At 42.0% G+C, this 144,179-nt stretch overlaps 1 protein-coding gene across 1 annotated transcript; it reads left to right on the top strand.

Annotated features, from left to right (window-relative positions):
* The first annotated feature begins 23,804 nt into the window (after positions 1 to 23,804).
* Positions 23,805 to 143,054, top strand: LOC126252795 (uncharacterized). Its single transcript, XM_049953731.1, has 5 exons — positions 23,805 to 23,909; positions 114,908 to 114,996; positions 121,009 to 121,146; positions 138,886 to 139,044; positions 142,718 to 143,054. The coding sequence occupies exons 2-5, from the start codon at positions 114,913 to 114,915 to the stop codon at positions 142,943 to 142,945; spliced, it is 609 nt and encodes a 202-aa protein (XP_049809688.1). The 5' UTR covers positions 23,805 to 23,909; positions 114,908 to 114,912; the 3' UTR covers positions 142,946 to 143,054.
* Positions 143,055 to 144,179: the final 1,125 nt, after the last annotated feature.

Raw genomic sequence — 144,179 nt, 5'->3', positions numbered from 1 at the left:
CATGTGTTTGAAGTTCGCTTAAGAAGTAGATTCTGCGATCAGGAATAAGACATAGGCAGTTCTGCTCAAAAGTAGTAGACACCGTTAAAAATCTCAGACACAGATGTTAGAACAACAAACGTAAGTACTAGAAAGGTAACTGTGAAGAGATCTTAGGTAGCAGAAGAAACACTTCACTGACTGACGAAAGAAGAAAGTACACAAATGTTCAGGGAAAGACAGGAATGTAGCAACATAAATCACTTAGGAATGAAACGAAAAAAAAGTGCAAGCAAGCTTAGCAAAATGGCTGCAGGAAAAAAATGAAGTAATCTAAAAAGAAATGAACGTCGGAAGAAATGAGTCAGAGATGGAAAACTCGAAATAGCCTTCGGTGAAGTTAAAAGAAAGGTCGACAAGACTGCAGTGGGTATGGCACTGTTAAACGCAGAGGTGAGATTGGATAGATGTGAGGAGGAAACTGAAGGCCTGTATGAGGGTACGCGGGAAGCGGGGGGGAGGGGGGATGGGGGATGGATTATATGACAACGTGATAGAAGCAGAAGTTGTCGTCGACATTGAACACACAGTGGATCCAGTATTAGAAGAGCTTAGGGAGACTTGGGATCAAAGAAGGCGGACGTTGGAAATAAAACGATTATTCAGGCTGGTGGGACTGATGACCTTCGCTGTTTAGTCCCCCTTACACATCCCCCCCCCCAGGCTGGTGTATACAATCTATGAGATTGCCGACATCCCATCAGACTTTCGGAAACATATCATCCACACAATTCCGAAGACAGCAAGAGCAGATAAATTCGAGAACTATCGCACAATTAGTTTAACAGCTTATGCATGCAAGTCGCTGTCAAGAACGATAAAGACAAGAAAATGAAAACTAAATTGAGCCTCTGTTAGGTGATGTTTAGTAAAGGCAAAGGCACCTGCGTCATTCCTGAAGCTGCGACTGATAGTGGCAACGTGATTGAAGAAAAATCTAGACACGTTCATAGAACTTACAGAAACAGAAAAAGTGTTCGAGAATGTGCAATGGTACTAGATATTAGAAATTGTGGTAAGAATGGGAGTATGTTAAACGGAAAGGTGGGTAAAATATCATTTTTAGAAGAAGCGGGAGGGAAAAGTAAGATTGAAAAATCAAGAACGAACAGGGCCTCGGATTAGAAAGATGTGGGTGCAATCTTTCGCCGCTGAAGTTCAGCTTATGCATCGAAGAAAAATGCATCGAAGAAATAATGATGTAAATAAAAGAAAGGTTAAAGAGATGGATTAAAACTCAGAGTGAAAAGATATCAGTGACAAGATTCGCTGATGACATTGTTATTCTCCATGAACGTGAATAATAATTGCAGGATCTGTGAAATGGAAAAAGCGGTCTAAATAGAACATTGTGTGAGTTGAGAATAAGCCGAAAAAAGACCAAAGGAAGAGAAATAGCATAAATGGTAATATCGGCAGTTGGTGATCTCGAAGTTAAAGAACTCTGCGACGAAGAAATTTCTGAGAATGTACATTTAGAGCACAGCAATGAATGATAGTGAATCATGGACTGTGGAAAAACCGGAACAGAAGAGGATCGAAATGCTTGAGATGTGATGATAAAGAAGAGTGGTAAAAATACATGGATTGATAAAGTAAGAGATGAGGACGGGTTCTCTTAAGAATTGGCGAGGGAAAGAACACATTAAAAACACTTACAAGAGGAAGGGACAGGATGATACGGTGTGCGACAGGACCTCAGAGAAAAACTTCCGTGTCACTAGAGGAAGCTGTAGAGAGTGTAAACAGGAAGACATAGATTGGAACACATCCAAGAAATAACTGATAACGTAGCGTGCAAGTACTCTGTGAGATGAGAAGTTGATTTAGGAGCAGAATTCATGGCGGGCAGCAAGAAATCGGTCATAAGATTTATGACCAAATAAATAAATAAATGAAACTCCATTAATTTTCATACGTTATTTAATTAATGGAAACTGACTTGTGATGATGCTCTGCCAAATTAGAGAGAGGCCGCGATTGAAGAGCGGCCACAGTACCAGATAAAATCAGGCCACGTGAGGCTCAGCGGTATCGCAGGCTGAATCCATCTAATACCGACAGGCTAGGCAATAAAAATATTAAATGGAGTGTTGTGGTTAAATACACTACTGGGCATTAAAATTGCTGCGCCACGAAGATGACGTGCGACACCTACAACGTGCTGACATGAGGAACGTTTCCAACCGATTCCTCCTCATACACAAACAGTAGTTGACCGGCGTTGCCTGGTGAAACGGTTTTGTGATGCCTCGTGTAAGGAGGAGTAATGCGTACCATCACGTTTCCGACTTTGATAAAGGTCGGATTGTAGCCTATCGCGATTGCGGTTTATCGTATCGCGACATTGCTGCTCGCGTTGGTCGAGATCAAATGACTGTTAGCAGAATATGGAATCGGTGGGTTCAAGAGGGTAATACGGAAAGCGGTGCTGGATCCCAACGGCCTCGTATCACTAGCAGTCAAGATGACATGCATCTTATCCGCATGGCTGTAACGGATCGTGCAGCCACGTCTCGATCCCTGTGCCAGCAGTTGCAAGACAACAACCATCTGCACGAACAGTTCGACGACGTTTGCAGCAGCATGGACTATCAGCTCTGAGACCATGGCTGCGGTTACCCTTCACGCTGCATCACACACAGGAGCGCCTGCGATGGTGTACTCAGCGACGAACCTGGGTGCACGAATGGCGAAACGTTATTTTTTTCGGATGAATCCAGGTTCTGTTTACAGCATCACGATGGTCGCATCCGTGTTGGACGACATCGCGGTGAACGCACATTGGAAGCGTCTATTCGTCATCGACATATCATCGACATACTGGCGTATCACCCGGCGTGATGGTATGTGGTGCCATTGGTTACACGTCTCGGTCACCTCTTGTTCACATTGACGTGACTTTGAACAGTGGACGTTACATTTCAGATGTGTTACTACCCGTGCTCTACCCTTCATTCGGTCCCTGCGAAACCCTACATTTGAGCAGGATAATGCACGACCGCATGTTGTAGGTCCTGTACTGGCCTTTATGGATACAGAAAATGTTCGACTGCTGCCCTGTCCAGCACATTCTACAGATCTCTCACCAACTGAAAACGTCTGGTCAATGGTGGCCGAGCAACTGGCTCGTCGCAATACGCCAGTCACTACTCTTGATGAACTGTGGTATCGTGTTGAAGCTGCATGGGCAGCTGTACCTGCACACGCCATCCAAGTTCTGTTTGACTCAATGCCCAGGCGTATCAAAGCCGTTATTACGGCCAGAGGTGGTTGTTCTGGGTACAGATTTCTCAGGATTTATGCACCAAAATTGCGTGAAGATGTAATCACATGTCAGTTCTAGTATAATATATTTGTCCAATGAATACCCGTTTATCATCTGCATTTCTTCTTGGTGTAGCAATTTTAATGTCTAGTAGTGTACATTTGTATTGGAAAAAACAGCAACTGCCACATGTGACATACTGCTGTGAGCAACGTGTATGTGTCTATATACGTATTCCGAAATACATATTTTTCGAAAGCAACATCATCAAAGCCCTCACTGCCACTGAAGTCTTCGCCGTAGCCCTGGCAAGCCCCCCCCCCCCTCCCCCGCCCCCCTATGTAGCATCGCAAATAAAACAAATGTGTGCTGTATTGACTACCCTTTTATTTTACATTTTCCCTGTTACGCCGCGTGGTCTTAGCCGTCTTGTCACGGTTCGCCCCCCCCCCCCCCCTCCCCCGTCTGAGGTTCGAGTCCTCCCTCGGACATGGGTGTGTGTGTTGTCCTAAGCGTAAGGTAGTTGAAGTTAGATTAAGTAGATGACTTCTGCAGTTTGGTACCATAAGACCTTACCACAAATTAAAAAATTTCCCAGTTACGATCGCTACAGCGTAATCGGAAACCTTTATACGAATCAGCCTGTGAATTTGAGAGACGAAAAGAAGCGTTAAGACTGTTTGAGTGTGACGCTGGATACGTTAAGCGTTGTGAGTGGAATGGTTCCGAAAATATAAAACACAGTCTGTGATTAGATGAGTGGAAGGATTAGAATTTAAGCTTTTTATTGAATTTATACATGTGTTAGGTCACACGTAGCTGTTTTGCTATGCTGGTATCGCTTACCTGTTTGCTGTATTGTAACCCTCTTTAGAAAATTATGTGTCTGTAGTATTGTATAAAGCAATCTAGTGATGAATAAACATTAATATCGATATTATTATTACCATCAGTTCCAGTATTTCTCGTAATTTCTCTTTCCGGATTACTGAGAACTTTCGGACAGTAGCGTATATACGAGGTAAACTGTCAATATCTCTCATCGTCATAAATATTGATCTTTTTTTAAATTCTTCTGTGCCTGCAGCGCCCAACTATCGATGGGGCGATGGTGCTGGTATCACAAACGTTCTGTGGACCTTGCTCACCAGTTCATTCAACCCTGCAGCAACATTAAATGCCAAGACGGGCATTGAAGAGGGAAAATGCTCGTCAGCAAAGACACAGGTGCCTGGAACAGTATAAAATACCATTAAACACAAACGCAACGTTGACCTCAAGCAGTAGTTTCCAAGAGTTGTTTGCGCCCGACTAAGCTTCGGGTGAGAAATTTCTGGTGGACACAGGGTCAGAAATCAGTGTCTATCCAAGAAAAGCTGCATACACAAGGAGAGCAACAACCCAACATGTAATGACGGCAGACAGCAATTCGAGAATTCTGACATATGGCAATATGTGACTGGAATTACAATGAACCAAAATTTTCACCCCTCGTGGACTTTCATAGTTGCAGATGTACCTCGTCCTATCATAGGTGTAAACTTTCTGTGCAGTTATCGCCTCATACCGGATTTAGTAAACTGTCGAGTAATGCCAATCCATATCGGCAAATGTTTTGTACATGGCTGGCGCTGCAACCGTAGAATCGAATCTTCTTGTAGAAACAGCAAACCAACCAAACAGTTGCAAATTGGAATATTTATTAAAACAACTTTACCATGGTTTCAACGTTTATAAAAATATCTTCTTCAGGAGCAAAATACCGACAAACCTAAGAAAATTAAAAATAACCTCGTTATGAATACAAATAGATATTCAGCCTTACTGGATTACATGTTGTGTCAGAGATAAGTTTAAATATAGCCGAAAGGCGTCGTCAAATAGAAGAGTTCAACTGAGTATTTAATTAAAATATGCACAACGTTGTTATTGTCATATGGTACTTCCTCATCAATGTACAGCTAGTGCTCTAGCATCACGTACACAACGCTTTTTTTTAATTTTTTATTTTTTTAAAGTGCTGTACCAACCTTTTTAAAGGAAGGTAGGAGAAACCGAAACATTATTCACAAAATAAACATAGTACGTCCTTACACATTATAACTGTTCTGGAAGGAACCTCGCTGCCGTCCTACCATGCAGCGTGAAATAACAACAAAGTCAGAGTGGGGTCACCTCCAGCATCCTAAAGAAAAGTATTTATAGAATGGAAACAAAATATGAAGTACATCCCATTCCTAACTGTGCAAGCGTTAGTTTTTCCTAGGTCGCTTACTCGCATAGTTGTTCTTAGCTGATCCCTTTACTTGGTCGGTTTCACAACAACAGCACCGCCTCTCATCTTTGCGCACCCGGCACACCCCAAGTATATGGCGGGTCCGCAAAAACCGTTACTAGGAAATTGGCATACCAATCCTTGTACTTTTGTAGCCGTAACAGTTTTGTGTGTCCATCTTGCAAGTACTGCCAGTAATCCGATACGTTCAGTACGTTCAGACGTGTGTCTCTATGGATGTAATGGACCGTCATACCTGTGATCCACGCCACTGCGATCGTATTATGATGCCGAAAATACGTTTCCTCTGGAAAAAATACTATGTGAGAAGAGACAGTTGTATAGATAGTGCCCCGCATGAACGCTATTATCTTCCTCGCGAGAGTCCAGACAGCCAATGCCTCGCCGCGGACCACCCGATGGTCGTCCGTATCCAGCACGCCGCATTGCTGACACATGGGCGAATCCGCCAAATGTATCGCGTACTTTTTGTCATCCGTAGGGTAATTTCGGTTCTCTACAATGTACCATGTTGATCTGGCTGTTGTAGGTAGGTGGGGGTGGTGTATCGTGCGCCACACCACGTGCCAATTAACGGCTGCATGTTTCCGTTCCACCCTATTCAGGGCGATCTGTCGAAGAAGCAGATGGTACACGTCCTTCGATGTCGACTGTCGGGTCGTCGGTAAACGCTCTCGAACGTAACTGTGTTCCACGATGAACGTGCGCATATGTGTTAACGGGGGCGATATATGACGGACACTGACTGGAGGAAGATGTGATGTTGGTACTAGTTCTTCGATGATCGTCCCCATAAGCGAGTGATTCCTGTTGCGTCACCGTTTGAGCATAGTATTAATATACACGGCACGCGCCTTCTCGTGCACGTTCACTAAACCAACGCCCCCCTCTCGCACTGCGAGGGTAAGCGTGTTGTACTGTACCTTAAAGAGCTGTCGCAGGCTTACATAGTACCCAAAAGCCGCCTGAATCCTCGTAGCCATCGTACGCGTCAAGAGGAGAAGGTGTGTCAGGTGGCACATCATGGGCGCGAGATAAGGGTTGACGAGTAACACTCGCTGCAGCATATCCATCGACCGTAGGGCGTTTAGTCGTACTGCCGTGCGCACTCTGAGTAACAGCCTTCGGTAGTTGTCCGCAGCCGTTCCCGTTGTCTCCTTATGAAAGGTGATACCCAAACAGCGGAGGGTTTGCACCGCAGGTAACGGTCCTTCTGTTCCTGGTTCTAGTCCACGCCCCACATTCATGAATTGTGATTTTCGGTTGTTGACTTCACTTCCAGCTGCCATCCCATACGTCTGTAGCCAATCCAGTGCTGTTTGAGTCTCCCCCTCATTCCGTACGAGGAACACAATGTAATCCGCGTATGCTCTGCATTTGAATGATAGATGCCGTAGGGAGGTCCCGGTAAGACGGCGGCGAAGGCCCGCGAGGCACGGTTCTAAGGCGATCGCATATAGGAGGATCGACAAGGGACAATCCTGTCTGACTGATCTTAAGATCTTAAAATACTCAGTTCTCCTTCCGTTGATCACCATCACTGATCTTGCGCCGTGCAACAGCCACATCACAGCAGTGGTCAATAATGGCGAGATACTCATCCTGTTCATCACCGCCGCGAGGTACACATGATCCACGCGATCAAAAGCATGATCGGAATCTACAGCAACCATCGCCCCCCGGAAACGGCATGCAGCCGCGAGGGCGACGACGTCACGATAGTCTCCCAAGGCAGTGTGGATATTACGGACGCAGCCAAGACAGTTCTTATCGGAATGTATTCGGTTCTCCAGCGACTGTTTGATACGACTGCCCAGAATGCGCATGAAGATCTTGTAGTTACTATTAAGGAGGGTCAAGGGACGATAATCACAAGGCCGTTTGCCGCCACGGGGCTTTGGTATCGGTATCATGAGCCCTTCCGTGAATTTATTGTGAACCGGTACTTCTTGTCGCAGAAGCTCATTAACCATGCATAGCCACATCGGTGTCATAATGGTCACAAAAGCATGGTAAAATTCCAGAGGGAATCCGTCTGGACCAGGGGACTTGTTGTAGGCACCTCGTGTAATCGCTTCCTCCAGCTCTTCACACGTAATTTCAGATAGCCCGTCCGCTTCCCCGTTCACACTCGTCGTGTCTGGGATCTCTTCCAGGATTTTTCATAGCTCCCTCTTACCCTCCCCGTTGCTCGCATGGAATCTACTAAAATGATCCGTGAACGCCTGTGCTACGCCCCTTTGTTTTGTAAAACGATGGCCATCGCCGAGATCTATTTCATGCATTAACGCCCTTCTTCTTCGTCTTTCCTTTATCACATAATGCATCGAGGGAACCTCGTTTGGCAGACAATCGCGCGACCTCGCACGTATCATCGTACCCGCCATTCTCAGCTTCGCAAGTTGTACCAGCTTTGCCTTGACTCTGTGGACGGACGTCTGGCGTTCTGGTGTAGGTGGTTGAGCTAACAGTTCCCGGAGAGCCGCAAAGTAAAACTCAGTGGTCGTGCGCTGCCATTGAGAAACCTCCTTCCCGTAACCTATTAACGTCCTCCGTAAAGCTGGCTTCGCGCACTCGATCCACCACTGCAGGACAGAACCGAAAGAATTTCGGCGACGGAGGCAGCCATGCCAGGCGTCCTCCACCATGCGTCGGCACTCTGCATCACGCAGCTGGGAGACGTTCACCTTCCAATTACCTCTCCGTCTCCATACCTGCTGTCTAGCAAGGTTAACCGTACAAATATATGCATCGTGATCTGTAAACGCTGTCGGCCACATTTCTGCGTCCACCTTCGGCATTGATAACGCCCTTGAAACGTAGATCCGATCCAAACGGCTCGCGGAGTGGATAGTAAAAAATGTATATCCTGGTTGGTTGTGATACTTCAGGTCGCACGTATCGACTAATTCCATCCCGTTGACTAGCTCCCTAAGTTCATGGCTAGTAGTATAGTTAGGATGTTGGCCCTTTCTGTCGAGCACACAATTAAAATCTCCGCCGAGTATGCAAGCATCGTATCGTCCCTGGAACAACGCTGTAACCTCATGGGAGTAAAAATCTGCTCTGTCCCTTCTCTTATCAGAGCCTGGCGGTCCGTATATGTTGATCAACCGTATTCCACCTATGGTCAGGCCGGCCGCGGTGGTCTAGCGGTTCTGGCGCTGCAGTCCGGAAGCGCGGGACTGCTACGGTCGCAGGTTCGAATCCTGCCTCGGGCATGGGTGTGTGTGATGTCCTTAGGTTAGTTAGGTTTAAGTAGTTCTAAGTTCTAGGGGACTGATGACCTAAGATGTTGAGTCCCATAGTGCTCAGAGCCATTTGAACCATTTTGAACCTATGGTCACGGCCGTACCACGGGCAGAAGGCAAATACTCTACGTCGTCTGTACGTATCCCTTCCTTTAATAGCATCGCTGTGCCGACGCCTCTCTCGTCACACGGGGAACAGTAAATGTCCTAACCGTAAAAGTCCGAGGGGGGAAGTACCCGAACTTCCTGTAATAGTACTACGTCTAAAAGTGCAGCCTTTATCATGTCACTGAGCATCTTGATTTTTCCCGGCGTACCAATGCTATTGATGTTAACAGACCCTATCCGATAAGCTTGTTGCATGTCCCTCAACGTAGACAGGTCACCCTACGGTCGCTAATTCTTCCGTACACAGGCTACTTTCGTACTAACGTCTTACACCAGAAGAGTGTGTGGGCATTATCTGTTTCCCACGGTGGTGGGTCTTCTGACCAGTCCCCTAGTGTCCCATAGTTGTCGTGCGGTGCAGGCGCCGTAGCCTCCTCAGTAGCCTATTGTCGTCGATCGAACTCCGTCGCTGTGTCTGGAGCATGGTCAGCGGTAGCTCGTGCCGCCGTCCCGCTGGCCACCGTCGCATCCACGCTAGGCAGTTCTTCTGTATCCATGGTTGTCTGCTCTGTAAACGAAAAAGTCTCAGAATTGCCTGCTGGATCAGATTGGTCGTTCTCCACCGCGAGGCGGCGCTTCTTCCGGCGTTTTGGTGATCGCTGTTTACGTTGCCGGGCTTCGGAGTCAGAGGTCAGCATTGTCTCCGGTTGTTCGTGGGGGACGTCGGAATCGTGCGCCGTCGTATTATCGACGTCTGCAAGTGCCTTATCTGAAGAGGCTGCAAGTGGCACCTAAGTGAGGGTGTCCTGTGATTGCTGCAGGCAATCCAGCGCAACGTCGTCCTTCCACGGCTCGCCACGATCTGCCTCTGTCTGTGTGTTCTGGTACGCTTTTGTCTCGCGCCCACGTCATCGCGTAATGCGGCGACATAAGTAATGGGGAGCACAGTCGGTTGCGGTGTGAGGGGTGTATCATACCGTGGCAGCTGTAACAACCTTTGTTGAACACACTCAGAACGGACGTGTCCCTCCTTCACACACCCAGAGCACGTCCTTGGATGTCCGCCGTAGATGAAAATTGCCGATGTACAAGTATGACGGGACGTGTTCTCGGAGTTGGATCCGTATTTGTCTGACGCCATTGAGGACTGGATACGTCTTGAAACTCGCCCATTTTTCAGCCACGTGGGATAGGACAGTTCCGTAAGGACGCAGGGCGTCTGTTACCAATTCTTCTGGCACTTAGAATGGAAGCTCAAAGACGCGTATCGTTAGGAGTCTCATGCCGGCGTGTTCAACTGCTACCGCTCCTTCATTCCCATCCGAATGACAGAAACGAAGTCCTTGTCGGTGTCGGAGTAGTAGTTCGTCACATGCCGCTTCATTTATGAGCTTGACATAGACCACGCTGCTTACTGTAGATAAGTGTATTCCAACTAGAACGTCAAGTTCGATTTTCACCTCGTCCTGTAAATAACGTTCGATCTCGTAAGCCTTCGGTCGAGCATATTCGTTAAGAAAACTAAATTTCAGTGTCGATTTACGGAACGACAAGGCCATGATTCGTTCTATGTATACTGCGGCACACCACTACACACTTAACGTAAACACCTGTCGCACAGACGGGCGGCAGGGACGTAAACACCGTCCGAACCGCTGCGTCGCTGAAGGCTGACTGTGGCGCTTGAGCTACGGCCAGCTTCTGGCGAGAGGGAGCACTAGTGGCAGGTGATAGGAGCGTAGGCGATAGTGACTGAAACTATATCATACTAAACTTGCTTCAAAGTTTAAATTATGACGTTAAAATCAGATCACCTTTACCTGTGTACATCTTCAAAATTAATAACATCGCAACAAATACACTACTGGCCATTAAAATTGCTACACCACGAAGATGATGTGCTAAAGGCGCGAAATTTAACCGACAGGAAGAACATGCTGTGATATGCAAATGATCATCTTTTCAGAGCGTTCACACAAGGTTGGCGTCGGTAACGACACCTACAACGTGCTGACATGAGGAAAGTTTCTAACCGATTTCTCATACACAAACAGCAGTTGATCAGCGTTTCCTGGTGAAACGTTGTTCTGATGCCTCGTGTAAGGAAGAGAAATGCGTACCATCACGTTTCCGACTTTGATAAAGGTCGGATTGTAGCCTATCGCGATTGCGGTTTATCGTATCGCGACATTGCTGCTCGCGTTGGTCGAGATGCAATGACTGTTAGCAGAATATGGAATCGGTGGGTTCAGGAGGGTAATACGGAACGCCGTGCTGGATCCCAACGGCCTCGTATCTCTAGCAGTCGAGATGACAGGCATCTTATCCGCATGGCTGTAACGGATTGTGAAGCCACGTCTCGATCCCTGAGTCAACAGATGGTGACGTTTGCAAGACAACAACCATCTGCACGAACAGTTCGACGTTTGCAGCAGCATGGACTATCAGCTCTGAGACCATGGCTGCGGTTACCCTTGACGCTGCATCACAGACAGGAGCGCCTGCGATGGTGTACTCAAAGACGAACCTGGGTGCACGAATGGCAAAACATAACTTTTTCGGATGAATCCAGGTTCTGTATACAGCATCATTTTGGTCGCATCCGTGTTTGGTGACATCGCGGTGAACGCACATTGGAAGCGTCTATTCGTCATCGACATATAATCGACATACTGGCGTATCACCCGGCGTGATGGTATGGGGTGCCATTGGTTACACGTCTCGGTCACCTCTTGTTCGCATTGACGACACTTTGAACAGTGGACGTTACATTTCAGATGTGTTACGACCTGTGGCTCTACCCTTCATTCGATCCTTGTAAAACTCTGTATTTCAGCAGGATAATGCACGACTATATATTGCAGGTCCTGTAAATGTTCGACTCCTGCCCTGGCCAGCACATTCTCCAGATCTCTCACCAATTGAAAATGTCTGGTCAATGGTGGCCGAACAACTGGCTCGTCACAATACGCCAGTGGTATCGTGTTGAAGCTGCGTGGGCAGCTGTACCTGTACACGCCATCCAAGATCTGTTTAACTCAATGCCCAGGCGTATCAAGGCCGTTATTACGGCCAGAGGTGGTTGTTTTGCGTACTGATTTCTCAGGATCTAAGCACCCAAAGTGCGTGAAAATGTAATCACATGTCAGTTCTAAAAATGGTTCAAATGGCTCTGAGCACTATGGGACTCAACTGCTGAGGTCATTAGTCCCCTAGAACTTAGAACTAGTTAAACCTAACTAACCTAAGGACATCACAAACATCCATGCCCGAGGCAGGATTCGAACCTGCGACCGTAGCGGTCTTGCGGTTCCAGACTGCAGCGCCTTTAACCGCACGGCCACTTCGGCCGGCCACATGTCAGTTCTAGTACAATATATTTGTCCAATGAATGCCCGTTTATCATCTGCATTTCTTCTTGGTGTAGCAATTTTAATGACCAGTAGTGTAGCAATTTACCATCTAAAGAGAGCCATTCCGGCAAAAACGAATTATGTACAACTGAATACTGCTAGTAGGAGCAATAGCAAAAGGCACGATGGTACTGCTGTCCGGGAGGGGGGGGGGGGGGGTTGCAGAGGGGATCGGTGATAGGTGTGGGGAATGGGGGTATAGAGAGGGAAGGAAAGGGGGGGATGGAGAGAGATATTGGTCTGGAGAGGAGAAAATGGTGAAACGTTTATAACTCTCATATACAACATATCTGGAAAAACTGTGAACATTGAACCTCTAGAAATATATGTTCCATCACAGTATAAAAGACACCCCAAATATCACTAGCATTTCCATGCAATGAAAATGATCACGTTTGATATCAAGCTATTTCTCTGCTACTTGACGAAAATAGGGGTCTGAAACTATTTAGAAAATTTCTTCTATTTTTGAGTTACACCTTTTCATTTAAAATGTATCCACCTTTGTGACTACAATGTTTAAAAATTTCTGTCTTCTAGCATGTCAAGCCTGTAACCTTTACTTTCTTTACGCTGAAGTCCTAAGTCACCTACTCTCCGTGGTGTGTGTTGGAGAAGAAGCAGATGTACAGCAAAAGCGGAATTGTAGACATTTCCCACACGTGCTCTCCATATCTTACTTTAAACGGTCTCCCTGTCTCTCCTCTGTAATGGCTAGGGTAGTCACTACATATAATTTCATAAACATCAAAGTTTGTGAAACGATCTTCTTGTGTTCTGATAGTATGGATTAATTTTTGTTTCAGGCTATTGTTTACAGGAAAGCAACTTTGCGGCCATATTTCTTACTTAACAGTCAACTTATCCTGTGCGATGTATTTCCTTGTAAATGAATAGAAATAAACTTATTACTCGCACTTCCTGTCTTCACAATGCTGTTACCCAAAGGTGAACACTTAGCAGCTGTTTTTTCTCTTTACCTACGGTTATCTCCATTGTTAAATGCAATTGATTTAATTACGGGTATTCCTTTTTGGAAGCGGTTCTAAAGAAGTGCGCGCTGCACTATGTATGTCACACTGGAAAAAAGCGGCTTTATGGGTTTGTGGATGGCTTGAGTCAGCTGGAATGGTATTTTCTACAGAAGTTGGTTTACAAAAAATATCAAAGCTGATTTATTGTTAAGTAACCTTAGTGTCAAATCCAAAATATTACGTTCGCTATTATCGTTTTGTATTTCTTTTATGAAAGTAATTTTCTGTTGACAACTGTTAAAAGTATGGAAAATTTTTTGTAGATCTTGATCAGTGCCGTGAAACGCAATGAGTATGTCCCCTACATAACGAGCACAGAAAGAAACCATAGTCTTCAAACTGACATTAATTTGGAAATAATGTTCTTCTAAAATCTAATATCGGATAAAATTCCAGCTCAAGGACATCCCATAGCTAAACGCAATGGTTTTTCATACAGCTTCCCATTGAACTGAAGATAAGGGTAATTCAGTAAGTCTGTATTAAAATCGATAGTTCAGATACTTGTAGCTCTGTTAATTTTTAATATCGTTGGATATTATTTTAAATAATTTTCGCAGTGAAATCTAGCGTAACATTAGCCTATCATCCAAGAGGAAGGGTCGCACCCTATAGTTTTTAACTTTTATTAAATCAGAACTGTTTTTAATGGAAAAGTTGTTTCCGAATACTAAAGGTTCTTCGATTTTAGTGTGCAAAAATCTCGCTAGTTTGTGATGTGGGCTATTTATCCCGCTAACGATCGGGCGCATCGGTTGGTTTTCTCTATGTACTTTGAACTGGCTTCTCAAAATACGGGGCTTTGGGTTCAGAGTTATCAGCTTTTTCTTTTGAGGTTTTTTCATGAGATTTTTAGTTGTACCTAAAACATTCCTAATTTCTTTACGTAATTTAGATTCAGGATCATTAAATATTTCAAAGATGCTATTTTCCTCAAAAAATGCTGGCGGTTTGCTATGTGTTCGTTTTTTGGGCGATAACAAGCATATTTCCTTTATAGTCTCTGTGACAGAGACTCAATGTTCCTTAATTTACGATTAATGCTAGTAATAGTGCTTCTTTCTTTGTGTTGCAAATGCTTATTTTTAGCTAACGTTGTTTCTTTTTTCTAAAATCTCACTGTATTCATTAGTTTAGATTTCTCTGTTTTAGTAACTTCAAGACCATTTATAAGACCCGGAGGGGTCAGGGATTTTCTCTGCCTCGTGATGACTGGGTGTTGTGTGCTGTCCTTAGGTTAGTTAGGTTTAAGTAGTTCTAAGTTCTAGGGGACTGATGACCATAGATGTTAACTCCTATAGTGCTCTGAGCCATTTATAAGATCAACAACAAAATTATTTACCTTCATAGAGTCATTTAGCCTAGTGCAAAATTATGTTTAAAATCATTATCTAACATACCATTTTTCATGATGTGTGAAACGCTTTCAAACAATTTATATTAGAAATTATTGGTTACAGGTGTTGTAGAAGCATTAAACCTAGGTGTTTTGTTTCACAGTCTGAGGAATTTACGTACGTATCTGTCTTTAATTATAGTTTTACGGTTCAGCAACCAATCGTTAATACCACGCCACATACTGTCCATTTGAAAGTTAAAAGTGTTAGTTATGTTGAGGTACGCTCCTCCACATAACCTTTCTATTTTTCTTATACAGCCTCTAATTCTGTTACTCATGATTTGCCGAACTAGTTTGCCTTTAATTACTGGTTCTTTGTGTGACACGTTTGCAAGACAACAACCATCTGCACGAACAGTTCGACGACGTTTCCAGCAGCAAGGACTATCAGCTCGGAGACCATGGCTGCGGTTATCCTTGACGCTGCATCACAGACAGGAGCGCCTGCGATGGTGTACTCAACGACGAACCTGGGTGCACGAATGGCAAAACGTCATGTTTTCGGATGAATCCAGGTTCTGTTTACAGCATCACGATGGTCACATCCATGTTTGGCGGCATCACGCTGAACGCACATTGGAAGAGTGTATTCGTCATCGCCATACTGGCGTATCACCCGGCGGGATGGTATGGGGTGCCATTGGTTACACATCTCGGTTACCTCTTGTTCGCATTGACGGCACTTTGAACGGTGGACGTTACATTTCAGATGTGTTACGACCCATAGCTCTACCCTTCATTTGATCCCTACGAAACGCTACATTACAGCAGGATAATGCACGACTTCATGTTGCAGGTCCTGTACGGGCCTTTCTGGATACAGAAAATGTTCGACTGCTGCTCTGGCCAGCACGTTCTCCAGCTCTCTCACCAATTGAAAACGTCTGGTCAATGGTGGCCGAACAACTGGCTCGTCACAATACGCCAGTTACTACTCTTGATGAACTGTGGTATCGTGTTGAAGCTGCATGGGCAGCTGTACCTGTACACGCCTCCAAGCTCTGTATGACTCAATGCCCAGGTGTATCAAGGCCGTTATTACGTCCAGAGGTGATTGTTCTGGGTACTGATTTATCAGGATCTATACACACAAATTGCGTGAAAATGTAATCACATGTCAGTTCTAGTATAATATATTTGTCCAATGAATACCCGTTTATCATCTGAATTTCTTTTTTGGTGTAGCAATTTTAATGACCAGTAGTGTATTTAGGTATGCTAAATTATTACAGTCGCCACGTACCTAGACTAGTAGTAGCCAAGGTAGCACTCACAACGTTGCTCGCTGGAAAGAATACCAGAGGCAACCGGAAGATTCGGTAGACACCCAAGGCCGAAACAGTGTTCCGGGACCTCAAGAAACATCTTTCACGGACAGTGCTGCTGGGACATCCAAAACCGGGCAGTCCTACAGCCGTTGTGCTAGATGCAACCCAGACAGCCTTAGGCACTGCTTTACAACAAAAGGCAGATGGGAAGTGGAAGCCACATGCATTTTTCTCTAAGAATTTGTTGCAACAACAAAAATCAAAAATGGAGTGCCGGCGACAGTGAACTGCTAACAATATACCTAGCTGCTCGACATTTTCGCACAGCTATAGAGGGGAGACATTTTAAAATCTTCACAGACCTCAAGCCCCTGGTTGTTATTTTGCAACGAAACATGGAGCTTAATTCACGACATCAGGACAGGCGAGTCGAATATGTAACTCAGTTCTCAACAGATGTACGGCTTGTAGAAGGACAGGAGAATGTGGTAGCAGATTGTCTGTCAAGGAACTGTGCCGGTCTACGGTCAACTCATTAGGACAAATTAACAACCGAACAGCATGTCGATCCTTTTCTATGCATTCTTCTCCACGAAGGACGAACGGGATTACAACTCTAGCGAGCACCATTTCCAGAGGCCTCGAAAGAAATTTGGTGTGACGCAGCAAGAGGTCAACATCGACCCTGTATTCCAGAACAATATCACCGGCAAGTTTTCGAATCTTTGCACAACCTAACATGCCCAGCTTTGAGAGCTACAGTTAAGATGGTTGCTACCAAATTGCTGTGGCACCGGGGTGCGAAGAGATTATCGGGCACGGGCATGCACGTCTTTAACATGTCAAGGGCGAGACTGGAAGGCATGTGTTGGCACAGATTGCTCGGTCTTCGACACCTGCAGCTAGGGTTTGGCTTCTTCATGTGGATATCGTCGTCCCATTGTAGAGCTCTACATGACATTAACAACACTGTTAACAATCATGGATCAGTTTACAAGGTTGTAAGAAGTAGCAATACTTATCGCTATAACGACAGAGTCGGTGGCGAAAGAACTGGTACACACACGGTTCTCCAGCTTCGGCATAACACATGTTATTGCCGGTGATCACGAAAAAAAATTCGAGAGCCAATTATTCTGCGAGCTATTGTTATTATATAGCTGGAACAATCTGCCCACGGCAAACTCTATCACGCTCCCAGTAACGGCATGGTGGAACGTTTCCATCGCGAACTCGACGTGGCTAATTTGTAGTCCGGAAAAGTGGGTAAGAGCACTCCCTCTCGTTTATTGGGATTACGCACGGCAATAAACGAGGACACTCAGTGCTCTTCTGCGCAATTAGTTTCTGGCAAACAATAACGCGTTCCAGGGGAATTAATCTTTCCAGACTCCATTGTTGTTGTTGCTGTTGTGGTCTTCAGTCCAGAGGCTGGTCTGATGCAGCTCGTCATGCCCATACAGCAAACAGCTCTCCATACAGCAAACTAAATCACGATTTCGTACGCAGCTTGCACAACGGCTCAGTAATCTAATGAGGAGCGTACAACAAACCATCCGCACCAGATATAGTAGAAGAGCAACTTGGGTTGGTTCAAATGGCTCTGAGCACTATGGACTTAACATCTTAGGTCATCAGTCCCTTGGAACTTAGAACTACTCAAACCTAACTAACCTAAGGACATCACACACATCCATGCCAGAGGCAGGATTCGCGCCTGCGACCGTAGCAGTCAAGCGGTCCCGGACTGTAGTGGCCAGAACCGCACGGCCACCGCTGAGGTCATCGGTCCCTAAACTTACACACTACTTAATCTAACTTAAACTAACTTACGCTAAGGATAACACACACACCAAGGCCCAAGGGAGGACTCGAACCTCCGAAGGCGGGAGCCGTGCCGACCGTGACAAGGCGCCCGAGACCGCGCGGCTATCCCGCGCGGCAGTAGAAGTGCAGTCATGCACATGGACTTAGAAATAACGTCCCATTTGTGGCTTCGGGAAATGCAGTTCGTCCCCCACTTATTTCGTCGAATGGCGGTTCTTACAAAGTGATAGCAAGGGAAACCCACACCTTGAAAATTGATAAAGACAGAAAACAAGAAACGGTTACCATCGGAGGCTCGAACCAACATACACTCATGCAGGTAAAAGGGTAAACTTCATACTCAGCTCGGGGAACATCGCTTTCTCAGGAGGAAAAGGGCAAGCCCACGGATAGTTTCGTGGAACAGGTGAAAACAGACATCGAACTCGACACTTCAGCCACCAGACAAGGGCAATCTACGTCTGCAACCACTGTTTACGCGAGAACCAGTCGGCAAGTAAAGTACAAGTTCAATCAAATACCGGGAGCGCTTGGCTTTAAAAATTAAGGAGAATGGGACTATGGCAACGTCAAACAGACGATGCATCACAAGTGAATAGTGCCATCTGTGAAGTTTAAATGGATTATCTTTGCCGCTGTCGGCGTAGTAACTCATGTTGATTCTCATACAGTTATTCTTAGAAGTGTGTGTTTCGCGAGACAGAAATAAAATAATTATTTGAAGCAACCCTTCGTGTTCTCCCAAAGATCCAACAGTGACATTTTTAGATGAAATCTACAGGCACACGCGCAATACACAGACAAAATTCGTAACGAACATACCGACTTAAAATATAACAATTATATTATAAATTTTATTGAAATTTTGGTACTCGATACCGGATAAAACAAATTTACGTGCAAGGACAACACCAGAGAACATGAGCTAAGAATTTTCTACTACCACACATAATTCCATAGAAGAGTAAGTCAATTATGTAATCGTATAACAACGGTGACTTAGCTGTCAAACTTATGAAAAATGTTAAATAACTCTTAACCAATATTGCTCAGCAACAAATTCAGCTGCTGAAACATTACATGCATACAATTTCATCTGCTCTACACCTATGATACGCAGCAATACAGGATATTAGATAGCGACAGCGTTACCGATGTTTTATGGAAGTAAGTACCACGACAGATATACACAAAATTGTTATTAGTTACAGATACATATAGATATATACACTATATCTATATCTATTTGTAACTAATAACAATTTTGTGTGTATCTGTCGTGGTACTTACTTCCTTAAAACAACGTTAACGCTGTCGCTAGTTACAAATAGATATAGATATATGCAGTACCCCCACCACATGAACCATGGACCTTGCCGTTGGTGGGGAGGCTTGCGTGCCTGAGCGATACAGATGGCCGTACCGTAGGTGCAACCACAATGGAGGGGTATCTGTTGAGAGGCCAGACAAACTTGTGGTTCCTGAAGAGGGGCAGCAGCCTTTTCAGTAGTTGCAGGGGCAACAGTCTGGATGATTGACTGATCTGGCCTTGTAACACTAACCAAAACGGCCTTGCTGTTGTGATACTGCTAACGGCTGAAAGCAAGGGGAAACAACAGCCGTAATTTTTCCCGAAGCATGCGGCTTTACTGTATGGTTAAATGATGATGGCGTACTCTTGGGTAAAATATTCCGGAGGCAAACTAGTCCCCCATTCGGATCTCCGGGCGGGGACTACTCAAGAGGACGTCATTATCAGGAAAAAAAAAAAAAAGTGGCGTTCTACGGATGGAAGCGTGAAATGTCAGATCCCTTAATCGGGCAGGTAGATTAGAAAATTTAAAAAGGGAAATGGATAGGTTAAAGTTAGATATAGTGGGAATTAGCCAAGTTCGGTGGCAGGAGGAACAAGACTTTTGGTCAGGTGAATACAGGGTTATAAATACGAAATCAAATAGGGGTAATGCAGGAGTAGGCTTAATAATAAATAAAAAGATAGGAGTGCGGGTAAGCAACTACAAACAGCATTGTGAACGCATTATTGTGGCCAAGATAGACACGAAGCCCACGCCTACTACAGTAGTACAAGTTTATATGCCAACTAGCTCAGCAGATGATGAAGAAATTGGAGAAATGTATGATGAGATAAAAGAAATTAATCAGGTAGTGAAGGGAGACGAAAATTTAATAGTCATGGGTGACTGGAATTCGAGAGTAGGAAAAGGGAGAGAAGGAAACATAGTAGATGAAGATGGATTCGGGCTAAGAAATTAAAGAGGAAGCCACCTGGTAGAATTTTGCACAGAGCATAACTTAATCATAGCTAATACTTGGTTCAAGAATCATGAAAGAAGGTTGTATACATGGAAGAATCCTGCAGATACTAGAAGGTATCAGATAGATTATATAATTGTAAGACAGAGATTTAGGAACCAGGTTTTAAATTGTAAGATATTTCCAGGGGCAGATGTGGACTCTGACCACAATCTATTAGTTATAAACTGTAGATTAAAACTGAAGAAACTACAAAAAGGTTGGAATTTAGGGAGATGGGACCTGGATAAACTGACTAAACCAGAGGTTGTACAGAGTTTCAGGGAGTGCATAAAGGAACAATTGACAGGAATGGGGGAAAGAAGTACAGCAGAAGAAGTGAAGGCAGCAGAGGATGAAGTAGGTAAAAAGACGAGGGCTAGTAGAAATCCTTGGGTAACAGAAGAAATATTGAATTTAATTGATGAAAGGAGAAAATATAAAAATGCAGTAAATGAAGCAGGCAAAAAGAAATACAAACGTCTCAAAAATGAGATCTACAGGAAGCGCAAAATGGCTAAGCAGGGATGGCTAGAAGGCAAATTAAGGATGTAGAGGCTTATCTCACTAGGGGTAAGATAGATACTGCCTACAGGAAAATTAAAGAGACCTTTGGAGAAAAGAGAACCACTTGCATGAATATCAAGAGCTCAGATGGGAACCCAGTTCTAAGCAAAGAAAGGAAAGCAGAAATGTGGAAGGAGTATATAGAGGGTCTATACAAGGGCGATGTAATTGAGGACAATATTATGGAAACTGAAGAGGATGTAGATGAAGATGAAATGGGAGATACGATACTGCGTGAAGAATTTGACAGAGCACTGAAGGACCTGAGTCGAAACAAGGCCCCAGGAGTAGATAACATTCCATTAGAACTACTGACGGCCTTGGGAGAACCAGTCCTGACAAAACTCTACCATCTGGTGAGCAAGATGTATGAGACAGGCGAATTACCCTCAGACTTCAAGAAGAATATAATAATTCCAGTCCCAAAGAAAGCAGGTGTTGACAAATGTGAAGGAAACAATATAAAAGTTCGGAGTAGGTACTAAAATCCATGGAGAAGAAATAAAACCTTTGAGGTTCGCCGATGACATTGTGATTCTGTCAGAGACAGCAAAGGACTTGGAAGGGAAGTTGAACGGAATGGCCAGTGTCTTGAAAGGAGAATATAAGATGAACATCAACAAAAGCAAAACGAGGATAATGGATTGTAGTCGAATTAAGTCGGGTGATGCTGAGGGAATTAGATTAGGAAATGAGACAAAGTAGTAAAGGAGTTTTGCTATTTGCGGAGCAAAATAACTGATGATGGTCGAAGTAGAGAAGATATAAAATGTAGACTGACAATGGCAAGGAAAGCGTTTCTGAAGAAGATAAATTTGTTAACATCGAGTATAGATTTAAGTGTCAGGAAGTCGTTTCTGAAGGTATTTGTATGGAGTGTAGCCATGTATGGAAGTGAAACATGGACGATAAATAGTTCAGACAAGAAGGGAATAGAAGCTTTCGGAATGTGGTGCTACAGAAGAATGCTGAAGATTAGATGGGTAGATCACATAACTAATGATGAAGTACTGAATAGAATTGGGGAGAGGAGGAGTTTGTGGCACAACTTGACAAAAAGAAGGGACTGGTTAGTAGGACATGTTCTGAGGTATCAAGGGATCACAAATTTAGTATTGGATGGCAGCGTGGTGGGTAAAAATCGTATAGGGAGACCAAGAGATGAGTACACTAAGCAGATTCAGAAGGGTGTAGGTTGTAGTAAGTACTGGGAGATTAAGAAGCTTGCACAGGATAGGGTAGCATGGAGAGCTGCATCAAACGAGTCTCAGGGCTGAGGACCACAACGACAATAACACATATGCACTACCAATTCCTAATGTTTTTACATAGGTTGAAAATGGCCGTGGGCCCGTAATATGCTTATTGCACATCCTAATAAAAAGTCTTCGAATATAGTAGCATTACATCTTCCACTTTTGTAGTCCTGTCTTCCTCAGTTGCGTGTAATATTACGATATATTGATAATTTTTACTTATGGACCGTTTGTCAGCAACTGAATAAAACACAATTTTAGTGCCATACGCGTTTCGCCTTTATTTTCTGCAAGACATCATCAGTGCAACAGTAGCGTAATATGTAAGAAATTGTCCAGGCAACCTGTAAGTACAGTTCAAAACATTATTAGTTAATAGGAAATACCAACCACCAGAACTGTTTATAGCCTATAGGCACAGTGACAAAAATGTAAATTAAATAGCTAACATATGTACATATTCCAGGCCACTGATGATGCCTTGCAGAAAATAAAAGGGAAACGCGTATGGCACTAAAATTGTGTTTTATTCAGTTGCTGTCAGACGGTCCGTAAGTAAAAATTATCAATATACCGTAATAGCAGCATTTTGTCTTACTAGACATGTGATTACAGAAAATATTCTTGTCGTTTTGGCCAACGAACAGAGGAATCGTCTGGTGTAGCTCCCTATATGAGTCTACTCTGTGTAAGTCTCTTCATCTCTACCTCATTACTTTCTTTTCCTTTATTGAGTTTCGATTCCCCCCGAAGGTGGAGGGCTGACAGCAGCTTAGTACGCCGCTCTTCAGCCTACAGAATTTTTAAAACATAAGAAGAAGATAATACACAATAAAAGCTGGCGATAAAAACGGTGATATAAATTGTAAAATAGCGGAAAATTTTGGAAGTTAAAATATAAAAGAAATGGTTGGCGATGCTAATAAGATACACAGGAAGCAGACAGGGAAAATAGTAGACAGAAAATTAAAAAAAAAACACGGCGAAGTCTGTTTTCTGTTCGCAAGATCACACCCAGCGATAGTATGATTTCTATTCGCAACACTTCGGAAAAGATGAACAACACTTAATACTCACTTAAAATACTGCACAAAAAAGTCTGCACGAAGATGACACACCACAGCCAAGTACAGAGGGGGGGGAATCTTGACAGATGAGAGTAGAGGAAAAACGAAGTGGGGTGGGGGGTGTCTGCTTACTGCAACCTCTGCTCCTTTAATCCTGTTAACTGCAGTTCATCTTACGAGTATAATGCCTTTTCAAGACACTAACTGCCCCTTCAGCTAGTCTTTCAATTCCTTCTCCGTCCCTGTTAGAATTACGGTGTCAACTGTTACCCCGCAACAAAGTCCATTGCTGAGACATTCCATATCGACAGTTTCGTCTACGCTTGTTATTATTATTCTCCCCGAACTTAAAACCCTTTCAAAGACCCTCCTCAGTTTCCTTTACTGCATGGCCAATTTAAAAATTGAACAACAGGGACTACACGCTACAACCCTGTCTCACTCCGTTCTCAACTACTACTTTCGTTTCATTTCGTTCAGTTTTCTTTCTGCCTCTTTTGTACACAACTGCAGAATTTCACCGAGTATACTCCATTCGATATTGCCGCATCATTAGCAGAAGTATAGCAGGGTGTCTTATTTCTTATACAGTGGAGCGTTGGAATGTGGCCGATCTGTCCGCGGCGATAATTGAATGTGCGGTCGGCGTGTGCTGTTGGCCGCTGCGTTCGGCGTCCATCCGGCAGCTGGCGCAGCGGTCGCGGTCAGTGAGTATGAGGCTCCAGCGACGGGCCGGCCAGTCCCGACTCCCTCCAGCGTGCAGCGCGAAGAGGCTGCGCGCCGGTTTCACCCGCTCTCCAAAGGTAAGACCGAGCAGCGCTGCCGCGACATACTGTACAGGACCTCCAATCGTACGGCTCATGTAGCGCGGGTCCAGAACTGTCAGGGGCGGCCTCGAAAACCACTGCCAAGTTTTTAGCCCTACGATTGCAGTAGCTTATAAAACAGGGCATTTCGTACTTAATTTGGCATGTAACTTGCCATTGTAGGTCTAATAATTGTCATTAACTAATAGGTAACCTATAAAACATGATTTATTTTGAATAAAATGTATAGTAGTAAACTTTACGACGGTTTAGTAGCAACGTAACATTTTTCTCCTCCAAGTGTTCTAGGGTTAAAGGGAAAAGTGAAAATAGTAACACTGTTCAAGACTGTGTGTCCATAATTCCACTAATACTGGAAAATAATAGAGCATTGACATAAAACTGTGTGTACTTTCAGGAAATTTTTGAGAACGCATTTGTCGTATTCCTGCTTTATTCAACCACGTATTACATATTACAAATTTGAAAACTAATTTCATTTACGTCTTACGAAGTTTCACTACACTACTGCAGAAAGATTGTTTTACATCGTTACCAAAGCACGCCTAAAAATGATTTGTTTTTACACCCTCGCACCAAACTCGTGGACTACTAAGCCAATAAATCTGACAATCATATTGAGGAAGGTTTCTCGGGTATCGAGCCGGGTGGTAGCGTTGATATTTCGCGACGTTTCGGGAAGTGTCATACTAGCCATCTTCTGACAATCATAATTCGCTTTAGTTAAGGCTGATGATAATACAGCTCCCCTATTGCTGTTTTTATGATCCTGCCTTACCTTTCTATCATTAATTTTAAGAAGCGTGTCTCTACTACACTATATTTTTATAGAATGTTTCAACGCATTTCTGTGAAGTACAAATGGATACTTCTATGTTTAATCCGTTCAGACACGCGAGTGTGCTCATTCGCAGTGTTAAAGCTTCCAGTTCCCATGGCTCTTCCAACTGGTGACTCGCAATGTTTTGTAATACAGTATTGTGGAGAGTGTTTAGAAATTTTGTACTTCCGACAGGTCTAAACTTAATACGTTTATCACAAAAGGCATTATACCTTGTAACGTGAGCTCTATGGATACAGGTTAGTGGCCTGAAGTGGTGGTCAATTGTCAGTTATGCTTGCCGTCAGTTTGATCGATGTAAAAGACCTGAAACTCCATACTCTTCCCACTTACTGAATACATCAAAATTTTCGGTCAAAAAGGTCTTGTAACTTGGCCAGTCTGAGTATGTAAGCAGCCAGAGTTAAGTTCTGGCCCAAATGACTTATTGCAGTTTCTTATGAGGAGCTTTAATATTATTATTCATAAAACCCAAGCTAGTGGTTAAATTAGTGACATTATCTTCATATTTTGTGTGGAAGTAAAAGAATTAATTTTAAAAAATACGAGTAAACATTTTTCACTAGGGGTCGTATTATTTATCATTGTTGCAGGCCCACAGTGACTTTAAACTGCCCCTAGTTCCAACAAAATAAGTCTGTTTGACGGCCGATTTACTTCTACAGCCAACACTACTAACTAATCAGGTACTAAACGAACGTTCGACAAAAATATCCACGTCTGTTAAAGTTGTGCCGGCCGGAGTGGCCGAGCGGTTCTAAGTGCTACAGTCTGGAACCGCGCGACAGCTACGGTCGCAGGTTCGAATCCTACCTCGGGCATGGATGTGTGTGATGTCCTTAGGTTAGGTAGGTTTAAGTAGTTCTAAGTTCTAGGGGACTGATGACCACAGCAATTAAGTCGCATAGTGCTCAGAGCCATTTTTTGTTAAAGTTGTACAAGCAATCCTTTAATAGGTATGCAGCGTAGAGTATTTAACGAATAACAATTATTCTCACACTATACCCAACACGCCTTGTAATCTGTTTTGCACATTACTGTTTTCGTCTGCCTCACATTATTTCCCTTTGTTGATCATTCTATCGGCAAAATAACTATGCTTGTATGCCGTACCAGATGTCACACTAATTAATTCTTGTAAGTATTTTCCATAGGCGTCTTTCCTCCATTACTATTTTAATTAACTTTTCATTTCGTATGTTATCTGTACTATTAATTTTTGAAATCGTTTCGTAGCATCTAGTATGCCAACCTTCCAGTTTCTCATAACCTTCGTTCCATTTGCTTAGGGATATGGTGTCTTTTACTGCAAGAACTTATTAATTAATTACGTGTCATTACTTAATTACATAAGGGCTATTTTATGGAAATCCTTCTCCACGACAGGCATAAAAACTATAGTGCAATCCTTGATTCCGCAATTCTGTATTACCTTACTTTCTCATCTTCCACAGCTGTCATTCTCACTTATGTTTTTGGCCCAGTAAGCGCTTCAAACAGTTACTAGTGTCTGATTTGACTGAGTGCGGTACTTTGTATTTTCTATTTGTAATTTCTCTTTTTCTCTGATATGAGCAGAAATCTGAGGTGATTATTTCTTTTCCGTTCTGTTTCTACATTTTAATTTAATGTATGTCTTGTGATCAATTTTCTGAACCTATAACAGCTTTGGGATGAAGCTAGAGGCTATAAATATTCTTCTTTGTAAACACGATGTCGTTCCAGAAAAGAAAAGCACTGCTGAAGGAGAAGATGAAGAAGAAGAAGAAGAAAAGGAACAAAATTATCGATTAATCTTCCACGCTCTTCTCTATTTCGAAAGTTGGTGGCTATTGTCCACATAGGTTTCTAGTCAACATCCTTTAAAATTTGTCGTTGGTAATAACGCAGTTTGTTCCACAAGCAACAAGACGTACCAAGAAAACAATCATATAAATTCTTCAGCTTGAGCTGGTCTTTGATTGGATGGATCGGATGAAATTGTGAAATATAACAGTCATTATGCTCGTCATGCAACATCTCTGGAAACAAAGTACCTGTGGGTTTTTTATTTTCCCAGCATTCATAATTTGCTAATGGAACTGAACTACTAATAAAAAGTTTAGACTTGTGCGCTATATTTTCATTAGACACAGTTCCGGCTGCTAAACACTCGTTAGGTATGGTTTTTTCCTGTCTTACAGAAGGGAATGAAGTATTTCAAGTCATTGGCATAAATTAAAAAGTTATATTCTGACGTGAATGAAAACCACAGCTTGGAAGGTAACTGCGGAATGGAGAATGGGTAAAATAAAACTGCGGAAGATAAGAGTTCAAGTTTCCTAGAAACTCACTATAATGAGTTACTTGTAACCAGTGTATTCATTCTCATCTTATCGCCCCTGAATATCCTTCCAAGAAATTTAAGAACATTATTTTTGATAATTTGTTAGTGCAAGTTCTAGTATACGAAATAAATATCATCGTCTACCATTCTCAGAACGGAGAGTGTGTATTCTTGAATCCGTTACAATATGACGTCAGGTGCTTTAGCAGTCAGTCATGCTTCTACGATGTGGCTGCTATGTCTCTAATTGGTGCTCCGTGTACTGTTGATCTATTGCAAAACTACATGTTCGGTTTTATAGTTTAAGTAGCTTGTCTCGCCGATTTAAAGAAACTATTACGTTTACCCCACTTAACGGCTAACGTAGCGTTGTTCCACGTCGTAATGTAGACGGAGATAATGATATTTACTAATAAGGCGAGACGCGTCGCTCTGCCTGGTGTTCTGTAAACTAAGGCCTCGTAAGCAGCCTACAGAGACGTGACAGACGTCCGTCCTACATTTGAATACAGCACTGAGAGGTACATACAGGGTGTTTCAAAAATGACCGGTATATTTGAAACGGCAATAAAAACTAAACGAGCAGCGATAGAAATACACCGTTTGTTGCAATATGCTTGGGACAACAGTACATTTTCAGGCAGACAAACTTTCGAAATTACAGTAGTTACAATTTTCAACAACAGATGGCGCTGCAAGTGATGTGAAAGATATAGAAGACAACGCAGTCTGTGGGTGCGCCATTCTGTACGTCGTCTTTCTGCTGTAAGCGTGTGCTGTTCACAACGTGCAAGTGTGCTGTAGACAACATGGTTTATTCCTTAGAACAGAGGATTTTTCTGGTGTTGGAATTCCACCGCCTAGAACACAGTGTTGTTGCAACAAGACAAAGTTTTCAACGGAGGTTTAATGTAACCAAAGGACCGAAAAGCGATACAATAAAGGATCTGTTTGAAAAATTTCAACGGACTGGGAACGTGACGGATGAACGTGCTGGAAAGGTAGGGCGACCACGTACGGCAACCACAGAGGGCAACGCGCAGCTAGTGCAGCAGGTGATCCAACAGCGGCCTCGGGTTTCCGTTCGCCGTGTTGCAGCTGCGGTCCAAATGACGCCAACGTCCACGTATTGTCTCATGCGCCAGAGTTTACACCTCTATCCATACAAAATTCAAACGCTGCAACCCCTCAGCGCCGCTACCATTGCTGCACGAGAGACATTCGCTAACGATATAGTGCACAGGATTGATGACGGCGATATGCATGTGGGCAGCACTTGGTTTACTGACGAAGCTTATTTTTACCTGGACGGCTTCGTCAATAAACAGAACTGGCGCATATGGGGAACCGAAAAGCCCCATGTTGCAGTCCCATCGTCCCTGCATCCTCAAAAAGTACTGGTCTGGGCCGCCATTTCTTCCAAAGGAATCATTGGCCCATTTTTCAGATCCGAAACGATTACTGCATCACGCTATCTGGACATTCTTCGTGAATTTGTGGCGGTACAAACTGCCTTAGACGACACTGCGAACACCTCGTGGTTTATGCAAGATGGTGCCCGGCCACATCGGACGGCCGATGTCTTTAATTTCCTGAATGAATATTTCGATGATCGTGTGATTGCTTTGCGCTATCCGAAACATACAGGAGGCGGCGTGGATTGGCCTCCCTATTCGCCAGACATGAACCCCTGTGACTTCTTTCTGTGGGGACACTTGAAAGACCAGGTGTACCGCCAGAATCCAGAAACAATTGAACAGCTGAAGCAGTACATCTCATCTGCATGTGAAGCCATTCCGCCAGACACGTTGTCAAAGGTTTCGGGTAATTTCATTCAGAGACTACGCCATATTATTGCTACGCATGGTGGATATGTGGAAAATATCGTACTATAGAGTTTCCCAGACCGCAGCGCCATCTGTTGTTGAAAATTGTAACTACTGTAATTTCGAAAGTTTGTCTGCCTGAAAATGTACTGTTGTCCCAAGCATATTGCAACAAACGGTGTATTTCTATCGCTGCTCGTTTAGTTTTTATTGCCGTTTCAAATATACCGGTCATTTTTGAAACACCCTGTAAGTACTGAATACAACTTCTCTACCTGACTGCAGAACACATAGGCAACTCCTGACTGAGAACCGATCTTTATTTTTGGGAAATTACAGGGAGTCCCAGAAGTCTTTCCCTGACTAAAAATACTCACAAGGCACAAAATGATGCATAGACAAATATCTTTTATTTTGAAGCGCAGGTTACATGTTTAAGTTTTGCACACACACACACACACACACACACACACTTAATAAATTTTGAGTACTGCATGGTAAACCTGGTTCTTGACATAACTCCAAAGTGGTTTTATATTCGGTGATCGCGGAAGCCAGTTTGTGGGACCGTCACGCCCGATCCATGTCCCCGGAAATTTTGTATTAAATAGGTTGAAAATTTCTCTGAGCACTATGGGACTTAACTGCTGTGTTCATCAGTCCCCTAGAACTTAGAACTACTTAAACCTAACTAACCTACGGACATCACACACATCCATGCCCGAGGCAGGATTCGAACCTGCGACCGCAGCGGTCGCGCGGTTCCAGACTGTAGCGCCTAGAACCGCCTAGCCACTCCGGCTGGCTATTACAATAGGGACGAACATATAACACCCAATAAGATGGCGCACCATCTTGTTGGAAAATTAAGTCCGGAATGTCCCGAACATGTGGCACAATAAATCACTGAAATATATCGAGATAGGAATTGGTTGCGATTGCCGTTTCGCTGAACAAAACAGATCCTATGATTTTATTGTGCGGAAGACCGCATAACACGTTCAGCTTACGGCTCTCTCTGACGATCTCAGACACAGAGTGGGCATTCTCGGACGCGCAAATCCTAGCATTGTGTTGGCTGACCGTTCAAATAAAATGTGTCCTCATTTGAGAAAAGGACACGATAGTCGTCATCTCCTACTCAGCCCGCAGAGCAACGGTGAAGTCGTAACAAGCACTGTAATCCATTGTTTGGAGGGACTGCACGATGGACTTTATACGTTTTTACGTAGGGAAAAGTTGTTCATGTACGATACTGTACACTGATGTCTTCGGAATCTGCAACTCACGTGAGGCACTGCGGGCTGACCTCTTGGGATGCTTCCTAAAGGCGACTCTGAATGTCTGAATTGTCCGCGCGCTAGATCCACGTTGCCTGTTCTAGGGAGATCACAGACGCTTCCTTCTTCCTTAAACTTCTCGAACCACATCTTGATGCTTTTAATTTTTGGTGCCTCTCTGTGGTACGGCATCTAAATTTTTCTCTGAACTGTTTTTAGTGACTTCGTCTCGTGATGCAAGAGGACAACCTGGGCTTTCTCCTGGTTTGGGTAAACGATGTTTGCATATGGTCCCCGATTTCGCTGTTATGTCACAGGGCGCTATATTAAACAAAATAACAGTAAGAATGTATGGGCATAAAAACTTGAATATACCACATGCAATTTAAGATAAAAAGTTTTGGTCTATATGTCATATGTTTAAGTCAGGGAAGACCCGATATTGTCGAAGTGGTTACCATTCAACGGCAAACAACAGTATTTGTCAAACTGGAAGCAAATGCGTGTTTAGTTTAGTAATATCATGTTCCGTATATCATTTTCACGATTATTTTATCGATATGATGTGGAACAAGTCAGATTACAGGATATAAATATTACTGAAATTTTTGGTTCTACACATGCAACGACATTTAGAGGTACAATTTTTTTTACGAGTTTTGGAAAAGAAAGTCATCCATGGAGTAGAAGTAGCTGTCCAAAAGAAATGATTTTAAGCTAGATTTTAAACTTGATCTACTACCTGCCAGACACTTTGTGTTGTTGGGCAAATGAGCAAATATTTTTGTTGCTCTATGATGTACTCCTTTTTTAGCAACTGACAGCTTCAATAACGGATAGTAAAGGTCATTTTTTCCTCTAGTGTTGTAGGTATGAACATCACTGTTCTTCGCGAATTGAGATGGATTATTTATAACGATTTTCGTTAGTGAATATATGTACTCTGATGGTGCAGTTAAAATACCTAACGCCTTGAATAGGTGCCTACCTGACGTCCTTGGGTGGACATCACTACTTGTGCTCACTGCTCTCTTTTGTGCAATCAGTACTTTATGTGTAAGTGGTGAGTTAGCCCAAAAAACTCTTCCACAAGAGATTATTAAGTGGAAATATGCATAGTACGTTAGGAGGCTGATCTGTTTATTACCAAGACTAGCGATTATACGAAGAGCAAAACAAGCTGAATTTGTTTGAGATGCTTAGTAATATGCTTCTTCCAGTTCAAGTTGTCATCAATGTGAACACCCAAAAATTTGGAGAAATCTACCCTGTTAACTGAGCCCTATTCATATGCTACATGAATTGTCGGTATGACTCTATTCGGTGCACAGAACTGGATGTAGTGAGTTTTCTCAAAATTAAGGGAGAGGCCATTTTCTGACAACCACTTAATATTTCTTTGAAAGACACCCTTAACAATACATTCAGCGGCTTTTTCTGGAATGGGATTTATTATAACACTCGTGTCATCTGGAAAAATTACTAGTTCTGTTTGCTGAACGTTAAGTGAGAGGTCATTTGCATGAATGAGGAACAGCAGAGGACCCAAAATTGAACCCTGTGGGACTCCCTTTGTGATAACTCCATATTCAATAGAATTTACCACCCTCCCAACATTATTTGAGTTATTCAGCGCAACGTTTTGCTTTCTGTTCGTTAAGTATGATTCAAACCAGCTGTGTGTGTAGCCTTCAGTTCAATAAAACCTGAGTTTTTCTAAGAGTGTGACATGATCCACACAGTCAAATGCCTTGGAAAGATGACAAAAAACAGCAACAGGCGATAATTTGTTATTTAGGGCTTGTACTGTTTGATGGGTAAATGTGTAGATAGCATTGTCAGTCGAGTAACCCTTCCAGAATCCGGACTGTGACATGCTGAGTAAATTATTTTCAATTAAATGTGAGACTTCTGTTGAAAGTATAACTTTTCGAATATTTTAGAAAATGAAGTCAGCAATGAGATCGCTCTACAATTATTTAACTCACTCTTGTCCCGTTTCTTATGAAGAGGTTTGACAATTGTGTATATCAATCTGTCTGTAAAAATTCCCTGTGCCAGCGAAGCATTACATTTATCACTAAGGACTCCACTTATTAAATTAGAACACCACTTCTAAATTCTGTTAGAGACTCCATCAACACCACATAAGCTGTTGTTTTTCAGTATATTTATAATTCCCTTAATTTCAGTGGGGGATGTTGGTGCCATTTCTAAAGGTCTAAAGCCCTGGGAATGACATTTTTAACATATTTTTTTGCTTCTTCAACTGAACCCTTTAATCCTATTTTTGCTGCTACATTCAGAAAGTGATTGTTATAAATACTTACAACTTGTGAATTATCACTCACATCATCATTTCTCTTCATTGCTATAGTATGCTGTGCACTGTCAGGCTGCCCCGTCTCCTGTTTGTCAATATTCCATATAGTATTAATATTACTATCCGCATTATTAATTTCTGTCAGAACACATAAGCTTCTCGAATTCTGAATGACTTTCCTTAAAATATTACAGTATCTTTTGCAGTTAGTAAGTAACGTTGGATCCTGACTTATTTTGGCCTGTACGTACGAGTATTTTCCCTCTTCCTCTTACACGATATCTTAATTCCCTTAGTAATCCATGACTTACTTGACTTTGTACTGGATATTTTGGGTAACGTTTCAGGAGAGCAACTCTCAGACATTGAGACAAATTTACAGTGGAAGAAACAGAATTTGGCATCAGCATCATTTTCTGTGTATACTTCATCCCACTGTACGTCTTCTAAGGTGCTCTTCAAACTCTGTATCCTGTTCGCATCAGTAAGCATCCCTGCCTTGTATGAACCTATTTACCTCCATCTTACAACTGTAAGGTACTATCTCTGAGACCAATAGGTTTAAATGCGTTCCTAAATACCACCACTTTTAAATGAAACACTGAAGTAAATTTTCAGGCTAAATATAGAGCAGAGATCTCACAAGGCAAATAAAGTGGCTTAAGTACTAAATAACAATGTTATTGAAATTGTGCAGCATGTACGAAAAATCACAAGTCAGGTACCCTATTTGTGTCTGCGCCATATATTTTCTGCTGTTAATCAGCCAGTTCTAACGAGTAATGCAGTCATAGAACTTAGCAACGGGAAAGATCTTGTCCTCAGCGGCCAGCCAGCTAGCGTATCCAGACAGTTTTACTTGGGGAAGACGAGAGAAAGAGTTTGGTAACGGAGTAACGGCTGTTTACTAAAGAATAAACCAACGAAAATACATGTGAAGAACTTCATTTACGTGCTTCATTTTGTGGTACGAGTCTTTAATTTGAATACCAATCCGTCGGTATCTATGTACGACGTATCTGATACGTGACAATATTCTGAGAGTGCGTGTAGAGTGCAATGGTGTTTTTATGGCGTTAATGGTGATAACAGGCGAAATACAGTTTCAGCATGTGCCTGATTCTTTTCGAATAGCGTCAAGAGAGCAGCTCATCTTAAGTCATCTGTCACTTGTTCTCATTCCAGGAGACATTGGAGGTGTTTAGTATGTGACGCAGCACATTTCGTTAAAGTCTGATGATCAGCAGTGATGCTACCGTCTTCTCTTGTGCATCACATATTACCGTGACTTTTTTTTCAGTCTACATGTTCCGAATCTGCTGGTTCTGTGTCAAGCGCCACGGAACAAGCCACTCCAACGGCTTCCGCTACGGAAACATCACGTAGGCTCGTATCTGTACCATGCAGGCAGAGCTGTAACTTTTATGTCGATCTTAGTAGCTTCCACTGTTACTAACGAAACAGCCTACATTACACTTGTCCGTTCTCTCCTGGAGTATCCGTGCTTACCACATAGCATTAACGGAGGACATCGAACGAGTAAAACTGAACTGAAATTACAATTAAATCAAGATCCTAAGCTGCCGACAGGAGTTTATATACATCAACGGGGACAGTTGAAAACGTGTGGCCCGACCGGGACTCTAACCCTGGATCTCCTTCTTCCATGGCAGACGCTCTATCCATCTTTTTTTTAAAAAAAAAAATTTGTTCTGTAATGTTCGTAGCGTTTGTTCTGGGCTGACGTCATAGGACATACATTCAAGTTCGTCGTTCATTTCTTTGCTCAGCTTTATTTTTATTATAGAGGGCCAGCGCCTCTCTGACCGAACACGGTGAGCTACCGTGCCGGCATCGATCCGAGCCACCGAGGGCACAGAGGATACTGCGACGGCAGGAATTTATCCCTTGCACGCTCCCCGTGAGACCCCCATTCCCAACTTAATGTCCACACACTACATTCGTAGTGCCCCTGCCCATAACACTCATTACTTGCAGCAGACAATCTTACCGAGTCCTGTAAGAGCTCGGGCAATGCGCGTGCATCCGCTCAAGTCAATGGCCGGTTATCCGTAGCTATATGAAGATGGTATCTATTCTTTCGGACATGTCCGAAAGAAAAGATACCATCTCCACAGTGTATAAATAAGGTTCGCTCATTTTGTACACGGAGTCCTCAAAGTCCTGTTGCCATTTTAAAAACTCATAACTAGGAATCTATTAGAATGAAACGTTTTGGGTTATTGTAAAAGGTTACCAGCTCCCAGGTTTTCTTTTTGTGCCTCAATTTTTGTGCCCTACACGTCTTTCGTAGAACTAAAACATATTATACTCAGGTGACGAAAGTCATTGGATAGCGATATTCACGTATACAGATCGCAGTGGTATCGCGTACACAAGGTATAAAAGGGCAGTGTAATAGCGAGGCTGTAATCGGTACTCAGGCGAATCATGTGAAAAGGTGTTCAACATAATAATGGCGCACGACGGGAATTAAGACTCTGTAGCTAGATGTATGGGACATTCCGTTTCTGTGATCGTTAGGTAGTCCAGCATTATGGGCTCCACAATGTCAAGTGTGTGTCGAGTATACCAAATTTACCTCTCACCTCGGAGAACGCAGTAGCTGACGGCCTACTCTGAATGACTGAGAGCAGCGGGTTTTGCATTCAGTTGTCGGTGCTAACAGACTAGTAAAATGCGTGAAATCACTCCAGAAATCAATACCGGCTGCACAATGAACGTATGCCAGGACACTGCTGCGAGATTTGGCGTTAATGGGCTATGGCAACAACGACGCACGCGAGAGCCTATGCTAACCGCACATCACCTGTATCGCCTCTCCTAGGCTCGTGACTATATTGGTTGGAGCCCAAAGGACTGGAAAACAGTGGCCTGGTCGGATGAGTCCCGATATCAGTTGGTAAAAGCTGACGGTAGGATTCCAGTGTGGCGCCGAAACCACGAAGTCATCGTTCCAAGTTGTCAAAACACTGTGCAAGCTGGTGGCAGCTCCACAGTGGCGTGGGCAGTGTTTTCCTGGAATGAACTGGGTCCTCTGCTCTAGCTGAACCGATCGTTGAAATAGTTATGTTCGACTACTTGAAAACCATTTGCAGCCCTTCAAGGACTTCATGTTCCCAAACAACAATGGAATTTTTACGGATGACAATGTGCCATGACACGGGGTCACAATTGTTCACGACTGGTTTGAAGAACATTCTGGACAATTCGAGCGATGGATTTGGCCACCCAGGTCTCCCGACATGAGTCCTACTGAACATTTATGGGACATAATCAGAAGGTCACTGCGTGCACATAATCCTGAACCAGTGACACTTTCGTAATTATGTATGGCTATGGAGGTAGAGACGATTATTATGCTCCATCGAGTTGATGCACTATGCCGCGCAAAAGGAGGTCCGACACGGTCTTAGTAGGTATGCCATGACTTTTTTCACTGCAGTGTAATGTTCTACCCATGTGCAGATCTGCATTAGAGCGTCAACAGTTCTGCTTCTTATTTAATTCGTGTGGATGAGTGGCAATGTCATTGACTGGTGTTGTGTAGAAGCGATCTTTCACGCAGCCAGACAAACATAGGTCTAATGGCGTGGTACTGAGAGAGAGCGTGGACGATGTGATGCACGAGAAACTTGACTTCTGGCGACTGCGTTGAAATACGGCTTGTACACTGACAATATGTGCTTGAACACAAGGGAACGTCCACCCCTGGAAGGTGTTTCAAATTTCCACTCTCCTTTTAGTTTTCGAACCACTTCATTACGCTTCATTCTGTCCGTAGTGCCGTGATACAATGGCGTTGATAGCTGTGCAGTACTGTTGTCACAGATTTGGATTCTGCATAGTAAATGACGCATTGTGTCTTGTCCTAGTCTGATGCCACTTTGAATCACTCCAAGTCAAATGTGCAACAAAGAACAAAGGAAAAAAGAACTTTAAGGACCACTAAACGTTTTATAACAGACTCCCTACTGTAATAGTTTTACAGGTGAGTTGGGGATAGCAATCAGTAAAACAAAGACGGTTTTCGTTGCGGTGAAGCTTTTTCTCGAAATTTCTATTACCAATGTTCTCCTCCTACGGCGAAATTTTTTTGCCTACAATGTACCTAGGGAGAAATGATGATAATGTTGAGAAAAAGAGAAATTAGAACTCCGAAAGAATTTAGTTAGTTTTTCCGACGTTCTGTTCTAGAGTGGACGGGCAGAAAAAGTCTCAAAGCGGTTCTTTGCATCCTCTGCCGAACCCTCAAGTTTGAATAACAGAGCAGTCTGGTAGATGTATGTAGATGCAGCTGCCTTCTAGGCCAGCAATAATTTGTAACACTATGATTATACGAACGGCTTATGTGGTGGGCAGTTGCTTTGGGGTTCCGCTGGTCATTTGAGTGTTGTAAGTGAGAGGAGTCATTGTGCCCTTATGACCTAAAAAGCTGGACCGGTTCAACCTCTGTCCAGCCGTTGCGCGTCCGGCTGCGGGTGCGACACACCTGAGCAGAGAATAAAAAGTCCGCTCACGACTCGCCAGTACTCGCTCATTCATCAGCCTCGCTGCTTGCATAATAACAAACAACTGCCTCGGCCCGCAGCTCAAATATACGTGCGCCTAAGGCGGCCGTCAGTAATGGGCACTGTCCATTTTTTGGCAACACTGTAAGACTGTGCTTACATTCCGTAATGTCACTGTGTGGAAATTTCCATAAACTGCACCTCAGAGTAGATTGTTTTTTCTTCTCTTAATCTCTTCGAAATTACTGTAGATTTCGAAATGTGGAAAAGGGAGGGAGGGGCGGGGAAAGACACCAAAACACCACAGTAAGACAGATTCGGAATAGTTGCCTGTCACCTAGCTGAGTGTTCTGCAAGAATATTCACCAGCCAGTTTGCGTAAATTTTACATTATTATTTTAATTGCATGTTGCATATTGTTTAGATCATTTTTAATCTTAATTTACATACGCGTTGATAAATATGATAGAACTGCACACATACTATCTTTTCAGAAATTCATCTATGGAGTATAAATGTTGTCAACCATAAATGTCTCCAGTTCGTTTTTAAAACTTTCTCTACTAGCACCCTTAATTCGCAAGGGAGTTGGTCAAATATTTTTATGACTCACCACTTTCTTTTTTAGAATAATTCAGGCTATTTTCGTTCCCAGTATTAGATTTATGAATGTTATTTTCCAATTTCGTTTGGTTCTTCACAGCAGATTGAAAAATGTCATAGTGCTGCGAAGTATTGGGGCCATGTTGCCCTGGGAACAATCAAGGTAATTTAAGTACAAGGGTCGGCCATTGATATCAAAGGTCAGTTTTCTCCGCTCTCAGGCAATTGTGCTTATCTTAAAGGCCACTAGTCAATATTCTTCGTGAGACAAGGGGTCCATTGTTCTGTAGAAGTTAGCCAATCACCCATATCACTTTCATTAATGACCTGCCATAATTTATTATTCAGTTATTGAAATAGACATTATATATCATGATTAATGACTGGTTTCTTCTACCACCTTTATTTAATACTCAATTGTAATGACTTACGGCCAAAAAATAATGAATCTCCCACACCAGCCCCATTGTACTACTAACCATCAGACTGATTCATCAGATGTGTTCCGTCTGCCCTAGTGGATGGCTCATGATGAACCATCAGACTGACTCCTCATTCGTGTTGTCATGTACGTGAACATTTTACCCAGTTTCGTTTCTTTTAGCAGTTTGCATCAGAATATTGTGCCCAATGGGATTTCTGTGATGTATGACTGTCTTCTTCCATTGCTGTCGACAGTTTTGTTACAGTACCGCTTATTTTACAAAATGCCCATTTTTCTAGATCATAAATGTATGTTTAACAGTTACTACACAGTATTATTTAAACAAGTACATTTTTAAACTACTGACAGATGACTATAGTCTTTGAAATTAATGATTAACATTGATTAGATGTGTACTAACCTCATGCATAGGTGTGTGTTAAAATGGCCCAGACACTTTACCAGGTCGCCTAAGAAGTGTCTGATATTAAGATGTTACTGTCTACTTGTAAATAACGATGGAAATTAAGAACTTTTCTAGTCATGCCACAAATTTGATAAATCAGTTCCACCACTAGGATAGGAATGGAGGAGGAGGACTCGCTATTTAATGAGTCTTTATTAAATAGTGCAAATTTACATTATGATTCACTATGGGGTGGGAAGGGTGCAAAGCTTTTATTACGCTGACCATTGTCCCCAGTGGCCAGTGTCTGGAGTGGAGAGAATGGGCACGACACGCGCCACCGAAGGATTCCACCAGACATGCCTGTTGGAGCAGAGAACACTTTACTCGACACTGATACCCACCCACCAGGAAGATAAGACTTCCCTCTATGCTGCATGTTCCATCGCCACTACAGCTCCCGTGATGTGAGGCCTCTTACACCTGCTGCCTTAACTGCCCTTCTTCAGCAACTTCCTCCTCCCTTCCTCCTTCTCGGGGATTTTAATGCTCATCATCCCTTGTGGAGCAGTGCGTTTCCATCTAGACGAGGTCTTCTCATAGACCAGTTTCTTGCAGACGACGACTTGTGCCTTCTTAATGATGGCTCCTGCTCATTTTAGTGCCAGTTATGGTACCTTTTCTGCCATTGATCTTTCTCTTTCTTCTCTCTCCCTCCTCCCTTCATTACACTAGTCGCCACACGACGACCTTTGTGATAGTGACCATTTCTCGTTGATTCTCTCTCTCCCTTCCCGCTCCCCGATGAACAGGTTACCTCGCTGGTCTTTCCAACGCTTCGATTGGCCTCTATATACTGCACAGGCCTTTTTTCTCCCTCTTTTTCGGGTTGTATTGATGACGTCCTACGTGACGTATCTGCCGCGATTGTTCACGCTGCTAGCCTTGCTGTACCGCGGTCATCTGGACCATTTCGCCGCCGGCAAGTCCTGTGGTGGAGTGCGGCCATTGCCATTGCCATCCGTGATCGCCGTCGAGCTTTGCAACACCTTAAGAGGCACCCATCCGTTGCCAACCTTATTACCTTTAAACGCCTTCGCGCTAAAGCCCGTTACTTAATCAAACAGTAAACGGATGTGTTGGGAAAGCTTTGTTTCTTCCCTCGGTTCTACCGCCCCAATATCACGAGTATGGGCTACACTTCGCTCTCTCCAAGATTGCCATCGGCAGTTTACCATCCAAGACCCTCACCTCCCGGATGGCCTTTGCACGGATCCGTTGATTCTCGCGGAACATTTTGCAACAGCATCAGCCTCCAATCTGGCTTCTTTCCTTCACCAGAAACAGCGGGCCGAAGCTTCCGCCTTATGTTTTAGCCCTTGTCAGTCAGAATCTTACAACGAACCTTTTACTGAATGGGAACTTCTTTCCGCATTTCTTTTCATGATACGGCCCCTGGACCACAGTCCAATTGTAACCAGCTGCTTCAACATCTCAGTGCTCCACAACGGCAACATTTTCTCCGGTTGTTTAACCCTATTTGGCTCCAGGGTGACTTCCCTTCTCAGTGGAGGGATAGCATCGTGGTTTTCCTCCTTAAGCCTGGTAAGAACCCTCTGTTCATCGAAAGCTATCGGCCAATTAGTCTGACAAATGTTGTTTGCAAGTTACTTGAACGTATGGTAGCCCGTCGGCTCAATTGGGTCCTCCAATCTCGGAATCTCTTTTCCCCTTACCAGTGTGGCTTTCGAGAGGGACGGTCTCTGATCGATCATTTACTTCGCTTCGAATCCGCATTTCGGCAGGCTTTTTTCCAGCGCCGCCATTTGGCTGGAGTATTTTTCGATCTTCGCAAGGCCTATGACACGGCTTGGTCGCATCACATCTTTCTTACACTTAATGAGTGGGGTCTTCGGAGCCCACTCCCGATTTTTATCCGCCAGTTCCTGTTCCATCGGTCGTTCGAGGTTCGGGTTGGTACTGTTTTTAGTTCTCCATGGACCCAGGAGAAGACCATCCCACAGGGTCCTGTATTAAGTGTACATTTTTTCCTAGTTGCTATCGATGGACTTGTGGCCTCTGTCGGTCCTTTGGTCACCCCTGCTCTGTGTATGTGGATGATTTCTTCATTTGGGTTAGTTCCTCTTCGATGGCCTCTGCAGAGCAGCAGCTCCAGGGAGCTATATGGCATGCCTCTGCAAGGACCCTCTCACACAGGTTTCAATTCTCTCCTTTAAAATCGCAGGTGGTCCACTTCTGTCGCAGTACTACGATCCAACCCAACCCGGTCCAGAGCTCTATCTCGATGCACAACGGACCAAGTGAGGTGGCGCATTGGTTAGCACACTGGACTCGCATTCGGGAGGACGACGGTTCAATCCCGTCTCCGGCCGTCCTGATTTAGGTTTTCCGTGATTTCCCTAAATCGCTTCAGGCAAATGCCGGGATGGTTCCTTTGAAAGGGCATGGCCGATTTCCTTCCCCATCCTTCCCTCACCCGAGCTTGCGCTCCGTCTCTAACGACCTCGTTGTCGACGGGACGTTAAACACTTATCTCCTCCTCCTCCTCCTCCTCGATGCACAACGATTACCTGTGGTCCCACAGTTTCATTTCCTGTGTCTTCTTTTCGACAAAAAGTCACTTGGCTGCCTCATATCAGACTTCTGAAGGTAGGATGTTTCTGTAAACTCAATGTCCTTTGCTTCCTTGCCAACTCCTCTTGGGGTGCGGACCACTCCATCCTTCTCTACCTTTACTGGGCTGTAGTGCTGTCTTGCTTGGACTATAGTTGTCAAGTTTGTGATTCAGCTGCTCCTTCCACACTGCACCTGCTGGATCTGGTCCGCCGTCATGGTATCAGTTAGGCCACCGGTGCCTTCCCTACTAGCCCTGTTGGTAGTCTCCTGGTTGAAGCTGGGGTCCCCCCCCCCCCTCTTTCTATTCGGCGGTCCCAGCTTCTGGGTTCTTATGCAGTTACTATTCTATCCTGTTCCCAGACCATAGACGTCACCCACCTGATTCCCGCCCTCAGGTGGGTTTACCGGTTGGGCTCCACCTTGCGTCTCTTCACCGTGATTTTCAGCTTCCTTCTTTGTCCTGTTTCTCACTCTCCCTCCCCAACCCCCCCCCCCCCCCCCAACCCCACCTATTGGTTAGTTCTCGGCCCCGAATTCGGATGGAGATATGGAGGTCCGAAACATTCCATTCCCTCGATGGTGTTCCGTTGTTTTCTCCGCTGAATTTTATGGGAGTTTCGGGATGCAGTTGTCTTTTACACTGATGGCTCTAAATCTGCTGATAGTATGGGATATGCCTTCACGTCCTCTGTTGGCACGGAAAATCATCTCTTGCCGCCTACATGTGGGATGTTTACTGAGGAATGGATGGGAATTTCCCAGGCCCTTACCTTTATTAAACAGTTCTAGCGCAACCGCCTTTTGTTATGTATGGACTCAAGGAGTGGCCTTCTGGCTATTGACCGGTGTTTCTTCTGCCATCCCTTGGTCTCGGCCATCCATGACCATCTCTCTGATCTTCACCGTGCTACTTGTTCCGTTGACTTCCTTTTGGTCCTTGGCCATGTGGGTATCCCAGGTAATGAGCTTGCTGATCGTTTGGCTGAGGGCGCAGTCACTTACCCCCCCCCCCCCATTCTCTGTAACCCCTCCTGCAGCGGATTTACGGATTCACATCAAATCCCACTTCGCACAATCATGGGACAACTCTTGGGAGGCTACCTCCCTGTCTAATAAACTTTGAGCGATTAAGGTGACACCAGTCCTGTGGCGTTTTTCCTTCCGCCTCTCCCGAAAGATCTCGACCAACCTGTGTCGTCTCAGCATTGGCCATACCAGGCTGACCCATGGTTTTCTTTTGTGTCATGAGCCACCCCCACTTTGTGGTTGTGGAGCCTTCCAGTCAGTAGCCCACATTTTGGTGGAATGACCCCTTCTTTTGGCTCTGCGTACTAAGTACAGACTTCCCCGCACTTTACCTTTAATGTTGGCTGACGATTCCCGGATGGTCGAACTGGTTCTCAGTTTCCTCCGTGAAAGTGGTTTTTATTCTCAGTTTTAAAGTTTTTATCTCACTCTGGTGTTGGGGCAGGGCAGTGAGGGTTGGTGTCTCCCACTGTAAGCTGTGTTTGAAGATTCCCGACTCACCTCCCTGGCCGAGATCTCTTTTCTTTCCATTTTACTGTGTTTTTATCATTTTTGGATTTGGTTAGTCTCCTTTTCCCGTACGCACTTCTACATTCTAGCCGTTGAACACTTTTAAATAGCAGGTGGTCTTCCCTCTACTGCTTCAGAGGTGGGATGTTTCCTGCAACTAGCGTAGCCTCGGGGTTGCTCTCTTACTGACTTCCCTCATTTTGTTTTTACCATTGACGACACGACTGCACTTTTACGTTTTTTAGCCCTTTCGCTTTTATAGTTCTGACTTTTCTGAGGTGTTAAACTGTCTGAATGGACCACATGTGAAGCAAGGGACTGATGAACTTGCTGTTTTGTTCCTTCAACCCCAATCAACCAACCAACCTGTGATGTGATGTGCCAGCCTACAGTTGCCACATCCGCCACCAAAGTCGGCTGAGGATTAAGTCTTTAAAATAATTCTCTCAGCATGTCCACTGGTAACATCGCGCTGGTTGCGTGGGGGGTTGGGGGGGGTGGGGTGGGGGGGTGATGAATGATGAAAGACTTCCCACACAGGATAACGGTGGATGCAACAATGAATCCTTTTAACCCACACCAGCTTGCATCATCAGGCGTCTCGCTGCTTTCTGAGAGCACTCTGCAAAGATTAAGACGTGTTTAATGAACATTATATCGTATGTAGGTTCTCTTTAAATCCAACAGTTGCATAAATGTTTTCGTGAAATTATTTACATTTAACTGACAATTTTTGTAACAAAACCATTCAGCAGCCATTTTGTACGCCCTTGTAGTATATCTGAACGATTAGTTACGGTTATGCTGTAGAGATCGTCAATCCTCTCCAGGTATTTCTGCGAACCGCTACAGCTCGCTGGCCTTGCAACCATCCTGTAGAGAGCTGCATCATCTGTCAACATCTAAATTTAGGAATCGATTGCTTTTGATGCTCATCCAACTAACCACCTTGTTAGTGAAGAAGCAGAAATTCGTTTATAAACCTAAGCAACTTCTGCTTGGACGAGCAAGCATTACGAGCACTGTTGATACGTATATTTAATCTTTAAGCAACTGCTATCATTGTAGTCTCTATCTACCAGGGTATCTAATCAAAAGAAAGTGAGTGACGGATAATAATAGTATAAATAATGTAGCCATCAGACTTGAGAGTCGTCAGGTGATTAACACGTATGTTTCTGTGGATATTTGCAACTGGTAGCTGGAGTCATCTCGAACAAATACTGACCAACGCATCTTTAATGCATCCATTGTTCACCACTACAAACAAAAACTGGTCTAATCTGCTATTCGTTTATCGGTACGTATTAACAGGGATCGGCTTACGTATACTCCAAAGCCCCATTGTAGATTAGAGTCTTTGGTATGCAGGTAGGGTCTGATTAAACCATCATGTAGTATGCATAACACAGATATCCTCGATTCCACGTTCCACAAAGCTTTTCCCAAACGGTGTGTGGTGTAATTTCTCCTTGTGATAATTTCGTGAGCCGTACGTTAGGAAGTAATATATATCGCCCAGAACATAATCTCAGGGATTTTTTAACAGTGAGACCTCTCCGTGATACATAATGCCAATCTCGAATTACATTCCACAGAAGTCGTACCAACTAAACGAGATAGTGCCACCCTCATCTGATCTACACTCCTGGAAATGGAAAAAAGAACACATTGACACCGGTGTGTCAGACCCACCATACTTGCTCCGGACACTGCGAGAGGGCTGTACAAGCAATGATCACACGCACGGCACAGCAGACACACCAGGAACCGCGGTGTTGGCCGTCGAATGGCGCTAGCTGCGCAGCACTTGTGCACCGCCGCCGTCAGTGTCAGCCAGTTTGCCGTGGCATACGGAGCTCCATCGCAGTCTTTAACACTGGTAGCATGCCGCGACAGCGTGGACGTGAACCGTATGTGCAGTTGACGGACTTTGAGCGAGGGCGTATAGTGGGCATGCGGGAGGCCGGGTGGACGTACCGCCGAATTGCTCAACACGTGGGGCGTGAGGTCTCCACAATACATCGATGTTGTCGCCAGTGGTCGGCGGAAGGTGCACGTGCCCGTCGACCTGGGACCGGACCGCAGCGACGCACGGATGCACGCCAAGACCGTAGGATCCTACGCAGTGCCGTAGGGGACCGCACCGCCACTTCCCAGCAAATTAGGGACACTGTTGCTCCTGGGGTATCGGCGAGGACCATTCGCAATCGTCTCCATGAAGCTGGGCTACGGTCCCGCACACCGTTAGGCCGTCTTCCGCTTACGCCCCAACATCGTGCAGCCCGCCTCCAGTGGTGTCGCGACAGGCGTTAATGGAGGGACGAATGGAGACGTGTCGTCTTCAGCGATGAGAGTCGCTTCTGCCTTGGTGCCAATGATGGTCGTATGCGTGTTTGGCGCCGTGCAGGTGAGCGCCACAATCAGGACTGCATACGACCGAGGCACACAGGGCCAACACCCGGCATCATGGTGTGGGGAGCGATCTCCTACACTGGCCGTACACCACTGGTGATCGTCGAGGGGACACTGAATAGTGCACGGTACATCCAAACCGTCATCGAACCCATCGTTCTACCATTCCTAGACCGGAAAGTGAACTTGCTGTTCCAACAGGACAATGCACGTCCGCATGTATCCCGTGCCACCCAACGTTCTCTAGAAGGTGTAAGTCAACTACCCTGGCCAGCAAGATCACCGGATCTGTCCCCCATTGAGCATGTTTGGGACTGGATGAAGCGTCGTCTCACGCGGTCAGCACGTCCAGCACGAACGCTGGTCCAACTGAGGCGCCAGGTGGAAATGGCATGGCAAGCCGTTCCACAGGACTACATCCAGCATCTCTACGATCGTCTCCATGGGAGAATAGCAGCCTGCATTGCTGCGAAAGGTGGATATACACTGTACTAGTGCCGACATTGTGCATGCTCTGTTGCCTGTGTCTATGTGCCTGTGGTTCTGTCAGTGTGATCATGTGATGTATCTGACCCCAGGAATGTGTCAATAAAGTTTCCCCTTCCTGGGACAATGAATTCACGGTGTTCTTATTTCAATTTCCAGGAGTGTATTAATCTATCCTGGTAGGTGTTCTTTACTGACGAATAATATTTGAAAAATCAGTAGAATAGATATTCTGTGATCTACGTCTTTCGTTGATGGATTAATACTTCTTGAAGATTGCTCTCAACCTGACATTTGTAGTCACTACACTTTGTCGCTCCTAGGTACTTTTTGTAGGAGTTATTGTTCTCAGCAGTCGTGTAATAAAACAGTATAGTGTATCTACATTCGTATATACTCCGAAAGGCACCCTATGGTGCGTCGCGGAGAGTATCCTGTACCAGTACTAGTCAATTCCTTTCCTGTTCAACTTACAAATAGAGCGAGAGGAAAACGATTGTCTTCATGCCTCCAAACGAACGCTGATATTTCGTATCTTCGTGGTCTTTACGCGAAATGAAGATAGGTGGCAGTAGAATCGTTCTTCAGTCAGATTCAAATTCCGGTTCTCTAAATTTTCACAAGAGTTGCTTCGAAAAGAACGTCACCTTCCCTCCACGGATTCCCATTTGCGTTCCCAAAGTATCTCCGTAAGACTTGCTTGTTGTTCGAGCCTACCGATAACAAATCTAGTAGCCCGCCTCTGAACTGCTTCCATATCTTCCTTTAATATGACCTAGTGCAGGTCCTAATCACTGGAGCAGTACTCAAGAATAGCTGCCTTTGAGGTCTCCTTAACAGATTAACTACACTTTCCTAAAATTCTTCCAGTAAACCGAAGTCGACCATTCACCTTCCCTACCACATTTTTCACAACCTCGTTCCATTTCATATCGCTTTTCAACGTTACGCCTAGATTTAAACGACATGATTATGTCATGCAGGATACTATTAATTCTGTATCGGAACGTTGCAGGTTTTTTTCCTACTCATCCACAATGGATTGCATTTATCTACACGTACAGCTATCTGCCATTCGCCACACCATCTAGAAGCTTTGTCTAAGTTATCTTGTATCCTCATACAATGACTCACCTTCCCGTACACCACAGCGTTATCAACAAACGTCCCGAAAATTGCTGCCCATCCTGTCCACCAGATCATTAATGTCTACAGAAAATAATAGCAGTCCTATCACACTTTCTTGGGGCATCCCTGAATATACCCCTATCTTTGGTGAACACTCGCCGTCAAGGACAGTATGCTGGGTTTTAATACTTAAGTCTTCAAGCCACTCACATATCATCTGGGAACCTATTCCATATCTCGTACCTTCGTTAACAGTTTGCAGACGGGCAGCATGTGAAATAGAAACAAACATCGTCTGAACAGGCCTTGAAGGCCCAACGATACCGACCAGCCGCCGTGTCATCCTCACCCCTCGGGCGTCACCAGATGTGGATATGGAGGAGCATGTGATCAGCACTCTGCTCTCCCAGCAGTTGTCAGTTTCTCAGTCAAGTAGCTCCCCAATTGGCCTCATAAGGGCTGAGTGCACCGCATTTGCCAAAAGCACTTGGCAAACCCGGACAGTGACCCATCAAAGCATTAGACAAGCTCGACAATGCTCGACTTCGGTGATTTGACGGAAACTGAGTTTACCACTACGCCAAGGCCTTTGGATCACCATGTAAAATGCTTTTCGGAAATCTGGAAATATGCAAGTTGTGATTATTGGAGTTTTGGCCGCGTACTGAATGTTCGATTAGGTTTCGGGATTGCAGCCGGATCATGTTGACTTCTTACCACAATATTTCGGCTGGCAATCGTCCACCCATCTTCAGGTAGTGTCACTCAACTGAAGAACGCTGATCATTTGTCAGCCGAAATATTATTGCAAGACGTCAACATGATCCGGCTGCAATCCCGAAGCCTCGTCAAGTATTGTATACCACGTGAGAAAAGGGCAAGCTGAGTTTCACACGAGCGATGTTTTCTAAAACTGTGCTGATTCTTGGTCACCTGCCTTTTGGGCTCAAGGAAATTTATTATATTCGAATTCAGAATATGTTCAAGAGTCCTGCAGTAAACCGATGTTGAGAATATTGGTGTATAACTTTGCAGGTCCCTTTGCTTGTCTTTCTTATATACAGTAGTCATCTACGCTTCTCTCCAGTGGCTCGAAATTTTGCGCTAGGTAAGAGATTCGTGATAAATGCAAGATAAGGGGCCAATGCTGTACTCTTTGTAAATTGAAGACTTCTGCCCCTTTGTATGTCTAGTCCATTACATTCATTTACATCTAGTGTTTGTACCAACCGTCGATATATACAGGCGCTGCTATTATCTACTCATAGATAACCGCACGTCCTGTGATTTGGTTTTATATCAACACGAATCGGTATTCTATGTATTCCGTTACCCCATAGTTCTACACCGTCAAAACACCTAGCCAGGGAGGACATTTAGTGGCGTATATCGATTGAAGTGACGCATTGCACCCTTATGCGGTAGATTGGTACATATAGCAAATGGTATATACAGTAACTCACATAATCTATTTGCGACTTTTTCATATATGCATCGAATTACCATCCCACACCGCAATCAGTGACCGATAGACTGCGATCTGATGGCTTCTTAGAGAAGCATCCCCTTACCTATCCCGCAATTGCACTCCCTGTACTGTTTGCAATACATTATTTAGCCACAACATTATGGTCACCTATTTGAAAGCGTGTTGGTCGTCTACTTTTGGAACGCAATCCAGCTGTGATGCTGCGTGCCACGGATTCGACAAGTACTTGATAAGTTTCCAGAGGTTTGTGGAACCAGATTCCTACGCACACGTCACACACTTTCCGTAATTTACGGGCAGCTAGTTTGTGGGTGCGAAGCAGCCATCAGATAACGTCACACTTGGGTTTCATCGGATTCAGCTAAGCCGAATTTATTGGCCAAGACATGAACGTGAGTTCATTATCTTTCTCCTGAAACCATTGCAGCACTATTATGGCTTCGTAACACTGACAGTTATTCTGCTGGAGAATTCCATCGCTGTTGAAGAACATCAAGCATAAGGGGTTACAGGTGGTCTCTAATAATGTTCACGTAGTCCACAGCCGTCATGATGCCTTCGATTTCTACGGCCGGTCCCATGGAAGCCCACTGAATGTCCCCAGTAATAAAGTTCTGCTCCCACCGTCATGCGTCCAAGGCACACTGTATGTTAGAGGAGCCATTCATCTGGATGACGGCATATCTAGTCACGACCATCGACCAGGAGTAACAATCGACGGGATTCATCCGACCAAGCGACACGATTCTATTGATTCACTGTCCCCTCTCGATGATCCCGTGCCCACTGTAATCAACACAACGTTGTTGGGTCAACATTGGAACCCGTAGGGGGTCCCCTGCTGCAGAACACCACGTTCAACGCTGTGCTCTGAACGCTGTGCTTCAAATCAGTTTTGTCTGCGCCCGCACTGCACTGTCCTCATATCTGTCTGTTTTGGAAAGCTGGAAAGCCTCCAATCCCTATGTACTGTGCCCAGGTGTGGACGTCCAACTTCTTGTCGCCTATTCGTGGTTTTGTCATTCTTCAACCACTTTCCATAGATACTCACGACAGTAGCACGCCAACAGCCGACCAGCTTCACCGTTTCCGAAATACTCGCTCTCACGCACGGGGCCACCACAATACGAATTTTGTCAAAGTCGCGTAAGTCGGCGGATTTCTGCATTTGCGCCTATTGTCGTCGCTATAATGATTCAGCATTGGTCTTTGCTCCGCTTATGTACTTCTCTTACCATGTCACATGCCCTCAACTCCACCAGGCAGCATACAACCTCGCGCTGAGCAGTGATCGCAGTGATTTGACTGATCACTGTATGAGGGTTGTCCAGAAAGTGTGTTCCAATCTGTAGCGAAATGGACACTACAGTGAAAACCCGATCAAGCTTTGCACAGCTGAGTTGGGTAGTGTCCCTAATATGACTGTCCATCGCATCAAGACGCTCTTTTCAGTTGTGAGCGCACTGTGAGCGAGTAAATGTGCCTAGAACAACGATGCCTACCGCCAAGTAGGAGAGCCCGCTGAGAGGCTTCGCCTTAATTAATACAGCCCACCTAACACAACTGCTACGCATTTCCTTCTTCGTGGCAATTCTCAGCCGCGCTCTGTAGGGGCAGTGAAGACGCTCCTGCAGCCTTTTCGATGGGAAGTGTTCGATCACCCACAACACAGTCCTAATTGGCTCGTCCTGAGTATCATATCCGTTCACATGAAACGCTGGATACGAAGACGACACTTGGGCGCAGGCTACGCGCTGTATACCAGCTTAGAGCATTATCGGAAAGCACAGGCGGCTGCCTTCTATGACAATGGTGTTGGAAATTTGGTATAACGCTCCGACAAATGTCAAAGTCGGAGGGGCGAGTATGTAGAGAAGTACCAAGAAAGTGTAGCTAACTATTGCAAATAAAATGTTTCTGATTTTCGCTGTGGTTTCCATTTAGTGACCGATCGGAACTTTCTTTCTGGACAATCCTCGTATATGACATTGTATGCTTATCCTATAAACTCCTCCTCTTCATACAGTGCTAAAGCCGATATTTAACGAAAGTCACATGCAACATGCAACCATACTATAGGTTACTTCTAGGTATTTTACACAAGTTTCTGTTTCCACCAATAGTGCACTCGTAAAGTACAGGTTTCTTCTCCTATACAGGATGCTCCACAATTAATGTAGTAAAAGCATACAAATGAAAATATGCGAAACTACAAGCAAAAAAGTGTAGTAATTATGGGCTCTAAAATGCGTACCTGAACAGTTGTTAGCATTTGTTCATCTTCTTTCATCTATTCTACTGAACAAGTGCACATGGTTCTGAAGGTATGGAGTTTTAGAGTCCCTGTTCAATAGACTTCTTAAGCTGTATGCGCTTACGTCATTTGTTATGATGCACCCTTTATATGTACCGTATGTTAAGACTTGAAGAATTACAGTAGTTGTGGGGACGGTAGTTGTTTAGAAAACTTTCCTTATTACGAGCTATGGAGTAATATGCACAATGCACAGTTCACCCTACATTCTCCAACACAATTAGGATATAATAGTCCCCTCCCCCCCTCCCCGCCAGGAAATTCTGTTATTTAAACAACTAGTATGATAAATTAAATTCACGAGGACTGCAGTTTTAGTTGAACATATGTTAATGTTGAAAATACAAGGAAAGATGAATTAATATTTCTCTGGAGAAATGATCAAAACAGAACTTGGTGCTACGCCTGTAATGACACAGTGTTTATTATAGCTGATAGACTCTTTTTCGATTATTACTCTATATTCGTCTGTCATGTTAGTTTTCGTCATACACTCCAGTTTTAGTTCTCCCCAACATTTCAGATATCTTTTGCACACACAACACTTTAACTACATTTTAAAAAATTCTTTAAGTAGGAAAATTTTAAGTCCATTTGGCAAACCGATTTTTCTTCCTGAGACCTGTTTGATGTTCAGTTTTTGGGGGTTCTCAAGTGCGCGATCATCAGCGCCCATACAAAGTCCCAATTTATACTCAGTCCAATTCTTACTCAATCCAGTCCAGCCAGTGTCAAAAATGATGATGATAACAAAAACACCCACTCCCCGGGCAGAGCGTTGCTACCTCGGGACCACGGCCTGAGGTCGATTCCCGGCGGGGTCAGGGATTTACACCTGTCTCGAGATGACTGGGTGTTTGTGTTGTCCTCATCATTTCACCATAATTCATGAAGGTGGTGAGATTGAACTGAGAAAAGGTTGGGAATTTGTATGGACGCTGATAACCGCGCAGTTGAGCGCCCCACAAACCAATCATCATTTGGACCACGGGGTCCCGGGTTCGATTCCCGGCCGGGTAAGAGATTTTTCTCTGCCCGCAGCTCGTGGTCTAGTGGCTATCGCTGCTGCCACTAAACCACGAGCTGCGGACCCTGAGACCTGTGGATTGACACATTGTGGGAACCAATCATATTTCGATAACACGTATATTTGATGGTATTGTGAAGAATAACGTCCTAAAGCGATAAAGGCTGAAAACCCTCTGTCTATTTGTAACGTTCTTTTGGTGATTGTGATCCATGATTAGAGGTCTGTAATCATGTTTGTGTATTACTATAATCAACCTGCATCTTCGTCGTGAGCACGTCGCTGCTCTACACCTCCAAATCACCTTCTTAGCGGCGTATATTTATTAAAGTATCATCCTCGCCGTCTTTTTTAATGTGGTATATCACTCTCATCGGATTAGTGTATTACGAACTGTTTCTGCCGTGGAAAGGATTCCCGTCTGCCTGGCACCTTCGTTTCCTACTTCAGTCTTACGCAGTCATTACACTCTATGTCTGTTTAGATGCCCACTGCTAAGTATTTCACCGCTGTCAGTGGTTTAGTACTTTAATAGAACAGTAGAGTGGCTCTTCGTCTATTTATATGCACTAGCTACGTTTATCTGTGTCCAGCTCCAATTGTCAAACTGCTTCCCAGCCTCTAGATAGATACTGTGTTACTTCGGACGCAACTCAGTATATAGGTGAGACTACTGCTTGTTAGTATGAAAAAACGCATAGCACCATCACCATAGTTATAAATCACAGCTTAATACCTGCACTTTAGACTTGAAGACGAGTGTTAGGATATGTATAACATCTTTGTCTAATCATTACTCTCCATGCACGTCTCTCATATCCAAAGTGTTATGTAAACTTATACGTATTTCTATACGTCACTGTAATACCAGGGCACTTATATCACGTGGTAAATCTACTAACGAGAGACTGCGTACGCTACATTTACGAGAGTAAGCATATTATTATCTATTATCCCGTAGTAGAAATGTGCGACCTATGTGTGTTTTCTCTACACTCATAGAAGATTTGAGTTACAGACGCAGCGCTACTACGACGAGGCAGGTTATAACTTCTTTTACCTACGTGACATTGGCCCGTCTACCTCCGTGAGTTTGCAGCTATTCGTCCCCTTCACTCAGCCAACAAAAGCGGCGTTTAAGAAAAATCGACTAAACATTTGCTACACAAAGGCCACATAACTCAAGCTTGGACGCAGCACCTGTATGTTCGTAAAATTTCAGGCTTTCGTAATTCTAAGTAACGTGGATGAAAATGTTTTAAAGTTAAAGTAATTAAGCTTTATTGCCTCTAGAACACGTTACAAACAGCTATCAAGTTCGTATGTTACGTCAAACTATTACAAGTGTAAGGTAATGACTGTTTTTACTGCAAGTTTTCGACACGAAAGCAGCTACAAGTTCAACAGTCTGATCTGACTGATGTTTTTAAAGTTCTGTACAGTCACTGAACCAGAGCTATTGGCGAGCTACCACATAAAGTAGTTCAGTGACCTTCCGGGATTTTTAAAAACATACCACACGGTGGTTAAGTACGAAAAGAAAGCTCACACGCAAATCAGTTCCAAACAAACCAGATACAAAGAAAGACTTTCATTAAAATGTTAAGTAGTGAAGTTGCACTATACTTATGATGGGAGAACCGACAAAATGCAAGGTTTCCTTCATGTTGGCACAAATTTGTCTACTGCGGTTTTACATTGGCGTGCACTGTAACAAAGTATCTGGGGGCTTTTAGAGATACAGCACTGTATCACGAAGTACCACACAAAGTAAGGGAGATGCTTAATTTATGTTGGCTGATGATTTAAGCAGCTAGTTAGAAAAGCTCTAGCACTCCAATGCTCGCGGTAATTCCTGAATCATTCAACAGCATCACTACAGAGAGCAATTTATAAAAGAGGTTCCTAGTCTATGAAACGAAATTAAATTTTAACAAAACGAAGTGCGAAGTTTTCACAGAAATTAAATACTAAGATACTTGATTTAACACATACGTTTCTTTTGGTAGCTATTATGCTAAAGCATGCTCACTAATACATACACTGACCAGCCAGAACATTATGACCACCGACTTTCTGTCTGTAAAAGTCTGTCAAGCAATAGCGGCGTCACGTCATCTGGTAAGGGATGACTGCTAGTCAGAAACAAGGACGGTTGGCGTAGTATCTGTGAGCGTGCTGTCCGTGTGTAGAACGAGGAAGGCTCGCGATCTGCCTGCGTTTGACCAAGGGCAGACTCTGATGGCCCACAGGCCCGGCAGGAGCATTCCGGGCCGCGCGGGATTAGCCGAGCGGTCTCAGGCGCTGCAGTCATGGATTGTGCGGCTCGTCCCGGGGGAGGTTCGAGCCCTCCCTCGGGCATGGGTGTGTGTGTTTGTCCTTAGGATAATTTAGGTTAAGTAGTGTGTAAGCTTAGGGACTGATGACCTTAGCAGTTAAGTCCCATAAGATTTCACATACATATGAACATATGGACATTTGGGAAACTGCACGACTTGTCGGGTGTGCGAGGAGTGCTGTGGTGAATGTCTTGAACACGTGGATAAATCAAGGTTAAACAACGTCGAAATGTCGTGGGGTTGGGGAGGGGGGTTGTCGGAAGTGAGCACCCGTCATTACACATGTCAGACGTCATAGGCTAGGCACACTGATAAAACAGGACAGACGGCGAACAGTGGTGGAACTAACATCAGACTTTAATGATGGGCAGAGTACAAGTGCGTCTGAACACACAGTGCACCGAACACTCCTAACGACTGACCTCCGCAACCGACTACCCATGCATGTGCAAATGTTAACGGCACGTCATCGGCCACTACTATTGAAATGGGCACGTGACCATCGGCTCTCGACGTTGGCGCATTGGCAGTGTTGCACGGTCCGATTAGTCCCGATAACTTCATCATGCTGAAGAGAAGGCGCAAATCTGTCGATTGTTCAGGGGAGCGGCTCCTTGACACCTGTACTGCGGGACGGAGACAAGCTGGCAGCAGTTCCTTTATGCTCTGGGGAACATTGACGTGGGAATCCATGCGTCCACGGGGGCTCGTGCAAGGCACCATGACGGCCAAGGAGTATAGTACTCTGGTTGCAGACTACGTATATCCCTTCATGACGATCATAGTTCCCGATGGTAGAGCATTTTTTTAACACGGTAATGCGCGATGTCAGAGGGACAGCAGTGGAATGGAGTGGTTCGAAGAACACAGTGGCGTGTTCCAAATGATTTGGTGCCCCCCCCCCCCCATCCCACACCCTCCAACTCGCAAGATCTGCATCCGATCCAACATATCTGTGATGTCATTGAACGTGGTATCAGAGCTCATCGCCCCCCTCCCCGAAATGTACGGGAATTGTGTGTCCTGTGTGTGCAGATGCGGTGTTAATTCGCTCCAGCGGCCTACCAAGGCCGCATTACTTCCATGCCACGCGTCGCCGCTGTTATCTATGCCAGAGGTGATATTCCGGCTATTAGTAAGGGTCATAATGTTCCGGATGATTAATATACATAGCGATTCCTGACTGCACAAGAAAATTTCCCACACATAAATTTAACATAGATTCAATGAAATGAAACATCCACACTTGAAGTAGTCCTCCTTACATTGTCTGTCTCTCTAGAACACTCACACAACAAACATGATTGAATGAAAATTTTGAAAGTGGTTACCATCATGTCGGCGCCTTTTGTAATTTATTTATTTACTTATTTATTTATCGTATCCAAGACATCACTTCCACAAAATCTTTAAGAATACGATAAAGAGAAAACATAAAACATAAAGCAATACAATACATGGTAGTGAGGGTAACTAAGTTTAAATACAGTAAAATGAAAAAACACAGAAAACAATGTTCATTTAAAAGACCCGATACGATTCTGACTGGAATTACAATCTTTATCTCCAGTATGAAGCCCAGTAAGTTCCAGCTTGTGCGGCTTTGTCATTTGCTGTCAGGTCATGTATCGTGCAAGGTTCGTCCAACTCCCTGCAGACTGGTAGGTGTTGTGGGTCTTGCAGTTCTGCACATTCGCAGAGCTCGTCCGTACTGATATAGACCCATTTATTTGGTTTACTTTGCATCGTGATACACCCGATCTTTATCTATTCAAGGCTTTCCAGATCGTGTATCGAAGTTCGAAGCAAGCTGTAGGTTCTTCCCTGGAGCTATTCCCTGGTCTTCCCGGTTCCGAGTTTCGCCACAGTTATCGTCGTGCTTTAGGCAGTAATGGGCTTGGATCAGTTATTTGTAGAAAACACTTCCGTGATTTAAGTCTTTTAGGTTAGGGGTGGTATCCAAACATTTAATGGCTGGGATTTGTTTCTTGTTTTTGTTTCTCGATTTCTGCAGCCGTTCTCCTTCTCAAGTCTGGAGGGGCTATGCCTGTAAGCTAATTTGCGGGAGATGGGCGGAGTCATTATTACGCGTCCTGTGTCATCCAGAACTATATTTACTTGTTTTGCATGGGTGGATTTACGTTGTTCAGGTGCCGAGTACTGCGCAGCGGAGAAACATAACGCTAGAGCTGAAGAATGAAGAACTGTGTGTTGTGTTTCTCATCTACTATTTGTAAGCTTGTGAATGATGATGTTCCTGGAACTCACTTTAATCTTTGTGTCCAAACACTGATCCTTGAAGGTGACAGCGCGGCCGAGTTTGACTTCAAGATATTCTGGTGTGTCGCAATGACAAGCGCTGTCCCCTCCGTATTAAGCTTTCTCCTGGCCTCTCTACTGCGAAGGTGAAAAGCGCAGACCTGGGTTTTTGCTGGATTTGGCTTGAGGTGGTTGTCGTCATAGCAGTCAGGCAGATTCTCAAGCACTGTTGTCAGTTTTCTTTCGACCTCTTCAAATATTTGGCACTGAACAGCTATGAGTGTATCACCTGCGTAGATAGAGCGAGCATCTGTAGTAATCGGCTGGTCATTGATGTAGATGTTGTACATCAACGCCGCAAGGACGCTACCTTGGGTCAGTCTATTTTTCTGGGTCCACCATCGGCTCCTCTTTACAGCCTAACAAAGTAGCGTGTGTTCTACAGCAGGCACTGGATGACTTGCACCGGTTGCTAATCCTTCGTGGTGATATATATATATATATATATATATATATATATATATATATATATATATATATATATATATAATGGAATCATATGCGGATGTCAGGCTAATTGAGGCTGCCCCTGTGATTGTTCTTAGCCATATTCCATCTTCTGTGTGCTGTGTGAGGTTCAGAATTTGTTCAGAATTTGTCCATAGCATGACCTTCCAGGGCGGAACCCTGCTTGCTTTTTAATAATATTCTGGTCTACGTACGCGGAGATGCGGTTGAGGATCATTCTTTCTAGGACTTCATAGAGCTGGCTGAAGAGGTAGATAGGCTAAACTTTTTTGGGATCTGTGGGGCCCTTTCCAGGTTTTAGTATAGCTATTATCTTTTCCTTCCGCCAAACCTTGGGGATGTCCATTTCAAGGACGCATTTCTTCATCATTGCTAATAACCGTCTGGTAGCGAGTATTTTTGTTTGGTATGGGCGTGGATCTATTCCAACAGCTTTATTATTCTTCATTACAGAAATGGAGTCTTATAAATCTTCTAGGGTAAAGGGAGTGCCTAGATTGTCTTCTTCTTGAGTGAATCTCCTCAAGCTTAGTTCTTCCCTGTTTGCTGTTGGTTTTGCCATTGAGTAGGAGCTTATGTGCTATTTGATCTGGTGTGACCTTATATGAGTTCTGAGTGTTAGTTGGGGAGTCATTATTGATGTTTTTGAGAAATAAATAATAATAATAATATAATAATAATAATAATGTCGCAGTTTCAACTGATACTATAAGTGAATACATTAGAAGCTTTAGAATCGTTTTTAAGTATCAGATAAATTACTTTGATTTTTTGATAAAATTATGTACCTCTGGAATTAATGAAGATAGTAAATTGAGACTGTTACAGTTCTACTATTAAATGATAAAAAGATAGAATAAAATTTAATACCACCGCTTCAGATTCACAGAGAATGTGTAAAGTGCAATCGCATGCAAGTGGTAGGCCAGCTCACGCTGTTCCAGCGAACAGCTACAGCCGTTGTGATGTGAGCACGACTACAACATGACAAACATCAAGATCGCTTACTTCATGAAAGGTGGAAAAAGATTAATTTTCCACGTTACACTATCTGTCTGTTCTGTACACGGAAGCTTTAATACAACCAGGTCTTAAGTCTGTTCCAACGTTTTTTCTTAGAAACTATGGAAGAATATTGTTTTTAGGAGCCAATCTCAATCCGATAATATCTCTATATTTGACGCTGTGTCTCGGACAATGATTCTCTTGCTTTAATATAACTCTACCTTACTGCTAGCATTTAATACAATCACACAGTCCTTCAAAGGGTCAACACGCGCAATCCATTCCATAGTTAAAATCATCGCTTCAGGTATATTATTTAGCCAGGAGAGATGTAGAAGTTCCACGGCGTCCTAGAAATCAGGCGTCGACGGCACCCAACATAAATTTTAGTCGTTTGAGTTGCCGAGAACTCCGCCCCTACCGAACAGACACCGCGCGAACTCTCATGTCTTAAACTCGGCTGACAGACCAACAGGTGGCAACAGCATTCTGGCCAGGTCATCACGTGCCGTGGATGGGGATGATAGAGGCCGATGACGTACCGTACCCTTTTGCTGCATCTGCAGATTCATATTTGGAGACCAGGCCAACATGGATCCTTCTGCGAGGCAGCAATTTAAGCCAGCAGACGAGTTTAGCAGAGCAGCTCCATCGCTGCGAACAACCGACCAGAAGACCTCCGCTATGTCTCTGTCTGGACTCGACACCAACTTCTGAACAACACACCACCTCCTCCTCCTGGACTCTGAGCTTGGTCAGCGATGTGAGAGCTGGGACTTGGTATAATTTCTACCGTTTGGTTTCTTTACCGACAAGACAGGGCCAAGACTTTATTATGTTCGCCTATTCTTACTGGACTCAGAAATTTTTCCCAATTGCTTGACCGTCGATTCTTCTCTTGTGAAGTACTACTGTAAGATACTTTGAAAGCGTTTGGTTTTCGCGTCTTAAGCCATAGTGCGGACATTATGGTTCAAATGGCTCTGAGCACTATGGGACTTAACATCTCAGGTCATCAGTCCCCTACAACTTTGAACTACTGAAACCTAACTAACCTAAGGACATCACACACATCCATGGCAGGATTCGAACCTGCGACCGTAGCGGTCGCGCGGTTCCAGAGCGAAGCGCCTAGAACCGCTCGGCCACAGCGGCCAGCCTGCGCACATTATGTTTCAAACCCAAAAATTGAGGAATTTGCTTCATGCTGAACATAATTTTATTCGTATTTCAAGATGTAACTCACCTTTAGTGATTGTTATAATTCATACCACCTGTTGAGCGACTTCATTATGTTTTTTTGGATCTCAGGAACCTTAAGTTTGTTTGTCACTGAAGAATTATCATTTGTTCGTTCGCTTGTGGAAGATTCTTTTTTAAATTTCCCACTAAAAGGAATTTTACTGCCACAATACATTGAGGATTATTTTCACATTGTGTTATAGAAATAAACTTATTACTGTGACTACCTGCCCCTCTAGTGGATATCTCCGCAGAGACGGATATATCAAAAAGTTTCTACTACAGGCGTGTTGGGGCACATTAAAACTTGGATAATGTGCTTACCGATAACTTTGTTGACTTATAAACTTGTGATGTGACATATAAATGCTATATATCTATATTCTACATTTGCAGCCTGTCTTAATAAACAGCCTTATCCTCGTCTACAAAAACATTGCCGTTTTCCTGATACTATTGTTTGCTTTGCACACAGAGCTCGTGGACTGAAATTAGGTAGTCGCACACCCCTAGTTTGTTAAAAAAATCTCAGCAAACTCTCGCTCTACATATTCATCCATAAGCTAATAGTCGTCTACTCGGAGCTATTGCAATAGACCAAGGAACTTATCCATTTTAAAATACGCAAATTATAATTGTATAGCAACACTAGTTTCTATTCCGCCTCACAGAAGCGTAAAAGTAAGTACATGGAGTTTAGATCCATATCTTCGTACAACTCCATGTCCTTGTCTGCGGATTCTTTCTTCTTCTTTGTTCAGAGACCCCTTGCATGTTAAAGGGCTGTTTATGGAGTTGGAATGGAATGAACTGTGTCACATAGAACCCTACATCGACCAACAAATGACCACCGACTATTCCCTGTCTCTTTCACCCGACGCAAACCACATCATCATTGTACGATGGCATGGAACTCATGGTGAGATCTGGAGGTCGATTCATTTACCTGCAACACTCCACCGTCACAAACCTGTTTGGACTACAGATGGTGCTGTCCATTTTCTTGGAAACACTGAACAGATGGCTGCATTGTGTTCAAACTGTGTGTCAGTACATTGTGAATTTTCTCCAGTAAGTGTTGTGTGCATGCAGACGATTTAAAAAACTGCAGCAAAACGATGTCAAAAGAAGAAGCTGAAGGAACCCATCAGTCATAGAGAATTCTGTTTATACACGAATTCTTTATTTGCTAAATGCTGTACAGGTGTGAAGTGAACCATTTGATTTTTTTCTGATGTAGTGTATCTTACGTACGGCTGTTGCGTAAAAATATGTCTACTACCGCACATTGTGTTTTATTTTGTTCACACCTTTTACAATCACGTTTCTATCAGTATTTTAACTGCAGTGTCGGAGTACTCCAGTAGCATCAACCTGTCTGAATCACATTGATACCACAGTTAGTGCTTAGTACTTCTGTCATTGTTAAACTGAATCACAGAGCATATATATACCCTGTGAGCATTGCAACCCAGTTGGTGACATATATTTTCTATCAAAGGTCTTTCTTGTAAGTGATTAGCCTTATGATGATGCAAAAGAAGACAAGAAGAAGAATGGTATACTCATACCAACATACCAACAAACAGTCCCATCTCACTGCTCACACATCCAGACAGAGTCCGCTTTGAGCATGTATGTGTATTTTCAAAAATGCTGTTTCAACCCGTGCATCATTTCCTGCAATATATTCTGCATGGTGTCGATGGTATAACATACACAACATTCGAAGCCGTGAAAAACACCCACCAGAAAAAGTAAAACCAAATACCATCCTCATATTTTATAACTGTGGAATGCCAGGATGAAATTATCTGTTATTTCTGTTTTTGTCATCAATGGGTGTTGACATATTTTATTTGAGTCAAACATGTTCCAGAATCCTGAAGCAGTTGGTGAGGGATTGTGAGGCGATAAGTTAATAATAATAAAAAGTAATAGCAGGAATTATTAGAATAGTGTTCACCACGTTTTATTAGAGCCTGTAAACTATTTCTGTGGTCAGTTAGGAAGCGATGGAGAACATATTGACCATAGTTCCCAGGCTGCAAGTCAACATTCTTGTCCATCCCGCTGAAACAAATGGAAACGTCCCCTTTGAAAAATTTATACATGACTGTGCTTAAACTGACACACAATATTTTTTAGCGCAACGCAATCTGACTTTCAAAAATCCCTACAAAAGAATGGCCCTGACTAACATTAACCTATACGTTTCACAAATCACTTACCTCATAAAAATCTTGGTTACTCGAACTACTGCAATACAGCGAGCGCCACTACTGCCAGCTAAATAAAAGATTCAAACTACGGAAGGCACTAACTACTAATAGGAATAGTTAGCAAATGAAAGATTTTGATAGACAACAAACAATGTATTTACCTCAATAGTGTTCAAAAGTCATAATGTATATAGCAGTTCATGACATCCAGTCTTACAAATTTCAAAACTTTGCCATCTATCTCCCCACATCCACCACTGCTGGCGGCTCACCTCCAACTGTGCAACGCTACGTGCTGTTCGCATCCAGCTGCCCAACACTACAATGGCAGACAACAATGCGAACTAGCCACAGACTGCACACAGCACAGCCAGTGATTTTCATACAGAGCGCTACGTAACGTTGCCAATAAGAAAACATAAACAGCCTACTTACTTACATAGCCCCCATGCTCCCTACAAAAAATTTTAAAAATTGTTTTGGGCAGTGGCCAATAATGATTTGATAAAATTTTTCATACTTACAATAACAAAGATATCAAATGCACACACTTATTGATACAATGTTGGTCAAAAGCTAAACTTTTTTTACAGTCCATAAAAACAGTTCTGATCGTTCTCAAAGTCTGAGCAGTAAAAGAAAATGCACACGGAAGTAGAGGATTTCCATGCAGTCTTGAAGAAGTAGTGTTGTCCTTCCAACGGAAAGACAGTGCTGACTCTCGGGATGCAGACTGGTAATGGGCCACAACAGAGCAAACCCACAGCAGAGTCAGTCGAAGTTTTGAAGAATATTGGTAGGTAGGTCATCACAGAGTAGACCACTGTAGTCTTGTTAGAGATTACGGTATTGGTGGGCCACCAGAGGTGCAGACCCAATGCAGTCCTTGTAGAAATAATGGTGTTGGTGAGTCATCAAAGGTGTAGACCCACTGTAGTCCTTGTAGAGACGGCCAGCAACCACCTGTTGCGACTGTGCAGGTGCACAATCACCATCGAAGAGTCTTGCGGACAATATAGCAAGTCCATAAACCACCACTTGTGCACTCACAAAAAAACTTTTTTTAAATGTCTTTAGAACCAGCAATGCTGTTATCCAGTCCCTTGCTGAATTATCAACACACGTGCAAGAACTAACAGTCCTAACTTCTCACATACTGTGCATATATTATGAACAACAGAAACGGGTGCAGTGAAATGATACTTAATTTGAAGAACTGGTAACAATTACAATTTGATAACATAAAAATACAATAACAAAGGTACAAAATACATCACTAAAGAACATAACAATACAGATAACATTTGTAGTACAGGCTTTACAAAAGAATAGAAATAAACATATAGATCAGTGTTGCACGAATTATGACATAAGTAAATATATGAAAGATCAGAATAACTTTTGAAACATCAACTTCACACATGAGCATTAAAACAAAACAGAATAAATAATGTCTAAACATCTTTACAAAGTAAATAACATATTATTAATGCCAATTATATTTGAGGATAACAGTATTCCTCATCATAGTGAATGTAGCTTAGTATTAGAAGAGAAAAAAATTCTATGAAACAGTACACAGAGACAGGAAGAAAACAAATACACAAGGGTACACAAACACATTGGGGGATAACACAATGGAAAGGACAGGGTTCGTTTTCAGTGTAACATTTGGTACTGCAGTATTTTGCAAACAAAACCTTTTTTTTCTTGGAGATCTCCCTTCGTTCATCATTATTCCCAAAAAGTCCTATCTATACCTGCTTTCTGTACTTTTTTCGTATAAATTCTCAATGCATTTCTTCCAATTCATCGCAACTCATTCTCTTATATAGTCTACCCCCTCTTAAGCTAACTTAAATCTACTGAGCTCAGATGCTAAACTAAGGGACGAGGCAATTCAGCAGCATAAAACAATTAATACAAACAGCAATGAAAAAAAAAATGGAAATTGTCAAAGCAAGCTGCAGTAAATCTAAATTACCAAGCAATGCAACATTACAACTAATATGAGCCAATGTGCAGCAAGAAGAAAAATAAATCAGTAGTAAAACTAGCTTAACAGAGTAATACAAAGTGAAATTTAATAGCACTATGCCTGGCAAACAGCAGCAGCAAATGCAATAACTTATATCTAAACATGACATAGCTCAAGCAGAAAAAATAGTACACTAAAGACAACAACGCAGATAAGGGAAACATCTTAATATCTATGTCATTAAAGTGGTGCACCACAACTTATTCTACAAAATAAATTACCAAGTACTTGAAAAGAAAATTATGAATGCAGTTCCTGTGAAGGTAAATGTCTTTTTTGTGCTCCCTCATTTTTTTGAAAAAAATTATTATTTAGTCGATCTGTAGACAGAAAATATTTATATTAGTACATCTATAAAATTTTATTTTAACCAATGCTGCAGTGCAGCTAGAAACTAGATATTATACAAAATAGGCAAAGCAAGGCGTGAAACATCATTCACTAGCCATATGGCATTTCATAATGCAGTAAACAATCTTTCAACTAGCAAGACAATAGATGTGAAATGTTTCTCATCATTTCATTTCAGTAAATATCATAAATTAAGAACTCGACAGTGTAATCATGTTTTCGAAGTTTGAGAGTGTCATATTTGCGATGCCTTCTACAGGAATGTCAATAGGGAGGATAATGGCCTCCTTTTTTCTCCACCAGTGCCTCTGAAAGGCACACACCAATGGCTTTTTTCCAGACGACTGTCGCACAGCTGGGTGCTTACAGTGCATTACCTTCCTTAACGAAATATTTACGACAACAGTTTGCGCTACAGTGACAGTTTGATACGAATAAAATTTCACAGGCCGAAATATTTGCGTTACAAATCTGTAGAAACAAAATCTTATAAATATGACAGTGTCCAAAAAATTTTCGCCAGCATAGTGATACATTCACGCATTTACACACATTTCATAATGCTTAAAGTACGATTCTTGGGTTCCAACATCCTTTTTTAAAAGTCAGCGTCCCTAACCACTACCCATTATTCCTTACCTTATTGCACACATACATATTCGTCGACACTTCTTCAATATTTCATCATAATAAATACATATCATAATAAACATTCCTCAACAGCATAATACACATCGTCGTCGTAATATTAACATCATAAAAACTCAGCCAAATCTCAAAAACGTCGTAGCTTTCTGTAATAATTTCAAAACCTAAAAAAAATGCTCTGCTCATTTCAGTAGTGTCATCTACCTCAAACGTACTTTAGAAATCATGATCCCATACCAAATACATCATTCAAAGCTCTCACAGTATCACAATGGTTCCGAAAAACTATGAACATTTCACAAAGTACAGACAAAATACAATTTCATAAGTGTGAAGTTACCCAACTGTGTAATTACGTAAACATGTGTCACTGATGTAGTAAAAAAAATGTTTATCTCTCAGTTAAATGATCAGATAGCTGTGTAATTTCTGTGTTAGAGAAATATGGTACCGATGTGTAAAGTTGTATAAGCAAATACCATATTAGCTAGGGCTCCTTGTGCTTGCCAAACACATGGTACACAAAGTAAGCGTGTACCCCCCTGAGGATAAATGTAATTATACCCTCAGGTGTTACAGATTACAGCAATGGAATGAAATGTATCATGGAAAACTTTCTTTGTAATTCAAAAATCTTGAAAAATAAATGACTTAAGTACAAAATTAATCGCTCAAATACATGTACTGTAGCGCTAAACTGTGCGTCTTGTTGTAAGATAATCTCTGAGGAAGTGTCGTAGTTATCGTCCTCTGTAAGCAAAGTTCGGCTGAAGTCAATGTACTTACCTCATCATAAACGAAAGTGAAATGCTTTGCGTATAGATATCTTACTTATTACACTTATTGCCATGATGAAAAAAGTACTGTGATGTAACTTATTGTTGTGCTATGGAAAAGGCTGTCTCATTGTAGCTATACCACAAAAGTTATTACTAAAACATGTTTTACTTTCCAGAATAATTAAGAGAAACTGTGCAGATATAAAACAGAAACACCGCAAAAGCAACATTGTAAATTGTCACTCATTAGTAGCGTCGTGATAAAATCGTGTAGCTGTCACATAAACTAACCACTGTGTCATCTGGTATCTCACAAAGTACTTTAAATCCAGAATGTATTTTCAGGTAAACCAAAATGTTGCATTAAAATCTAATTAGCAGTACTGGTAAATGTTCTAAGTATGTGAGCCTTATAGTCGTTACATAATCGTGCAACTAACAAGCAAGAATGTACACACACAATAACACTGTGTCGTCTGTTCACAATAACAATGCATTCGTAATTTCTGTTTAAATAAGTCCTCTTGGGTCTTGACTGGATAGTTAACTTTAAAACATAGTTGCATGTTAACAGTTTCTAAGATTGAAAAAGAGTACTAGTAACGTGAAATGAAAAATTTTATAGCAAAGACTAAGTTAAAAAGCAGATTATCTCTCAATACATGGTTTTACATGTGAAATGTGGTGTAACCCTTTGCTCTTCCTAGTACGCAGAGTTTCAACTTAAACGCAATTATCATGTGGTATACGTCGGTAAAGAACACTGGAATTTTTCTCAAGGTTAGCGTCTATGTTATTTTTCCCTGAGCCAGCGGGCGCACAGGGCTGCCTGCGGTGCGAGTCATTGTCTGTTTCTTTGTTGGTGCCCGTCGTTATTGGGATTAGGAGACCTAACTTCTACAAATTCACCTTGACGAGAAGGCCCTGCCCTGTTTGAAGCTCGCCAGTTCTGATGTGATTCAGGTCTGTCGTTTTGTCGGTAGTTTACATAGTTTCTTGTTTGTCGGTCATGTGGTGGAGAATTTCTCCCGGAATCGTAACTGCGTGGTGGACCGTTGTGTCTGAAATTATTCTGTCTCCCTTGGTAATAATTATTTTGGTTCCCAAATTGTCCGTTTCTCTGATTCTTGTGCAAGATGTCTTCAAAATATTTCACAAGACTGGAAAATTCAGATAGTTCGAAATGTTTCATCATTATGATGCCATGTTTTACTCGGTCTTGTGTGGCTTGAGACCAATTTGCTGAGAGGAAGGCATGGTAAAATTCTCCTTCACTGTGGCAATCGTGAATGACCGATCGCATTCTTACAGCTGGTTCATTCTCTAAGTAGCCACACATAAATTCTAATCTGTGTTCTAATGACCAGTTGGGTGGAAAACAATGAGAGAATTGATGAAGCCACGCTTGTGGATGAATTTCGTTGCCACAATTCTCAAATGTTTTGAATTTACGTGTAGTAATGTATAGCTTACAGTCAAAATCATCGTGTCGGCGAGTAGCATATCGGTCATTGTTACGTCGTGTCGGCGGTTCCATCTCAAAATTCGGTGCACCTTGCCAATTTATTTCATAATTTCCGAAATGCCCTGTGTTATTATTTTGAGGCTTTTCCGTATTTCTTAGTCCCTCTTCCCGTGTTTGAGCGCGAGTGTCCTCTGAAATACGTAATTCTTGTATTACCTGTGTCAGCTGATCTTGTACTTCCCGAATTTCTCTTTGGTGTTGAGTATTAATTTGATTCTGATTTTGTTTGAATTTCCTAATTTGTTCGTACTCTTCTGTGCCATTAAAGACTACCGGTCTTGCGACATTCAGATTATCATCTTCCTTCGTAGATAAATTATTTAGCTGATCCGAAAGTTCAACTACTTTCTCTGATAATGAACTAATTTCCTCCATGTGTCTTTCTGAACCAATTCTCAGAGTATCTACTGTGGCCTTTAAGTTTTCTTGAGTTTTTGCAAGTTGCGTAACCGAATCGGTAGATGCAACTGAGTCAATTTTAGCTTGCAAGGTCTCATGATTTTCATGAACAATAGTTTGCAGTTCTTTTATGGCTGCTTCGTGATTCTGTAACGCATTTTCATGCCGCGAAAAATTAGGTTGAAAATGCTTACAAATCTGTGTTTTTACGTCATTATAGACTTTTTGACATTTCAATTCAATGTTATGTAACTCAGTAGTTAAATCTTCACGTGTTTGTTCAAGTGTGGCGTCTAACTTTTGAAGCTTTTGCTGTGTTTGTCTCTGATTTTGTTCCATTGTGTCTAACGGTTGCTGTGTTTCTCTCTTGATTTTGTTCCATTGTGTCTAACTTTTGAAGCTTTTGCTGTGTTTGTCTCTAATTTTGTTCCATTGTGTCTAACTTTTGAAGATTTTGTTCCATTGTGTCTAACTTTTGAAGCTTTTGTCCCATTTGTTGCATTAATTGTAATAACAATGCACTGGTGTCTGAAACATGTTCCTCAGTGCTTTTCGGCAGTGAATTTGCACCGGCTTCATTCACATTTTGACAAGCGGAAAATGTGTCTTGACTCATTTGAGAAACTGGTGAGAACCCAAAACCTGATTCTACAGTATTTGCAATATTGTATTCTGTCATTCCCGATTCCTGAGGCGAGCTGTTGCCGACCGATCGATCGATAATGCTTCCCTGTCCACTAATTGTTTCACTGTCTACACCATTGTTTGCAGCCCACTCCATTTCCCTATGTACAATTACCAAATTACTACTTTGAACATTAGTTAATTCATTACTCGGTGGCGCTAACACACTGTTTTCGTCTTCACTGTCATTTCTCAGTTTACTTTGGAGCCTAGTATTACGTTTTTCACACGCCATTATTGTCACAATCTTTCACACGATAACACAGAAAAGCACAATTTGAAGAGCAAAAATAAGAGAACACATTAACGTAGCACTGAAAATAGTATCTCGTTAATTGCAAGTGCAGCTGCGAAATACTTACTGCAAATCTACATGCATGCCACAACTGTTTTACTGTACAACAATGAAAAACTGCAACTACAAAGGCAATTCTCTCTATAATTACGCGCTAGCAATAAACAAAAGCTACACTAATTACACAAACTACAAGAAAAAATCACAAGATTCCAGTGAGGTATCCTCGGCTAAGGGTCGACATGTGAAACGTCCTCTTTGAAAAATTTATACATGACTGTGCTTAAACTGACACACAATATTTTTTAGCGCAACGCAATCTGACTTTCAAAAATCCCTACAAAAGAATGGCCCTGACTAACATTAACCTATACGTTTCACAAATCACTTACCTCATAAAAATCTTGGTTACTCGAACTACTGCAATACAGCGAGCGCCACTACTGCCAGCTAAATAAAAGATTCAAACTACGGAAGGCACTAACTACTAATAGGAATAGTTAGCAAATGAAAGATTTTGATAGACAACAAACAATGTATTTACCTCAATAGTGTTCAAAAGTCATAATGTACACTCCTGGAAATGGAAAAAAGAACACATTGACACCGGTGTGTCAGACCCACCATACGTGCTCCGGACACTGCGAGAGGGCTGTACAAGCAATGATCACACGCACGGCACAGCGGACACACCAGGACCCGCGGTGTTAGCCGTCGAATGGCGCTAGCTGCGCAGCATTTGTGCACCGCCGCCGTCAGTGTCAGCCAGTTTGCCGTGGCATACGGAGCTCCATCGCAGTCTTTAACACTGGTAGCATGCCGCGACAGCGTGGACGTGAACCGTATGTGCAGTTGACGGACTTTGAGCGAGGGCGTATAGTGGGCATGCGGGAGGCCGGGTGGACGTACCGCCGAATTGCTCAACATGTGGGGCGTGAGGTCTCCACAGTACATCGATGTTGTCGCCAGTGGTCGGCGGAAGGTGCACGTGCCCGTCGACCTGGGACCGGACCGCAGCGACGCACGGATGCACGCCAAGACCGTAGGATCCTACGCAGTGCCGTAGGGGACCGCACCGCCACTTCCCAGCAAATTAGGGACACTGTTGCTCCTGGGGTATCGGCGAGGACCATTCGCAACCGTCTCCATGAAGCTGGGCTACGGTCCCGCACACCGTTAGGCCGTCTTCCGCTCACGCCCCAACATCGTGCAGCCCGCCTCCAGTGGTGTCGCGACAGGCGTGAATGGAGGGACGAATGGAGACGTGTCGTCTTCAGCGATGAGAGTCGCTTCTGCCTTGGTGCCAATGATGGTCGTATGCGTGTTTGGCGCCGTGCAGGTGAGCGCCACGATCAGGACTGCATACGACCGAGGCACACAGGGCCAACACCCGGCATCGTGGTGTGGGGAGCGATCTCCTACACTGGCCGTACACCACTGGTGATCGTCGAGGGGACACTGAATAGTGCACGGTACATCCAAACCGTCATCGAACCCATCGTTCTACCATTCCTAGACCGGCAAGGGAACTTGCTGTTCCAACAGGACAATGCACGTCCGCATGTATCCCGTGCCACCCAACGTGCTCTAGAAGGTGTAAGTCAACTACCCTGGCCAGCAAGATCTCCGGATCTGTCCCCTATTGAGCATGTTTGGGACTGGATGAAGCGTCGTCTCACGCGGTCTGCACGTCCAGCACGAACGCTGGTCCAACTGAGGCGCCAGGTGGAAATGGCATGGCAAGCCGTTCCACAGGACTACATCCAGCATCTCTACGATCGTCTCCATGGGAGAATAGCAGCCTGCATTGCTGCGAAAGGTGGATATACACTGTACTAGTGCCGACATTGTGCATGCTCTGTTGCCTGTGTCTATGTGCCTGTGGTTCTGTCAGTGTGATCATGTGATGTATCTGACCCCAGGAATGTGTCAATAAAGTTTCCCCTTCCTGGGACAATGAATTCACGGTGTTCTTATTTCAATTTCCAGGAGTGTATATAGCAGTTCATGACATCCAGTCTTACAAATTTCAAAACTATGCCATCTATCTCCCCACATCCACCACTGCTGGCGGCTCACCTCCAATTGCGCAACGCTACGCGCTGTTCGCATCCAGCTGCCCAACACTACAATGGCAGAGAACAATGCAAACTAGCCACAGACTGCACACAGCACAGCCAGTGATTTTCATACAGAGCGCTACGTAACGTTGCCAATAAGAAAACATAAACAGCCTACTTACTTACAAAATGTTTATATTCTCTATTTTCTCAGCGGGATCAGAACTATGATACTAAATGAAGATTTTTATTTCCAATTGGTAGATTATTTGGTAAAGTGTCACACGCACAGCATTGCAATGTTCATTCTGTTCATACTAATAATTTTCTCTATCCTAAACTGTGCCATGAGAAGTTCAGAGGCGATCTCTACGGTAAGTGCCTATTAAATTGTATTTCGCCCAGACTTCTGATAACCAATATAACTGTCGCCTCAGAAGTGGAAAATAGTCACCACTTGACACGATGATTTGTTAACCTTACGGGCGGCATATTAACAGATAATTCCGCCAAATCTAAATGACCCACGACCGTGTACAATCCTCGCGATTTCGCTTCCTATTTGTACCGAGAATATCGGTTTATTTAAGGTCTGGCTGTGACGTCATCCGTGGCATCGTGTACTCTGGCGTTCGACTGACGCAGATCGTAAGGTGGCTGGGTGCGAAATGAAGACTAGCATTGCCTCTCAGGCTGTATTTATTTATGGGCGCAGCAAACTGCCAAGGGAACACCTGTCATCCATTCTATGCCCACGCTAGCAGCCTCTAAACGGTCGCTTTTTCAGACACACAATATTTTATAGCACTGTCACGAATCAATTTAGAATCTTCATAATTTTTGTATGAATGTAGTTAAGTTCGTTAAAATCACAGAAAATTTTTTAGCTCGCCTGCATTAAGACTTTGTCGTCTAGAATTTTTAGAATGGAACTGACAGTAGAACATGACCTCTGAACTACAACTTTGAGACCTTTCATTTGTTATTATTTTCATCCAGGCCTTGAAACTTGTTATAACTCTATCACTTAATAGGTTTCATCGTGTGCTATAACCAAAACTTTCTAGCATTAATATAACATACTTCAGCTATTACAAATAAGGACGTTTTTGTTCAGAATCTAGTTTTCAGCAAATTACTGGAAAACTACTAGAGGTAGCTCAATGAGGTTACATAGTTATTATTTTTATGTTGAACTGAAGCTTCATACAAAGTCTAATATTTGGCGCCTTCAATTTTTCTTAAAAACGTGGACTGTGACCAAAACACAACTTTAATTACGTTGAGACTTCTACCAGTTAATTTTCCCATACATCTGTACATTATGACCAGTTTTTGGGGTCATAGCTTTATTATTTAGCGCCACTTATTTTTTCTTAAAACTGTGTATTTAGGGAAAAATATTCATCTCATCAATCTGAGATTTAACAGTTTACACATTAATATATTAAAGTACACGCTGACAAAGTTTGGAAAAGCAAGTTAATTTAATTCTTAAATCATGGTCCAATACTTCTGTGCTACGCACAGATGCGTTGTGATGACGTGGCGCAACTAGCAGTGAACTACGGTAAGTCCCAGAACACTCGCTCGCCTCTGTATCTCTCAAGTGATATAGCGCTTGTTTCGCCACAGGATAACGCAAACCTCATTACAGCCTACAAACAAGAAAATCTGAATTGAAAGCACTTTTACCTAGCTCACGTAGGAACTGACATGTCATTCAATGCATTTGCTAATTTGTGTGGAAATTGCTGGAATCACACACAGCACAGAATTCTTGTTACTAATAAAACAAGAAACCTGAATGGTGCTAGGTATAAACACACACACGTGTATATGCAGAGGATTCGCCTAGACATACATGGAAAATTTCACTGTTTCGAACGTAAAGTTAAGAATCTAGAGACATATATCCAGACCCTTCTGGGAGTGATCAACGAACTAGATGCTACAGTTACCCTGTTTGAAAGCAATGTAGATTACTTAACTGTTAGTGTTTATAGAATAGGACGGAATGTACATGAGTCTCACTGCGCAAAGGAGTTCGCCAAGTATATAACAAGATATCCACTAAGCGTATGGTCATGGTAGCGTGGGAGGACGTTTAAAGGAATTTATGACCGTTAAAGCTAGAACATTCGTATTGAAAGTACACTCTGAGAGAAACCTTTAAGGCAGGTACTGAATCTATTGATGAACTCTCAGCGAAACTACACAACGACGATGGCATCGCTGATTTCATTAACCGTCACAACGACGCTAGGATATACACAGCATTCAGTGACAGTGGTGAAAAACCATAGATGTTGGACATGCTGCCAATAAGTTTAAAAGAAAAAGAAAGCAATACAAACAGATGGCAGAGAATTTCAAAGAACAGTTGGTCTCATGGACCTTATTTTCCTAAATCCCCAACTGTAAATTATTCACCCAAAGACATGGACATACATCATGTAATACTGCAATTGACCTGAGTGCATAGGAAACAGAACCATTATAAAACCTTTATTGCATGCTCGATATAGCATTGGTGATGGTATTGACATCCAGCATAAGAGAATCAGCAATCGAGCCTCCACAGTATGAAAACTACTATGATCCCAATAAGCTAATAGATCGACTACAGCTGCTCACAGTATCAGCTGCTGTTGGTAATACTGCTCATTTGAATAAGGGATAATAAGGTTGTTTCGGTTATCTCAGAGCTTAGAGAGAGAGAGAGAGAGAGAGAGAGAGAGAGAGAGAGAGAGAGAGAGGTATAGTACCCTCATAAGCGTTTTAGGGGTAAATGTTTGGATGACTTATAGCAAGACTATCTTGTAAACATATGGAAATATTCACATGTGAATAATGGATTGAAATACATTTTAATGGTCATTGATACATACTCTAAATTCAGTTGAGCATTGCCATTTAAAAGACAAACGGAAGATATGTCGCTGAGATATTTGATTGTTTGTTGCACACAGGGACGATTTGATGCCCAGACAACCTCCAAACCGATCACTACTCAACATTCACCCACCTGAAGTCGAGTATCGTGGAACATCTAAACAGAACTATAATGGTTCAAGTGTGACACTTTTTAATCTTTGAGGTTCACACAAATGAATTGATATCCTCCGAGAAATAAGTGCACAGTGGAACTGAACCAAACATAGCACAAAAAAAAAATAAAAAAAATAAAAAAAATTAAACCAGACGAAGTTCGTGATAATGGACTCATGGATACGGTATACTATCATAACAAAACGTAGGATCCACTTAAACATAAATGTAATGTGATTTGGTGCGTATCTCAACACAAGACAGCATTTGAGAAGTTATAGCTCGAGTGAGACATTCACAGTTTCAAGAGAGCTGAGAACAAATACCAGAACTTACATCGTAATGGATAGTAGTGGCACTGAAATCTCAGGGTGCTTTTAGCTGAGGAATTGCAGAAGAGCTCAGAACCACATGTGGTTCTCATTGAGTACGCCACACGGCGTCGTGGGAATAGAGATCTAGTTATAGCTCTAGTTAAACGGCTAGGTTTTCCTGCAAACAAAGCAGCTAGACTGACAGCGACGAATTCCTGTATAATTGGATACCCATAGTGCAGACAGTACAGTAGAGTAACATGCGTGATAGGAGATGGTGGTATTCTCGACAAACTTCCAGTCCAATTGCCCATTCTCGAGTATAATTAGCGTGAAACTGGTACAAATCTACAAACACGTTTGGGTCGTAAGAAGAAGGGGATTAACCTGCTTTACGAGGTGTGTTTGGAACATGAAATTGCATATGCAAAAGTCTCAGGATGTCATGCAGGAGATCAAATTTTAGCTGATAGAGCCAAGGCAATGTGCGTGAGAAAGAATATTGGTATACGGCAACGCATTGCCGCATTTGTAATTGATAAAACCATGCATGGTAAAATTAAGTTAGGCTTGGGTGTGAATTTCAAGCAAGTTATTGAACAGCACACTTAGTGCACTGAAGAAGAAGAAGAAGAAGAAGAAAAAGAAGAAGAAGAAATAGGAGGAGGAGGATAAGGAGAAAACGCTGAAGAGTAAGAAGCCGGAGCAGTGGTGTCTAAAAACTTACATCCTGACAGCAATTTGTGCAGGTAAAAGCGTCCTGAAGCAGTATAGTAAGAAAAATGCAAATAACGTCTACTATTTCGAATCGTTTTTAGTCCTGCAGCCACCAGAAGAGTTCCAACGATACTTCGCCGACAGAAGACGTGTATTTTACAATTTTCATCGCTACAAAGGCCTTGATATTCACCTGTTTGGGCATCTGTGTATTATTTCCCTCCAAATGTCTGACACTCCACTCCTTTTTACGTTTGTCAGACGTCAGCAAAAACACCCTGAGTGCATTAGCGTCACTAGAATCAGTGACTGGGGTTAGGAGTGGACCCCTATTGTAGGACAGAGCACATTGGTCTTTAGCTGTAAAATTTGTTTATTCCTGTTTTCTTGTTAAAGAAGCACATGAGTACATAGATTGTGACATGACAATTTCAGGACACTTGTTAATATGATGCATTCCGTCCTGTTTAGCAGAAATAACTCTGAACACAAGAATATCAAATTTAAAGGGAAGGTACTCTACAAGATTTTTCTTATACACATTGAAGTTGGCCAATATTACAACAAATCATCTGATTCCGGTTCTAAGTTCGGTACTGTTTAGGATGACAATCAAGTCTACAGAGGATGGTTAGTTTTAGTGACAAGATGAGCAAAAGACTACTCAAGGTTGCTACAGTTCACAGTGACCGCAGCCTGGTGAACCAACAATTTTAGGCCTCTGCGAGCGGCATTTACCTTTAGCTGCGACGATGCTGCATAGCTGTTCTCGCCCTCTGAAAATCCTATTAAACGCTAATAAAAATCTTCACTGATTTTATCAGTTGAAACTGTCCTATGTTTCTCGTTAGGCGAGAAAACATGCACTCATCTCTAGTCTGGAAAATATGGCGATATACAAGTGCCAAGATGGAGCGGCATGTATGCTTCGACGCCCTCACAGTTCTCTCAAGAACAATTAAATACGTGGCTGTTCCGTTTCTCCGCTATAGGAGCTCAACGACGCTTCAGATAATTTCTGGCTGAATGTCAGCCGAAGTGAACACAGTGTTCACACAAAATTTCCCTCTTTTGGTGTCGTACAGAGCGTGATGCGCCCTATTCTTCACTTGACGCTGGTTCAGAGGAGAGTTCCCTAAGTTTTTAATCTTGTCTTTCGTAGCAAACTGTCCCCCACCTGTGTCCTTTCCTGCTCCATGTCACGGCTTTTTCATCGTGTGGAAACTACCTTTGCCAAATACAAAGGGCCTATCTTTAAACTGCGTCGAAATATCGCCGCTTTTTACTCCTTCAGAGTTTATTGCAGCCAATCTGACATTTTGTGCCCGCTTCTGACGCCTAAAAGTTACACGCGTACCATGGCATTTCACGTGATTAACTTCGTCGCTGGTCTGTTTGTATCCAACTGGAAATTCCCCAACGCAGTTTTCTAAAGAATAGCACTGCGCCGCTACCTGCTCCCCTCAATGTGTTGCTCCGTGCTTTTGTTGCCCCTCTCACTGTGGGTCACCAACCCATTTTAGAAGCCTTCCACTGTACATGGGCCGTGACAGCGCAACTCGCGTCTGCCCCCAAACTAAAACGTTTCTTCCAGAAGCTTTCTTCACCTTTTGCTCATTGACATGCAGGGTTTAGTTTCGGTGTGTTAGTATAGTCGAATTGAGTGTCATCTCTTTGCATTACTTACTGTACATTTTGATAGGCAAATATGCTCATTAGCATTGAAGTATGTCAGGTGACCTATACTTCTACTTGTTACGCCATACAAAATCTCTTGTAAGGTGCAAAATTGACATTCATTCAAGCTGCCACCTTACAAATCTTTATGAAGAAGCACATATAATGAGGGGCATTTAGCATCCACCTGTCAGCTGAGGTTCAAATGTAATGTTGTATATTCTGAATATAACAGAAGCTAACAATAAACTTCATCTGGGAAGTAATGGTAGGAAAGAAATTGTGCAAATATAACCTGATGTGTAGGATATTAACAATTTAAATGACGTTTTAAAATGATGTGGAAAAGGTACTGTGCTACATGCAAACATCAGTACACTTAAATCCTAAATAAAGACAGAAAATGCAACCATTGACTTGAATGAAAAAGTTTCATTAGGACGACTACTGGGTTTCAGAAAAGCACAAGTTTTGAAGAAGGACCCTAATAAACACACTGGAAGAGTAAAACAGATTTACTGTGTGTGCACTTCAAAAACTGCTTCAGAGATACTTTGAAGATGTGAGCAAATTGTTATGAATGCTAAACAGGAACTTGTTCTGGTATGGAGTCCAACGGATAATAACTCATACATTCAAGTAGCTTAAGATGAGAACGAGATCACTACCAATAAAATAATGTGGAAAATTTCTCACTTCACTGTATTGGATGAGCAGTTTTGAAGCTTTTAAGAGTTCAGAATGCCAGTGTATTATTACCATTAACTTTCCTGTCATGAAAGCTTTTTGAGTACCCAGTGTTACGGACTGCACTCAGATTTCAGACTAATAAAAGAGGTAATACAGCGAATGCTTCCAGAAAAATTTGACAGCTGCAATTTAACTAATGCCAGAGTCTACCTGGACTCAGAATTCTACGTGTATAATCATTTACACTGGCAGTATTAAAATGTATACAGTGTAACATTTGACATGGGAGGTTCCGTGCTTCTTACTATAAAGAGGAAGAATGTCTACTAAGCCTATGGAAATTTAAGGAGCTGCTGCCAATCTCTACCCAAAGACGTACCAATAGAATCTGAATCTTCAGCACACTGCCCACAACACAATGCAGCATATGCTCTAGATCCACAAGACTGTGTAATTAATTATTTCCCGCTCACTGGTGTTGTGCATCAAGCTGTATAAATCAACAGGTGCTGAGCCATACCCAGAGCATTCCACAGTGACATCTTAGGGTGTGAACATCATTGCAGACGCTTAGGTTCTCAATGATGATGAGTGTAGACAATTCATATTTATAGAAGTTGTATTCATAGCTTACACAGAAGATGACAGTGTAATACAGACATTCTCAGCGAGTGCAGCAGCGCTGAGGTCTTTCATGGATTTGAAATGTACTACAACAAGGAGTAGTGCAAAGTGGTTAACACATTGCTAACACGGAATTCACTGGGATGATTCTTGTACACACTATAATGATGTCACTTCGATTATTTGACCACACACATGCTATCGCCTATGTCGGTGGTGAAGAGAAGATAACATCGATGCATTGAATCTTAAAGTTTTCTGCTGTTCATGACCTGGAATTTTACAGTTCTCCTGCTTTCTATCGATTCAAGAAGAAGAAGATATGTGAAAATAGTGTTATCTGCTTATGTAAATGTAAAATTACTCTTACGCTGAATGAAAAACAAATGGATTTTTTCCTCACAATCAGTGTATTTTTCTTTCACACTTAGCTAGCATGTACCTCTATCTTTATACCAAGTCTATGGTTCTGCTGAAGCACAGAAGATACAATTTTGGTCATGTTTGCTGTATATCTCTGAAAGCATACATGATTCCATGCAACCATTATATATATTTTGTTATTCTCCATCATAAACTGAATCTCATCGGTGGTTCTCACGTTTAAAAACTAAGGTCATTTCTGTCTTGCACATCCTTTACACATGTAAAATTGGAATAGGCTTTCTGTAACAAAAAAGGTCTATGGTAATGAATTTTTTCGTATATTCCTTTCTAACAGATATTTGGTTCTTGAGGTACAATTTGGTTCTTGAGGTACAGTTTGGTTCTTGAGGTACAGTTTGGTTCTAATATTTAATGCAGAGTTACATTTTTACACAATAACAAAGAAGTCATTCATTGAAATATTTACTGTTTTCAGATGTACAAATCTATGCTAAAACTAATACAGAGATACTTTTATTCTTACACTACAACGAAATTTCACAGTCCCAGTAGTACCAGTTACATGGTTGCTACACAACAAAACAACAACAACAACAATTCTGATGGACTGTGAACTATGTATAAACATCTACGTTTTAAGCCTAATCAGACTTGGATGACAAGAGGAAGTGAAATTGGAAACTATTCTGTTTACATGACATGCAAGATATACATATATGATGTACAATTGTAAGTAGGCTGTTTAGGTTTTTTTATTAGTAACGCCACCTCTGTATGAAAATCACTGGCTGTGCTGTGTGCAGTCTGTGGCTGCTTTGCATTGTTGTAATACTCGCCATTGTAGTGTTAGGCAGCTGGCTGTGAACAGCGCGTAGCGTTGGGCAGTTGGAGGTGAGCCGCTTGCAGTGGTGGATGTGGGGAGAGAGATGGCGGAGTTTTGTAATTTGTCATGAACTGCTATATATATGATGATATCAAGGTAAATACATTCTTTGTTCTCTATTAATATCTTTCATTTGCTAACTATCCCTATCAGTAGTTAGTGCCTTCCATAGTTTGAATCTTTTATTTAGCTGGCAGTAGTGGCGCTCGCTGTATTGCAGTAGCTTGAGCAGCGAAGATTTTTGTGAGGTAAGTGATTTGTGAAAGGTATAGTTTAATGTTAGTCAGGGCCATTCTTTTGTAGGGAATTTTGAAAGTCAGATTGCGTTGCGCTAAAAAATATTGTGTGTCAGTTTAAGCACAGTCGTATGTAAAATTGTTTAAAAAGGGGACGTTTCATATGTCGACCCTTAGCCGAGGATACCTCACTGGAATCTTCTGATTTTTTTTCCTTGTAGTTTGTGTAATTAGTGTAGCTTTTGTTTATTGCCAGCGCGTGATTATAGAGAGAATTTCCTTTATAGTTGTAGTTTTTCATTGTTGTACAGTAAAACAGTTGTGGCATGCATGTAGATTTGCACCAAGTATTTCGCAGCTGCAATTATTTAGATATTATTTTCAGTGTTATGTTAATGTGTTCTCTTATTTTTGCTGTTCAAATTGTGTTTTTCTGTGTTGTTGTGTGAAATACTGTGACAATAATGGCGTGTGAAAAACGTAATACTAGGCTCCAAAGTAAACTGCGCAATGACAGTGAAAACGAAAGCAGTGTGTTAGCGCCACCGAGTAATGAATTAACTGATGTTCAAAGTAATAATTTGGTAATTGTGCATAGGGAAATGGAGCGGGCGGCAAACAATGGCGTGGACAGTGAAACAATTAGTGAGCAGGGAAGCATTATCGATCGATCGGTCGGCAATAGCTCGCCTCAGGAATCCGAAATGACAGGACACAATTTTACAAATACTGTAGATTCAGGTTTTGCGTCCTCACCGTTTTCTCAAATAAGTCAAGACACAATTTCTGCTAGTCAAAATGTGAATGTTGCCGGTGCAAATGCACTGCCGAAAAGCATAGAGGAACAGATTCCAGACACTCATTCATTATTATTGCAATTAATGCAACAAATGAAACAAAATCAGAGACAAACACAGCAGCAGCTAGACACAGTGGAACAAAATCTTAAAAAGTTAGACACAATGGAACAAAATCTGAGACAAACACAGCAAAAGCTTCAAACGTTAGACACAATGGAACTAAATCAGAGACAAACACAGCAACAGCTTCAAAAGTTAGACTCATTGGAGCAAACTCTTGAACAAACACGTGAGGATTTAACTACTGAGTTACATCACATTGAATCGAAATGTCAAAAAGTCTGTAACGACGTAAAAACACAAATTTGTGAGCATTTCCAGCCTATTTTTTCGCGTCATGAAAATGCTCTACAGAATCACGAAGCAGCCATAAAAGAACTGCAAACTACTGTTCATGAAAATCATGAGACCTTACAAGCTAAATTTGACTCAGTTGCATCTACCGATTCGGTTACGCAACTTGCAAAAACTCAGGAAAACTTGAAGGACACAGTAGATTCGATTTCAACACAAATGGACAATCTGAAACTTGGTTCAGAAAAACACACTGAGGAAATGTGTTCACTATCGGAGAAAGTAGCCGAACTTTCGGATCAGTTCACTAACTTATCTACGAAGGTAGATGATAATCTGAATGACACAAAACCGGTAGTCTTTAATGACACAGAAGAGATCGAACAAATTAGGAAACTGAAACAAAATCTGAATCAAATTAATACGCAACACCAAAGAGAAATTCGCGAAGTACAAGATCAGCTGACACAGGTAATACAAGAATTACGTATTTCAGAGGACACTCGCGCCCCAATACGGGAAGAGGGACATAGAAATACGGATCAACCACAAAATAATAACACAGGACACTTCGGAAATTATGAAAGAAATTGGCAAGGCACACCGAATTTTGAGATGGAACCGCCGACACGACGTAACAATGACCGATATGCTACTCGCCGACACGATGATTTTGACTATAAGCTGTTCATTACTACACGTAAATTCAAAACGTTTAAGAATTCTGCCAACGACATTCATCCACAAGCGTGGCTCCATCAATTCTCTCATTGTTTTCCTCCCAACTGGTCATTGGAGCACAGGTTAGAATTTATGTGTGGCTACTTAGAGAATGAACCAGCTGTAAGAATGCGATCGGTCATTCACGATTGCCACAGTGAAGGAGAATTTTACCATGCCTTCCTCTCAGCATATTGGTCTCAAGCTACACAAGACCGAGTAAAACATAGCATCATAATGATGAAACATTTCGAAAAATCTGAATTTTCCAGTCTTGTGAAATATTTTGAAGACATGTTACACAAGAATCAGTATCTTTCAAACCCATACAGCCCCTCAGAACTCATCCGCATTTGCTTAATCAAACTGCCTGAACATTTACGACATATTATTTTGGCAGAACGTTGCAAAGACGACATTGAAGCATTTCAAGGACTCTTACAAGAACTGGAAATTGACACTGACAATCGCGGAGCGCACGAGCACAACAATTACAGATCACATCCGTCGCAATTCCGCGATGAAAGAAATAATAACTGGACGCGACAAGGCTATTCTCACAACACAAATCGTGACCGAAACAGACACCACCCGTATAGCAACCGTTGGCAGAGTAGTAATAATTACAGGGAAAGATCACCTCTCCACGGTAATGACTATCACAGAGACAATCAGAGAAACAGGCAATATGGGAAACAAAACAATTATTATTACGAGAGACAGAATAACTTTAGACGCAACGGTCCAGCGCGCAGTTACGATTCAGGGAGAAATTCTCCACCACTTAACCGACAAGAAAGAAACTACAGGAACTACCGACATGACGACAGACGATGTGATCGTAACGACAGACCTGAATTGCATCAGAACTGGCGGGATTTAAACAGGGCAGGGCCCTCTCGTCACGGTGAATTTGTAGAAGTTAGGTCTCCAAATCCCAATAACGGCGCGCACCAAAAAAGAGACATACAATGACTCGCACAGCAGGCAGCCGCGTGCGCCCGCTGGCTCCGAGAAATATAACATAAGACGCTAACCTTGAGAAAAATTCCAGCACTCTTTACCGACGTATACCGCACCATAATTGCATTGAAGTTGAAACTCTGTGTACTAGCAAGAGTAAAGGTTTACGCTACATTTCACATGTAAAACCGTTTATTGAAAGATAATCTGCTTTTTAACTTAGTCTTTGCAATAAAATTTTTCACTTTACATTACTAGTATGCTTTGTTAGACTTAAGTAACTGTTAACATGCAACAATGTTTGAAGTTAAGTATCCAGTCTAGAACCTAGGGAACATTTTTAAATAGAAGTTACGAATGCATTGTTATAGTGAACAGACGACACAGTGTTGTATTTGTACATTCTTGCTTGTTAGTTGCAGGATTACGTAACGACTATAAGGCTTACATACTTAGAACATTTACCAGTACTGTTAATGAGATTTTAATGCAACATTTTGGTTTATTTGAAAATACATTCTGGATTTAAAGTACTTTCTGTGAGATACCAGACGACACAGTGGTTAGTTTATGAGACAGCTACACAATTATATCACGACGCTACTAATGAGTGACAATTTACAATGTTGCTTTTGCGGTGTATCTGTTTTACATCTGCACAGTTTTTCTGAATTCTTCTGGAAAGTAAAACATGTTTTAGCAGTAACTTTTGTGGTATAGCTACAATGAGACAGCCTTTTCCATAGCACAACAATACGTTACAGTACAGTACTTCCTTCATCACAACAATAAGCGTAATAACTACGATATCTATACGCAAAGCATTTCACTTTTGTGTATCATGAGGTAAGCACATTGACTTCTGCAGAACTTAGCTTTCGGAGGACGATAACTACGACACTTCCACAGAGATTATGTTGCGACAAGACGCACAGTTTAGCGCTACAGTACACGCATTTGAGTGATTAATCTTATACTTAAGACACTTATTTTTAAAGATTTTTTAATTACAAAGAAAGTTTTCCGTGATACATTTCATTCCATTGCTGTAATCTGTAACACCTGAGGGTATAATTACATTAATCCTCAGGGGGGTTACACGCCTACTTTGTGTACCATGTGTTTGGCAAGCACAAGAAGCCCTAGCTAATATGGTATTTGCTTATACAACTTTACACATCGGTACCATATTTCTCTAACACACAAATTACACAGCTATCTGATCATGTAACTGAGAGATAAACATTTTTTTTACTACATTAGTGACAGATGTTTACGTAATTACACAGTTGAATAACTTCACACGTATTAATTGCATTTTGTCAGTACTTTGTGAACTGTTCATATTTTTTTCGAACCATTGTGATACTATGAGAGCTTTGAATGATGTATTTGGTATGGGATCATGATTTTAAAGTACATTTGAGGCAGATGACACTTTTGACATGAGCAGAGAATTTTTTTAGGTTTTGATATTATTGCAGAAAGCTACGATGATTGAGAGATTTGACTGAGGTGTTATGATGTTATTTTTACGACGACGATGTGTATTATGCTGTTGAGATATGTTTATGATCAATAAGATGATGCTACTGTATATGAGGAATTTGATTATGCTACGGATTTCTAAGATGAAATATTGAAGACGTGTCGACGAATATGTATATGTGTAATAAAGTAAGGAATAATGAGTAGTGGTTAGGGAAAAAGGATGTTGGAAACCAAGAATTGTACGTTAAGAGTTATGAAATGTGTGTAAATGCGTGAATGTATCACAATGCTGACGAATATTTTTTTTTGGACACTTATATTTATAGGATTTTGTTTCTACAGATTGGTAACGCAAATTCTCAACCTGTGAATTTTTTTTTATATAAGACTGCCACTGTAGCGGAAACTGCTGTCGTAAATATTTCCGTACGAAAGTTAAGTGACCACCTGCACGTAATGCGTCGCGGGCACCCACCTGGGCGACAGCGGCCCGAGAAAAAAAAAAGCCATTAGCCTTCCAGCGGCACAGGTAGAAAAAAAAAAGGGGAGGCCATTATCCTCACTATTGACGTTCCTTTGTAGAAAGCATCGAAAATACGAGACACTAATAATAACTTGGAAACATTCTTACATCTGCACACCTGATTAGGACAAGTGTCTATCTACGAGAATTGAGAGAAATGCCATATGGCTTGCTTTATGTATTTATTTACTCATTTTGTTTAATATCTAGTTTCTAGCTGCACTGCAGCACTGGTTAAAATAAAATTTTATAGATGTACTAATATAAATATTTTCTGTCTCCAGTAAATAATTTTATGATCTATTCAAAAAAAAAAAAAAACGAAGGAGCATAAAAAGATATTTCCCTTCACAGGAATTGCATACGGAATTTTCTTTTCAACTACTGGGTAATTTTTTTTGGTAGAATAACTTCTTGTGGTGCACCACTTTAATTACTTAGACATTAAGATGTGATTATACATTTCCCTTATCTGCATTGTTGTCTTTACTGTAATATTTTTCTGCTTGTGCGTTGTCATGTTTAGATATAATTTATTGCTTTTGCTTCTGCTGTTTGCCAGGCATAATGTTACTGAATTTGACTTTGTATTACGCTGTTAAGCCAGTTTTACTAATGATTTATTTTTATTGTTTGCTGCACATTGCCTTAGATTAGTTGTAATATTACAATTGCTTTGCTAATTTCTTAATGCTGCTTGCTTCGCAAATCTGCGTTTTTTTTTCATTGCTGTTTATATTAATTGTTTTATGTGATGCTGCATTGCCTCGTCCCTTGGTATATATATCTGAGCTCAGTAGATTTAAGTTAGCTTAAGAGGGGGTAGACTATATAAGAGAACAAGTTGTGATGAATTGGAAGAAATACATTGAAAATCTATAAGAAAATGGTTTGGCCAAAACAGTATTTTGAAAGAGGATATGAACAAAAAAGGAGGTTTTAGGGACAACAGGTTTAGGTAGGATTTTCTTGGAAATAAATGATGAAGTAAGATAATGGACAATAAATAATGAAGTAAGAAATATGTGAACATATATATACAGAAAGCATGCTTGAATAGGATTTTTTTTCGTGGAAGCAAAGGTTGAAATAAGACGAAAGGTCTACAGAATGAAGTTTTGCGTTGGACTGCAGTACCAAATGATACACTGAAAACAAACCCTGTCCTTTCCTTTTGTGTTATCCCACTATGTGTTTGTGTACCCTTGTGTATTTGTTTTCTTCCTGTCTCTGTGCAGTTTCATAGAATTTTTTTCTTCTTCTAATACTAAGCTACATTCACTATGATGAGGAATGCTGTTATCCTCAAATATAATTGGCATTAATAATATGTTATTTTCTTTGTAGAGATGTTAAACATTATTTATCTGTTCTGTTTTGTTGCTCATGTGTGAAGTTGATGTTTCGAGGGTTATTCTGATCTTTTATGTATGTGCTTATGTCATTATTTATGTAACACTGATGTATACATATTTATTCTTTTGTAAAGCCTGTATTACTGCAAGTGTTATCTGTATTGTTATGTTCCTTAATGATGTATTTTGTATCTTTGTAATTGTATTCTTATGTTATAAAATTGTAATTGACACCGGTTCGTCAAATTGGGTAACTTGTAAGTTACATTTCACTGCACACGTTTCTATTGGTCATAGTATATGGACAATATGTGAAAAGTAGGGACTGTTAGTGTTTGCACGTGTGTTAATAATTCAGCAAGGGACTGGTTAACAGCATTGCTGGTTCTCAGGACAATTCAAAAACTTTGTGAGTGCACAAGTGGTGGTTATGGACTTGCTACATTATCCGCAAGACTCTTCGATGGTTATTGTGCACCTACACAGTCGCAGCAGATGGCTGCTGGCCATCTCTACAGGGACTACAGTGGGTCTGCATCTTTGATGACCCACCAGTACCTTTATCTCTACAAGGACTACAGTGGGTCTGCGTCTTTGCTAACTCACCAGGACCATTATTTCTGCAAGGACTGCAGTGGGTCTGCGCCTCTGGTGGCCCACCAATACCATAATCTCTACCAGCACTACTGTGGGTCTGCTCTGTGATGACCTACCTACCAATATTCTTCAAAACTTCGACTGACTCTGCTGTGGGTTTGCTCTGTTGTGGCCCATTACCTGTCTGCATGTCGAGTCAGCACTGTCTTTCCGTTGGAAGGACAACACTACTTCTTCAAGACTGCATGGAAATCCACTACGTCTGTATGCATTGTCTTTTACTACTCAGACTTTGAGAAAAACACGGCAATTTTAGTGCGATCAACGATCAGGACTGTCTTTATGGACTGTGAGAAAATTTTAGCTTTTGACCAACATTGTATCAATAAGTGTGTGCATTTGATTTCTTTGCTATTGTAATTGTAAAAAAAAAATTTTAACAAATATGTATTGGCCAGTGCCCAACAAAATTTGTAAAATTTTTTGTGGGGAGCATGGGGGCTATGTAAGTAGGCTGTTTAGGTTTTTTTATTAGTAACGCCACCTCTGTATGAAAATCACTGGCTGTGCTGTGTGCAGTCTGTGGCTGCTTTGCATTGTTGTAATACTCGCCATTGTAGTGTTAGGCAGCTGGCTGTGAACAGCGCGTAGCGTTGGGCAGTTGGAGGTGAGCCGCCAGCAGTGGTGGATGTGGGGAGAGAGATGGCGGAGTTTTGTAATTTGTCATGAACTGCTATATATATGATGATATCAAGGTAAATACATTCTTTGTTCTCTATTAATATCTTTCATTTGCTAACTATCCCTATCAGTAGTTAGTGCCTTCCATAGTTTGAATCTTTTATTTAGCTGGCAGTAGTGGCGCTCGCTGTATTGCAGTAGCTTGAGCAGCGAAGATTTTTGTGAGGTAAGTGATTTGTGAAAGGTATAGTTTAATGTTAGTCAGGGCCATTCTTTTGTAGGGAATTTTGAAAGTCAGATTGCGTTGCGCTAAAAAATATTGTGTGTCAGTTTAAGCACAGTCGTATGTAAAATTGTTTAAAAAGGGGACGTTTCACAATATTTGTCACCGCACATAGTGCGCAGATGTTTTAGAAGTACAGCTACTGTTGACAAACGTGGTGTGCATAAACAAATATTTACACACACACACACACACACACAGTTACTTATGCTATAATAAAAGTGTCATACTATTCTGCAACAATTACACCCAATATCGTTCTTGCAAGGAGAATTTCAGTCCCATAATTACAAATAACCCTATTAGGGTTATGAAGAAACAGGCCGACTTTAGATTGCTGCACAGTGTACACCTCAGGTTCTCTCGATCAAATACTAGTTTGCCACACAATGTGCTGCAGTTGTGGCGCAACACTGCGAACACCACTTTACATGCACTGCAAATAGTCTTGGTTGATAGGGCTCTCCATGCTGCACGACACACGCCCTTAGCAACCCTCTGGACTTCACCTTCCAATGTGCGACATGCGTACATTTTTGCTTGCTGACCTACAAGCTCCACAATCACTGACTCATTTGCTTTGTCTTTCATTACGCTGATAACTTTCTTTTACCAACGAAAAACGTCTAACAGCCATATGTTTTGAGAAGTTATTTTATTTAGACTCAATAATGTCATCTTGAGGCCCCTGCGCACTCCATGTATAGACAACCAGATATGTCGATACTTAGGTACTGGAGCAGTCAATATCTGGATTCCGCAAATTTGTTTTTGGACTGTTTATTTGGAAGACTTGGTCTCCTTTCCAAATATACCACTGTATTTCATATTTTCGATATTTTTCCGTTTCCTGTATGTAAATGTACAAGAATTACCATTCAACAGTGATTTCGATTCCACCACCAAGAATTTAAAAAGTGTCTGCAATATTACTTGTTGCTCTTCTTCTTCCAAATACCAGCCCACGAAAAAGCTGGTATTAGCAGAAAGTGCTAACTTCCAGAGTCAGCTATTATATACTTATTCGTGTGTTTACTGATTCTTAGTAAAAATCTACCTCCATCACCCTCCCCGCTATTGCAAACAGATGTATAACTAGTTTTTTTTTTTTTTTTTTTTTTTGGTGAGGGCGGTGGTGTGCTCACGCACTTTGCTTTCTCACAGAAATCCCCAGCGTCCAGGATAAATTTGTGATATGGCTCAGAAATGGATCCACCCATGTGAAGTCAGGGAAGAGTCTGGAGGTGAATCACGTGTCACGCCAGGATATTATTCAGGGTGAATTCACTAGCATTCGACTAGCATTAGGTCAGTCCACTAGTGTTGCATCTGGGACACTATGCTTAAAACAGAGTGAAGGCAGTTCGTTGAACACTGCTGTTACTTCTGTCTGTTACACATAGCTTGGAATTTAAGTATATATATATACACTCCTGGAAATGGAAAAAAGAACACATTGACACCGGTGTGTCAGACCCACCATACTTGCTCCAGACACTGCGAGAGGGCTGTACAAGCAATGATCACACGCACGGCACAGCGGACACACCAGGAACCGCGGTGTTGGCCGTCGAATGGCGCTAGCTGCGCAGCATTTGTGCACCGCCGCCGTCAGTGTCAGCCAGTTTGCCGTGGCATACGGAGCTCCATCGCAGTCTTTAACACTGGTAGCATGCCGCGACAGCGTGGACGTGAACCGTATGTGCAGTTGACGGACTTTGAGCGAGGGCATATAGTGGGCATGTGGGAGGCCGGGTGGACGTACCGCCGAATTGCTCAACACGTGGGGCGTGAGGTCTCCACAGTACATCGATGTTGTCGCCAGTGGTCGGCGGAAGGTGCACGTGCCCGTCGACCTGGGACCGGACCGCAGCGACGCACGGATGCACGCCAAGACCGTAGGATCCTACGCAGTGCCGTAGGGGACCGCACCGCCACTTCCCAGCAAATTAGGGACACTGTTGCTCCTGGGGTATCGGCGAGGACCATTCGCAACCGTCTCCATGAAGCCTTGGTGCCAATGATGGTCGTATGCGTGTTTGGCGCCGTGCAGGTGAGCGCCACAATCAGGACTGCATACGACCGAGGCACACAGGGCCAACACCCGGCATCATGGTGTGGGGAGCGATCTCCTACACTGGCCGTACACCACTGGTGATCGTCGAGGGGACACTGAATAGTGCACGGTACATCCAAACCGTCATCGAACCCATCGTTCTACCATTCCTAGACCGGAAAGTGAACTTGCTGTTCCAACAGGACAATGCACGTCCGCATGTATCCCGTGCCACCCAACGTGCTCTAGAAGGTGTACGTCAACTACCCTGGCCAGCAAGATCTCCGGATCTGTCCCCCATTGAGCATGTTTGGGACTGGATGAAGCGTCGTCTCACGCGGTCTGCACGTCCAGCACGAACGCTGGTTCTGTCAGTGTGATCATGTGATGTATCTGACCCCAGGAATGTGTCAAAGTTTCCCCTTCCTGGGACAATGAATTCACGGTGTTCTTATTTCAATTTCCAGGAGTATATATATATATATATATATATATATATATATATATATATATATATATATATATATATATATATATATACGGAAGATCTGATAGCTGTGGTTGATCAGAAGTCTGAGCATTGCTTCCGCCTGTTATATACATCTGTTATCTCCAGACTTTAAAATAAACTTTGATGATCACTTTGACAGTATTCCGTGTCATCAACATACTAGAAATTCGGAATGGATGTCATTGTTGTTACATGGTTATGAAGGTAGATTTGTGTAACAATCAATAAACATAAAACTGTGTAGGCAAAAATCAGCACTCCACATGCACTGGAATCTATGTGTGTTTTGGTGTGCTACTGGAGTTCATTTTTCTGGGTTGACAATTGGAAGAAGGAAGAGGAGCAAGTAATTCTGCAAACATTTTGTAGTTTCTCTCTAGTTTTATTGACGAAAGATGGATTTCAAAAATGTTCTGGGAAAGACAGCTATACGGCAATAGAAATCGCTTAGGTCTGTAGCACATAGAAAGCTCAGGGCATTGAAGACGAAATGGCTGCAAGAAAGAAAGGAACAAGTCGAAAAAGAAATGATCGTCAGGCGAATTGATCCAGCAATCAGAAAAGTCGAAACGACCTGTGATGAAATTAAAAGGAAGGGTGCTAAAATTAAGACTGCAAAGGGAATTTTGCTGTTAAACGTTGAAGAGAGAGAGAGAGCAGATATGCGGAAAGAGTACGCTGAAGGCCTCTGTGAGGGGGAGGACTCGGCTAATCACATTTTACAGGAAATTATTCAATAGGAAGACACAGGAGATCTAGTGTCAGAGACATAATTTAAAAGAGCCCTCGAAAACTTGATATTAATATGTAGCAGAGATAGATAACATTCCATTGGAATTTCTAACACCTTTGGCGGAAGTAACCAGCAAACAACTGTTGAAGCTGGTGTGTAAAATCTGTGAGGCTGGTGACGTACCATCAGATTTTCGGAAAAATATCATGAACACGATTCAGAAGATAGCAAGTGCAGATAAGGGAGAAAACTATTGAGTACTCAGCTCAACAGCTCATGCATGTAAGTTACTGAGAAGAATAAAATGCAGAATAACGGAAAAGAAAACTGAGAATCAGTTAGATAAGTTTGGCTTTAGGAAAGGTAAAGGCACCATAGAGACAGTTCTCACGTTGTGCCTGGTGATGGAACCAAGGCTGATGCAAAATGAAGACACGCTCATAGTATTCGCCGACATTGAAAAAGCAATGGAGCGAGATGTTAATAGTTCCGAGAAAAGTTTGAGTAACGAAAGGAGGGGTAATATGCTTGTGTAATATATACAGAAGCAAGAGGGAATAACAAAAGTGAAAGACTAAGAACGAAGTGCTGATATTAAAAAGGTTATAGGACAGGGATGCAGTCTTCCGCCCCCGCTGTTCAGTCTATACATCGAAGAAAGATGGAAATAAAAGTTCAAGGTTGGCATTAAAATTGATGGTGAACGGATATCAGTGATAAGATTGGCTGATGACATTCCTATGCTCTGTGAATGCGAAGAGGGTTGTATATGATTTCTTTCACAGCGGTAAGGAGAAGTGTGCTGTAGAGCCGTGTGGCAACGGTCGTCTTAGGAAAGCTGGGCAGCAGCAGAATGATAAGTGAACAAGTAACACAGCAAACAGGAGATTTGCTTGTAATTCTCCAAACATACGAAGACTCATTGCAAAGAATGCGACAAGAAATAGTCCAGCTATCACAATGTCAGCAACAGTGGTGACTGAGCCACGACAAGTTTGCAGCTGTTCATCTTCAGGTAGCAATGTGGTTGAGCACGAGTAGGCTGAGTCGCTGCCACTGGCCATCCTATATTGATGCAGCAGAGGTCGCTCACAGTACAGGGCTACTAGGGGTGTGGCTCAGCGGACGTGCACCATTGGGTCTACCAGATCCCACGCGACCGATATCGGCATAAGTTAGAAACTTGCAAGTTCTTTGCTATGATCGCCAGTTGGGTGGTATCGATATGTGGTACCACAAAGAGGAATTATCGATTGATGGATGGAATGAACAGTCCAACGAATAAAGGATATGGACCAAGTATATTGGAAGACAAAGGTGATGACATGTAGCAGAAAAGAGATTTTGAGAAATTCAACATCAAAATTGGGAATGAAGAAGTAGACGAAGTTAAGGAATTCTGCTAGTTTGGTAGAAAAATAGCCCACAAGAATAAAGAAAGGAGGTAAAAAAAAGGCAGACTAGTACAGGAAATGAGGGCATTCCTGGCCAAAACAGGTTTACTGGTACCAAACATTGTAATTACACTGAAGCGCCAAAGAAAGTGATATAGGCATGCTTATTGAAATACAGATATATGTAAACAGGAAGAATATGGCGCTGCGGTCGGCAACGCCTATATAAGACAACAAGTGTCTGCCAAGTTGTTAGATCAGTTACAGTTGCTGAAATGGTAGGTTATCAAGATTTAAGTGAGTTTGAACGTGGTGTTAGCTCGGCGCACGAGAGACCGGATATGCCATCTCCGTGGCAGCAAGGAAGTGGAGATTTTCCTGTACGACTACTTCACGAGCGTACCGTGAATATTAGGAATCCGGTAAAATATAAAATCTCCGACATTTCTGCGACCGGAAAACGATCCTTCAGGAACGGGACCAACGACGACTGAAGAGAGTCGTGCAACGTGACGGAAGTGCCACCCTTCCGCAAACTGCTGCTGATTTCAATGCTGGGCCATTAACAAGTGTCAGTGTGTGAACCATTCAACTATATGGGCTTTTGAAGCCGAAGGCCCATTCCTGTACTCTTGATGGCTGTATAACAGAAACCTTTACATCTTGCCTGGGCCCGTCAACATCGACATTGGACTGTTGATCGCTGGAAACATGTTGCCTGGTCGGACGAGTGTCGTTTCAAATTGTGTCGAGTGGATGGACGTGTACGGGTATGGAGACAACGTCATGAACCCCTGGGCCCTGCATGTCAGCAGTTCAAGCTGGTGAACACTCTGCAGTGGTGTGAGGCGTCTGCAGTCGGACTGATATGGGACCCGTGATACTTCTAGATACGACTCTGATAGGTAACACGTACGTAAGCATCCTATCCTGTCAGAACACCTGCATCCATTCATGTCCACTGTGCATTCCGACGGACTTGGGCAATTTAAGCCGGAAAATGCGACACCAGACACATACAGAATTGCTACAGAGTGGCTCCAGGAACACTCTTCTGAGTTTAAACACATCCGCTGGCCCCAAACTTCTGAGACATGAACATTATTGAGCAAATTTGGGATGCCTTGCAACGTGTTGTTTAGAAGAGATCTCCACGCCCTCATATTCTTAGGGATATATGGACAGCCCTGCAGGACTCATGGTTTTAGTTCCCTCCAGCACTAATTCTGCGTGCTCGCGTGGGCCCTACACACATTAGGCAGGTGTACCAGAGTCTTTGGTTCTTCAGTGTACACTGAGGAAGATATATCTGAGATTGTCGGTTTGGAGCACAGCATTTTATGGTAGTGAGTCATTGACACGGGAAAATCGAAACAGAAGATAATCTAAGCGTTTGAAATGTGGTGCTATAGAAGAATTTGGAAAATCAGGTGGGCTGACAAGAAATGAGGTCCTGTACAGAATCAATGAAGAAATATATGGAAAACACTGACAAGAAGTGACAAGACGATACGCAAAGTGTTTAATCATTAGGGAGTAATCCCCATGACACTTAAGGAAGCTGTAGAGGGTAGAAGAAAACAGAGTTTTCGAAATATGCAACAAGTAATTAAGGACATAGGGTAAAAGTGCTACTCTGAAATGAAGAGGTTAGTGGAGAAGAGGATTTTGTGGTGGATTGCATGAAAGCAATCAGAAGACTGAAAAAATGCACTGTGGTGATTGTTGCTAAACATTTATTTGCGATAAAGGTAATTGTTTATTTTGGAAAATAAGGAGTGTTGGGATAAAACTGTAGGAAGCAATGGGAGAAGACATACATTGCAGAAATGCTGATGTGCACAATGGTCTGCTGCAAACCGCAAAAATAAGAAGAAAATTGCGCAATAGATTCGGGCACATGACAGAATACGAATGAGGAGTCTGTCTAGTGGTTAGTCACTAACCTTTTGTTACGACAAACTGACCACTAGTGATGAACCATTCATGGTTCATGGTCATACAAGGGAACTACTGGCGAAAAATTATTATTTTTGGTAATAAATCATTACAATTCGATATAAATAACGGTGAAAAATGTGAGATGTCATTAACAATCATAAGTTATTATTATTTGCACTAATTGGATAATAAATTATGACAGTCATTTATCAACATGCTAGGGACAAGTGACTGACTTGTATAAAACAGTAGACGCCTGTCTCAGGGAGTATATCAAGCCGTGGACATGAAGACAATTGCTTGAGAGTGGAGGAAAGTGAACTTCGGTTTCAGAAATAAGAATTGATCCTAGACTTTAGATCATCTTGATTTTTCCTGGAGGAACATAGCCTCACTACTTGCGAGGCTGTTGTTAGTACAACAAATTAAGAATTTTGATGGAATAATAAAGATTACAGTGGCTTATTTTCAATAGTTCAAGCCTTCTTAAGTAGCGTTAAACTAACAGTTTTGTTTTCAGTTAACTTCCCACAACTGAGAAATTATAATTTGAATCCATCTTCACTGTTTTTGTCATTAATCTTTGGGAACACCTAAACAATGGAACAATGGTGATTGTCACTGGTTCGATTCTATTCCGAAGAGACTTGTGTTATAATGAATGATTTGGGAAGATTTCCTGACTTTATAAATACATGACACCCAACGTATCCATTTTTTTTTTAAATTTTGAGCGGCAGTTGAAATGACTTTCAAGCTACTGTCCTTCCCCGTTAAGTTTACAAATTCCGTATGAATATCATTGTTTTTCTTAACTAAAATTCTTCAGCGCTGTGTCAGACACTGAATTATGCTTATTTCGTGCAAATCAGCTCTTTGGACTGCTTCCTTTTCTATAGAGCTTAGCATAGACTTCCTGTGTTCTTTGTCTTCAATTAACGAATGTGCTTTTCACTCCATCGGAATAATGGTTGATAATCTTGTAGATCCTATTATGTTTCATATAACCAAGGCCTATTGAATTTATTTGCATTTTTGTTATGTGCAGTCGGCCGCGGTGGTCTCGCGGTTCTAGGCGCGCAGTCAGGAACCGTGCGATTGCTACGGTCGCAGGTTCGAATCCTGCCTCGGGCATGGATGTGTGTGATGTCCTTAGGTTAGTTAGGTTTAAGTAGTTCTAAGTTCTAGGGGACTGATGACCACAGCAGTTGAGTCCCATAGTGCTCAGAGCCATTTGTTATGTGCAAAACAGATTTTGGTTCTATTCCACATCCATTTTATTTTATTTATAAGGGGTCTATAGTTCTGCTCTCCAGAGCGATTTTTTGATTGTCATGTTTCCTTCTCAACACTGTGTAAACTAGCACGGAGTATAGAACAAACAGAATCAAATAGCACGCGGAACTGAGAGTACAGTGAGACGCAAAAGCCAGGTCTGTATTAGTCGATCTCCGCGTAAGAACTGGCCCAGTCTATGGCAGAAAACAAGTAAACACATCGCTCCATGGTTATGCTCATATGCTCCGCACACGCCATCCGTAATAGCTTTCCGCTCTATTATGCTACAAGACGCAAGCCAGCTCATGTGTGCTCGTGTTTACACCGTCCACTCACATTATGGCCACCTGTCAAAAGCATGAATAACTCCATTTTGCAGCGCGGGCCACTGCGAGACGCGGAGGAGGAGCGTCAATGAGTTTCCGGAATGTACCAAATGTACACTACTGGAAATGGAAAAAAGAACACATTGACACCGGTGTGTCAGACCCACCATACTTGCTCCGGACACTGCGAGAGGGCTGTACAAGCAATGATCACACGCACGGCACAGCGGACACACCAGGAACCGCGGTGTTGGCCGTCGAATGGCGCTAGCTGCGCAGCATTTGTGCACCCCGCCGTCAGTGTCCGCCAGTTTGCCGTGGCATACGGAGCTCCATCGCAGTCTTTAACACTGGTAGCATGCCGCGACAGCGTGGACGTGAACCGTATGTGCAGTTGACGGACTTTGAGCGAGGGAGTATAGTGGGCATGCGGGAGGCCGGGTGGACGTACCGCCGAATTGCTCAACACGTGGGGCGTGAGGTCTCCACAGTACATCGATGTTGTCGCCAGTGGTCGGCGGAAGGTGCACGTGCCCGTCGACCAGGGACCGGACCGCAGCGACGCACGGATGCACGCCAAGACCGTAGGATCCTACGCAGTGCCGTAGGGGACCGCACCGCCACTTCCCAGCAAATTAGGGACACTGTTGCTCCTGGGGTATCGGCGAGGACCATTCGCAACCATCTCCATGAAGCTGGGCTACGGTCCCGCACACCGTTAGGCCGTCTTCCGCTCACGCCCCAACATCGTGCAGCCCGCCTCCAGTGGTGTCGCGACAGGCGTTAATGGAGGGACGAATGGAGACGTGTCGTCTTCAGCGATGAGAGTCGCTTCTGCCTTGGTGCCAATGATGGTCGTATGCGTGTTTGGCGCCGTGCAGGTGAGCGCCACAATCAGGACTGCATACGACCGAGGCAGACAGGGCCAACACCCGGCATCATGGTGTGGGGAGCGATCTCCTACACTGGCCGTACACCACTGGTGATCGTCGAGGGGACACTGAATAGTGCACGGTACATCCAAACCGTCATCGAACCCATCGTTCTACCATTCCTAGACCGGCATGGGAAATTGCTGTTCCAACAGGACAATGCACGTCCGCATGTATCCCGTGCCACCCAACGTGCTCTAGAAGGTGTAAGTCAACTACCCTGGCCAGCAAGATCTCCGGATCTGTCCCCCATTGAGCATGTTTGGGACTGGATGAAGCGTCGTCTCACGCGGTCTGCACGTCCAGCACGAACGCTGATCCAACTGAGGCGCCAGGTGGAAATGGCATGGCAAGCCGTTCCACAGGACTACATCCAGCATCTCTACGACCGTCTCCATGGGAGAATAGCAGCCTGCTTTGCTGCGAAAGGTGGATATACACTGTACTAGTGCCGACATTGTGCATGCTCTGTTGCCTGTGTCTATGTGTCTGTGGTTCTGTCAGTGTGATCATGTGATGTATCTGACCCCAGGAATGTGTCAATAAAGTTTCCCCTTCCTGGGACAATGAATTCACGGTGTTCTTATTTCAATTTCCAGGAGTGTATTTTAGATCCGTGATGACGCCACTGCAGTGGCCAGCTGCGAGGAAGCACTTATAAACACCCTCTCTAACTTTTAAATGCCTTGCGCGAACTTGACGAACTAGGTGTCAGCAGATAGCTCTTCAACAGCAAAAACAGTTCCAGCATTTACATTAAAGCAATAAAATTTGAGCTATGAGTAGGAATTTTCATGATGAGGGTTAGAAAACGCATTTTAGTGCTTAACAGACTGCAAAACAGTAAATCCAATGGCAGTATAGTAAATGAATGGTCTGTAGACATTTAATTCTCATTAGGTTTAATATATATAATAAGTAACGCTAGTGTTTGAATAAAATCATATATTATTTGCGTCGTTAAAGAACACTAAAGTGCTTAAAAGTTTTATAGTGTATTGTGCTAATACTCAAAATGACTTTGTTCGCGTTTCAACTGGTCGTGGAAGCCTAAAACTGATATCAGTTTTAATGTTGACTGTTTCGGTGAATGAGATTCAAATTACCCAATAATCAAAATGTCACAACGGAAAAGCTGGTGAAATTCTAGCCCTAATGTGTGTATAACACCTATGGTGGCGGTACGTTTACTATAATTTAATTAGTTATAAGGTTAATGGCAAACCAACGAAAGATATTATGCTATATTTTCTGATAAAAGATAGTAAACGTAATTTTAACAGCTTACAGGAAACAGCTCGCAAGCACGAAGGATGCAGAGTGTTTATATGTGTTACGGTGTCATGTACTCCCACATGTCGCCAGCAATCGCAGTCTGAACACTCATCTCGCATAATTTCAGAAACTGTTGTCATCTATTCGGCGAGAATTTCCTTTAGAACATATCTGGGGGCTGGATGATTTGACCCCGCTTTTGCAGAAAACATAGCGGGAAGAGACCGACGACCGGTTGCAACACAGGTGATTGATGAAATCAATGTTATTATGGCAGACAACGCTGAGCGCAATTCCCGATCGTTAGGCAGAGCTCGTTCTGTGTCATGACAGTTGAATATCCCGTTGTCCACTATACGGAAGGTGCTTCGAACCATTCTCAAATGGTATCCGTACAAGATCCATATCGTACAGTAGCTTGCACCACAGGACGCACAACAACGTGTTGAATTCGCTCTCCACTTTCTCGCAAGGATTGAAGTTATCGAGGGCGGCTCTGGACCATCCTATGAGCAGACTAAGCTTATTTTTCTCTGACGGATGAGGTGAACACCTAGAATTGTTGAGTGTGGGAATCTTCACCTCCTGTCACTATGTACGAAATTCCTCTGTATGGTGGATGTGTCACTGTACGGTGTGGCTCCACGGCTATGTTCATCATTAGCCCATTCTTTCTTGGAACAAGTTGGTGCTCCAGGAACAAGAAGTGCAGTGTGGCACGCTAGCGTTACTGTGATATGCTGCGGCAACATGTCATACCAATCCTACAGGAGAGAACCGCAGTGAACTCAACAGTTCTCATGCAAGATGGCGCCCCATAGCACATCGCTTGTGAAGTTCACCTACTTCTCCGAAACACAGGCTTGGCCGGCATGATAACATGATCTTACTCTGTTATTCCTTGTTATGGGGCTACCTGAAGGACAGGGTTTACCAGGGGAACATTCACATCTATGCTGAACTGAAGCATAGCATATCAAGAGAGGTAGCCTGCATACCTACAGACACTCTTAGCTCTGCTGTGCAGAATGCAGTCCTCCACGTTCAGACTCTTCTGGACACTGATGGGCGCCATATTGAGCCCCTTTCGTAGCATTAATGATACCGGTATGTAATACTATGATGTACCGTAGCAGCATATTAAAAAGTGTTTCAATTGAACTGATTTTTCATTACTTCTCTTCCCCATGTTCTTGACATTATTGCTACCAAGTTTGGTACCCGTGCAGTAATTATTTTCCGTGTTATCAAGTGTTAAATAGGGAAAGTTTAACTAAAACCACCCGGTATTCTGCCAGCAATCAGGGGCCTTCATAAATCGGTTTACCGTTACTATACAAACACCAAGAAACGGCTGCAAAATATAATTTCTCCATAATAAAAAATGAGCTGCCTTTTTTATGCAATATACTGTCGGTAAGGACAAATTTCTTGCTAAATTTTAGCAGTCTATGTGGCTTTTTCGTGCTCTTGGTCAAATGTGAACACCACCTCAAAGAAAAACAAACTACAGACAAACAGCTGCATCTGATGGAATTTGATATTTAATAAGGGATTTTCTGCTCTGTACCAAAGTTCATAAAACTTTTTCGCAGATTAAAACTGTACACCGGACCAGGATTTGAACCACAAACAAGTAAGACATAAGAAAAATATGGCTAGTTTACTGGATTTGTCGCTTAAAACGATGGAAGCTGTTTGAGATACTCGGAATTGATTGGCATAAACTGTAGGGATGAACACGTAATTTATAATACCCACTAGACGCGAGAAGCAACACCATAAAAAATACTCTAACCGAAGACGTCATAAGGCAGAGATGCTATCTTTCCTGTATAGCAAAAGCGAATCATAAATAAGAGAAAGGTCCAAGAGTGGGTTTAAAATTAAAGGTGGAAAGATATAAAACGTAAGACAAGATGACATGATACAACTATCCCCAGCGAAAATGAAGTAGCCGGCCGCGGTGGCCGAGCGGTTCTAGGCGCTTCAGTCCGGAACCGCGCGACTGCTACAGTCGCAGGTTCGAATCCTGCCTCGGGAATGGATGTGTGTGTTGTCCTTAGGTTAGTTAGGTTTAAGTAGTTCTAAGTTCTAGGGGACTGGTGACCTCCGCTGTTAAGTCCCATAGTGCTCAGAGCCATTTTTTTTTAAATGAAGTGTTAAATGCGATAAACAGCGAATATGGACTGTGAGTAGCCTCAGAATGACGAAAGACAGTAACGATATTCTATTAACGATATTCTACACATGAAAATTGTGGACCACGCAGTAGTTGATACGAAGAATTTTTTCTAACTTGGAAGTAAAGTAATGCGTGAGGGAAGAAACAAAGGCGAATATACGATGCACACTAGAACAGGAATACACTGCATTACTTGTTTATAGATGTCTGCTAGGTCAAAAATATGTCTTAATTTCGGGAAGAAATTTCTGGAAAAATGTGTCTGGAGCACATTATATTGTACGATAATGATTCATAGTGTGTGGGAAAACTGATGAGATAACAAATGAGCTCATACTCAAAATCAAGGAAGGAAATATGTCGAAATTCTAACAAGAAGTAAAGCCATTGTTAAGTCATAAGAAAAAATTACGATTTATTATAGGGATTCGTAGAGGACAAAAACTATAGGGCATGACAGAAATTGGAAGACCTAAAACAGATAACTGAGTTCGTTGGGTGTAAGGGCTACTCTGAGATGGCACAGGAAAACAAGTCATGATGGGCCGTAAATGAATTCAGGATTTTTCGATCACCCATACCAAAACTGTCACCGAATACCTTAATGAAGTATTACTTACCAACTGTACTAGTAGCCAAATGCCTCCACTTAATGACTCTCAGCACCAGCTCTGAAGCTACGTGTAACTTTACTTACCTAAGTGTCAATGAAATGATCTTGGCCATGGTTGACACTGAATTACGGAGCACATTAAAAACAACAGTTCTAACACTAACAACAAGCCATAGAAACTATTGCCTTCCTTGATGGGCATACCTGCTCATTACATCACTGACAATTAGGGGAAGGTAGCATCTTTTGGTGAAACATGACTGCAGTATGTACATGCAATTCCACGTTTAGTGTGCAACTGGATCCATACCGCAATGGCACACCACACCAATGGGGCCGTGTTTCCTGCTGATTCCTTTGTGATATAGACGGAAATTACCGAGGCGTCACATCGGTCTTCTATTGAAAACAAGCCACTCATTTGGGGCAAAACTACGTGCAACTGCTTTTAATGGTTTTACAATGATAGATAATTAGATTTCTGAAACGGAAAGAAATCGTGTAAAACAGAAATAACTTCCTGTTTATTGGATACTGACTCCTATGCTTACGGGAACCTTAGAGAAATCTACTTCTGCGTCTACGTGATTACTCCGCATTTCAAAATCAAATGCCAGGTAGAGGGTTCATCGAACCACCTTCAAACTATTTCTCTACCGTTCCACGCTCGAATGGCGTGCGGGAAAAACGAGCAGTTAAACTTTCTGTGTGAGCTCTCATTTCTCTTATTTCATCATGATCATTTCTCCTGATGTAGATGGAATCCAAGAGAATAGTTTTGCAATCGTAGGAGAAAACTAGTGAGCGAAATTTCACTAGAAGTTTCTGCCGCAACCAAAAACGCCTTTGATTTTAACTATCGCAACCCCAATTCACGTATCGAGCCGTGGCACTATCTCCCCTATTTCGCGATAATACAAAACTAGCTGCCCTTCTTCGAATTTTTTCAATGTTATTTGTCTGTTCCCCCCTATGCGGATCCGACACTGCACTGCAATACTCCAGAAGAGGGCGTACAAGCATGGTACAGCCCCCAGCAGACTCCTCACCACTCTTTCGTGAGTTCATGCTTGGCTACGATGGAGCCCCAGCCTTAGCAGCACCTCTTCCCTTTCCATGCTACAACCCTACCCTCCTGCATTCTTCTTCCCCTCTCTTGGTGAACATGTATTGGGTATTTTCAGGAATGCATTCTGAAGTTTCTTTAGCCCGACATCGTAACATTTCTTCATCTGTGTTTTCCTTCTTTCTTCGTTCTCCATCTCTTCCCCTTCCTCCGCTCAGGCGTCTGGGATCTCTCTTTTTTTCTTCTTACTCCCTGTGCGCTCCTGTAGGCAGGGTCACTTGTTTGATGCCTAACAGGTGACTGGGTAACGCTCCATTCCCAGCTTCTGGTCAACATGTACGGTCTGCACGTTGGCCCTGGTACTGGCAAAGCCCAAGTAGGGATGGCTGCCTGAGCTATTACCTTCCCAACTGCCAGGTGGTCGCTGTGTCTGGAGTTTGGGAGGTGTGACCTGAAGTGTGAACAGTCACCTAAGTTGGGTGAGCCTCCATCTAAGGGGCCCCTAGTCGGAAGGGGCACGCTATCGGAGATGCTGGCAATCACGGGGCTTTTTTTTTTTTTTTTTTTTTTTTTGGAATGAGCCAATCACATCCATCTCAGTCTACGTCTAATAAGTGCAAATGGTACGATTCTAAAGATTCAACGACTCTCCTAGCTGCGCGACGGATCCTCGTCATGTCATGTACCGAAGGAGGTCCGTCTTTTGCAGCAGTTAATCCGTTTGCCATTCAGAAATGTGTTGATGCAATTGGCGGCCCTGTGAGGACCTGTTATCTCTTATGTAATGAGACTTTGCTTCTGTAAACCAATTGTGATTCCAACAACTGCTTACAGCTTCAATCCTCCACGTATATCCTGTCCGTCTTGAGGCCTATCATTAGGTGGATTCTTCATGTCGTGGTATTTACACTCAGCTGGTTGATGGTCCGGCCAAGGGGTAATTCAATATTATCTCTCCGATCAGGGCGTCACTGTGATCCATTGCGTAATGAATAAGGTTTATGCAACCTTAGTGCCTACTCATTCCCTTTTTCTCACATTTGATCCAGTAGTGCTTTCATCTAAGATTAAGGCAGGCTATGAAGTCCCCGCAGTCTGATAGTACTTTACAAACCCGATGCATTGCCACCGGCGTTTTATCACCCTCACGTGTCCTGCCAAAACATGGCTGAATGTGTTGTTTTTTGTAGAGATGCTCATGAGGGCCATTGCCCGTCTCCTTATCCCTACTGTATCAATTGTAATGGCGATCATACAGCCTCATCCCGTGAGTGCTCTGTATAACTCGATGAGTAGTCTGTTCAGGTGATCCGACTGAAGGGAAAAGAACCTTACCCTGTCGCTCGCAAGTTGTTGGCTAGCCGAAAGCCCTGCATTTTACCATCTGGCAATTACAGTACAGTTGTTGCTACGTCTTTTTCCATGAAGGACATGGTTACGAAGACTTGCGACCTCCAATTCAGTACTGTAGTTGTGAAAGCGCCCTGTATCATGGTAGCATCACTGTCACCTTCTCATACAGCTACGAAACAAGTCACCAAATCTTGCACTAGACCAAATTTTATATGAAGACCAGGGACAATTACATTGTTGGATTCGACAAGTCCTTCGCACTGAAATTTATGACATTGTCGTTCATGTGACCGACACTTACGCAGTCTTTCTTTTTATAATGAACTGCTTTGGCGCGGCTGTCACGGACGCACGGGGGATGCAACAGAATTTGGTGTAGCCGTGTTGCAGCTCAAGTAATATGACTATGAGTTTCAGATCCCCAGAAATCTGTCATTTAAATTGGTCATACTTAAATCGTAATAACAATTGTTTCGTGTTATCATCAGTTCTTTCATGTAAGGTGCGTAGCCAATCGGAATCGTGGTAACTCGTTGCCGTCACACGTAGCACACCTTGACACTTACTTAGTAGGAGTCGATGAACAGCCTTCACTGATCACATTTATACACAATGCCCATAGGTGACAATGGTCCCCGAACATCACTAAAAAATACCAAGCTCTTTTCTTTCGAGAAATGGAAGGCATGGCATATAGCAGTTACGGCATATGAAATTTCACGAGAAGATTCTGCCGCAACGAAAACCGCCTTTGATTTTAACTATCGCAACCCCAATTCACGTATCGTGCCATGGCACTCTCTCCCCTATTTCGCGATAATAGAAAACTAGCTGCTCTTCTTCAAATTTTTTCAATGTTATTTGTCAGTTCTCGCCGTCTTATCAAGACAATTCCACTGTTGTAGTGTTGACACCTGCAGTTCAGCTTTGCCTTTCTGCTGATGCAGATCTCTCACTAGGTCATTAATTTCGCATGTATTATTTTATGAATCTCTGCACACTCATCACTACACACAAAACCAGGATCTTTCGAAGAACTGGGTTGTGAAGTTGGTGGTGCAGCACTACTTTCACTAGCGCTCTCATCACTATCGCAAGCAGGATGGACAGCAACAGCCATCTGTTTCCATAAGGCAGTGGTCGCATGACCAGCGGTATTTTATGGTTGGTAAAAGAAGACTTTTTCTTCGTAGAAATACCGTGTGTTAATGGAGATGTCATACAAAAGTAACAATCATTCACGTTGTTTGGTGGTTCTCGCTAGATCGTGACAGATCTTTTACGAATCAACCATGAATGAAGACTCGAGACACAAGATTCACAACATACGTGAGGAACCCAGGGATTGTCCTGGTCCCTGATTTCACAGACAAAGTACAGTCTGCACACGCCTTCCTAAAACATGACGTTATTGGCCTCCTTTGCGATTTCAATGTAGCCTTTCCGAAAATATTACAAAAATTGTCAGCACTGTTTACATATTTGCGGTTAATTAAATTGACCACACAAACTAATTATACTAGATTAACGCGTTCTTCAGACATGAACAGAACACATTTTGTAACAGACTGGAACTACCGTTAAATGAGACATGCTCTGCTCCTCCCTTCCTCTTCTCCCTCCCCTTTTTGCCACAAGACCCTACTAAGAAAAGCGACAAAATACACTTAGTTGTTGCTGCCTGAATTTCCATCATTCTGTCTACCGTCAGCGGAATTTCGAAGCCTATATGGGAAGGGATTGAAAATGAATGCTAATAAAATACAATTATAATAAAATGTACCCATTTTCCAAATGAGAGCTAATTCGAGTTCTTCATTGTCGTTTCGTTGACAGCGTGGTCTTCTTCTTCTTCTTCTTCTTGCGTTACGGCCTCTGTAGAACCACGGGTAGCCCCTTCGTGGACTGCATTTTCCTCTTCTTCTCCCACAGCCTCTTCATTATTTCTCTTCTTCTCTTCCGCTCTTCTTCCGAGATCTTCAGTTTCCTTTTCTCCTGTCGGATCCACTGGTGACACTCTAATCTTTTCCTGTATTCTTCTCTGTCATTGATTTCCGGTATATTGGTCGGTGTATATTTGTTCCTCCAATTTTCCTTTCCTTCGACCTTGATGCTCAATTCCAATCAGTCCTTCCGAAGTTCAACAACCCACTTGGTTCCTGTCTTTCCCCTTGTCGTCCCTGTTGTTGCCCACACTCTCTTCGTCATTTTGTCCATAATCATCCTAACTACATGCCCTTTAGAGTCTGATTTCCCAGGATATTGATCTCATGTTCCGGTACAATTCTTCCCTAGGTCTTCGCATCCACTTCTCTCCACCTCTTTTGGGACCTAGTATTTTTCTCAGTATTTTTCTCTCTTCTTTCTCTAGTTGTTCTGCCCCATTTCTTCCTAGTGTCATCGTCTCAGCAGCATATAATACTGCATTCCTCACCGTTGCCTTGTAGTGGCTTATCTTTGCCTCTGTGGATATATTCTTTTTATTGTATATCTCTCTCGTCATGCAGAAGGCAGACCTCATCTTCTTTATAATCTCTGTTATTCCCTCCTTGCTCCTGTTCCTTCCTGTTATAAATTTTCCCAGGTATTTGATTTCATCCACTATTTGCACAGTGCCTTCCGGTGTTTCCCAGTCTGCAGTGATATTTAAAGTCTTTGTCTTGTTATAGGCGATCCTGAGTCCCACTTTTCTGGCTACCTTACTAAGTTGTCGAGTTGTGTCTTTGCATCTTCTCCCGTCTTACTTACTATTACTATGTCGAATCTGCGTTGACAGATGTTTCTGAGTGTTGATATATTCTCCTTGCAACTTATTTTTGGTGTAAGGCTATACATTCTCAATAGGATTAGTGTCAGGCGACTGTGAGGACCGGTCCGATACCTGCACAACTTTCTCCTTTTTCCAGTCGCTGCAAAGCCTGCTACGGTGCTTCGGATCAATGTGCTGCAGTATCCACACTTCATTTTTGTCGATGAGTTAACGTCTGACAAACACCATTGATAAACGCGACGCGTAGGCAGCAGTCAAGTCTCCTCTTGTGTACGTCAGTCGTGAATTCAAAATAAACTTACGGACGTTGCATGAAGGACAAATTTTACTTTTGGTGGGTTGTGAAAGAACTAAGGCGATATTTTTTACCATGTATGTGTAACACCGATCACGGTCCTAATTAAGACTCTAATTATAATTGCTGTAGATTGTTCTACACGCATGACGCCATCGATATTAGCACACATAAATATGTAAATAATTTGAACAGAAAACGAATTAAAAAAATCATTTCAGTACAACAGCTGGTTTGAAAACCTGGAGAAAGTTACCCGTCTAGGCTGTATTTGCCCGTCAATCGGGCATGGTTCATTGGCAATGGATATATCAGTTTTTTTATTAACTGGGGTATCTAAGATTCTCCGTTATTGTTAAATTCTGAGTAAATACAAAAATGTCGACACAAAATTTCGCTCTCTGAAAAGTCTTCTTATAACATGACATTTTATTAAACCTATCTGGCTATATTTTAAGAGCAAGTTAACAAGGGAACACTCACTCAGAGCAACCGGTTGATCTGTGCGCACAAATGTACAGTTTAAAGAACTCTAATTATCAAGATTCCTATCATAGAGCTTATTACCTGAATTACGAAATGTGTAAATGGCCCATTTTATAGATAATTGGCAATGAGCTTACCTGGTTAAATTATTAAAAACAACCACTGAATAGATCCTGAGATATAGCAGGCTGCTACGAAGATCTAGACGCTATTCACATTCAAAAACGCCAGAAATTCATGCAAACACGCAAATACCGTGGCAGAGTCTCTATCGCAATTTAATTTGCAAAGTACATGAGCAAATAGCACGCTAAGTAGAACTGTTAAATTTCAACTCCCAGTTTAATAGTGGCAAGGAACATAAATTCAGAGGTAGCATTTTCAAATTACTGATTATTTAGACTCACAACACAGCTCACAATGTATGGAAGAACCCAATTATTTACGCGTGAACCACGTGGCATTCAGTACCACAGCGTAGCAAAAAGTTTACCCACAAATTATCCAAAATCGCAAAGAAAATATTAATTGCTCAGTGAATGAGAAAATTATTTAGTTCGTCCCTGATTCTGGTGTACTGCAGAGAAATCGATTTCTGACCCACGTAAACTGACATTTGATATCACGTAATACAGCTGTCACTCGTAACGGCACAGTACCGACTTAAAACGCTAAGCTGCGCTGTGCTTTGCATTACCTCAGAGTAATTCGTAGCTCATAACGAAAAATTGCATGAATCAAATGTCGTGGCAAGTTTTCACATCATTTTTGTCCACAATGAAAGTGTCAGCACAAAGCTGTACATGCAGACCCAAGCAGCAGCCGCTAGCCGTCCTCTCGGTCTAAGTACAGTGGACTCTTTCTTACGACTAGAATCGTTCGTCCATTACAGTTAACGACAGAATTACAGCAATTCCGTTTAGGGCCAGAGAGTATTACTCATTCGAAAAGTGACACCACAATAGCGTGTTACTCGATTTTGGAGTATTTACCTATCTTGTATTGTAGCCTACCGTATGTTATTTCAAGGCAACGGACCACTGAAGATTTAATACAAACAAGTCATCCTTATTACTAAATGTCAGTTAATGACCCATCAACGATATAGCTCCTCAAGAAATACTGTGATAACCTGAAACCTTCCCGTCGAATGAAATAATTTAAATAATTTAACTTAATGCGTTTAGACGATAACATTCCCGTCTAGAATAAAATAATTTAACTTACTTTCCATATAAGGAAAGTAAGAAAGAAAGAGAATTGCACTTTTTGTGCTTTGCAGCTTTCCTGTCTGGACTTGCTTTTGACAACGTGTCTGATCTGATATTCTTTAGCGTACACAATTTTGTACGCCTTGTGCCTTTATTGGTAACAATATTAATGTGACTGATCAAAAAAAATTATTTCGACGTGAATACATAAGCTAACGCCGTGGCCCTTAGTACTGATTATCTGTGCAATGAACCTGAAAACATACATATTTATTTTCCTTACCTTTTATTTTACTGGGTCGCCTCTGGATAACGTCATCTGACTGCATGTCTGAATATACTCACTCTGATCTATTGTTCATAATTATTTGTGTCGGCATTAGCAAATATGTGACCTACAACTGTACTTATTATTCATTTCCTTTTTTGATTGAAGTTACTGTTGCAAAATTCAGTGCCATTATCAAATAAAAAAATTGAGAAAACTCAACAAAAGATAAATCTTGTGGTTACTGGCTTCAATGAAAAATAGTACGATATTGACTATTCTGAAAATGATTGAATATAAATTTTTAACTCTTTATAATCATTCAATTTATAAAACTTTAGTTTGGGGATCGTTTACATAAAAAAGTGTAACAGCGAACTTACAATATGTAGTTAGCACTTAAATACCTTTCATGTCTTCATGACGTCGATTTTTTTATAATTCATAAATAATTACCCATTATATAATTACAGTATTCTTCAAGTAATGTATAGCTGGTGGCGAATAGGCACACCGCCCTGTCTCTACATACAACTTCGCTGCACATAGGTTGACTCTAGAGTGTTCTATCGACAATGCTACGTGCTTCTCGCCACGCTCCCTATGTATCAATGCGCGGGCTCTCCCGCCAACAAAGAGCTTGGTGCGGATGCTTCACGGTCACCATCGATATTCAAAGAACTTAAATTTTACAAAACATGTTTCTTAACATTTTTCTTACACACTCTAATTATTATTTACATATTTCTTAGCTTATAAATATTTTTCGTGGCCTGTTTGATTTTATATTAACGGATTTCAAACTGACAAAAAAGGTGATAATCTTATGCCTTCAGCATAGCGTAGTGGATAAGGATGTGGACTACAGAGTTGAAGGAAGTAGGTTGCCGTGCCTCTATATGATTTTTTTTGTCATCTATGTGATTTTAGAGTTCCTTTGATTTTGTGACATCTGATTATAAAACGAAGGATGAAATAAATATTTGGCTGTCTCTTTCCGAATATGTTGCGATTTCCGATTGTAGGCTATAGTTAGGTAGGAACCTAAGACGACAGATTAAACTGCTGCCAAGGAAACGAGATATGCTTACAGTACACAAAGATCATGAACAGGCAGATAATTCACATATTACAAACAACTACAGGCAATTCCAGCTGGAGTAATTCCACTGCTAACGACATGGACTGACGGAGTACGTCTAAAAAGTTCGAAGAAAGGCAGCACGTTTTGTATTATCGCGAAATATGGGAGAGAGTGTCACAGAAATGATACAGGATTTGGGCTGGAAATCATTAAAAGAAAGGCGTTATTCGTTGCGACGGAATCTTCTCACGCAATGCCAATCACCAATTTTCTCCTCCGAATGCGAAAATATTTTGTTGACACTGACCTACATAGGGCGGAACGATCAGCACGATAAAATAAGGAAAATCAGAGCTCGTATGGTGTTCATTCTTTTCGCGCGCTATACGAGATTGGAATAATAGAGAATTGTGAAGGTGGTTCGATGAACCCTGTGCCAGGCACTGTGATTTGCACAGTATCCATGTAGCTGTAGATGGCCTTTGCACTATTCGAACGCAGACCATGCCTTACAGTGAGAGGTCGCAGTGACTGTCTATTGGACGAGACACTGTTTTCCAAAGAACGCCGCTCTCAGACTATACATCTGGATTAAGAAAAGACCGAGTTCATTTGAGACATCGACGGATGGCACAGAATATGTTAGCATAAGCAGTCACGAGTTGTAAAACGCGAATCATTGTAAAAGCTGAATGTTGACACATTTTTCAAGCAACTTTCTAGTTCTCATTGTAACTGAAAATTACTTTAAAACATTTTTCTGTGATGCTCCAAAATACCTATTTTCGTGAGCACTTTTCCTTGACAGTTGTATACTTTCAGAATAAAAGGACGTTCCTAGAAGTTTTACATTTTGTAGAGAAAAGTGTGCTCTTCGAAATGGTGTTTAGCCCAACATTTATCAGTTGTCTCTTCTGAGACATAATCACTTATTTATGCGACACTCTTTTTAGGTCAGATTCACGCCCATGCACCTGAAAAAATAAGAACCGTAAAGTCGTCAGTTTTTATAAACGAGTTAATGGAAGCAACGTCACCAAAGGGGAGTTTCCTAAGCAAACAGTGTGTGACAGCAGCTAAGTGTATTATCGTTAAACGACAGCCTTTCCAACGACAAGATAATTTGGTAAAACCAAATTTTTAGAATGGCAGACCTTAGAATTCCCAAGCTTGCCATTCGATATCATCCTGCCTCAAGAAAGGATGTTGCTCGGACAAATGGCAGGAAAACTAAGATTGGAACCGGTTAATAACCTAATCCTGAAATATCAAGTAATGAGGTTACCGTGTAAGAGATCAGGCTACTTAGCAGCGGAAGAAGTTTTGTTACTACAAAATTTATTAACGATTTTGAGTAACCACCGACGCAGAAACAGTGAAGCAGGTGACATAAAAAGTTACAGAATGTGCGCAGCTCACAATATTTAAAAATATTGTACCAACTTTCACAGCTTCTCCATAATAGTTAAATGAAGACAGAAATTCAAATAGTGCCAAAACTTTTGAAATGTTCCGCGACTTTACCACGCTTCAGTTACGAGGCTCTGAATCGGTCCCATAAATTTCTGTGTCTTCCTTTGGTCGTTAGCTATGTTGTAAACAAAATCTGTACAAAAGCTGAATGCTCTAGGGGTATCCCTATCCGCTTGATATTGATCGTAACGGATGACACTAAAATCAGGCCCTTAAGAAGAATATTTAAGCTTGTCCATCACCGCTTGCAGCTCGCGGACATTGGTGGGTGTTGGTAAGTCATCAATTATTGATACATGCAGTTGTGCAGGGTGAGTAACCGTGTATTAATGATATGACGTACATACTGGATCTCTGTCTGAAAAAATGATGACATTTCCTGGTAAAACCTGAGGCCAGCATCTGAAAGCACCTTGAAGAGACACTCCAAATGCAGACTCACTCTAAAACAGATTTTGACATAAGTTAGGAATTATAAAAATCTTCTAGGTCAGCGGCTTGTTGTGTCGTCGTATCTAGAAGACAAAAAAGGAAGTGCCGAATTGCGCCCAACTTGACGCAAACCATTCGATTTGGTAGCACGAGGGTGCCACAAGTGTCAGTTTCAAGGCGTTCCCGTTAAATCAGCTTATCTTTTGATTCAACAAGGCTGTACCTGTCTATATGTTTTCGATCTAGGGGCGCTCAACGACAAGGTTCAAGATTAGCGGAAACGAATCTGGTTAAAACTTAGAAACGGCGATAAAAGAAATGAAAAGCAAACTGCTATAAAATCCAGCTCACTGTCTCCCAATCACGCCCATGATCGCCCTCGTAAACACCTTAGCTCACTGTGTGTAGCAAAGCGTGAAAAGTGGTGAGAGGTTCTCAAACACAGTTAAAATAGAAGTGGACCAAAGGATTTTGTGGCTGTCTGATCACTTACAAAAAACACAGATGAGCTAGTCACTCTGGAAACACACTAAAACTGTCGCCCAAACATTTTACCGAATAAGTCGGTCATTGTACAAAACATAAAAAGAACCTTCGAAGAAAACATTATTATGGGTTATCTATCCACTTTAAAAGCCAGTGAAGTTACCTACAGACCATGGAGAATGTCGGTCAGAACTTTCTGGCAAGTTACTTTCAGTTCATATCGTATTGATGCAAGGACACCAGAATCACAGCACATCGGAAGATACTATTGATTCATCAGAAATCACTGTATTAATCATGTGCTCATCCTCGAGATGTGATAATAACACTGGATTCTTGTCAGTGGCTGAGAGGGGCTCCATGATAATGAGGTATTTTGTTTCAGCGATAGTGATGAATCATGCAGTTCCTCCCTACAACACGGAGCACATTCTTTTCCTTAATTTTCATGTGGCCTGCTGTTTCATAAGCTAACACCTCATTCTCCAGCCTTTGTCGGAGGAGCTAGCCCTGGATTTCCAACAATGGTTTCTTTCCTGGAAACAAGAATTTCAGAGGCAAATTTCTCGTCCATTCAGGTTCCCTTATCAGCGTTTAATCCTCAGCTTGACAGAAGCTGAATGTATTTCGTCAGCAGATCCTGAACACCCTATGAGGGAAAACCACACAGCATGCGGGATAATCCTCCTCCTTACGCACAAAAATTTAGTTAGTTTAAGATGTTGTATAATATCTGTTCATCTTCTGTTTATACTTACCACGTCCTTTAAATAACGATTATATGGATAATTTTATATCAACGATATGATGCATGTGATGGTTCCTATGAGTGAAACTAGTTTTCAGTAAAAAGAATTAATGTTCATAATACGTTTTACTGTGTGTGTCGTCGTCCTCCTGTAAGATTGACAATGTCTTACATGAACTCAACACAAATGTCAGTCTTGTTTCGTAGAATGCCTCCGACAATCGTAACAAACAGGCCACTCATAAGGTAACCCTATCACTACTATTGTGATTTAGTATGCTTTTACGTTAATAACAGAAAACCCTGTCCCCATGTTGCCACGTATAACTCTCTTACTAAATTTAGTTTAGTTTCCAGATTAAGTACACTATGGGGGGATAGTCCTTTTAATAGGCAAAGCTAATCAATAGAGCGACCCTTTTACAGGATCTGACGGTGTGTTGTGTCTAATGGAAAAGTAAATCGGACTATTCATTTCTTTTCCTAAGATGTGGCCAGAGTTGCCGAGCGGTTCTAAGCGCTACAGTCTGGAACCGCGCGACCGCTACGGTCGCAGGTTCGAATCCTGCCTCGGGCATGGATGAGTGTGATGTCCTTAGGTTAGTTAGGTTTAAGTTGTTCTAAGATCTACGGGACTGATGACCTCAGAAGTTAAGTCCCGTAGTGCTCAGAGCCTCCTAAGACGTTACCCAACGATTAGAAAGAAACGCAGTATGAACAGTGTTATATTGAAGCTGGGAGAACTCAGTTCAAGATTCATGTACTTGTTTAAAATGTGTGCTAACGGTCGCCAGCCTATCCATGGAATCAAACAGTGAAGTATTGGAAAAACATAAGTATGAATTTTGCCTACTTTCTTGCTATTGTTTAAACTGCTTCTTCAAATAAATATTACTCCACGTAAACTATATTGGTTCAGACCCTAGAATATCTTTTTGTCTACTAAACACTTATACATTACGTTTTTAAAAGAGGATAAAGTCCAGTAGGTAACTTAGAGGAAGCTGAAAAGTTTTGAGCTGGAGGGACCTTTAGAAAATCATTTTCTATAACCAACCAACTTAAATACTAAAATACTTAGACACTAAAGCACACACATTTTATGCTGAACATTCACTTCAAGAAAACCTCTCTCTTACTGGATTTTACTTTTAAAAGCTATTAGTCTCATTATTTATACAAAACAATTTAAATGATGCGTCTTTATATTAAGTTGGCACTTCATAAGTCTATAAAAGAGAATACTCGGATTTATCAAACACCAGGAAGGAATGCTATATAGGTGTGTGATTAGGATGAAATAACGTGAACCAATTTCTTGAAAGTTGAATAATGATTATTCACTAATAGAACACAGTTTAAATTAATAGTTCGCGCTGTACAAAAGTAGAATACCAAAAAAATCTTATCTGTTGGCTGTAGGCTTGGGTGTGGCAAACAGTTATAGCGGTTAGACGATCCACAATTTTTTCTCTTCTTGGCGTCGTTCAATTTTACATACAGTAGCCCAACAACTCGCAGCTATGCCGTAAGCTGTTTTCAGTCTTCATCCGAGGCATTTTTGTGCAAATTTGCAGGCAAAGCTTCTCCTGCTCCACAAGGGTGTTGCCTCAATCACTGCTGCCTACAGACTGTGTGACTTGCTTCCCGCGCTTGCTCTAGGTACCGCGCCAATTCGCCCTTGCCGCCTTTTCCACTCCCCAGAGCCACTTTCAAACAAAAGCACACTTGATTGTACTTAACACCCATTTCTTACATTGTTCCTAAGCGTGACCATTTCTTATAACTGTCAAATTTACTTCTACATGAACAATGTATACGCACAAATGTTTTTAAAAACAAAATGTCATCAGAAAATTATTTAACATACTAAACAATTCACGTAGTATTTTACATACATTGCCTACATACAATGCAAAGAACTTCAACATCCAGTATAGTAACCTTTATTTTACATATTCGGAAAATATAGTACCAATATGGGGGAATTTTAAAGCTAAAAATTATAAGAAAGTGTAGTTGAACCATAAACAATTAGTGTTGCAGCAAAAGCGCCTACCATGGTAGGATATCTGACCACATGCAGCAACAGAGACTACGAAACAGATTATTTGTATGATGCACTACGATAAAGTGTCACCCGTTCCTCAACTGGTCTGACAAAACCTCATCTGGACTGACAAAACTTAGAGGTTAGTGGACATTATTCAAGGCTTCCTTCGTACTTGAAAGAATTAGTACAATAATTAAGAATCGTACGTGTATCATCCAACTCGGCAACCTCTGCCACTGATATCTAGACGAGGCTCAGCAGAGAGGCTGGTAAAGGGTTTGATGCTGCCGACATCTGTGGCCAATCAATTCGCCTTCTGTAAGGACGTTGTTAAACTCGTTGTTAAACTCGTATTCCAGCGTGAAACCTTGCAAAAATTGGATCTGAGGCTATCGGTGATTATGATGCCAATCAGATAAAACCACAAAGCTGCGGAGATAGCTACTTCATATGAAAAGCTAACCCTTCCGCAATAAACTAGACCACGCCTTGATAATGGAAATCTTGAGATGATATTGAAATTCTGTGTAACATGGATGTTTATGCAGGCGAACGAGGAACACATTTTTGATGCAGCAGTGAACTGGAAATTTGGTCACGTCGAGCACTAAGTATTGCAACGTTGCTACTTGGGGGTCGCACATCACAGGATGCTAGTATACGCTTAAGATTGCAGTAACACGTAGATGTATGGTTGCGCTTTCTGGACCCGACAGAATACAGTATAATATCCGACACTGATTATGAGTAGATGAGTCACACTGTTTAGGGAAACCTAGTCGACATTTACAAACACACACATACTATAAAAATGTTGTATGTACGGCAGTGTGTGCATGTGTATATGTTTCACATCTCCTACTAAACCACAAGACTTATTTCGACGAAACTTGGTATACATATCCCTTAATGCCGAGTAACAATCTCTGTGGGGTAAGAACCACCTACTTACCATAGGTAAAGAGATATGACGTCATAAACAATGAGATTCGTGAAAACTACCGAATCATGCGTGACGTTTAAATTTATTACTTTTTCTCTACTAACTCTACTCGCAATAAATTTATCTGTGAGTACCTACATGTCTCGTCGAATGTACCTACAAAATTATATCATGGTACCGCACATAGTTCAGAAGATATGACGTCTTAAACACAGATGCATGAAAAACTGCCGCATCATACGCGATGTTCTATTACGTATAGTCTTAACTACTGAGACATTCCTACAGTCAAGTCAGCTTAAGGAAATCCCTGACATCCGGCATCGCTTTTGACAGATTTCAACTGCGATGTCCAAACGACTGTAGGCGGAAACAATAGCCATCTATAGAGTTACGAAGAGGCATTGCCATAGAGACGTTTACAAAATCGCGTTGTACACACGCAAGGCATCTGCGCCCAGCGTACTTAAACTGTCCGTGATCAGTTCACACCGAGTATACATTATAATTTCAAATGTGTGTTCAAAAATACAGGTAAATGAATTTTTTTCGATATTAGACTACATAATTCACTTTTTTGGTTTCTAATTAAAAATTTATGAAATGAATATCTGTGTAATGCAGGATTTTTCTGCTAGTATTTTAATGTAATGTTAGCATTTAGGAATATCAGTTATGTCCATCAGTTTTCTTTGAACAAATCATCAAAGCTATTATTTATCTTATGTCAAGTATTTTTTCCGTTTCAGAAGCCATGCGTTTCCTGTTTCTCGTCTACAGTGTTGTGCTGGTACCAGTTTGCTTGCAGCAAGAAATATCTTCCACTGACATTCAACAGGTATCTGGCTATTACATACATTATGACTACATAAATTTCAGCTAAATAATTTCATCCCCTCAATCTAGTTGCAACGTGGCGTTTACTCGTAATTCTATCGTTTCTGTAACTTTAGGGAAGTATTATTACACAAAATCCCTCTAACGGTGAGGCCCCAAAAATACTGTCACCAGTTGGAGTTCAGCAGTGAATTTTCTATTTTCATGGAAATTGTTGAATAACTAGTTGAGTCCATTGGTATCTTTTGTGCCATTGATTAAAATGCTGGTGTCATCTACATGTCTGTAGTAATAAATGTTTTTCAGGAGGTAGCGACTGTAATTCAGAACCACATCTTATAAATTTTTTATAAATACTGTACCTAACAATTCAGAAAGGTCTGAGCCCATTGCTAGACCACCTGTTTGTTAGTAGAGTTTATTGTTGAATTTGAATTAGTTGTGGGAGAGTATCCATTAGTTCAGTAATGTGAGTCGAGGGGATATTTTGTGCTTTTGTAGGTTGGCATTAATGCGGAATTTATTGGCACAGAGGAATAAAGGTTTTATATCTCAAATGAGGCAAGTGTGGCTCCATCAGTCACTTCTATGTTTTGCAAATTCTGCTGTGGTTTTCAGTGTTTTGTTATTATTGAATGTGTGTGTTTCTTTGAGAATTTTGAAGAGCTTTTAATTGAGAATGAGTGTTGGGCTGTTTCTACAGTTCACTATAGGCCTGATGAGGATCCCATTTGTTTGTTTCTTTGGTTGTGATGTAATTCAAGGTGCTTGTGGGCTTATCACCACAATGTTTCTTGCTTCTTGGATGGCGATTATGAAGTTTATGTTATTTGAGATACGTTTAATCTGCGTTTATTGTATGTATGTTGCTCTATTCATTGCCCTTGTCAATTCTTACATTTGTTATATTATTAGTATTTAACTTAGTCTTAATGGTATGTGCGAGGGCTTCTTCTTTTTCTTGTTTGCTGAAAATGGTTTTGCAGCCTCCTTTTCAATAATTTTGTTGATTTCGTGGCAGGCTGCTATTCTGTCATTTTGATTCTTAAAGGCATGATTGAAGTCTGTGTAACCCTAGCTATGAGCTCCTCTTGCTTCTTTTGGTACAGTGTTTTAATCATTTGCTGAGTAGTGCCTCTTCTGATGCAGTGATTGTTATGTCGGTGCTGTTGAGAAAAGGTGTGTAGAATGTGTGTTTCTCTCAGCTGTTTCGGTTCAGTTTGGGAGGTAACTGTTATTTCATGAGTTTATCCAGCTTTTTCCTGTGCGTGGCTTTCGTTTCCTGTTCAATAAACTCGGTAGGATTTCTGACTTTTTCAGTTATGGAATCATATTCTAGTCTGTGAATTAACTTTCCCAAACGTAACTCTGTTATATAGAGCTGTTTTCTGAACGCTGTTTGTTTTTTACACATAGTTTTCAAGCGTTTTTTAATGTTTTCTTTGCAGTGTTTGTGTCGTTCTGACGTCAGTCTTGACATAAATTGGAATGAAGCTGGTTTTGTGACAATTTATATTGAATTGAACGTGCTGTATCGTCTTTGCAACTTTTTCTGAGGTGTTTTTGTAATCGAAAATAGTCTTGATTGCTTGATTGCGTGGATTAACTTTAAATGTCAACACTTTAGGTTCGACTTTACCATGATTGTTATTGGTATAGAATGAAACAATAAGTTTGTCACCAGTCACTTTTTACTTATATCCACAACGCATTTCGAACGTTTAAACCGCTATCATCAGGTAGTTTACATGTGTTAGTATAACATATGCGTTTGTTGTTACGATTTTGGGGTAACTTGTGGCACTGTCTAGTGCAGAAACACAGATACCTGAGCAAAGGAAAGGACCGGCACATCAGATGAAGCACTGAAGAGATTTTGATACAGTTTATATTCAGAACTTCTCAGAATATAGCCCTGTGCTCTGAGTCGATTTAAGCGTGCCTCTCCATCCTGCCTCCGAAGCGATAAGCGGAATTCGAAGAAATTGTAACGCAGCTGTGGTTCAGATTACTCTGAGAAAACACTGAAAAACGTAAAGAAAAATGCCCTGATGAAAACGCCATTTAGCCTCTATGAATTTTAACTCATGAAAATACCTGTATTATTACAGTGCCATGTGACTTCATTTCATGAATAACATAGTACAGAGAACACACTTACTACAAGAAACGGTTAAACTCGGCATAGATAATGCTTAATTAAATAATGTTAAAGTTTTCTTACAAAATAACTACCATTTCACCTAGGAAAACTTTAACTCTGTATATAACTTACGTTATAGGCAGAACAAGTACATTGTGCTCTTACCTGTGATTCGAAACTCTTTTCCACAAAAAAACGCGAAATAATTGAATATTTGAAGAATTCTGCGTGGAACGTGACATATGTGTTGTTCTGAATATTTCGACGAAAACGTATCATCTGGAAACTGTTAGAATCTTACTAGAATACTACAATCAATCTTACGCTCACTGAATGAATGCACAACATGAAAAGAAACTTCTATTGAATAAATAACTATGCCGAAGGCAAATGATCGCAGAACGTTCAACATTACTGAATAATTTAAGAACATGGCAACATGGCTCCTTGAAAATAACCGTCGTATATTTACCCTCGATTTATGACGGGCAGTCTGGGAATAGAAATGGAAATAGCTTGTATCACTTGATTATTGTTGGAGCCAAAGGCAGTCGTCTCACACGAAAGATCATAACTGATGTTAGAAGAACCACATGTTGGCTATATCCCAGCAAGAATACGCTTTCGCTCACAAAATATTCAGGGATGCAATGAAAATGCGAAGAATCAATAGATGAATGAACGGATTTACACTAATCGGTTACAAATCAAATGCGCCGAGTAGAGAAAAGGAATTCTGGCCCACACTAAACGAATCTGCTTATGCCACAAATTACTTGCAGTGGCTCAGTACAGACGTGAGCACATTACATCAGTAGCCCCCAAACAGCACATTTGCAGTAAATATTACCTCATTTGCCACCACTCAAGCATAGAGAAAGGCAGATCGCAGTTCTCATAAGTTTTCATATACAAACCCAGGTCGTAATCACCATTAGCTCTTTCTGCCTCATTGTATATCGGACGACACACACTTCCCCCTTACCAACCACACCATGCCAGAGACAAAAACGGAATCGAACGGGATAGCATCTTTGTTCCTACTTTTCTTTTTCTTAAGAAAAATAAAGCCACGCTGTCCGCACTGCCAGCGTTGAATTTTTATTGGTCGAGCCACCATTCACCCCGAATAACGTCGTTAAGATAAAATAATGCAGCTAATGCAGGAGTGAATACTCCACCGATATCTACAAATGGGCAGAGATCATCAAGCAAAAACTGCTTGCTAGTAAGCAAACATGTAAAACATGAGCAATTGGAAGATTAAAATTATAATCGGCAAGACACGAAATTATAAATCCAGTTTAATCCATTCGTTACAAACATCTATTGCAGCTATTGCCTCCTCTGTAGAACTCCGTCTTGTATCTCGCAGTGCAAGGAAGATAAATTATTTCTTCTACACCGCTTAACATTTTCTTTCTCTTTTCCAACAATCTTAATATCGGCTGCAAGCACCGCATATACTGGAGCAGAATATAAATAACTGCCTTCAGCAAATTTAAGATATTAACAATGAGAATGAAAAATATTTTATTTCGAAATTTTCAGTTTAATGCATTATAAGGGGATATAGCAAAGAGCTCTTTGAGCTTGAAACCGGAAGCAGAATAATATTTTACAGTTGATGGATTCACAACTTTGCAATTTTTTAGAACTGGAATGTAGAAGATAAATGCTTTGACCAGTCATAACTCCATAAATTCAATGATTTATATTGCAGGTATAGGTTTGCATTTCAGTTCAATTTGAAACAAATTCATACATTTCTTATAAAGTCTTTTTATATTGTGTTCCATAGCTTTTATAAGAGTTTTTACATCTAATCGCCAAAAATCTGCTACAATCGTTGTGCTGCAACTAGTTTCGATAGTATGTGAACGTCTGAGGGACTTAAGAATTTTAAAATGGTGTAAAAAACATGTCTACAATTTTAAAAATATGTATTCTCAAGCCTATCAGATGATGGTATTTTGTTGGAACTCGTTACAGCACAAAGTTTTTCGCAGATTTGTGCTGATTAATGTGAAAATTCCACCGCCTCTAAATCTTATATATTGCATTAGTGTTCAAATCAGAAGAATAGTCTAGAAAGGAGAATATATTTCCTGAGCAGAATTTCAAAAAATTCCCAGTAGGATAGCTTAGTTACGAGATATTGGCATACGATAGAGAAAATTAGAGAACTTAGAAAAAATGAATTGGTATCAAAACCGGAACACTTTCACGGTCGAACAGCTAACTGACAGACGGTTACCGTTAGTTATTCACGTGCTTGGAAGCCACATGGCTCACTCTTTACGGGATATTTAGAAAATCTATTGGCAATCGATCGCACCCTTGAAGAACAGCCGTAAGAGAAGAGTCACTGATGACGACTGGCGAGCTGCTATACGTGAACCGAATATATTCTAGACAAGTTCCATGCGAATCTAATACCGAGATGATTGACCAATCCAATCTGTCAATTCACCTCTCACAAAATCGTTCTCCAGTACATTTCACTGGAAAGAGGCAGCAAACGCAGCTGCAATACTTCATCTCTGTACCTCCGGTTGTTGAAAGTGACCTCCGACCACCAAAGAAATTACGAAACTACGTAAGCCTATGAAACATGATTATTTTGCACATCAGAACCATAACACCTCCTAAGCCTTTTCACTTAACGACGTTCCAGTGTCTGTATTGGTTACTTGTTTCCGTACAGCGAATTCTCGAAGTGAAGCTGGATATGAATCCGCAGCGACCACATTCTCCCTTTAGTTCATGGTCAATATCAACGTTACTGATCCCACAATAAACTGGTCTGTTTTTGCAATGTCGTGAGTTGGAGAGACACATCCAGAAACTCACTGTCATACATCTGGCCTTCATAGCATTTGCCCTAAGCCTTTGGTACACTGCTACTTCTAAGGCAGAGGTAAACTTCTCCGACAGTTACGTTAGACACATCATTTGGTTCCACTATGTCATTAAGGTCAGATGTCTTACGTGTTGCTAATAAACTGCACTTTGTCAACTTTATCTTGGACTAAGACGAAAATTTCCTGTCGTCTCGAAATCGACAAGAGGACCTTGTTTCATTCAGTGCTGACGAGACTGCGCTAATCGTCTGAAATATCACAGGGAGTCTGATGGTTACGCTTTGTGAAACAAAAGTCCTTATTGCTTCGTTATGACATTACATTATATGTTTTACTAAAAACTAGGGGAGACGTTATGGCTCTGATACTTTGTTTTATACTGTTATGTCCTTTCGAACCAAAAACTACCACTTTTCTTTCTCGTAAAACACAACTCAGGTTTGTGGGGAAATCTTGATAAAATTGTACAGTGACTGTTGATATGGTCAATTTCCATTTTTCTCTTTTGTTGTTTAAAATTTTTGGACATTAAAGTATATCTTTTCCACCACGATAATAGAAAAGTAACAATACAAAAATTTCCATGTACTTAAATTTTAAGTTATAGACTATAATTCGAAACCATTTGAACATGGAACAAAGACTGCATGCAGCAACATGGTGCAAGTACTACCTTTCATCATTGCACTTAAAGCTGTTATCATTTTCAACCATAACATTAAACCAGAACTCCGCAACAGAAACCAACGCAGCAGCTACATCTGAAGTCATATTAGTACGTTCTAGGTTGTTTTAAATATAAAAAGTTTTTTACACTTTTAAACAGGAGGAAGGTATATTACAGTTAAAGTATTACAACAAAATAAGAGTATTGCATTAAGTTACAATGTCTTTAAGATTTTTAATATGCTCTGACTTGAATGTGTAGTAAATTGTGAAATTAGAACAACAGAGGACTGCCAATACATTTAGGACTCACCGCTTTGTGTGTGCACACATGTTGCAGGCGACGTTCTCCCAAGAGACACCCGTGGCCTCCGTAAACTACTGGGCTTCTCTGCACCGCAAGAAGCGCAAGATCTACAGCTTCAAAGTAGGCAGCAGCTTAGGATTCAAGCAAACTGCGGTAAATGCTATCTTTGGGGTAAGTCTCTACCGGACGGGTCCTTGGTGCTGTGGCTTGTTACTCAAATCGTTAAATGAAACGTTGTCTTCATGCACTATAAGTACAAATAAGTAATGGCAGCCAAAAGAATGGGTCCAGGATGAAATTTGGAATGACTTTGAGGATATCTAGGATGTACAAAAATTACTATTTAGGCAAGCACTTACAATACTTGTAACATTAAGAGCAAAAAAATTATAGGTTTTAGTTTGTAGTATATCCTCTCTTCCACACAAATTTCATGATTTGTAACGGAATGAAACCGAGTCTTTCCTGATGGTTGAACGTTAATTACTTTTATTTATCAGTTACTCACTCGAGAAGAGTGGACTTCACATCCAAGTCCTGTCTTTCAGATTTAGGTTTACGTTGATGAAATTAAAGATATCATAAGAGGTTCCCTTAAACATTTCTTGTCTAACATCCTTTTCCATCATAACCTATTCCAAGTTTACGAGTCGATTAACGACTGTCTTATCGATCAAATGTTAAACCCTGACTTTCAACAAAAGTCGTACATTCTTCTCAAAAAGAAAAACAGTGGCAGGTTAGTGGCTAATTAAAGTTTAATAATTGGACAATTTCATGTGTTCTGGAATGAACTACTGCATAATGTGAGTTTTGGAGGAAAAGCTATTTCATTCTGCATGTGAAGACGTTTCCAGCTTCCACTGAGCCTCGCCTCCCTAGACAGCTTCTCTGTTTCTTATTTGGCTATGATGTTTTGTGCTGCAGTTGTTTCAGTAACATATTTCGGTTGATTGTGTTAATGTATAGCCTATTCACCCCCTCCCTTCCTCGTTCCCTCCCTCCCTCCCACTCTGTCTTCCTCGCTCACACCCTTTCCCTATCACTCCCTCCTCTCGTTATTCCCTCTCCCCCTCAACGAAAACTCTGCCTTTGCATAGATTCATGTTTGAAAGAGATTAGATCCAAACACTACCGGACAATCTGTGCACAGAATCGTATAGATGGCATAAATTTACTTCATTAATCCGTAATGTGGATAATAATAAGCATTAAATATTATTTGCGATTAGATAATTGTGTGTATAGATGCCAAGAATGATCGCTGTCTTTTTTTAAAATAGTTTCTCCTACGATAGAGAAGCACAAGGAATTATTTGCCAAAAAGCTTAATAGTTCCCCAAAACAAGATACGTTAACATATGCATTACTTGAAGGGTCATATTTCCTTAAACAGAAATGCCTGTGTTCTCAGATACTCTTCCTTTATTCGTAACTGAAATGCAGCTATGGAGCTACAATGGAATCAACTGCACCTTTGTTGCCCTGTGCATGTAATGACTTTCGGAAGTCAACTTAATAATAAAATAAACTAATTTAAGATATTGAACCTTAAATTGCTGGTGTACCCACGTACCATCAAAATAAAATAAAAATAGCGAATAGTAGGGGGAGTATGAATGAGGAAAGTGACATGTTTTAGTTTTCAAAATAATGACAAGTTCTACAAAACCTTTAGTAACTACAACTTCCTAGAGAACCAACTGATAAATCTTGCACAAAAATGACACACAAATCAGTTGAGGAACGGTGTTCAACAGACAAAGCGTACATTAGGATGGAAGCTATACAAATTGTTCCCTGAATTAACCCTATTTGCAACGCCATATGTTTCCGTTTGCATGAAAGCATTGTGAGGTCCAGATCTATTGAAATGGAATCAACTAAGGTCAAACTATGGTTCACCTGCGAAACAGGAGCTGTTAATATCATTCAACAGCCCTACTCTGGGTCAGCAGTACTTTACCCTTTGACCTTGATTCAGGCGGAAGCAGAAAACAGCGCGCTATGGATGAGGAACGGTGTGCTGTGGTGGCCGTAATGTTCTGACGCGTCCACGAGAATACGCAAAATACGCGGTCTGGAGTTCTGATTATCAGAAAGTGGGAAACTTCCCAATCATAGCTCTGAAATCCCTGCAGATTTCGGTGTGAGGTGCACCAGTTCGCTTGTCTGGAAAAGCCAATTTGATTCACAGGCATGGTGGTGCGCTCTGGCATTTCAGATACCAAATGGCCGACTCCGAGCGAATAGGTTCACCTTCGTGACACACAATATGTCCAAAATGATGTACAGTTCCACTGTCGATAGAGTTGGGAATTGCCACAGGCTCTTAGTCCACTACAAGATACGGTCAACAAGTCTCACCCACTAGCGAAGGGTCTGAAGACGATATCTAATAATCACAACCACTTTCCACCAAGCCTCTGTATGGCAACCGAGTTAGCAATAAAATAAAAATTAAAAAACTACTCCCGCACTGCACCAATCGAACTATGCTATACTCATTGAACCTATCCTGTTGACTCTTCTGCTGCCCTGCTGGCCAATACAGATACAGCACTAGGGTTCCCATGCAGGCGAGCAAGCCTCTCATTTGCTTATACTGAGAGGAGCCAATCAGCCGAGCACGGGGTCCCGGGTTCGATTCCCGGCGGGGTCAGGGATTTTCTCTGCCTCGTGATGACTGGGTGTGTGTGTGTTGTCCTTAGGTTAGTTAGGTTTAAGTAGTTCTAAGTTCTAGGGGACTGATGACCATAGCAGTTAAGTCCCATAGTGCTCAGAGCCATTTTTGAGCCAATCAGCGCCTCCAAATTTCTCTTCTATGAAAAGAAGCAGACTTTAGACTAGGGAAGCGCAGTTGTCACAGTAAGCATGGCCACGTTTTGGCAAAAAATATCTACCTACATGGGACCCTAGTCATCGTTTAAGGAGTGATCGGAGCTTTCTGGGCCGACCATTTCTAATTTCTGAAAGAAAGCAGCTAAGCTTTCCAGACACCATCCCAGCTTCTAACAAGAGAATGCATGGAGTTCCATGACCTTCCCATCGTATGAAAAAAAGGTCAGTTTACAGCAATCCGTCTTAAATACCTTTCCCCACCCATTTCAGCCATCCAGCCGACTTCCGCAATGGCCTGGTGTCTGGCCCAGGTAAAATGATTTGCAAACCAGTGCCCTTCTGTCTGACAAGATGTGGAAGAAAAGAGCTTCAGCCAGAAGTCCCTCTGCAGATATGAACTTCTGAATACTGTTTCCTAGAATCACTTACGTGTCCAGTTTGCTGCGCTCAACAATTATGGCACCCAATTCAGCGGCTTCCTCCATGTTATCGGTTGCATCTGCTATGGCCCCCCGAGTACAAGCTCTCTACAGGTTACACATGCAGTTACAAGAACATTCTGCCCACAATTCCCTCATGCAGAAAAATTCATTAACCCACATAACAAATGTATCGTGGAACATCGAGATCATGGCCTAAAACATGAATGTTAACCTGACTATGGTGTTTAAGTGAGAGAGTAGTGCGTCGCCCCTCAACGCTTTGCAGATCATACCACGAACTGAATGGTTCAACTGTATGGTGATAACTTTGCTGAAACTACACATTTAAATTTCAGTGATCTGTAAGGGAGGAATATCTAAGGTAGCAATTTCTACATTAGGCAGTATGACTGTTCTATATCTGTTAACATACACTGACAAGCTGAACTATCATGATCACCTGCTTCATAGCTTGATGGGCCACTATCAGCACTCAACACAACAATGCTTCTGCATGGTTTGGATTCGACAAGTCCCTAGTAGGTTTCCGCAGATATGTGGCACCGTATCACACACTGACACGAAAAAAGATACACACAGAAAAATTAGCATCCTTACTTTATATCATTGAAAATTAGTGTGAAGTTACCCTATGTGCATGAAAAACACTGTTACTTTTACTGCCAACAATACTTACTTGTGGTTTAAGGAAACTAATTTCAGTATAAACAGTCATATAAAAATAATTCTTTAAGTCGAGTTTCTCAGGTATTGCACTTTTTAAGTTGTATCACTGTTCTTGCTAGGATGTGATATGTCCATGCAATGTCAGGTACTTCCAGTAAAATACGAGCCTATGTCTTGTGAAGGTGGAATTGTCATGTAATAGCATCCCAGATAGGTTTCATCAGGTTCAGATCAGGCTAATTTGATGGCCAAGACATAAACAGAAATTCATTATCATGCTACCCAAACTACTTTAGCATAATTTTGACGTTGTGGCACGTGCAGTTTTTCTGCTGGAAGATGCCGTCGCAACTGGGGAAGACATAAAGCCTTAAGTAATACGGGTAGTCCGCTACTGCGTTCACAGATAGCTGTCACGCAGTCTTAGATTACTACCACAACCCTTACGCATGCTCAGGTGAATGTCACACGTAGTATCATACTGCCCTCGTCAATATACGTATGTAGTGCACGTGACATAACTCTTTAGGTCAAATTACGTCTGACCGTATGCTTGAATTAATGAAAAACAAGAAATTCAGTCAAAATATGTCATTTTCCTCACTCCACGGCCAGACGCGCCTTCTTTTTTGCTGTAGTGTTTCCTGTTATCTATTATCTTTCCAAAATTATGTTTTTGTTGTCTTACTATCTTTCACAAATGTGGTGCAATGTTTTTGTATCATGTGTTTGTTTATGTAAACACTTCGAAAATTATTTCAAAACATCGTCATCTCAATGCTATAGTGTTTCAGCTGCATTGAAGTATCTTCGTATGTAAAGTGTAAGTCTTATGAAGCTAAATAAATGTTCTGCTGCCTATTCAATTCTTTCCATGATGTAAACATGTATTTCGCAAAGTGCATGACAGTTCTTAGAATCAAAATGTTGTGGTAATATTTCTGAAATTTTTGCACACTATTTCGCGTCTGATTTGTGGTCTTCGTATTGCTAATTCAGTACTTGTTACTTACCAGCTACGAGAGTCGTTCAATAAGTAATACACTACATTTTCTTTCTCGGCAAATTTCGGTTGAGAAAATGAAGAATTTGTTGCGGGACGTCGTGTAGTATTCTCGCCTCAGCCAATTTAGTTTCATGAAGTTCAGATAAGTGGCGGCGCTGTATATATTGTTCGAAATGCCGTCTGTCACAGGTGCGTTCCCAGCAGAGAGCTATTACAGAGTTTCTTTTGGTGCAATGGCAGAGCATCGCAGGTATTCGTAGGCGCTTACAGACGTCTAGGCAGACATGGTAGTGACCAAAGCATGGCGAATCGTTGGTGCAACAAGTGAATCTGAAATGCATTGTGCACCCTCAGGAAACTGAAGACGACTTTAGCGTGCTCGTCACACACAAATGTAAATGAGCTTCTCCTTCACCATGACAGCGCGAGGTCTTACACAAGTCTGTGTACCCGAGGACAGCTCAAAAAACTTCACTTGACTCTTGTTCCTCAACCACCCTACAGCCGAATCTCGCACCTTTGGATTTCCGTCTGTTTGGCCTAATGAAGGATGCACTCCACGGGAAGCAGTACGTTGGTGATGGGGGGAGGGGGGGGGTTAGCTTCAACGTCGACCAGTAGAGAGGTATCGTGTGGGCTTACAGGTCCCCAAAGTAAGGTGGCGTAAGACCATCCCATTGAATGAGGATTACCTTCAAAAATACGGTTCTCTAGCCAAAAGAGTGGGTAATGATATTGTCTATTGGAATCCTGAAGCAAAACAACCTGCTTTTAGAAAAGAAAGTGTTGCATTACTTACTGAACGTTCCTCTTATAAATCTGCTCTCTAATACTTTACTAAAATTTGTCGGAAAGTACATCACCTTGTACCTTAATATCCTGTTCCCTAATACTTCACTAATATTTGTTAATACTTATTGGAAAATAAATCACCTTATAACTTGATACGCACAATCTCCATTACTTAATTGGCCGACTTACACATTACCTGAGATTATCTCTACAGTCATAATTCGTCTCTTTCGCCGACTTGCTTGTCGCCTGTTAAATCTTCCAAGTACCACAATAACCTTACTGGCAGGACATCCCTCGCCTACAACATCAACACAATTCACATCGGCGAAACACAAGGCGTGTAATAAACTCCTACTATAACAAAATACCATTGTACATATGTGAAACAACCTTCACTTTATAATTACTACAATACAGTAATACATTCTGTTGGCATAGATGTAAGTTGCCAATACTTCATCGCTTCGTTACTTCCTCATGTCCACTTACTTTGTTCAGCAAAATGTGTTCCTTCTGCTGCGGTGATTTATACAATACTGCCTGTCTTTTGTGTCATATGTTCCTTAAAAGCCTTCATGATCGTGGATTAAACTCTTAACTAGACTGATTTATGTAAAGAAAAATATTCGCCCAACCATAAAGTGTGCTCATTCACAAGTTGTATTCTATTAATGCCTTTGTCTACCTACTTAAAAAAAAATCTACAAGATGTTTCAGATTTAGTTCAGAGAAATGACTAGTTTGGTTACTGCTAAAACAAAACTAAATGTGTGTCATCTTAACTAAGAAATGCTTTCACTAGTTGATTTTTAGTAGTAACTAGTCTAGGTATAGACTGTTTCAAAATTTTTTATCCATTCAGTTTGCCCATTGCAGAATAGCTTCACATATTAGTATAATATCACATATCCATAATATTACGCGACACTCATATAGCGCTCATGTATGGAAATCGTGTTATGGTATATACGATCGAGAAACAGAATTTTAAACTTCTATCACTTCAGTTTACCTTGCCCGCTTTTCTTATAATCGTGCCAGATTTTGTTATCTCCTTTCATGATTCTGATAAAGAAGAATAATGAAGATGATAGATGTGGTTCTGAATTTAAGAAGAGGAGGAACTGGCATAGCGACACAAAAATGAAATAATAATTTCAATTAAGTTGGGCATCTGGTAATTACCAGTTACCTGATATAGCAAAGAGTGCATGCTCTCGGAGATGTGTAACAATCATCTGCTGCAACTCAACGACATTGTATTTACATCTGCTTACTACTCCTCACAGATGAAAATCAACATAATTGTGTGTACTTTTGGTATCCACTGTTCTCAATTATGTTGCTCCTAGCATACACACAACCTTCTTGAATTGTTTCTTTCGTTTCCAATGCATCTGAATGATGATTTCTGACACATGGTCAGAATTGTACATTTCTTTCTGCAGACGCAGCGTGAACTTTACATGCAGTAACTCAATATGCTGTACCACTCACATTAATTCTTACCTTCTCCTTTTTCCCGATCACACCACGAGAGTACTTTGGCTTTAAATTTCATTGTTAGTCCACAGTATCGATCACAAGTTTGGTAGATTCCCTCACTTTCTCCTTGACTTTTCTCAGACTAAAATTAATTACATTTGTGTGGTCCTTACAAAAGGATTCCACACTGGAAATCATACCATTAAGTTTCCATATTTCTTTAGACACTGAATCGAACATTGTATACTGAAGTGGATGATCTACAGTACCGAGTTCAATAACATCACTGACTTTCGTGTCCAAAGTTTGAATGCTAATTGCAATTACATTATAGTCTTTATCAGCTGATTATCGATCAGCCGATCAGCAGTGCTAATTCCACATTATCCCTCGGGAACTTTATCGATACTAGTGTACTGACATTGATTATTTGTATCACAAGATCCAAATACCTTACTTGGAGGGTCAAAATTTTGACTTCTTAGTCTAATGCGTCAATACCAGTTTCAGTAACACTTGTCATCTTTACTATCTGATTCTACATTAGCAATGCTACTTTTAATAACAATTGTCCCACAGACACCGAATAAATATGTGAGCACTGCTGTATGTAATTAATACAACTTTTATCTATATATGACGGTAGTATCTGTTCCCGAAAGAACAGTTACCGTGGATGACCATGCAGCTTTGCTAGAAATGAAATGATAATTAAATGGACACCCTAGCTGCAAACAGGCGTTGATGTACTTCATTGGGGACATGTTGAAAATGTGTGCCCCGACCGGGACTCGAACCCGGGATCTCCTGCTTACATGGCAGACGCTCTATCCATCTGGGCCACCGCGGGCACAGAGGATAGTGCATCTGCAGGGACTTATCCCTTCCACGCTCCCAGTGAGATCCACATTCGCAACATGTCCACACCACTACATTTGTAGTGCGCCTAATAGATGTTTGCCCATCATACTCATTACTCGTGGCAGATTAATCTACCAAGTCCCGTACGAGTTCGGGCATAGCGTGTGCGTTCGCACAAGAAGGTCAATGGCCGGGAAGCCATATTTTAACTATATATGACGGTAGTATCTGTTCCCGAAAGAACAGTTACCGTGGGTGACCATGCAGCTTTGCTAGAAATGAAATGAAAATTAAATGGACACCCTAGCTGCAAACAGGCGTTGATGTACTTCATTGGGGACATGTTGAAAATGTGTGCCCCGACCGGGACTCGAGCCCGGGATCTCCTGCTTACATGTCAGACGCTCTATCTATCTGAGCCACCGCGGGCACAGAGAATAGTGCATCTGCAGGGACTTATCCCTTGCACGCTCCCCGTGAGATCCACATTCGCAACATGTCCACACCACTACATTTGTAGTGCGCCTAATAGATGTTTGCCCATCATACCCATTACTCGTGGCAGATTAATCTACCACGTCCCGTACGAGTTCGGGCATAGCGTGTGCGTTCGCACAAGAAGGTCAATGGCCGGGAAGCCATATTTTAACTATATATGACGGTAGTATCTGTTCCCGAAAGAACAGTTACCGTGGGTGACCATGCAGCTTTGCTAGAAATGAAATGAAAATTAAATGGACACCCTAGCTGCAAACAGGCGTTGATGTACTTCATTGGGGACATGTTGAAAATGTGTGCCCCGACCGGGACTCGAGCCCGGGATCTCCTGCTTACATGTCAGACGCTCTATCTATCTGAGCCACCGCGGGCACAGAGGATAGTGCATCTGCAGGGACTTATCCCTTGCACGCTCCCCGTGAGATCCACATTCGCAACATGTCCACACCACTACATTTGTAGTGCGCCTAATAGATGTTTGCCCATCATACCCATTACTCGTGGCAGATTAATCTACCAAGTCCCGTACGAGTTCGGGCATAGCGTGTGCGTTCGCACAAGAAGGTCAATGGCCGGGAAGCCATATTTTAACTATATATGACGGTAGTATCGGTTCCCGAAAGAACAGTTACCGTGGATGACCATGCAGCTTTGCTAGAAATGAAATGAAAATTAAATGGACACCCTAGCTGCAAACAGGCGTTGATGTACTTCATTGGGGATATGTTGAAAATGTGTGCCCCGACCGGGACTCGAATCCGGGATCTCCTGCTTACATGGCATACGCTCTATCTATCTGAGCCACCGCGGGCACAGAGGATAGTGCATCTGCAGGGACTTATCCCTTGCACGCTCCCCGTGAGATCCACATTCGCAACATGTCCACACCACTACATTTGTAGTGCGCCTAATAGATGTTTGCCCATCATACCCATTACTCGTGGCAGATTAATCTACCAAGTCCCGTACGAGTTCGGGCATAGCGTGTGCGTTCGCACAAGAAGGTCAATGGCCGGGAAGCCATATTTTAACTATATATGACGGTAGTATCGGTTCCCGAAAGAACAGTTACCGTGGATGACCATGCAGCTTTGCTAGAAATGAAATGAAAATTAAATGGACACCCTAGCTGCAAACAGGCGTTGATGTACTTCATTGGGGACATGTTGAAAATGTGTGCCCCGACCGGGACTCGAACCCGGGATCTCCTGCTTACATGGCAGACGCTCTATCTATCTGAGCCACCGCGGGCACAGAGGATAGTGCATCTGCAGGGACTTATCCCTTGCACGCTCCCCGTGAGATCCACATTCGCAACATGTCCACACCACTACATTTGTAGTGCGCCTAATAGATGTTTGCCCATCATACCCATTACTCGTGGCAGATTAATCTACCAAGTCCCGTACGAGTTCGGGCATAGCGTGTGCGTTCGCACAAGAAGGTCAATGGCCGGGAAGCCATATTTTAACTATATATGACGGTAGTATCGGTTCCCGAAAGAGCAGTTACCGTGGATGACCATGCAGCTTTGCTAGAAATGAAATGAAAATTAAATGGACACCCTAGCTGCAAACAGGCGTTGATGTACTTCATTGGGGATATGTTGAAAATGTGTGCCCCGACCGGGACTCGAACCCGGGATCTCCTGCTTACATGGCATACGCTCTATCCATCTGAGCCACCGCGGGCACAGAGGATAGTGCATCTGCAGGGACTTATCCCTTGCACGCTCCACGTGAGATCCACATTCCCAACATGTCCACACCACTACATTCGTAGTGCGCCTAATACAACTTTTACTGTAGTGACAACTTCGTTTTTCTTAGTGTCCTTTCGTATTACTGCTATCGCCTCTAAACCTGTTTATACTTTTGTTAAACTCAGCTCTTAGTCTTTTAGATGATCCTGTAACTTTTTATCAAATTATTTTCGTTCTTTTAGCCCTATTCCTAATTTGTGGTTCATATTGGTCATAGCTTGCATTACTGCTTTCAACACTGCTTCCAATATGCAATTTTGACTCTGTTCCACTACAATATTATTTTCCTCACGATTACTCTCATTTAACAAACTATTAGCCGACCCAGTAAGATGGCTTACACTTATCTAAGTATGTGATATCCGTTCTTTCCGACATGTCCAAAAACACACACCACATATATAATTATCAATTAAGTGTGACGAGGAAAGATCCATTCTTTCAGTGTGGATGTACATCAACCCAGATCTCTTGCGGTAATCCAAAATAGCCAGTGAGGGTTTCATGGGTAGGTGAGACTACGCTGTCAGTGGGTAACAGGCTGGCATTTGGGACCGATGGGAAGTGTGCTCGAATGGCCAAGGCATTTAAGGTGACCACCCACGTTAAAGGGGAGATAAATGTTTGAGTCCCATTCCAGCACATATTTCCATCTGTTACCATTGATTCATACACAAATGCAGCTGCTATCAGTGAAAATCTTTGAATGGCTTAATCTCTCAGCTAATTTGCAATGTTATCATCAGATATTGTGTGTCTGGTATCTTCATTCAAATCCTCCACATCTTCTGTGGTCAGGTATGACAGACTCTTCGTTTTCATAACAATCATTTGTGACATAATCTAGATTTTCATACCTATTAATTCTAAGTTGGTTATTTGTGATTTGTAACTGATCCGCAGGAACGTCACTACCATAGTTAACTTGCTCTCCTTCCCTAGTTCTAATAAGATATCTTCTTTCCCCTTTTCAACTTCACTTGCAATTTTTACAATTTGAAAATAAAAGTTCAAAAATTTTTTAAAGTTTTTAAATACAGTAATTACTACAGCAAACACTAAAAGCTCTGTTTACTCAGTTCATGCTATGAGCCACTACATACGTTAAACCACACTATGCAAAGCTTCACTCATATATGGCGTTATCTGTGCGCCACCATCACAAAGATCTCACTGTAGATTGATATGCCATGCCAGTGTGATGTCTGGTGCTAACACCATGACTGCTTGCACAGCCTGTATCATCTGACATCGTGTCTCGTTCGCCGCTCCCTGCTTTCCCTTGTTTCCTTCTGCGTTGCATAATTTCCTTACACAATGAAATATACTTAAAGATGCCGCTCACGTAATCCAGCCACTGTCTACATGAATGTTAATCATAAAACTGTCTGAGATATACTGCTGCTGAGTCATTAGCACTTGTTCACAGTCGGCAATCACTGTTACGCAGTAGAGAGTTGTTCATAGGACAAGTTCACACAGGCCAAATATCAATAATTCACAGTTCACTGTCCTTGCTAGTAAATTACAGCCTCATGTACCGGAGATCTTTTATCCTGTGAAGGAATTCCATATACAGGATTCCATGTATGGCAGAGCAATAAGATAAAGTGCTGTTTTGTAACTAATTAACTATTACAACCAAATAGAAACAATAGTTAGTGTTCAGTCCAGCTAACGTCCTGTGTATTGTCACCTATATTACTACAGATTACAGACATTGCTTGGAATCTGTACTGTAGATGCAGACCATGGGAGGGGCCTAGTAGCCGTCTGCCACATAAAGGCAGAACACACAGTTTCCAACTGCCCACCCGCCTAGTGTCTTCTATAGGTATTCCTCTGCAAGAAGCTGCACTAAGATCATAGGTGCGAGTTTCTTGAAGTTATGCTGTTACGTTTCTAATGATCTGAAGGACATGTTAAGCACCAATCTGTGGCTATTTTCTGATGATGATGTAGTGTACAGGAAGAGGTGTCATTGAGTATCTGTCTGAGGGTATGAGGTGACCTAGTCAAAATTTCTAGTTGGTGGGATGAATGACAACTTGCTTTAAATATGGAATAAGCCCCATCGATCAAACATCTAGGAGAAACGCTGTAAAGTGATACGAAATGGAATGAGCTTTTATGGAAAGTAGTATTGAAGGTGAATGGTCGGCTTCAGTTTACTGGACGAGATTTAGGAAAGTGTGGTTCATCTGTAAACGAGACCGCATGTAGAACAATATAGCACTGCTAGAGTGTCTGGGATCTTCACCAGGTCAGATTAACCCTGCGGCAGGAGCGCTGAAAATAATTACGCCAGCAGGCGCGTACGGCACTCAGTGCCACCTAACAAAAAATACCATTTAAGTGACTTTAGTTTTAATTTTCTGGTAGAATTTATAGAAGCGACTGTGATTTACAAATAAGATAGTTATAACCACAGATTTCAGTGCTATTACAGACCATGAAAGAAAGTCTTACAACAATGTATAGTGAAGAGAAAAGGAAATACTGTGTAGTCACACTAAGGAACAAGATATGCTATTAAGCAAAAAATATCATGGACAAGTATCAAGAATGACGCAATTTGTTTCTATGGAGAAGCTTTGCAGTCATTATAATTCACAATGCTATGACTGTGTTGCTTGCAAACAAATCTTTTGCAACTGTAGCAAGTTACAGTTGTTTCGTTATTTTTTTACCACGACAATGATAGCACCTTCCACACCTTGTAACGCCCGCATCTCGTGGTCGTGCGGAAGCGTTCTCGCTTCCCACGCCCGGATTCCCTGGTTCGATTCCAGGCGGGGTCAGGGATTTTATCTGCCTCGTGATGGCTGGGTGTTGTGTGATGTCCTTAGGTTAGTTAGGTTTAAGTAGTTGTAAGTTCGGGGGGACTGATGACCATAGCTGTTAAGTCCCATAGTGCTCAGAGCCATTTTTGAACACCTTGTAACAATCTCTTCGTCTCATACGGGGATTGGTAAATAGAGTGACAGACATCCTTGAATGTCCGTCGGTAAAGTAAAGAGTTTGGCCCTTTCTTTCATCTGGCTCGCCATTAGAACGAAGCCCAGGATTGTGGGATACGTTCTTTTCCTGAAACTTTTATCTGAGTTATTTGCGAAGAATAGCACTTGGGAATTAATTCCAGTCATATCCAGGTATCGGAAAAACAAGACCAAATGCCATCATTTTGTTGTCCTCTGAGAGGAGTAGGATGTACACATGTAATCAACAGCTTTCACGCCACCTTTGTTTCCATTGCAGTCCAGATCTACAATACAATTCCCTGTAGAAGCGTCAATTTCATCAGTTTGATGAACTGACGACAGGAAAAGCACAGCCTTGTTTCTTTCCGTTTGGCACGAGCAAGGCAGAAGTCATCTTGAATTCCGAAAAGACAGTTTCCAGTTTCTCGCAACCTGTTTGAAAAGAACAAGAAGGAAATTCTTCCGGATGTTTTGCCAGTGTCCCTATGAAGGTTAGCCATTTTGTAGAAGATACTGTCCTAAAGGGTAACTGCTATAGTAGCTGTCCATAGTTACATCCATGTGAGCGCCTGTAACCTCCCCCTCACTTATCGACCTTAATGACAGTGAAAAATAAAACTGCGTGCAACTAATGGAAATTTGGGAAAAGCAATCGTCACCGAAGTTAATTTGTCGGTAAAAAGAGAGGAAAGGGTTACATCTAAATGACAGGAAAAATGCAAATGAAATTGGTGAAAGTTAATTTTAAGAAAAGGTTAAAATTAATAAAGAAAGTAAATGTGTGGTCGTTACGTTAACAGTTAATTGGCGTTAAAGATATTTGAGATTTGGGGAAAATTACGGTCGCCAATCCTATGGACAACTACTATAATAACTGAAAATGAAAGATTAATGCACATATAAGTAGCACTAAAAGCGTGGTAACTGAAGGTTGACACGTGCTGTTTGAAAACTGAATGTTTATCAGAAGTTGTAAATTTCGCTTCACTCTGTCTTAATTTAGCAAAAGAATTAATAAAACTGGAAAATTGAAAATTAATTTAGTGACTGAAATTAACAGTGAACTTTGTTTCTGAAGCACTACGAAATTCAATAAAATAAGGTTAGTCTTGGGCTACTTGAATCTACGCAAATTAAAAATAAGAGATTTAACTTTGAACTTGAATTAAATGATTCTGAACAATTAACAATAGTAAAATTTAGTATGTACCAAGCTGAGCTGCAGTCACAGGTAAACTAAAATATGGTAACAAACCTCGCACTCTTAATTTCTGCTTGTGTAATCTAAATATTGTAGCCAGCTATGAATACTTTAACTGAACTTTGAAATTAAAGCAGTGAAATGGAATGATATTCCTTTAATGTTGGCTTATGAATTTCAACGACACTCGGGTTCATTCCAGAAAAGGAAGGGACCCTGCTTGGTAATGTAATTGGGACAATGAGCAACAAAGGTTCATGCTAAGTTGCTGTATTTTTGTGATGCAACAGTTTGAAAAGCTGAGATCTGCCATACAGTTCTAAAACTTTACGTGCTTTTAGTCTTCCTTGTTGGTTGATTGAAGGTTTGCAGTCGTCGATCGGGGAGGTGGTGGCAGTCACTCATTGTCGGCCGACGCTGTTGCAGAAGCTGGATGTTGGCGCGCCTTCTTCTCCACACGGTCACCAGGCGAAAGGGGCTCTTGATGTGCGCCAGCTAATGCTTCCCGTCGGCGACACCGTGTCAGAAACTATCATAGCAAGTCGAGCGCAATGACATGCTGCCAAACCCCGAAAGCGCGGCAACTCGCGGGAGCGTAACACAACACACTTGCTCCACCGCCCTACTCCAGCCAGACTCTCTCTGCCCGCGCTCCATGCGGCAGAGTTAACACTACCAAAGATCCTAAATACTTTGGTTCTCCACACGACCTATCGATGTAATCGTTCGATAGCATAGATTTCCCTAGGCCAGACTCAGCGTAAAAATTCAAATAATATTTACAAAACAAACCAATTATACATCGACGTATATATATACATATATATATATATATATATATATATATATATATATATATATATACACAAATAGTAGAACAATTACAATAGATAAAGACACAGAAATGTCATATCTTGAGGTAAGAAAATAAGGAAAAAAATTTATAGATTTATAGTACAACAGATGGAAATAGGAGGATATGCATTTCCGGCGTTACACACCCTTGATTGATTCAGCTAATCTCTTTACAATATCCATAGATTGGTTAGATGCAAGATAATGTCCAGGGTTCTGTCTGCCACAGTATACTTCGAAGTTATAAGTGTAAAATGCCTTGCTATCGCACAATGTGTACAACTTCAAACCATACTTGGCAGACTTATTGTGCATGCACTTCACAAAGCCACAATGTCCACAAAACCGAACCAGAATTTCGTCCATGGTTGCGAACTCCAATGAGCTGTAGTTATTTCTGCAGTTGTTCAAAAATGCAGAGTGGAGATCGCGGTTGCCAACAACTTTGTCAATTGTAAGTCGCTCTTTTCCCCTTAAAGTATCATTAAACCTCAGTGACCAGAGCAAGCACTGAAAGCGCTTGTAGCTAAATGCCGTCCTGTGCCATTTGACATCAAAGCAATGAAGAAGTGTGCTGCTAGTTTTGTTACAGGTAGATTCAATCATTATGAGATTGCTACAGAAATACTACTTGAACTCAAGTGGAGACCTGGCAGAGGAGACGACGTACATTTTGTCGAACATTACTGAGAAAATTTCAAGAACCGGCATTTGAAGTTGACTGCAGAACGGTGGTATTGCTGCCAACATACATTTCGCACAAGTACCACGAAGAGATGATGAGAGAAATTAGAGTTCCTATGGAGGCATATAGATAGTCATTTTTCCCCTTGCTCTATTTGTGAGTGGAGCACGAAAGGAAATCTAATGGTACAAATAGGGATCTCCCGGACGTCACGTGAATGAATCCGCATTTGACAGTGCTCCACATGTATAGGGTATTTCCATGACAACGTTATAACTTCCATTTTAAGGTAAAGTACCCCAGTCCAGAAACTAAAGCGATAAGCGGAAATCTTTTTGATATTTCAGACAGTGGAATGCATATACCGGTACTTTTTTTTGCTAAGATTGTAGGGCAGACATCCTTCAGAAATGGTAGTATGGACCAAAAAAAAAAAAAAAAAAAGAAAAAATGTGTAGTAAACCTGGGCTCTAAAATGCGTACCTTAAGAGTATCTTAAGGTATCTTCGATAGTGGGAAACAAATCTCTTCCACTGAACAAGTGTCCATAGCTCTTAACGCATGTATCTGTTGACACCTTGCTTACATTATTTTCCTTGTTTTGGTCCTTGCTACCATCTCTCGGCGTTGCCTACGCTTCAGTCTCAGCAACATCAGTACCGGTATATGACATTCTATTGTCAGAGGTGTTAGAAGGGTTTTCGAACTTTCGCCTCGTTTGCTTCGGACCAGGAGCCCTTACCACAAGTTGATAAAATGACCCTTGCGTACAATTCCTGAAAGTTTGGAACGTCATCTCGGAGTGACCCTGTATACTTGATGATATTCATATTACCTCTCCAGCTGTAACATAACGTCAATTTGACGCAACATTTTGGCGGTCCACCTGGCCTCCATCGTCAGGTGAGTAAGCCGTGGCACTAACGCGCCGAAACAAATTAAGCACACAGCGGTGACTCCTTTATACACCGCGTGAGGGTCCACTGTGTCTGCACGAACATAACTGACTGCCTTATAGCGCAAATCACGACAGCGCACTGGTGGTAAAAACTTGCGGAAACGACAAATCGATATCAAACACTGATGGCACCTTTTGATGACCGAAACAAAGACCGTTGTTTTTTAATGTCAAACAAAACAGGGTTCCGAAGCTTACTTGAAGGATACCCCTTATCTCTGATTATAATATTGCCAGATAGCTAGATTTCAGTAGGGGCCGAAATATTGTGTCAAGGTGACGTTATGTTCCAACTATAGATCCGACATGAATATCATCAATTACTACGCCGTGAAAGTTTACTAAACCACTACCTGCACTCTTTCTCCTTAGCGCGTCATGACGGTAACAGCAGCAGGTGGCGTTCAGTCCCGTGGTGGGCAGTACTCGTCATGTTTTGGTTCATTGTTGTTTAATTTTTCAAGCAAATTATTTGATTGTTGCCAAATAATTCTCTTTGGCTCTTGTAAATCTGATGGTCGTAATTAGACGTATTTTTTCAGCGACTGGTGTCTTGTAATTTTATCAATCGTTTACCTTTTAACGTATTAATGTTCCAATTAAATGATTTTGATGAATGGTAAAAGCTACAAGAAACGCACAAGGTGATGACAAATCAACGACGTGTTGTTAAGTTTTAAAGTAATTATTTGCGTATTGATCAGAATGAAAGTTGACCGGTATTTCGTATATTATTTCATTAGCTTCAGATCGTTACCATCTTCATTTATCACCATTTGTTTTTAAGTAAGGTGTCTTAGAGCTCTTTTGCATCGACCACGGGATACCTCTCTAGGGGTGTACACTTGGTGCAATTTACGTTGCTTTTTGCAGAGTGGCAGGGGCACGCGGCCACCACCACCGGCCGCCACCACGACAGAAGTGCCGCAGTTCGACCGTATACGCGTGAAACTGGATGTCCCTGGGGACCTGATCCTGATTGGCTACCGCATCACTAGCAGTATCAGTAAGATTATCGGTAGCGTCTTCCTGGTAAGTTGCAAATATTAAGAGATTTACTACTACAATTGTGACCGGGTGGACTAGCTGATGTTGACGATCGTAAATGAAAATACTTGACATAACCTAGCTGTTCTTTTCGCGAAATACTTTATTCATTTAGGGATGCAGTGTAGAGTGTCTTTTTGTGCATAGCCTCCTTAGAAAGTCGATGTAATTCTTCTGTCGTACGTAGCGTCAAATGGGGTGAAGTTGACCGAGTTTGGGCTTTAAAAATGAAAGTTCTTATACCAATAAAACATTTCTTTTTCCTTCAGAGCAAAGCTGGTGAACTTCACTAATAAACTTTTTGGTCGTTATTATCTTTTTCTGAATAGTAGCGGCTCCGGTCAAAGAAACCCATCATAACGACCGGGAGAGCGGTGTGCTGACCACACGCCCTTCCTATCCGCATCCTCAACTTAGGATGACACGGAGGTCGGATGGTCCCGATGAGCCACTTGACGGAGTGCTTTTATTACTTTTTCCTCCAACAGATCATGGTTGTGTTTTAATTTTCTCCCACCTGATAGTATAGTTGACCATCTATTTATTATGTGATAATTATGGATTGATGACAACAGTAGGACGACTATAATTGTTCAGAAACCTTATCAATGACTGTAGAATAGATCTTAGAATATATAAATTTTAATACTAATTTCAGGGTAACCGACAGAGAAAGTTTAAGGACAAAAAGAATGAAACAATTTACTTTGTGAGATACCAAAGAAACGCACACACTTCTTCATTAGCACTAAAAATTGACTGATCACCTTGTGTTTTGCCAGTACAACCATGAATCATGTTTATCAGGGTTCTTTTGTGACTTTTATGCACTTGGCTAGCCTTGTTAATGCTTATTTCCCATTTAAAATTTCTGTGAGGAAGGCTATATTTCTCCAATTCACCCGAATTACTTTTGTAAGCACGCGGCGTTTCCACACGGGCAGCTCTTACAATCTCAACTGTATGATACAAGAAACGGAACTGCAATCTACGTTCCGCATTGCCAGTTAGTTTGGGGGGGGGGGGGGGGGGGAAAGCGGGCTATCGAGTATCGGACCAGATTTGCGATTGGGTTGAAGACTTTTTTGTGGACATAACTCAACACATCGCCCTTAATGGAACAAAGTCGACAGATGCCAAGATAATTTCCGGAGTACTGTTTACAAGGTATATAAATGACAGATTAGAAAGCGTCAGATGCTGTTTAAGATTCTTCGCGTATGACGCGGTTGTCTATAACGAAGTAGTAACGCCTGAGCACACATCGATTTACAGAATGACCTGCTGAGCATTGATATATTGTGGAGCCTCCGGCAGTTGACCGTGAACGTGAATAAATTTAACGTCTGGCGCTCACATAGAAAAAAAATCCACTACTGTACAACTGCAGTTGTGAAGACAAACTGCGGGAAACAGTATCTTCCGTAACGTATCCAGGAGGGAAGGGGAATGAGCACATAAAACAAATAGTAGGAGAAGCAAATGCCAGACTGAGATTCATAGGAAGAATTATAAGAAAATGTACAACTTATCCACGAAGGAAGTGGTTTGTAAGGAGCTTGTTCAACTGATTCTGTTCATTAGTACGGGTTACTTAGCAGGCAGGACTGATACAAGAGATAGAGAAGATCCAACGAAGAGCGGTGCGTTTCGTCACGGGATCGATTCATCGGTGTGACAGCGTTACAGAGATGCTCAACGAACTCCGTTGGCAGACGTTACAAGAGAGGTGATGTGCATATTAGGGTGGTTTGGTATTTAAATTTGCAGATAAAGCTTTCCGGATGATTCGGTCAACATATTTCTTCCTTCCACATACATCTCGAAAAATGACCACGTCGAGAAAGTTCGAGAAATTAAAACTAATACAGGGGTTACAGATATTCATTCTTCACACACACCATTCACATCTGGAACAGGAAAGGGGCATCAGTAAGTGGTACCAAAAGTACCCTCCGCCACACCCCGTTAGGTGGCTTGCGGAGAATGATGTAGAAGTAGATGTAATGGTTCTAGACCCTAACGCAGTGGTTCATAATGGGATACAAGAAGTACCAATACGATGTTTTTAGGAGAGCATTTACAGTCCCAAATATCTTGGTCGTACCTGAGGGATTGGAGCTAATTTTAAATCTCTTCGTGGAACAGTTCGTCCCAGACAAAAATATGAAAGCCTCGTGGATGTTTGATTATCTGTTTTTTAATATAATAGAGTAAACTCGATAAGATTCTCGAGATAAATGTAAAATACGAGGGTCGTTCAATAAGTGATGCCCTACTTTTTTTTCTCAGAACATTTTTGTTGTTAAGAATCAGAATTTGGTGAGAATATACATCAACATGTCTTGTCCATGTCCTACTTTTCCACGTAGTCTCCATCACGTTCTATGTCCGTACGAAACGTTATGGAAGAACATTTATTCCCAGATGATGAAAACTCTTGTCCCGTAGGCATAGCCAAGTTTTCACTGCAGGACTGACACACTCGTCAGCTTCAAACTGTGGTTCCCGCAGAGAATCTTTAAGCGGCCCAAAGTGATGGAAGTCCTGGGATGCCAGGTCTGGACTGTAGGGTGGATGAGGCAGTGATATCCAACCCAATTTGGCGATGTTTTCCCGGGTTCTCAGACTTGTGTGTGGGTGTGCATTATCATGCTGGAGCAAAATTTCTTCTGAATTCTTGACCGATCTAACACGTTGGAAAAGGTTCTTGAGTGTCCGCGTGTGCCTCTGAATTAATTATTGACCCTCTGGGCATCACATCGACTAAAATGACGCCATCACAATTCCAGAAGACCGTCACCATGACTTTTACGGCAGATGAAGTTGCTTTGAATTTGTTCCATTGTGGTGAATGAGGATGATGCCACCCCATGGACTGCCTTTTTGTTTCCTGCGCAAAGTGGTGCACCCAGCTTTCGTGCCCCGTAACGATGCATGACAGAAAGGCCTATCCGTCGGTCTCAGAACGCTCCAACAATTCAGATGAAATGCCTTTCTTTGAATCTTATGGTCCGTTGTGAGTATTCGTGGAACCCATCATGAGCACCTCTTTGAATATTCGAGAGCCTCGCTCATTGCAGACGCACTTACAATGCTGACCGACAACTGTAGAGCCAATTGTCGAGTTGTGATGCGTCGGTCGGCACGAATAATGGCATCCGCACGATTCAGCACGTCTGGAGCAGTGGCTGTGACAGGACGTCCCGAGTGTTACTTATCATCGAGCAATGTTTCTGCATTTCCTGATACTGTAACTTTCTTTACCCATCGCCCAACTGTACTCCTATCAACTGCGGTATCGCCATACAGTGCACACAAACGTTTATGGATGTTCACCACGGTTTCTTTTTATGCACACAAGTATTCAATAACAGCACTCTGTTTGTAGTGTGAGTCGTATGTAGGCGCCATTTTGACGCTGTACTACAGCTCTGCCATCTGCCAGAACGGTTCGAAACTTCACTGGCACAAAGAACAAGCATCAAATGTGAGGCACCAACAAGAACGTTTGTCATGTATATTAATAGCTTTTTAAAAAACTGAGGGACAATACTTACTGAACGACCTTCGTAAGTAGCATATTGTAAATATACTAATACGTTTATGCTGTGAGTCAGGGCACCACTGTAAAAATAACTGTTGGCTATTCCCACAGAACACAGCGGAACGCAAACAGCGCCTGGTGGAGGCGGCGAAGCCGTTCATGGCGGCGAAGCTGGGTCTGGACATCAGCGCCTCCTCCTTCACCACGACTGAGCCCATCGAGTCTCTAGTGCCGCGCCTGGGACCTCCGCTGGGTGGAGAGTCCGCAGGCAGTTCTGCAACGTCGACAGGAGACAGCTCTGTTAACAGGACAGATCGCTCCCGGTTACGGGCACTGTAACACGAATTACAATTTTGCAATTGGAATCGTAGCAAGTTTTCAAATTCTCAAGGCAGTTACTACTGTTCCCTCATTCTGTAGAAGAGATTAAAGTACTTATTCTCATTGTAAATAATCTTGTTTTTTCTAATAATACTTTATTTATGGCAGATTATAAGACAATAAGTGACAGAATTGGGGGCACGAGCCGCGCGGGATTAGCCGAGCGGTCTTGGGCGCAGCAATCATGGACTGTGCGGCTGGTCCCGGCGGAGGTTCGAGTCCTCCCTCGGACACCGGTGTGCGTCTTTGTCCTTAGGATAATTTAGGTTACGTAGTGTGTCAGCTCAGGGACTGATGACCTTAGCAGTTAGGTCCCATAAGATTTCACACACATTTGAACAATTTTGGGGCGCACGGCTTTCAGAAGGGGGTTTCCTTGGGCAACCGGATTGTAGAAATGGAAGTTTTTGTTTCACTCTTCGGTTTCTACAAAGTCAAACGAGCAGCATCTGGTAAACAAAGTACCAGCAGCACACAGAGCAACGACGTGACAGGCTACCAGCAGCTCTGCAAAAGTCTGACATTGTTGTTGTTGGTTTTATGGTCTTCAGATCTGAAGACTGGTTTAACGAAAATCTCCACTATGATACCTTCGGTGCAAGCCTCATCATCTGTATGCATCTTAGCTTGCTTACTGTCTTTGAATCTTTATTTCCCTCTAATTTTTACCTTTCACACTTGCCTTCATTGCCAAATTGTAGATTTCGTGACGCCTCAGCATGTGTCCTATCAACCGATCTCTTCTTTTAATGTGTGTCAAAAAGTCTGTCTTCTTCGAACTCGAATCGATACACCGTCAATCCTTATTAGATTTACCCATCAGGTCTTCAACATTCTTCCGTAACACCATATTTTAGTAGCTTCTATTCTTTTCTTGTGTGAACTGCTTACCCTCCACGTTTCACTTCAGTACAGGGTTGTACTTATGGCAAATATAATCAGAAAATTCCTAACACTGAAGTTCATATTAGACTAACAAACTCCTCATTTTGAAGAATACTTTTCTTGCTATTGCCAGTTTGTAATATCATGTCTACTTCTGCTACCATTTTGCTCCGCTTATAGCAAAACTCATGTATTACTCAAACAGTCTAATTCCCACAGTATCACCTGATTTAATACTCCCTGAACTTTAATTCCGCTCCTAAATTTCTCCTTGCTTTTATTTACTGCCTGAATAACGTCGGGTGTA

Source organism: Schistocerca nitens, chromosome 4, assembly GCF_023898315.1.
Source record: "Schistocerca nitens isolate TAMUIC-IGC-003100 chromosome 4, iqSchNite1.1, whole genome shotgun sequence".
Taxonomy (NCBI): Eukaryota; Metazoa; Arthropoda; class Insecta; order Orthoptera; family Acrididae; genus Schistocerca; species Schistocerca nitens.
The sequence above is the reverse complement of the archived record's forward strand: the minus strand, read 5'-3'. Positions and strand labels throughout refer to the sequence as shown.

Coding starts and splice junctions, on each gene's coding strand:
- LOC126252795 (XM_049953731.1), top strand. CDS start 114,913: ATGCGTTTCCTGTTTCTCGTCTACAGTGTTGTGCTGGTACCAGTTTGC. Junction 114,997..121,008: donor CTTCCACTGACATTCAACAG/GTATCTGGCTAT, acceptor CACATGTTGCAG/GCGACGTTCTCCCAAGAGAC. Junction 121,147..138,885: donor CGGTAAATGCTATCTTTGGG/GTAAGTCTCTAC, acceptor TGCTTTTTGCAG/AGTGGCAGGGGCACGCGGCC.